This window comes from Uloborus diversus, chromosome 10, assembly GCF_026930045.1.
Source record: "Uloborus diversus isolate 005 chromosome 10, Udiv.v.3.1, whole genome shotgun sequence".
Taxonomy (NCBI): Eukaryota; Metazoa; Arthropoda; class Arachnida; order Araneae; family Uloboridae; genus Uloborus; species Uloborus diversus.
Genome location: NC_072740.1, coordinates 102,586,742 through 102,697,053, shown reverse-complemented (window position 1 = coordinate 102,697,053; position 110,312 = coordinate 102,586,742). Strand labels below are relative to the sequence as shown.

At 33.8% G+C, this 110,312-nt stretch overlaps 1 protein-coding gene across 3 annotated transcripts; it reads right to left on the bottom strand.

The window, feature by feature from the left end:
- Window positions 1-10,844: 10,844 nt before the first annotated feature.
- On the bottom strand, window positions 10,845-88,601 carry LOC129231240 (tumor protein D54-like). Of its 3 annotated transcripts, XM_054865515.1 has the most exons (9): window positions 88,300-88,601; window positions 67,748-67,803; window positions 28,568-28,698; window positions 19,470-19,618; window positions 17,221-17,280; window positions 15,708-15,734; window positions 12,702-12,803; window positions 12,561-12,621; window positions 10,845-11,182 (listed from the first exon to the last, which is right to left on the bottom strand). In XM_054865515.1, exons 2-9 carry the CDS (start codon window positions 67,794-67,796, stop codon window positions 11,036-11,038), a joined length of 726 nt encoding a protein of 241 aa, XP_054721490.1. In that variant the 5' UTR covers window positions 67,797-67,803; window positions 88,300-88,601; the 3' UTR covers window positions 10,845-11,035. The 3 variants fall into 3 exon arrangements, with proteins under 3 accessions (XP_054721490.1, XP_054721488.1, XP_054721489.1); XM_054865513.1 differs by lacking the exons at window positions 67,748-67,803; window positions 88,300-88,601 and adding an exon at window positions 30,944-31,080; XM_054865514.1 differs by lacking the exons at window positions 15,708-15,734; window positions 67,748-67,803; window positions 88,300-88,601 and adding an exon at window positions 30,944-31,080.
- Between the last annotated feature and the right edge of the window lie 21,711 nt (window positions 88,602-110,312).

Here is a 110,312-nt window from a genome sequence, read left to right as displayed (position 1 = left end):
ACATAGTAAAGGAAGTATTGCACTCGCGAAAAAAATTTCCCTCTAATTTCAGCCTAATTTTTTATTTTACTTATCTCCGAATGAATGTTGAGTTGTTTTTTCGACCCTACCGCACGTGCATATATGCCTAAGAGCGTATGGACCCCCGAAATATCCATTTTGATCGTCCCCGAGTGAATTAGCACGAGTTTTTTTCGTGACGTCTGTATGTGCGTATGTATGCATGTGTATCGCATAACTCAAAATTGGTATATCGTAGAAAGTTGAATTTTTGTATGTAGACTTCCAGTGGAGTCTAGTTGTGCACCTCACCTCTTGGTTGTAGTATTCGGATGTTCCAAAATGGGTCTTTTAGACCTTTTTGGGGGGAAAATCAGTGTTAATATCAATGCAAACTGAAGTGATGTTACAATTTGGCGAAAATTTGGCTGATATCGCCAAACTTTTGGTCATCAAGTTTTGTCGCCATGTTAGCAACAAATTTGGCAAAAAAAAAAAAAAAAAATTGTCTTTAGAAAGTTATTCATTGATTCACGTTAAAATTGTCGATATTGGGAAAATTAAACTCTCTAAAACGCTTTTTTGCGTTGTGACGAACTAGGGGTGAAAATATTCAAAGTGTTTCCTTGCTTACTCCAAAGCACTATTATCATTAAATTGGTGTAAAAGGAAGTCTTGTGATGCACTACATCAGCTCGTTTTTCTTTGAAATTACTTAAAACGTGAAACTAAAATTCAATTTCAATGCTCTGTCAAACACTTTTAACATTTCTGTTACACAGAAGTTGCAATTATTTAACAACTAACTTCGAAACACCGTGCGTTTACAATATTCACTATTCACAATACCTATAATAGGTGCGATGGTGCCGAGGCAACCAACAACCTACTCTGCGATCTATAGAGTTGACAAGCATATTAAATATTTAACGCACATTCAACAAACATTGGAATGTATTTGGCGTACAGTAATATATCGTGGAATATACCATGGTACTCGTGTTAATAGTTATTATCACGACATCCATTGAATTGCTATAGTTAGATTTAGATAGGTGACAATCAGAAAACACATTCCCAAAAGAAAGATACTGTTAGGGTCAGGTCCCGATTTAGAAAATTTAAGGCAAAGGGCCAGACGCATCTGTAAATCCTCCAGCCCCCTACCCATGAGCCACGAGCAATCGAAGAAAGTGTTGCAGAGTTACAACCGTACTCGGGTACCAATAGGAAATATTAAGCATTAAGGATATAAATAACGAAGTGCAGTAGAACGCCAACTATCCAAATCAATTGGGACAGGACAGGGACGGATTTATGGTCTATTCAAGGGGGTGGCGGTAAACCGTAAAAGCCCCTCCCGCCAGGCCTGTCGGTATTAATTGACTTTTTATTATCATTATCTTGTCTTTTGAACGCTAATTCCGCCTATCGCCTTTACGAATTTATGGCCCCCTTGAACTACCAAAATCGCACCTTTGTGGGCGATCACCCCCATGATTAGGAATCCCTTCTAAATCATGGCAGTCTTACCATACCAGTATAGTGTAGCCCTGGAAGAAAGAGGTGAAAAGACACATATACAAATATAAAAATCATTCAGTTCAAAAAAGAAAAAGAAAAAAAAAAGAGGGTGGAAACGAGCTTAGGTTCAAATTAAAAAGTGGGTAACGCTGCCCATCCTTGACTATCTCAGTCAAAGTAAATTGTTTGACGATTTTCGCAAAGGGAAAAGCGCGTATAGACCGAATCATTACTTTTACGAATCGCAGTACGTTTCCATCTTATTTTCTTTTTTTTCCCTCCAGAAATTCTGAACGCGATTCGGATGATAGTAGTTTGTATAATTGAAGTTCAACTGTACTAGATAGTAATAAACAGTTGTTTTGATATTAAAAATTGCATTTCTCCACACCCTATAGATTGCCATTGATTTAAACACAGTAGACCCTTGTTTTACGCGGGTTTATTTTACGCGGTTTTGATTATACGCGGTTCAAGATTTGACACCTTTATTTCATTTTACGCGGATGAGTTTTTGTTTTACGCGGATGCGGCAATGCAAAAAGATGTACACGGAAGAAACTGCATTTTGGCTTGCTAATAATCGAAGTTTGGGTCACTGGTGATATTTTATGCGATAGGTTCCAGATCTGTTTCCAGAAGTAAAGTTATTAAACTCACACAATTCAGAAGTCACTGGGAGAAGAACATTTAGGAGTGACAAAGGGGGACGAAACCAACGAGGATATCGGCATCGATGACACACAACCAAAAACGTTCACATAGAAAATTTTGAGCCAATCCTTGACAATAACAAATGATCTTTCTGATTTGTTAATGAAGGAAGATTCTATCATGGAAATAAAGCAAGTGATCATGGGCGCGTTAATGCTCTGCAAAGAACTACAGAGAAAAAATCTTAATGACTGCCGAAAGACTATCGTAGCCAGCTTCTTTTTATAAACACTAAATTAATTTATGGTTTTTTCTCCATGCATGTTGTTCATATACTATATTGATATAAAGTCCAAATTAAACATATAAAATTAGTCATCACTAGAATGAACTATGGAACCTTTATCTAAGGAACATAACCCATATTTTAACACTACTATTAAGTCTTAATTTATGCGGCATTTCCGTGGAATGTAACCCCGCGAAAAACGAGGATCTACCAGGTGCGGATACAGAAATAACTTTTGGAGGGGGCCCGGAAATTGGAAAGCATCCTCTCCCCCCCCCCCCAAAAAAAAAAACTCATACCAAAGTTTTCATGACTTAAATTTTTAATGTTTTTATTGATGTATTTATTATTATTATTTTTTAGAATCATTTAAACAAGTATTATGCACCAATAACTAAAATATGCTTTGAATCTGAACGTAAAATATCTGACATTTCAAGCGAATTAAATACTAAACCCAATAGAATGTTACCGAGATGCTATAAAAGGAACTGTTTTAATTAAGAATATAGTCATAATGGTTATAACACGAGTGCAAGGTTATTAAATAAACCTATACACCTAATTTGAGTTTTTATAAATTAATTTATATTTTAAATATAAAATAGTATGTTTTTAAGAAAATCATAACTTCGTAATAACACATAAGTTTGATTTAAGAATTTAGAAACTATTTCTTTGCGAATTTTATAGCCGTTACTGATTTGGTTTTAAATCCTTGATACAGTTGATGTGACATTTTGGTACTACATGCCGGTTCCATAAATGTGATGGTTTTGCAAAGACATTGCCACGTGATTTCTTTTATTTTGCAGTTTTTATAAGCTGAAAAAGAAATATATTATTTCTCAAATAGCTTCCTGGATCGAAATGACTCTTTTAGGCACGTCTACACATTTTTTGAAAACTGTTAATTTTGATTCCATCAAAGAAGAATTAATGGACAAATCACGATATTACGTTCCCTCGAATTCGAAACCAGAGAGTTCAATGTAATCTACAGCTCTGGCGTCTGACTCCAGTTAGCAAACAAAAATGCTTTTATTCAAAATATGCTGTGTGTGTTTCAAGTTTTTTTTAAATAACTGTAAAGAAAAAAATGTTATAGAAAAGTCAACTAAAAATAATAAATGAAATAGTTATATTAATTCATCCTTTGAGGGGGGGGGACAGGCCCCCTGCCTCCCCTAGAATCCGTTACTGGGGCCGTAGTAAAAAAATGAAACTCATATTTTGTTACAATTTTCTACACGGTCTAAAATTCTAAAGGGTTCACCAAGCTATAGATACTACATAGGATAGGCCTAATTTTAAATCAGGCTCTAATTTGGGTGTCTAAATAAGATTCTCAACGTGTAACACGACTTTTTTTTATTAAATATATTTTAACTGATTGATTGTTTGGATGAATATATTTACGCATTTTTTGTTTCAGTTTTTAAAATAAAAAAAAATATATTTAATTTTTAAAAAAGATGTTCATGTACTTTTTGGGCCATGTTCCGTATACGTGCTAATGCAGAAAACCATACATCTAAAAATTTAAGTGTTCTAAAAAGTTAATGCCCCCTTCCAGGGAAATTGTTTATTTTGTCAAGATATTTCAAATTCCCTGGACTGATCAACTAACAGACAGCAATAACGTTTGTTTTTGGATATATGCATAATTATCACACAATTGAAAGTACTTAGAAAGTAGGATAGTAATATCAATTGAATACATCAATTCAAAAATTCAAAACAAATTGAAAATAAGTCACACGATATCAATCGGTCAAAACAAAAAAAAGAGCCCAAAAATCTCACAAAGGAAATAGTTAAGTGTATTCGTTTTTATATTTAGTATTTTTTTTTTTTTCATCTACAATATTCAACACATTCTAACTTTTTCTTTCCCAACAATTTTTTTTTCCGTACATGTGCCAATGCAGAAAACGATATGTCCTAAAATTGGAGTGTTCTGAGGGAGCGCTCACAATCCCAGAAAATTCTTCTTTGCTTTCTTAGATTTTTGAATTTCTCTCCACTGGTCTACTAAAGAGCATCACTATCATTTCTTTCTAGATGTAATTGTCGAAAAATTAAAAATATTTATTAGTTGAGATTGAAGAGAAATTTAATACATCAAGTCGAAAATTTAAAATAAGATTAAAAACAATGAGATATCAATCAGTCCAAGTGCCCAAACAAAACAATCAAAACGAAAAAAAAAAACAAATTTATTATTATTATTAATTTATTTATTTTCCATTTCAATTTTTTACATGTTCTTAACTTTTTCCTTTCCTTCGTTTCTCATACATTTTTTTTTTTTTTTTTTTTTGAAGATAATTACAGAACTCATCTGTTCAACGTCGCGAACCGTTTTCCTCATTTGTTTTTCAATTTCCTTACATTTTGCTCTTTTATATCACCGGGCGGAAACTCCTATGAGTCATTTCAGAAAATAAGAAAACCATGCGCGGAATGAAATAAGTCCTCCCTACAGTGACGCAAAAGTGGCAAAAATAGTTCTGTCAATAACTCCGGAATCTGTCTGGTTTTCACAATATATTGTTATAGTTCGAATCAAAATGAGTTTACTCTTTGTTTTTTCCCCCCTGCAACTTTCTTTCCATAATTTTTTACAAATAATCAGTGTGTGTGGGGGGGGGGATATATTTTACATAGTGTAGCAACTAGAAAATAGTTGTAATGGGGGGGGGGGGGACACACATTGAGAAAATAAATTCTCATCTGACAAAGCTCGGGGGTTCTCCCCTGGAAAAATTTTGGAGCCTGGAAACCAATGGAACTTGTAGTTTCAAAAACACTATTTTAGACTTTCTTTGGTGATGTTAGGGAGAAAAAAGGTACTGGTGGCTCAGCAGAAATTTGTAGAGATTGAAGCCGTAAAAACAGGATTATAGGCAATATTTATTATATCCATACATTTATAGCACCACCACATCTTTAGTAGTTTTAAGGGGGAGGGGGGAATCCGGCGTCTCTATAACCAGAAATTTTTCGAATTTATAATCTTAAAATGCATTCTTGCCGATCTTTGGAAATACAGTTACAGTTTTGTTTTCATTTAACTTTGGCAATGTTATTGTTGGGGGTGAAGAGATCGGGCACACTCCCCCGCTGTTTTTCGAAATTGAAATTTAAAAAAACGCAATTATAAGATATTTATGTAAGGGGGGAGGGGGATCGGAAGTTTCTTCAAAATTGCTGCTGTAATAACGTAGTTTTACACGGGTTTTGGTGATGTTAGACGGCGAGATCCTCCCCTACCCCCTACCCCCAGAAATTTCCGAAATCGAAATCTTAAAAACGCGATTGCAGGTCATCTTTGGTAATGTTAGGGGGAGGCGGGGGACCAGCAATTTTTAGACATTGAAACTCCAAAAACATAATTTTAGTAGACTTTAGTGCTTTCGGGAGTTCCCTGATTTTTTTCAAAATTCAAGACCTTAGATTGAAAGTTAAGAAGAACTTGAATGATGTTGCCGTGAGAGAGGGGAGGACGTTAACGGGAAAATTTTTTGCGGTTAACTTTTAAAACAGTTTATAGACGATATTTGGTATTGTTAGTAAGAGGAGCTTGGGATCACCCTCCTGCGATAATTTTGAATTCCAGTAGATGATGTTTGATGGTGTGATCAGAGGGTTTTCGGTACGGAAACCCTATAAATGAAATTTTAAGACGAATTTTGCTGATATTAGGAATTAGGAGAAAAGCGGGGGGGGGGATTACTTCTGGAAAGTTTCCAAATCTATGATCTGAAAACGAAGTTTTAGTCGATCTTTAATGACGGGGAGTGGGTGTTTCTCGAGGGTTTCAATAGGGGCTCTTTACTGAAAACTTTTCAAAATTGAAGTCCTGAATAGGTAATTGTAGGCTAATTTTGATGACGATAAGTGATAGTTTTTTTTTTACTCCAAAACCATTTGAATGCTTTGGGTTTTACATAATTTTTCAGAGCCCAGCCTGACATTTGTGTTTGTGATTGCGCCATTGAAATTTTTAGGGAAGTGGGTGTTTTGAGGGGTATTTTTCTCTTTATTTGGGGGGGGGGGGGCTCTTGCAGTTGAGGGGTCTTTACGATATTTAGGGAGGGGGTGCGCCTTTGCTTTTAGGGGGGAGCACCCCTGGAATTGTTGTGATACTTTTCAGTAATATCTTAGAATTTTTTTTGTTTTTTTACTTTATTTTAAATATCATGCCCATGAATCTCTTGATAAAGTTTTGGTCACTTTCGTTTTTACATCAAACATTTAGAACTATTGTCATGGCTATTCATTACTTTTTTCTCCCTCATTGTATTTTAACATTTTTTCCCAATTAAAAGCTATTGCGGTGCCCATGAACATTTCTCTCTTAACTATGATTTTCATGAAGATATTTTTACAAAAAAAAAAAAAAAAGTCAAAATGCAACCTGTATCTATAAAGCCATCATGTTTATCTTTCAATCAATTTTTCATTAAACTGGGGTTTGTCATAGGTTAAATATTTATTTATATTTTTTACTAAAAGAAATATTTGAAATCTACACTTCAGCACATTCAGTTATAGGTCTTGGATGTTTTGAAATAATATACAAAAATTCCCCTTTCTTTCAAAATTTTGCAGAAAATACTTTTTGCCACTTTTATTCCATTTGTTCATTTATTATTACCATCTCAAATTTTTTTAAAACTGCAAAGGTTATCTTTTGTTTTTAATTCCTAAAAAGAATCCACGATCTCGTATCTGGAACTCAAAGGCATAGGGGGAAAGCCATATGGTAATCCAAATATGCTAACAGGTAGGCAGAGATTGGTGTGAAGGGAAGAAAAAAAGGAAAAAGATAAAAGTTGCTGTTCAAGAAAACTTGTCCCCCCCCCCCCTCTAATAGCCATATCAACTGTTCCTGTAATAGTTTTCTGAGCATGACGATATTAATGAATGAAAGAGTTGCTAAAATCGTCAAATTTTTACTTCAATTAATTTGAAACACAGAAACTACTAAAAACTGATCGATGCGTTTTGATTGGAAATGAAAAACTATCAAGTTTGTATGAGGTAATACAGTTGGGGGAATGATCAGCAAACAATTTAAAGCAGAGATCCTTGATGAAAAGATCATATATCGTTTATTGAGTTGGCATTACAGAGGTTGTAATTCTCGATAGCACTTCTACCTTGCAGAGCATATCATACATGTGCTAATTCAAGTTCTGTATGTGGGAAGTAAAGGGCACTGTACTCATTTATTTCAAAATTGGGATGTAAGCACCATTTTACTCAACTTTTTATGCTTATTCAGAGGAATAAATCAAAGATTTTACTAACTACAACAAAATCCTGAAGTCTAATTTTCCCTTTACAGGATGATTTACTATCACCAGTAAGATGTGTAGTTACTCAAAAGCTCTCTGTGTCTCATAGCGAATTGGTTTATAAATATTTTCCCTTTTCATATTGATTAGGAGGTTCTTCCTTAACATTGAAGATGAAATCTATTAGTTAAGAAACTCCTTTGAAGAAAATTACCTAAAAAAGGACCAGACACTAAAATCATATTTGAAAGCAACACCATTGGTACAGATCATTTATTTTATATATGCCATTACAATTTTTATTTGTAAAAATATCATAGTTAGTGGGTCGGTAATTTGTTTCTTCAAAGCTGGTGATCCGCACAGCTAAACACATGCATTACAGAACACTCTTGTTTGAATAGTAAACTTGCAAACCTGAAGAAATGATGAGTGAAATCAAGTTTTTCCTCTTGAAAAATTCTTATGTACATAATACTATACAGATGTGCCATTACAGTAGGGGAGACTGGGGATACTTTAGTTTTCAATTTTTTTCTCTGCTGCAAATTATAATTTTTTTTTTTTTAAGTACATGAGCAAAAGTAATTTTTGCCTCTATCTGACAGTATTTTTTTTTAGTTGAAACTAAACAGATAGTTTAGGTAAAGTAATTTTTTAAAATAATTTCATAAAAGGATCATGCATTCCTAAATCAAGGGATACATGATCCCTTGGATATTTACATATACTTTTCATTAGATCAGCAATTTACTTATGTATTTTAGTTTTCTAGATACTGCTTCTAAAAAAACCGCTATTTTAAATTTTCTTTAATAGATTCTAATAATGTGAACACAAAACAACATTGTTTAAAATTCCACAAGGACATTTGTAAAAAAAATGTATACAACTTGAATGAACTTATGATGCTTTTGATCAGTAAATTATTCTCCATTACATTTTTGAGCAATATATATTTTACAAATAAAATTTAAAAAAAATTTTAAGTAGTGTAGTGAAGCTAAAATTACAGCAAATAAAAAAAATACGATGACTAGCATAAAAATCAACTTATTTGCTTCTTGTCTTGCAATAATAAAATTAAGAGTTTTATCAATTGAATTAATTTTAAAAAAGAGGGAAGAATAATGTAAGTATTGGAGTACTTATAAAAAAGAAAAGAAAGCCTAGCATATGTTTTCAAAACCTGAAAAGTCAAATGCAAACTATTCGTTTATTGTAGTTCTTAAAGTTCTGCTCAACCCAACCCGATGCGTGAAACTTAACACATTTTGTCAATTTTTCAGGAAAAATATATCGATTAAGCATATTACTTTTCGCTTTAGAAAATTTATTTCAAACTCTAGAAATCCAACTTTGCATTCTATCCGCTAATGGGCCTACATAATAGGCAACTCACTTTTTTGTTGTGACTCTAACTATAGCAAAATAATTTTTTTCATTCAAACAAGGATTTGACATCTTTTTTAACTTGTTCAAGTGCATTTGGCTGATCAGAACAGAATTCATCAGTAGGTTAGTTTATGTTTAGTTGTTTGATGTTATGTGGGTTACAAGTGCTATCTAAGATTTTAATTGTTTAGCATACTTACTGCATTAATTGCTTTAATTTATCACTCATACTATGATAAATTTTATTATGTTAACATAGTTTTGAACGTTTAAAGTTAATGTCAACTAAGTAAACAACAGTTATATTGTTTTCATTGTGTTTATGGATACTAGATCCCTGGGATCATATATCCCTCCAAACGAAGGGATCAAGTATCCCTTATATGCGATTTTTACAAACATAATTGTTTTATTATTAACAATACGTGGCAATTAACTAAAAACATGTCTCAGTTATTAAAGACTGTCTGTACTTTAACATTACACTTGGATATATTTTTTAAGTTGTATATAACGGATAATGTTAACTTCAGAATGCTTTAAGAAAAAAAAGTTTCCCTTGACACATTCAGTCAATCATTTCTTGAGCTAAAACAAAATGGCTGAAAAAAACAAAGTGTATCCAGTTTTTATGTACAAGTATACCTTTAACATAATCGTCAGGTTTCAAATCGCTACTTTATGATTTTGGTACATTTTTGGTTGTGGGATCATGTATCCCTAGGGATCAAGTATCCCCCAGTCTCCCCTACATAACCCACTGAAAATGAACAGTAGTTCAACTAAAGCTTGAGCTTAGGTGTTTAAGTTGTACATAATTAGCAAAAGTTATCGCTCGGGCTCATCAGATGCCACATGCCAAATATCACCTAATGCATGCAACTTTGTCAAATGCTTGTCAGAAGTTCATGCACTGAATTGGTGTTATTTCGTGCAGTGTGCTAGCTTATCAGTCATGATTTGTACCTGCTTTAGAAGGGAATGGCAATAGGAAACCTTTTCCCCATACCATGTAGTTTCGTTTTGACACTTGACTTGATGGTAAATGAAAATGAGAAATTTTTTTTACAATTCATTACTGATCCATACATTCTGCTTCACTGGTATTTATAATACTACCCTAGAAATAATATATTTCAACCATTTAACAAAGTTTTTCGCCCTCAAGGGCTCTTGCGCCACAAAAATCAAAACCAAAGATTTTTCAAACCACTTTTGACAACTTTTGTCATTTCCTACTTTGTTTGAAATTTGATGTTAGTAGTCACCTGTGTTATTGCTTTGCTTTTTGTTTTACTTGTAAATATTTAAGACTTCAGTAGTTCAATTTGTCCATTAACCAATTTTTTAAAAAATCAATAGCACTATACTTAATAAGGGACTTTAAAACATAGAAGGCAGTGGGAGGGGGATCATGTCCTAGGTTTGCTCTAATGTGTTCTTTAAGTTATTAATATTTAAATAATTTATTTATTTGACTATCATGACTTTTATTTCATTCATTTTATTATTATTTTTATTACTATTATTATTATTTTAATCTTAAAACACTGAAAGACTGAGAGATACTCTATATGTAACAAATCATTTTAGAAAAATAATCAATATTTTTGCTATTCTTCTGTTAAAAGAAAGAAAACATCATTCAAGAGTATGGAGAAAAAAACCACGACACATAAATTAATTTTTCATTTATTGGTCAATCTAGAAGTCTAGCTGATTAATCTGTAATGCATAAAGTTTGGCAAAATAATATTTAAATAACGCTCATGCGAAATATACAGTTACAAGCGATGCTTTAAATGTGTAGCAGCATTAACAGATATCTACTGATGGTGCCCAAGATATATACAGTGAAAACAGAAATTTAAGGTAGAGGTTCCCTTTCAGGGATGATGGGAGTACTAGCAGATGACGAAACTCCTCGCCTGTCCATAGCAACTCTTCTATCAGCAGCACTCACTTCGTCTTCAAAATTATATAGACTGGTGCTTCTTGGTGTTCCCATGCGAGACTGAAATTTACAAACATAAAACTTAACAAATATTCAAGAATAACAACAATATTCTAACTAAGACTACAAAGCTTCTAAAAAAAAAGAAATAAATCAATACTTTTGTATTGAAAATAAATGCAAAAAACATTTAAGCACAAAAAATGCAAAATGTAAATTATTACTTACACAAGCTTCAAATATAATTAATGAGAGACTAAACAATTTAGGTCTAAATGAAAATTTTTTTTAACAATTTACTTAAATTTAAATCAAAGGAAAGGTTGGAATTTTATAAGTTGCAGAACTGCTTGACTTGTTAACTACAGTGTTTGCACCTTATGTTCTTTCAATTGAGTTTTCAGAGCATATGTAATACTTTTTTCATTATATTTGACCTCCTCCCTTCTTTGTCAAAGTGGAACATTTCACTTTACCCTCTTCTCTCTCCTTGACATAACATAATATACATTTCATACATAAACATATTGTTATGAAACAAATGTCTGATCTCAAATTTATAAACCCATTCCCCCTTAAAGCTTGACACAATTTGCATATGACCCTTTACCCAATTTAAACAAGACAGGCATTCCATTTAGATCAATTGCTTTGAATATTAATATGGGATAAAAGAAGTGCCATTGAGATGAATGGGACTAATGTATTTTCAAAAATCATTGATTTTTTTCCCTTGAATATAATTTTAATATACAGATTTTATGGTATTTTTAACTGCCTTTTATTTGTGTCTTAGGTTTAATTTATTATCCTAATTAAAATCTCTTTCATTTTTTATTATTATGTGCATTATTTAAGAAATGTTATCATTTTTACTTTGCTTCAGTTTTGTACATCATTATTGAAAAGTGTGTTTTGTAGGTATTCATTCTTTTAAAATCTTCTCCTAAAAGCGAGTATATTCTTGGATCTCAATATCAGCATCAAATTGTTTTATTTTCTTTTCCCATTTTGTGTTAATTTCTCATAATTTTATTTGGCTTTTGATTTCTACGGGGTCCAATTACTCAATATATTTTTACCTGACTAAATAATGTGATCAATTCGATTCTTCCACTTAGTTCAATTTTTATTAACATTTCTTCCTTATATCAGTTTGCGCTTCCTATTGGTTCTTTTCAGTTGAACATCCAATAATGTTATTTGTTATTGGTTAGCAATTTTTTTTTTAAATTTAATCTGTTTTCTGATCCAGCTTTTTGCTTTTATGAGATGTTCTTTCCTCTAAACGCTCACATATTTTAAACAGAAAAAGGAATTGCTTGTTACTCCAAAACATAACACAATATATATATATATATATATATATATATATATATATATATATATATATATATATATATATATATATATATATATACATAAATATTTTACTTACCTTAACATTTGTGTATGCTGATCCCATTCTTTCTTCAAAAGAACGAAATGTGGATGAATTCCTGGTTAAAAAAATTAATAAATTAGAAAGCAACGTCATATTTTTGAAGTGCAATAAGTTAAAGTATATGAAAGAACTTACTTCACTTCCCCAAGTTTTTTTGTCATGCTTGCACCCAATGTTCCAAGAACTGAAGTGGTTTTCTCAGTTGCAGTTTTCAGTGTCTGGCTAGTTCTCTGGTAACTAAAAATGAGATAAATTTGTGGCACATATATTTGACTTTCATTATTAAAGAAGTAATATCAGGCTGTCAAAAATGATTCACTAAATTTCAAAATTACCACTCATTTAGAAAAACAAGACCTATAAAAAGAGGGTGATTAATTTAAAAGCACAAACATGCATCAAGTTTTAGCAGCATGCAACGTTATACAGCCGAAAATGCAATAGAAACCACTCATCTAATCTTATGAAGAAAAATTGCGACTGGATGCTGTCTACAAAAGAGAATAAAAATTTAGGCAAAAAAAAACTTAAAGAGAAAAAAAAATTACTTTTTTGAATGCCAAAAAAGAAAGGATTCAAAAGAACTTATGAAGACACGACACTACAGTTTGCTGATTAAAGTACAATGATAAAAAAAAATAGTAATAATAACATGTAGAACAGGATTCACAAATTTTGTTTTTTGTAGAAGTCTTTGGCAACAATCTCTCATTGCATTTGGCTAACTGGTAATTCAGATTAAAAAAAAATCCATTGTACTGCAAAAACCGAACGTATCAATGCAACTGTGATGAACGTTCTTGAGAACATTATTGTGAACAGGATTCCTATAAGGATATGAACTGTATAATCAAGTAAGCAGAGCATTTTGAAACCAAATGAATTGATTATGTAAACCCAGTAAAATAATGCTCTTGTATATATATATATATATATATATATATATATATATATATATATATATATATATATATATATATATATCGTTTAGGGAACATAGTTTTTTCTCTATTTAAAAACCTCTTTGCAGTAATATTAACTAAATCGAAACAGATATATTTTTTAAGCATTGCACAAACATACACTTAAAAAAAGCAACAAGATGCAACACGAAAGCAAATAAACTACAATTGACTTAAAAAGGAAGAGTAGAAAGAAAATCAATCTACAATTAAAGATGCAGATATAATGAAATTTTAGCAATAGCATGTATGTAATTCATTTACAATAAAGCCTCTTAATAAGAGACATTTGCCATATCTAACAAACCAACAAAATTATTTTGAATTTGAAATATTGAAGTAACATTTCACCTTTTTTAGTCCTATTTAACCTACTCTCTAGTCAGAATTTTCTATTTTGTTCCATTTTTTAAAATTTTATCAAGTGCTGTTGGTGTAACCGGTTGATTAGTGTTTTGAAACGGCAAAACCAATTCTCAGCACATATTCCCAATTCAAAATGTATATTTGAATTTTAAATAGCTTAATTGTAGTAATGCAGTTATAGTACAATTCTATTCCACAAAGAAGTACACAAGTAATGCCTTAAAATTTAGCAATGTGATTTATCATATTCAAGTTATTTTTCATTGATGACATGATAATTTTTATTCAGCTCTAACTGTCCATTTGAATTTTTGTTACTACTATATGCCATCACAGAATATGAGTACTAAAAGTACCATGAGATAAGTTTCGCTGATGATGGTGAAGATGCATTATGGAAGTTCCTTGACAAAATACACAAATTGTTTACAGTAAAACTTGTGAAGTTGACCATCCTTGTAAGTTGACCACCTGTCTAAGTTGACCGCTTTTTTAGGCATGGAATCAGCCCTTATTATTTATATTTAAATCAACCATTGTAAGTTGACCACTAAAGTAGTGCACCGCAAGTGGTCAACTTACGCAGGTTTCACTGTATTTGGCAAATTTTTATGCAAAGACTGGGAAAAGCGTGTTTTACAATTAAAATAATAAAATGAAACCATAGAAAAGCAACAAGAAAATTACATGATCTTTTTATGTTTAATTCATCTTTAAAAAAGTGCAAATGTCAGCAAGAAAGAGCACATATGTTTAAAAAAATCACCTAAATGAATGTTATGAGTAGCAATGGGCTAAAATATAATGCATTTAGCAAAACGAAAAAAATATATATGTATACACAAGAACTGACAATGAAGTAGAGTTGACTGAAAGAATGAACTACACAATAATAAAAGGTTGACTTTTACTGATTGGAGGTTCTAGATTAAAAATGCAAGCGTTGTAAGTTTTGTTTGTAAAATTTTACTATTATTTACCAAAATATATCTTACTACGCAAAGGTAAATTTCAATATGGATATACATAGTGGGGATAAAATTTTTAAACAAAAATTTAGTAATAGAAAGCATTGAAGTAAATTAAAAATCAGATATTTCATTTTTATAATTTTTCATTAAATATACCTCTCTTTCTAATATACTATTTTGCAACAAATTACATAAAACTAAATGTTCATTTTAAAGCAGTAAAGTTTGTTTCACAACGATGTTATTCATTTCATGTAACATAAATCTATCCATTAAAGTCAAAATACTTCTGATTTAATTTTATTTTTCACATATCACTGAAGACCTACATAATCTTAAAAGTCAACACTAGATATTTTAAGACCTGATTAAGTGTTTCTCATTTAATCATAAAAATGAAATCTTAAAAAATATTTGATTGAAAGATTGAAAGTTATAACGATTGAAATAATCTACTCAGTATGCGAGAAACACTTTGAATGCATTACTTTTCTCTTCCTGAAACAAGTTTATTACAAAGTATATATTCATAGCTGATTTTGAAAAAAAAACATAAAGGCAAGAACGTTTACAGTAAATAGCCAACTTAATACAAAAAGAAACATCTCCCCCCCCCCTTTCTACGTAGTGACTTAATGTTTATGACAGAAATATCTTATTTTGCAACTTGAATTTATACATACAACTTTACAGATAAAATTACATGTAAACATATATATGTAACACAATGCTTTAATGTATCACATATGCATGCATTCATTTACAAACAAAAGATTAATATCATCACATGACGCAGTTTAAGCTCAAAAAATTCATATGCCAAAAATAGTATAGTAACATACGCTGTGGAGCTAAACAATCCTGGAAGGCTTTAGGAAAAGAGAAGTTATTAATTGAAAGTATTAAAATTTAAATACATAACAATCAACATCAATGTATTTAAAACTTCTTCATTGTGTTGCAAAATGTTGAAAATTGTCATTGCAAAAGACTGAGAAATTTACTAAATTTCTAGAAAAAACAAGAAATGTTTATATGAAACTACAAACTAATATGTATATAATATATATCCCCCCTGCTTTCTTTTGTGCTTATGTTTTAATTAGTTTATTAATACAATATATATATATATTATGTATATACACATATATTAATTATAATGTCACTCTATGAATAATTTGTTCATGCTTACATATTTATACATAGGGCATTCATAAACACTTGCAAAAAAGAAAATGAAGAAAAGGAGCTATATATATATATATATATATATATATATATATATATATATATATATATATATATATATATATATATAGCAAAGAACCTAGGATTTGAACGGGAAAATAAATATGAATTGAACAGCAAAATCTTTAACTTAATTCACTAGTATCTCATTCATGTAATCTTTATTGAGAAAGAAGAATTAAATCCTATCTATCAGTGTTGTTTTGGAAGCTGACCTACTTTACCTAACTTTTTTTTTGTTCTCTAAATTAACCAAGATTTTAATTTGTAGAGTAAATATTGTTTACTTGGCTGTGCAACATAAACAATCTACTTTTTCAGCAAGAGTTCATGTAACATGGACATTCCGTTCATGGATATAAGAATTCAGGAATTTTGGAAATACAGGTATATAGTTTTTGAAAGAACATATTACTAAAAAGGATTAGATGGAATTAGAATTGCATACTTATGCCAACTGGACCACAAATTGTAAAATGGTACTGTCCAAGATAGATGTGAAATGATAAAGATCAATGCTCAAATGAAGACAGTCATTTTATTTGTCAAAATCTAATGATATAATTTGCAATGTCAAAAAAGAAAAAGAAAAAAATGTAGATCTTCAAGGTTTCGTTCAACAGTTGCAACAGAAGCTCAACACCGTTAGTACCCACACGTTGGGTATCTTTCAGACAGCTGAGTGTCTATGCATGAGCAAGGAGCAAGATCCTCTTCAATGTCTACAGCAGTACTCTTCGTTTAATTGAGTGATAAATAAAGTAAAGAATATTGAGAGGAAAATATAAAAAATGTTGTTTTTATAAAGAGTTTCAAGGGCCCTAAAAAGTAAGAGTTACAACTAAGGAGATTTTAAGGACTGTATTCACCATGCGTACATCATTTTGATCATATATTTGGTGCTTAAAAACTCATTACAATGAAATTCTTGCATGAAGAAATAATTTATTTCTTTTTCTTTAATAATTATTGAAATGTTTGTTATGTATATTGCTTTTTGATACTATTACAAATTATAAGTTGCATTTTGATCCAGATATACAATTACTTGAAATCTGGAAAAAAAATAATAATATTTTCCAGAATAACAATCATAAGTAAACTTACATAGGAGCACTGGTTATGGCACTGTTCCATTCGACAAGTTTACCTCCAACTTCTTTCAACCTGATAAAAAAGTGAAACCTATGCTTAGTGGAGCATGAAATGAGAAAGGTTAATGCATATCACATTATCACAAATAATACTACTGATTAAATTTAATTTGAAAATATACATCCACTATTATGCAAGATGTGGAATGGCTGTTAATGAATTGGATTTGCATTTTAGTGTGATTTTTTATCATACAGAAACACTTTCTTTTTTTACTAAGAGTAAATTAAAAACGAAATATAGCAACAAAGTAGTTTCCAAGAAATGTCTCTAACATTAAATATTATTGAAATGTATTTTATTTAAAATGTGTCACTATGTCTGATCATATTTCAATGTAAAAATTAATAGAGAAAATTAACTGTTGGTATTTCCCTGAACATCCCCTATTGCATCTTCTTTCTCTCTTTCTTTTTTTTTCCTCTACTTTTTAAGTTCTACTCAAAGCTATGTTCTTGAGGTATTAAATTAATGTTTCAGCGTGTGAAATTTTGAAAACAAATGCATTCCTTGTTATTTGGAAAGATACAGAAACATAGTCATATACAACAGGAAGTGTTAATAAAACTACTTTTTTGATTTTAGTATTTGTTCATAAACTTGATTGTATTCTGACAGAAAACATGCTTCTATTCTATGTATACACCTAAGTTTGAGTACTTTCATAATCAGGGTTTAAAAATATAAACAATAGCTATAAACACAATTTGTACACATACAAGTGATACATTAATGAAATGTGATACTAAAATCTTCTGGAGGGTTTTCTTTTAATAAAAATACTTTCTGCTGTTTTTTTTTTTTTTGATCAAAGCAGTACTTTCATATGCATAAACTACTGTATTAGAATTTGCATTCATGTTGAAACTAATGGCTGTAATGGGGGGGGGGTGCTTCCCCTGCCTCGCTGCACCACTGTATACTCCTATTCCCCTCCTTTGTTCGCAGATTAATGAAAAGTATACCAGTAATACTCTCAATAAAACATTTTCTATTTTAACAGCACAAATGAAGAAATAAATAATTATTTTATTTTACTAAAACATTTGCAACCAATGTTGTTTCCTCAATATAGTTGACATTTGCAAAATAATGAAAGTGGAAACATCAAACAGTCTGTCATGCAAAATTATATAATTTTTTAAAATTGAATACATAGAGTGAAACAATATTTTTTTTGGTATTACATTCTAATGCTGAAAAATTCTGGACAGGAAAAGTCTAGTTATATTAAAGAAAATATTTCTTGCAACCAATATTTTATGCTTTATATAGTTACGATTAAGATGAATTGAAATGTTTAAAAATTATATATTTGTTCATAAATAATTCTAAGGACCAGTGTAAAGCACTCTACAAAGAGCAAATTCAGAAAAATAATGCAAAAAAAAAAAAAACAAAGGACACGCATGAAATTAATCAACAGAAAGAGAGAAGTAAACATGGATATAACAAGGTGCATAATATTTTGATACCATTAACAAAATTATATTTTTATGCACTGTAAAAAAAAAGTGCAAGTTTATCATTGCGAATTGGTGTAATGGTACATAACTTCTAGAGTAAGTAATGCCAGTTTTAAAAAAACTCTAAATGTTGGAGGAAACTTTCACAATGGCTGGTGAAAAGTTACACTGAGCATCAACACTACTTTAAAAAACAGCGGTAAAATTCACAGCACATGCCTAAAGACCAGTATTGATGCAGAACTATTTAACTCTAACAAGCGAAACCATCAAGGGCCTTAGTGGTCAACTTACATTTTAAAGTTATAGCCTTCCAAGCAAGTCTGTTGAAATCTTATTTTTGCTAATGTGTAACCTTTCAAACTTTCTTTGTAAAATTACAGAGAATTGTGGTGTAATCTTACACATTTAAAATAGTGGTACATTATAACGTAGTAACATTAGCATGGTGTAGCCTTCCCAAAACGATGTGTTACTTTACATCAGTTATATCAGCTAAATTGCTCCAGAACATTGGAGGCACACAGCAATGCTGACACCAATATTAAAGCCAATAAGGAAAAAACAATGCATGTATTAATGCATATTATTTTTGGCACATCATAAGGACAGATAATACAGTTTTGTTTAGTAGAATACAAATAAAAATAATGTGTCAAACACATCCTGGTTCAGAAACAAATTATGCAAAGAGAAATCAGTTTCAAATATACACAGAAAAACGACTAGACTCACGCAGGTGTTTCTTGTATATTTCGTAGACTCTGCTCCATATCATCTTTGAGTTCTTTCCATGGAGTAATGCCAAGCTTTCTTTTAAGGTCTTGAGAATGTTTCACTTTAGCTGATAAAACTTGTCTTAAAGTAGCAATTTCTTCTTCAGTCTGGAAAGTATTCAAGAATTAAATTTATTGATAAAGATAATTCCAAACATTCCTTTTTATTTAAATTCCACACACACACATGAACTCCTATAATTTTATATTCAAATATACATTGTCTTCACAAGCATGTTAGAATAACCCAAATTTTCAGACACTGCTCACATGCCATAGATTATTTTAGTTTAATCAATCATAAATAATAAAGCACAATCAATTAAATATGAAACAAATTTACAATAAATCTATTCAACACTTCAATTTAAACTCTTAAGCATTCTTACCAATATTAACAAGCATGCATGCACACAAATCAAGTAATAAATAAAATAAAGAAATAAAACAGAAACAATTATAATATTTCAATATTACCTCTAGGATGTAATATGACACCTAAAACTAACTCAAGCTTATACAAACAAACTCCAATCACATACAATTTGTTGAAAACAACTATTTCCCAAACTGAAAGGAGTAGATAATGGCATACATATTTTAGAGCAAAAATATATTGGCCAACTACATCAAAAGGACAAAGAGTGTCTGGTATTAAACTTAGGAATTTGAGGAACAGTTTACCTAATGTACACGATACTATACATTTTCAGATGAGAAATCGTCATTGTTGGCTTTGCTGTGATAATACCTAAGCAACAAAATACTTTATTACTTCCGTTTACAGAATAAGAAAGATGAGGGGGGGGGCACCAAAATGCCGCCCAGTGCCCTAAAGAGTCATAGTCAGGGCCTGTTTGCAACTATCTAATCTGAAAGAAAGTGCCAATAAAAATAGCAAAGAAATAAAAAATAGCACTAAGTTTAGATTTGTCTTCTAAAAATATCAATAAATAAAAAAGAAATCAATGAAAATAAAAACTAAATTAATACACGCAAAAAAAGCAGACGATAATATTTGATCGAGTGAATGAATGTCATTGGTCACCAGCGAAGGATCAGAATTGAGTGAAAATTCCTTACACAAAGGAAAAAGAAATTAATTGAAAAAATACTTTGCACAAGTAGAACAAAATGAAAATCCGAGCTTTCCCTGACAGGAAAAATAATTTAATAGAAATACGTGTGTGACAATAAATAAAATCCCCCCCCCCCCCCCGAAGAAGAAATATTTTCATTAAAATACACACTCCAGTTAAATATGGATCACCTGAAATCTAAACATATATATTTCTACCAAACAGTAAAAACTGTGATATTAAAATAAAGACAACAGTTCAGAAACATCGTCAACACAATCATGAATCTTAATTGAAATGAAAGACAAGTTACCAATAAGGGGAACTCCCAAAAGTTCTGGGGGGGGGGGGAAATAATAATAAACCTTCTTTGTGTGAGAACAGCAATCAATAGAAACCGCAATTAGATTGAGAACAATGATGGTTCTGTTAAAAAATTCCGTCAGAATAAAAAAACAGTTTCTGAAAAATCCAAATAGAATATTGACAATAGCCCCAAAAAACCTCGAGAAAAATATTTAAATAAATAAATAAAGAAAGAAATCCGGAAAGTCCCTATTGAAATTGGAAAATCGGTCTTCATAAATCCTTAATAAAATAAGAGTAGCAGTTTCCTAATAACGTCAACAACCGGGGCTTTAAAAATTTACCTGGATGTGGTAAGTGGGTCATTCCACGAAAATGTCAACCTGTAGGCCAAAATTTCAAACTCAATCAATATTAATGTGTTATACATCATTTTAGAGATAACATTCTTAATTTCCGAATCTTGTAAAAGGTTTTTCAAGATGGATGCCGTGCGTAGAATAATTACTGCTTGAAGATCTTCAACAACAACATGTAAATTTTACCCATAAAGCATTCAAGAAACGCGACCTGTAATTTTTTAAGCATACATTCGATGTAAATATTTTTTTTTTTTCAGTTTTTGCTTAAATTTTGAGATTTCAGTTTCTTTAATTTATTTCATTGAATTTTAATTTTTTTCTCGTTTAGCTTAATTGGAGTTCTGTGTTAAACGGCCTGTTACGTTCGTCACAAAACGTTGTATTTTCACTTCCACACTTTTTATAGGACTATAAAAAGAAAATTTTTGCTTTATTCTCTTCCCAAGAGCTTCCTAGAATGTATTTAAAATGTTGAATTTTTATTACATTATTTACACAATTAGCTATCAGCGTGACGAACGTAACATATTGATTGTGACGAACGCAATTGCTTGAAACAAACACTGCATCCTTCGAACGTTTAGTTCAATAAAAAATGAATGCAATGTATATTGGAAATAGTTGTTTTTTCAATGTCACTGTATGATATTTTGTAATTTTTGCAACAATTAACTCGATTTGCAACACATATTTGTGGAATTTTCTTGGGTTGCATTTTATGGAAAAATCGGCAGCTCAAAAAAAAAAAAAAAAACGAGAGAGAGAGAGAGAGAGAGAGTTAAAGCAGAGCAAGAATGACAGGTAAACAAAAAGAAAATGACAAGAAAAAAAGCAGCAGAGCGTATGCGAATATTAAGGCCAAAAAAAAAAAAAAAAAAAAAAGAAAAGAAAAACCACACAAACAATGATAAAAACCACACACACACAATGATAATAGTAAAAAAAAATCAAGAAGACTGAGGAATCAAAAATGAGAAGTCAGGAGGGGTCAGGCGATGAGAATCAATTTTGGAGAAGCTAGTAAGCTAGCTTTGTATAGAGTTGTAAACCAGTGCAACTTCGCCTTTCTCAGCATGCAAAGTTTACGGAAAGATTCAAAAAGCACGCTCTGCCATGTAGTCCCAGGAAAAGATAGGCTTTTATATGTCATCTTGCTAAATAATAACAATAATATTGCAATTACAGTGGTGGTAAAAAAAATTGCATCACCCGCGCCGCAAAGGAGAGGAATATCATCCCGACTGCATTCAACACACAGTCAAGCATCCTGTATCCCAGATGATTCGGGGATGTATTTCTGATCAAGGAGTTGGTGGGCTTCACTTTGTGCAAGGAACAGTAAACGTTCAGGTGTATATAGGCATTTTGAAGGAGAAATTGCTTCCTACTATCCGGGATCACTTTACTTCAGTACCAAACGTCATTTTCCAGGATGATTCTGCTCCGTGCCATAGGGCAAAACTGGTAAGTAACAATTTAAAAACCTTTATCCTGACATTAAACTTAAATTGACATGGGTTTAAGTAATTTTTTTCCTAAACTCACACGCAGGTTCAGAAATGGAAAAATGGGCATGGGGTCAGCAGTTTGCCTTGGCCTGGAAACATCCCGGTCTACGTAAACAATTATCGTATTCCTGCTATCAAACGTTTATTTCATAAGTTTTGCAGAATTTCACATACATTCATCGTTCGGTCAACCAAAACTTCTCACATAATCCCAGTGTTGTGAAAATGCGAGGGGGATGCAATTTTTTTTTACCAGCACTGTAATGTGGCAAAAATGAAAGTCAAAAAGTTCCTGGAAGAAGCTTTCTTGAAAAAATAATCCTTACAATGGATATTGTTTTCGTAAAGAAGATTACATTTCTTGATAGCCTTCTGGAAAAAAAAAATCCGCTTGTGTGTAAGGAAAAAAAAAAGTATGTTGTAAAGATCCAAGACAGAAGAAAAAGTTTTATCATTTCTTCTTTATTACATTCTAAACTGCCATTTCACCCGTACGTTTTCTCTCACGCCAAGCTCTTGTTCTTTCTGCGTCTGACTTAGGCATATTCACAGCATGATTGTATATTTTAATGAAGAAAATAGATTATAAAGAGTAAGAAAACTAAAAATTACTCGAAATCCGTCTTTTAGCTGTTGCCAAAAACAGTAAAAAATAATAGTAATAATAAAGTTAATTTTGATAATAAAAGTTAACGAACTAAATTCAAGGCTAAACCTTAGCAATGTGGATTACTCTCTTGAACTTGAATTAAAGAAATCCTCGGAAACCTGCATTATTTGAAACGTTTAAAGTGACTAAAATCCACAAATATATGCTTACTTAAGCCTTGAAATGAAATTGTTAGTTTCAATTAAAAAATTAAATTTAAAAGCTATCATTTTTCAATTTTTTTTTCTGGAAACTATTAAAAAACAACTACGTCACTTCCGTCACACAAAAATGTTGGGGATCAGAAAAGCAAAGCTCTCACATAAAAGTTTCACTTTAAAATAGAGGAGAAAAAAAAAATTTTTTTTTTTGCACATCTATATATATAAAAATGGATGTTTGTCTGTATGTCATCCATGAACTCAAAAACTAGCCGGCAGATTTGGCTGAAACTTTCACCGTTTGTTATTTTTGGTACTGGAAATGTTTATAGACCAGTTCGAAAAAAATCCGATCGATAGTTCCTTTTTTATTCCAATTTAAGTCACAATTCATTGGATAAATAGGAATAAAATTATCGGCTGCAGAAATTAATTCGATCTCATTGATAAGAAGTTAGCTGTTGCCATTTTTCTTGAGTTTGAACAAATAAATTCTTTCTTTATTGTTTTATGGCTTTTCATGCAACGGGGGGATTTAAAACTTTTTCTATTTGATACTTTTAGCGATTGATTGATCTTGCAAACTGCGTGAGTACAAAATTTGAGTATAGTCACGGCTTCACTTGATACCTGGACCGATTATTATGAAAATTGCTATATATATGTATTTTTAAACGGAGAAGGTGCATAATATGCTCATTGAAGCCACTCGCCACCAGGTGGCACTGCAGAGTAGCAACTTCTGCCCCGTTCAACCGATTGTCATGAAAATCAGTATAATGATGTATTTTTTTGTTGGCGTAGCAACGCGCGTCGGGTACAGCTAGTAGTCAATAAAAAAGCATTTATTTAATCCATGTTGAAAAATTGTTGATTAAGTGTTACTATTAAGGCAAAGTGTCAGTGCTTACTTATTAATTAATATTTAGACACGTAATGGTCTAAAAAAACTACACGAGTCATCACCGTGACGAACGTAACGCGAGTTACGCTTTTCAATGTTACGTTCGTCACCACGTCATATTTTGAAGAAATATTCATTTCTGTTACATTATAAGAAAAATAAGTATCATTCTGCATGAAAAATAAAGTTAAAGAATGAAAATAACGCATTGCACTGTTTTTACAATAATATCTACCTAAACATTAGAGAAATTGAGAGCTGAATTTCATGTTGCAAATTCAAAGTTGCAAAAATGTTACGTTCGTCACACTATAGTAATTTCGTTTCAAAAACCAATTTATGTGATTTATACCGTGTTTTATTACATGAATATTACACAAAAGTTTTATTCTTTCACAAAATTCCACAAAACCACAAGTAAATGATTATTAGACGTTTTAAACTCATGATATGCAACAAAACAAACTCTCTGAATGTTACGTTCGTCACTATGGAATGACCCAAGTAGTTCCAAAAACATATATTACAGTATATTCTTTTATTTTAAATTTTAATTACAAAAATTCAAGTAATGATTGAGGATCTGAAAAAACTAAACAAACAAAAGTTGACGTGTTTCAGGATTTTTTTAAAAAATACTATTAATGGGGGTAAACCATTCTTCGCAATATTACTCCGTCACGGTGAATGACCCTTGAACTTAAACCCATCGTAAGGAAGTACTGTTACATATCAATAGAAAGCTCTATTTTTAGCTTTACAATATTTTTTGAATTTTCCTTCTACTATTATTGGGAGAGAAGTTACAGTCATTTGTAAGAAGACACGTTTATTTTTATTTTTATTTTTTTATTTTTATTTATTTATTTTTTTTTGCACATTTTGAGTTTTACTGGCTTATATTTCGGACAATTTTCAAAATAGAAATCTAAAAAAATAGGCAGAATTATATATCTTGTCATAGTGTCCTTCATGCCAAATTTAATTGAAATCGGCAATGGTAAGGTCAAGAAGGGGATTTTTCTGACATGGAATTGCTTCTAGGCAACTAGCCGCGCGAAGGGATGAGATAGCGAGGGATAAATAGTAGGCACTTAAAATCCTGAAACACGTCAACTTTAGTTTGTTTAGTTTTTTAAAATTTTTAATCATTATTTGAATTTTTGTAATTAAAATTTAAAATAAAAGAATAAATTGTACCCTCTAATTCCCAATTAACCAATATTTAGGGGTAAATTTCAACCCCATTAAAAATGTTGATGCCAATAACAAAAAAATAATTAAAAAAAAACCACGGATTCAATATTTTTCAGTGTTGTATCGACGGGCAAAGTTTTATTCCGACGGATGATTCACACTTGGGCAGAGTTACTTCTAAGCTGCATATACAAATAAATGGACTTTAAAGGACAAAAAATAATCAAAAGGGGAAATTTTTAATTGGAGAAGCTTAAAAACAGTTGCAAAATTTTGTTTGTCCACATTTGAGTAAAAATGGCAACAATTCAAATGTTGAATTAAAAACTGATCTTTCCTTACTTAAAATGCTTATTTATCTTCGTTAATTTAGGCCCTATTGGACCGTAGGTAGAAAATGTTCTAGGGGAGGGGTTTTCCCCCCCGCGTTTCCCAATGAAACTAAAATTGAGACGATACGATAGTTATTCGAGCAGAAAGATCTATTTTTTGCTCTAAGAATTAAATTTTGAATAAAAAAAGAACTAGGATAACGGCACCAGTAACAGACATGCTTAAGACATCACTCTCAGGTTAACTCGAATTTTCAGAGAATCTTAGTGTATTTAGGTATTTAAAACTATTTTTCTCTCATGCAACTACATCTCATCTAGCGTTTGGCTGCTTCTGGATCCTCTGAATTAGTTAATTCTATTTCTGCTTGCTCAATTTCGAAAAAAGGTCCGACTCCCAGTAACAGACACCGACAATTCTGATAACACAGTAACAGAAGGGATGAGGAAAGGGTGAGTAATGGACAGAATTCCCCTTTTCTCTTCAAAATGCGCAAAAATTCTTTATTTTTAGATCTAAAACCTTATTAAATTCAAATGAACACGAAACACCGGCAGACCCCGTGGTGGCTGTTCATAACCTTCCATCACTGCCTTGTAAATACCAACTGGCTCACAAAATTCCCTCTGATAACACTAGATGGTTGCACCGTATTCATGGCAGTTTCTTATTCTAGACCCCATACTTCAATTTAATGAAAAGATCATTTTTCCGATAACCGGTTACTGCCGATTAATCGGTGCATTCCTAGAGCGCAGTACAATAACTAACCAGCGATGAAAGCAGAATTTGCATAAAACTAAATCCAAATTTCTGAGAACTATACCAATTTAACTTAACACTCCGTCGGGCGCAACTGATCTATTAGGCACACCTCGAATTCTTTAGTTAGCCACGCCTCCTCAATAGCTCATGGAAAAATGTATATTCATTTTCTCAAACTTATGTTACATTCGAAAATCATGAAAAACTGTTTTATTTCTCTTCTTTGGTGTTTGTAGTTGACAATTTTTTCGTAAGAAAATGTAAACATGCATAGAAAAGATCAGTAGATCAAAGTGTGCTTCCCAGGCTCAATGCGCCCGATCGTGTTCTACAACATATTGCGCCCGACGGAGTGTTAATATACGAAAAAGAAATGATCCCAAGAAGGTTGATAGAATGTGACGTCATAGATTACGTATATTACGAAGTATTCGTGAAATTAACAATAACCAGTGGCGGCGATTGGGGCTTATAAATGGGGGTGGGCAAAAAAAAAAAAAAAAATCCATGAGAGTTTTAGCGGCAGTAAAAAAAAAAAAAAAAAAATAATTTGAATTTTGACTTCTTGAATTCAAATTATGTTTTTCGCAATCACGAGTGTGTGTATGTAGGCGTGTGTGTTTGTGTGTGGGGGTATATGTGTTTGTGTGTAGGCATGTGTGTTTGTGTGCTGGCATAAGTGTGCGGGTAGTTGTGTATATGAATGTGTGTGGGGGGGGGTATGTGTATGTGTGTGCAGGCATATGTGTTTGTGTGCAGGCATGAATGTGTGGGTAGTTGTGTGTATGTGTATGTGTGTGTATGTGTTCGTGTGTATGTGTGCGTGCGTGTGTGTGTAGTTGTGTATGTATGCGCGTGTGTGTAGGAGATGGATGCAACCTAGAGACGGCTTTCGCTATAGGAGCAGCATCGTGAGGACCCAGTCGACGGTGATGCTGCAGAGGGTGGCGGTGGGAAAATAAAATCAAAGGACATCAAAACAGTCAAGTGAGAACAATAAGCAATCGTGATTGCTCCAAAAAAAGTTCGAAATTTTGTTCAGATTGGTTTTGAGAATTTTGAAGCAGATAAGTGGAAATTGATGCAAGTCTAACAAATTAACACGTTTTTCTTAAGATTTCAATGAGTTGTGTACAGCATAACTTTCCCTAAAGAAACACTTAGACATGAATTAGACTTGCATTATTTACTCCGAAGTATTTTGAGATGTCACAAACACTTGGTAATAATTTTATTAAACAAGTAATGGCACGTTTAAGTAAAACAATAGATTAACTATTGTCCAAACATTGAACACATAAACTCAGTTGCTTGTGCTAAATAATGCTTTGTAAACAGATGTACAAAGTAAAATAATTAATTTTGTTCTGAAAATTTTGATCTTTTTTTTTTATAGTTTTTAGTTTTGTTTCCTAAATTGGAAAATAAAATAAATAAATTCACCACAAAAAGTGAGGAGGGGGGTCCTCCCCCACCCCAGTCTCCGTCTTTGGCAATAACTACCTAAATTTACGTTAAGAAAATGATGAAACTGCTGCGAGTAAAATAACGCATACTTAAGCTTGATTAATGGATAATGAACAATAAGTTTGAGAGAAAATGTGTGAAATGTGTAAACACGTGAAAAATAAAAATAATAGTGTGAATAAAAATAACAGAAAAGGAGAATGGGACTCGGGAGTAATTAATGCGAAAATAAATACCCAAATAAATGAATAGCTGTAGTATCAAAAAAATGTTTTTACAAATATAAACGTGCAAATTAACAAAAAAAAAAAAAAAAAAAACTTTACTTTGGCTAATTCATTTCTCCACTCCTCTTCAAGTCTAGCCCTCTGTTCAGGGTCGGTTCCATTAAGTTCATGTATCCCACTATCAGGAGTTGCATCATATGATTTTTCTTCTGGAGCTTCAAAATACCTGTCTAGAAACAAAATCAACAATTTATTTTCGTACGTTTCATTAAGTATGTCAGTCTGAGTTAAGTTTTAAAACAGAAGGAAATGTTAAAAAGAAAATTTAAACAAAGAACCAATTTTTGCTTATTAAAGAAACATATTAAAACGATCAATGAATAGAAATGAAGATTGAAATCAGAGATGCCCTCCCCCCGGGGGGAAGAGGGGGGGGGGCGGGTCGCGGCGCAGGTTGCGCCATTGATATTATCAGGGTGGGGTTGTTTTGAGGGCTATATTTGTCTTTTTTTGGGGGGGGGGTGCGCCATTGCTCCTGTAAGGGAGCACCCCAGGTTAAATATTTATTAAATGACACGTAAACAATAAATTTGTCAGAACGATATAGTAAACACAATCAAGGGAAATACAGGTATTGAACAATTTGATGAGCAAAATTGCACACGATGAACAAAACCCAAACCGCAATGAATCACATAACTGCTTGAAATTAGTACAATAAACACGTTTGTTTTCTTTCCAGCGCAGTAGGGAAAAGCAAATCAGACAAAACTAAAGAAAACAGTGAAACTATTAAGATAAAAAAGAAGTAAATGAAAAACAATCATACAAATAAATAAAATTAAAAAAATAATAAAAAAAGAAAACGACAATATTTCGTGCTTTATTAAGTAGTTCAAACTTGATTTTAGCAGCAACGCAAACGACCTGAAGTTGTATTTTTTAAGACAATATGGTTGTAATGACAAGCAATGAATCAAGACGTGTGGTGAAATATTGTGTAAATAATTCTATCGCAAGGGGTCTGTTTAGGATTCGGAAAGGAACCAAGTAGCCTTCAGTAGTGAAAAGGTTAAGAACCACTGACTTCAACCATAGGAACACACTTAATACCTTCTCAGTGTGACATTACTTATCGCTAAAATGAAAAAAAAAAAAGAAAACGAAATTAATGATTATCCTAAAGATATATTAATGCGTCTCAAAACGATATGTATGATTATCTCAATATTAAACGCTTTAGTTCAAATTTCAGATTTTATGTTAAGGAAAGTTACAAAGTTTTTTTCCCTGTTAATTGTTACTTTCTGTCCGACAGTCTACTATTGTTTCGAAATTCCTACCCAAAATGATTAAAGGTCATGAAAATGAAATCAATTGAAATGTTAATGACAAAGAAGTAGAGTTTTCTCTAATTTTAACTTAATACTTTAATTGAACTAAATACAAAATATTAACACATCATTTGATATTTATCAACATACAGATAAGGAATATGTTACTGAACTGTCAGTAACATTCGCCGGAGAAACATATCTTCAAATCGTTGTTATCAATAAAAACAACGGAAACGAAAACCAGTATTTGTAAACATTCGCATTCAGCGCGAGCATTCTCACCATGTACTAATCAACAAGTAACTTTATAGTAAGTTAATGTTGATATTGTTTTTATTTTCTCAGCTCATTTAGAAAAGCATTTATAAGTAAATGGCTTAATCAATCAAGCCTTCAGTTACTAATTCGTAAAAACCAACCAAGAACGTACAGTGTCAGTTATTCCTTGCCGATTTCTTAAGATTTTTTAAATGACAAAATAAATAAAAAAATAAAATATATAAATAAAAAATTAATTAATTAATGTTTAAAAAAATAATCTTTCCATATTGTGAAAATTATTACTACACCCGAGTCACCGATATAAATAACGATTAGTTAGCTACCAAACACCTGATGTCTCAAAATATTCTCGTGAGAATTGTTACCAAAAATAGCTACTTATCTATAACCGTCAACTAAGACGGGCTGTCATTCTTCGGTGGAACTCCATTCATAAAACGTATTTCTTACTTTCACAAAGAAAATCAAGTGACCGTTATAGAAAAACTAGAGGAATTTATAGCGATTTTGATGAAAATAAAAAAAAAGAAAAAATTCCAGGCAGCATACCTGAAAAGTGTAACTTACTAAATAAATCGGAAGATTTAAAACGTAATAAAGACAAACAGTAATATTGTCAGTACAACTTTCACAACAGAGATCTCAACCCATGTAAGCTAACGATACATGTTTTAATCATATTAAAAAAAAAAAAAAAAAAAAGAATTTCAATGACATTACTTACGTTACTAACATTTGTTACTTAAAATCATTTTAACTTTAGAAATCGAAACTAAAAATAGTAGTAACAGAAGGTGAGGGAACATATAGGCTGTTATAATATATGAATATAATGTTAAAGGTAATTGACACAAACCATTTTCAAAGGCGGCTATATGGAGGTAATCTTGATACCGAGGGGGGCATTCGAGGGATAAAGGCCTCCTGGCCGGAGCATCTTCTTCCTCTAGGTTCGCCATCAACACTGGCGTTACTCCTCGGCCATCGATCGGCTCTCCCTGACGTCAGCGGTTGCTGCAGCGCGGCAACCATTATCCCCAACATCCCCGAAAAACGCACACCACATTTCGACACATACCGAATGAGAGGACAAGGCGGGGGTGTGAACCGGGGCTCCCGAATTGACGAATCCCGAGATTTAGTTCCGAAGACAGGTTTTTAAAAATGCTAAATAATTTTCAAAACGTCATAAATCCCAAACGCGCATTTCAAAGCTAACTCAGCTGAAAATTAGTTATTTTTTAAAAATCAGTTAAATCCTGTTTTTCTATACAGAAATTAATTCAACTTTTTTGGATGAAGGCAGTATGTTTTCTAGAAGTTCCTTCAATTTTCTTTTTTAAATTATTATAAAATAGTTCCTCCCATAGCCCAGCGTACATACAGTACTGTAAATACAATTCGTTTTCTCATTATGGTCAGCAGGGCCCGATTAAGATAGCTGGGGTCCAAGGCCAAATAATCTTTTGGTGCCCCTGTGTTCAAACGTTTCAATTTTAGCCGTTGAATAAAACAATTTTAGCCATTGACTGAAACAGTTTTTGCTATTTGGGGTCCAAAAACAGTGGAGACCCTTGGCCACGGCCTAGTCAGTAATCAAGCCCTGATGGTCAGTAAATGCTGGGAACCTCACAGTTTAACAACCTAGCGGCCAAATGACTGGCATTGGATTTCAAAAAAAAAAAAAGTTGATTTTTGTTTAAAATATAATTACATATTGTAGCGTTAACTGTTCATATATGTTGTACAACTGCTTTATTTGATCAAATGTTATACCATTTTCCTAAACAGTATTTTCTTTGTTAATTTCGAAAGTCCAAAAAATTGGAAAATCCGAACTTCCTATGGTTCCAATTAGTTCGGATTCTCGACGCGGTACTGTATTTTGCAAATTCGAACTGTACCTATGATTTCAATTACTCGTAGTTTGGATTTTTGACACTGTTACTGTAACTTGAAAATCCGAACTACCTATGGTTTCAATTAGTTCGGATTTTTGATGTTGTACAGTAGGGAGTCTTTCCCCAAAAATGAAATGGGATAAAGAGCTCCTGAAGAAAAAGGAGCGATTCCATGTCCAAAAGAAATAAATAATTCCTTGACTTTTGAGTTTGCAGTTCAATTCTATTCCATATGTGTGTAAAGAGGAACAAGTCCAACTTAGAAAGAAAAATTGTGGGACTAATTAAGACTTCAGTGCTTATTGTTTTGTTTTGTTCTGAAAGTTATTTTAATTTTCTGCAAAAGTTGCTTTTTACAACGGTTTCTCTTATACATTTTTCAAAGAAAGTTTTTCCTTTTTTTTTTCCTTTCAGTCATTATTTTTAGTAAAAATGATGAGAAGGGTCAAACGTGAAAATTTTTTTCTCTTTTTGAGGTTGGGGCGAATGGGTCAATTAGAAAATAAAGGGAAGGATATTTACAGTAAAAAGAAAATAAGAAGGACGATCCGCTTCTTTGGAAAACAAAGAGAGAATTCTGATACAGTCGGAGAGGCAATAATAATAAAATTAGGAGAGACCAAATAGATCAAACAAAAATCTGGAACTTGTAAAAGACCGTTAAAGTTACTGAAAAGAACTTCACAGTATAAAACTTGCTACCTAAGAAGAAGTTTTTGCACAACAAGAAGTTTTGTCAAAACTAATCGAGCCTACTTTTTCGTTTTCCATAACAATATATTTTTACTGATAATCGTTACATTTCATATGTTCATTTTTAGTTAAGACGAATTTTAAAAGAAAACAGCTACTATCAAGTCATTACGTTAATTTTTATCGCCTGAATTCATTTGACATCAGATTTCAATAAATGTTAACTGGTACCAAAAGAATAACATAGATAATAGTTGCAATCCGGCAAAATCTTTTGTGAGAATACATCCTTATGCTGACGTATTTTTGCATTTAAAAACTTATGAAATTCAGGGTTAAAATCCTAGTAACTCCGAAATATTTGCATACAAATTCAATGCTTTTTTAATACTGATGTTTATACATTATTTTTTGTCACAAAGGTATTCATTAACTTTTTTTTTTTTTTTCAGAATACTTGGATCGGAAGTTTTAGGGTCAAATTTTATTCATAGCGTTCGTAAGTGTGCGCACTGCGCAGAGTACATTTTAGAACTGCGGATACCATTGTATCGGAAGAGGTTTAGATAGGGCCAAGAAGATGAAGATTTCAAGCGATCTTCCGTGGAAAGTTTTGAACAATTACAAGTAAAGAAGCATTTTCAAGGCATTTGAGATACAGAATTGGGGAACATAAAACAAACATTTTAGCAGTTTCGTATTGCTAGTTTTTACGAGTTAATAGGGATACCACAGTACACTACTGGTGCCTTCCGCACGCCTAGGATGACTTTCCTGATTAAAAATAATAATAATAATAATTAAACAGTGAATGGCTATGTGAATGGTATATGTGAACGTGCTACTGTTCAATAATATTTTAGAACAGCTCAATAAAACTAATCAAATAAAAAATATTCTAAATATTAATTTTTTGTTTTTTAAAATGTCATATAGAATAAGACAAATTTTGTATGTATTCTCAGAAGAAAACAGAAATCGACTGACCGCGGCACGTATACTACATTTTGTTCATTTCACTAGCTTACATACAAATTTCGTAGAAAATTTTATTTCAATGAATCCCCCCTCCCTCCCTCTCCTTTTAGCATTTAATGACTTTTTTATTACTTCAATATTTTTGGGCAAAGGTAAGCTGTTTGTTAGGTAGTAAAGTAGGACGTACAAGTGTCAATACAGGAAAAAAGGTATTCAATATACTTAGCAATCCCAAGTTTTTCATGAATAGATGGAAATCAATTGTGATAAGTTATAATTTTCTGATTAAATAACAAACTCTTAATTTCTTTTTGAGAAAACTAAATGTACTTGTTCGTGATTTTTGGATTTTGGAAAATTCCTGTGCTCAACTTACGCATGGTAAATTCCATCTTTTTTATGTATTTCCCAATCTTGGACACGAGCATGCTTCGTGTCATGGAAGGACGAAGTTCTTTTTCATGTGATAGGCCACCTGGATAATATCGTAAAATGCCTGGACGGAATCATATGCAAATGCAACATTCTGCGTAAAGTTTCTCCAGATGATTTGTCATCCATCAAACTCCTTCTCTCTTTTTATTTATTTATTTATTTATTTTTTTTTTTTTTGCCATTCAGTCCGCTTGGAAACGTAGTTTGCGGCAACGTGTAGAAAAGAGTAGTTCTATGAATCAAAATTTAAATGTAGGGTTCTTTGGATTTTTTTAAAATTCCAAAAATTCAGTCATTTTAGTTAATAGACGTAAACATTCAAATTCCCGAATTTTCTGGCGAAAACAAACGGGGGGAGGGGGATTATCCCTCCCCCCCCCAAAAAAAAGGCAAAGTTCCGACTTTCTGTATTTGTATAAGGAAAACCCACTTAGCCCTAAGGAAGGTTTTTGCCCTCTATAGCGCCCGCCTCTCATGTGAATTTTTGAGCATCAAAGGTGCCAACTTCAGCAAACATCAAACGTAAACTGGGTTTGGTAAGGAACACACACACACACGCACAGATACATACAGCCATTGATTATGGTGCTGTGTTCATAAATGATTTCACACTTCTTTTCAACGTTTTTGGCCCTCTTCTTTGTCAAATATAACGCTATTTTTCATTACTAAATGCCTAAAATAGTGTCAGTACTTATTTCTCGATCTTCCTTACTTTTAAAATTAATGTATTTTTTAAATTCATTACAACTATTATCGATTTTGCTTTGAAAGTTCAAAAATCTTAGTTATCAATTAACATATACTAGGCAGAGCCAAATGAATTCACTTCTTCCACAAAAGTATTTGTTAAGAGGAAACTAATATTTGTATACGTACTCAAAAGTCAAAAAAGATTAACGAAAAGGAAACGATGTTTCAAAACGTTGATGTTTTTTGGTCATTGTGTCAATGCCATCGATGTTTTGAAACATCGCTGTTATGTATTAATGTCCCCCATCTCTATCACCAATGCAATCAAAATCAAGAGACTAAGAAAAAACTAATTAAAAAAATGACAGTATTCTAAATGAGGGTCTTTTATATAAAGAATTGTAAGTTAAATACCTTATGTTTCTTTTTTAAAGTACTTAAAATTCGCGTTAATGTTTCAACAAAACGAGCTGATGTGTGCATCACACGACTTTTTATGTTAATTTAATGATAATAGTGCCTTGGACTTGGAGTAAGCAAAAAAACACTTCAAATATTTTTACCCCAAGTTTGTTGCGAACCGAAGCAAAAAAAAAAAAAAAAAAAAACCGTTTTATCCGGATTAATTTTCCCAATGTTAGCAATTTTAATGTGATTCAATGGTTAACTCCTAAATATTACCAATAGTGGCCAAATTGAAACCGGATTTAAAAAGAAAAAAAAACGCAAAATTTCAACTTTCTGTTCTTGAGTTATGATACATATGCACATACATACGTACATACAGACGTCACGAGAAAACTCGTTGTAATTAACTCGGTTATCGTCAAAATGGATATTTCGGGTGTCTATACGTTCTTAGGCCACATGTGGTCGGGTTGAAAAAAAAAAAAAAAAAAAAGAAACTCAATACTCCATTTGGGGCGAGCAAAATGGAAATTAAGGCTGATTTTTGAGTGAAATTTTTTTCACGAATACAATATACTATTATTTTTTTATCGTGTGATTTCTTACAAACAATACAACCATAAATATTTTTCAAAACAATTCGAGAATAAGAAATAAAATAATAACAATACACACTTTGCTCGAACAAATCTCAGAAATACGGTGAAAAAGTGCAAAATAAAATGGCCCATTAGGTTAAATGGTTTGAACTTAAGTGCTATGAACTCAAGTGAAAGAGAAAGACGTAGTTACTAAAAATAAAGAATGAACTGCAGAACAAATATTCCAGTAACCATAAAACAAAAGATGAAATCGATCGATATATTTCTAAAAGAAGAGGAGAAGTCTTTGTTATACACTAAGGTAAAGGTAGAATTGTTATTTGAAAGTGCGTCTTCCTTGAAATTTAAAAGCAAATTTTTAAGTCACAAAAAAATCTCTCTCATTGGTTAGACATTCTCATTAGTCTGCATTTAGCTAGCAAAACATCATCGGTAGTCACTCCCCCCCCCCCTCACCCCACCCTCAGTTTAACAAGGCAGCAATACATGTAAAATAAAAAAAGGCAAAAAAAAAAAAAAAAAATTCCACTCTAATGAAAGAGACAATTTGTCTAATATACTAAGTATAAGGGCATATGGAAACCTTAATTTTGACTTAAAATAGATAGTCATCTGGTCGCAGAAGCGGTATGACGATAAATTCTGACAAGATAAACAAAAACTGATTGGAAAACATTCTTTTTTAATCTACCACCTACAGAAAATTGAGAAATAATGAAAGCAGCACGGAAACACTATTGATAGCACAATCGATTTATTGTCAGTCTTCGACGATAAATCGACGAAGACTGACGATAATCGACTATCGAATATCATCACGACTATCGAATCTTCCGACAAGCATATCGTTGCCTCAGTGCAGCAGTAGGATATCTTACTCTTGTTTTGAGGTTTAGATATCTTACTGTTGCGTTGAACAAGGACGGTTCCAGTTTCTTTTGGAAGGGATCACCATCAGAAAGAGGGGGGGGTGCAATTTTAAAGGCAAAAATGGTGAGTCTGTGGCAAATTTTCCGAAATATAAGCCTTAAAAACGCCGAGGCAATATTTAACCCCTTATGGGGGGGGCGTGCCCCATGCCCCCCCCCCCTTCCTCTGGCTCTGAGGCAGCGGTATTTACTAACGATAGTGATATTGATTTTGAAATCACGATTCATCGAAATTACCATTTACAATTACGTACTTGCAAATCTCTTTCTGCATTCTATATTTCAGTTAACTAAAATAAGATATGCAATAAAAACTGAAAAATAAATTAAATTCCACGTGAAATCACGAGATACGGCAACACGCTTATTCCTTTCCCTGACTGCGAGTGCGCGACGCAAAGGAAGGTAATGTGTTTATGAGTCTATGTATGCATGCTTGTTTCTATGTGACGTTGTAGAGACTAAGCGCCTTGGTCAATTTCGATGATTCTTACGTCAGTCGATTTGTCTTAACCTTGTAAATGTCACTAAACACATGACAGTAATGAAAATTCACCATAGCAACAACCAGTCACCATGTTGTCAATTCGGGATCGTGTTGCACGCGTTTTCGCTACCTGCATCACTTTTTGTTCACGGGACGCGGGAGCGTCCCGCCCCGCCAAGGAAACCAAACGTCAGCAGCCACAGGGGTGCCCATCCCCCCCAAGCTCAATGGCACAAATCCCCCCCCCCCAAAAAAAAAATTTCTCGCTTTCGAATCGGGTTAAACATAATAGTTTTTAGTGTTAAATTTCTAGTCAAATTCACGGGAGGGGGGGGGGGAGCGCTAACAAATACCATTTGAACTGAAATATTGTTGGATTGTTGATCCGCCTTGTCTTCCCAAATTTTACAGTGTGGACCTTGAGTAAACAAGTTTTGAGTACCCCTGTATTTTGCTACACCTTTTTTTTCCTTCGAAGGTATGAATAATTACAGGGAGAGTGGATTCAACTTTCTGGCTTAGAAGGAGTCATTACTAGATGTATGCAATATGAATCTTGAAAAGGAAATTTATCGTCACTTAGATAGGGGGTCCGGGGGTTTCTCCCCTGGAAAATTTTCGAAATTGTAGTTTTAAAACCAGTTTTAGACGATCTCTGATGTTGGGGGGGATAAAAAGTTTGGTGGCCCCTTCCCGGTAATTTTTCAGTATTGAAACTTTAAAAGCGCAATTGTAGATACTCTAACGTTGTGTTAAGGAGGGCTCTCCTTTGTTTTCAAAACTGTAGTTCTAAAAACGCAGTCTTAGACCATCTGCGGTAATGTTAGAGAAAGAAGAGATCCTAGGGATCGCACCAGGAAAATTTTCTAAAAAGAATTGAAAAGAAGTTAAATTCTTAACTTTGGAATTGAAATCTTAAAAACGCTATCTTTGGATGGGGGAAAAGCAGTTTTCTGAAATTGAAGCTCTAAAATCGCAACTGTAACCGACCTTTGTGACGTTAAGAAAAAGAGTTTTCGGCAGCTCTCATGAAAATTTCCTCGAAATGGAAGCCCTGAAAACCAAATGTAAGACGATTTTTTAATAATGTTGACAAGAGGGGGTAGAAGGGGGGGCCACTTAAATTTTTCGAATTTTAGCTTTAAAAACGCAGTTTTGATAGATCTTTATACTGTTAGTGGAAGGTGAATTTCGGTGCCTTTAACCAGGCAGTTTTTTGAAATTGATACTCCAAAAACGCAATTCTAGGCTTGTCTTTGATCATGTGAAGGAAAGAAGGGGGAATCAGGTGCTCTCTCCTATAAATTTTTCAAAATTGCAGTACTACAAACGCAGTTTTAGATGACTCTCATCACTGCCACACGTATTCATGCAGAATTATGCTACTTCCAGAAAATGCATAAAAAACTGAAAAGAAGTCAAACCGTCTGTTCCAGCTTCGAAACGGACACCAATTCCATGCCGTCTGTGATGTGTTCCCTTCATTGAAAAAGAGACACGGTCATTAAATTTTGGAAAGAGTACCAGGGTCGTCGCTAGGTCAAACAACTTCTGGGTGGGGGTACGCTTTGGCAGGTCCTTAATTGTTTCAAACGCATATTTTAATGTGCAGAGAGAGAGAGAAGATTTGGCTTCTGGTTTAGCAAGGATAGTCATATTACTATAGACCTTAGTACTAGTAATATAAGTTTAATCGTAAGGATAATATTCAGTCAAAATTAGGGCGTGTGGAAGGGCTACCTTCCTGCATTATTTCGAAATTGAAGACATAAAAATACAGTTTTAGACTATATTTTAAGTTTGGGAGGAAAGGGAGATGAGGTCCAGCATAGCATCTCCCGATATTATTTCCAAATTTAAGTTTCCAACACAATCGTACGTTATATTTAATTATGTTCAGAAGAGGGGATCTGGGGCATTTCCCCCGAATATTTTCAAGATTGTTATCTGAAAAACAGTTTTAGACGATCTGTGGTGATGTTAAGGGAGGAAGAGACTCGGGGTCATCGTTCTAAAATTTTTCAAAATGCAAACTCCAAGCACGCATTCCCAATTGTGAATTATTTCTTATTATGACATGTGTAAGGGGAGGGGGGGGGTCCGCGGGTTCTCCCCCGGGAAAGATTTGAAAATTGTAGTTCGAAAAATGCAGTTTTAGATGATCTACGGTGATATTAAGAAAAAGAGATGCGCCCTCACCCCCGAAATATTTTGAAATTTTGAAGCCTTAAAAACGCGATTGTAGACTTTTTGTTGAAAATTTAGTGCACCGGCAGTTTCTTGAAATTAAAGCTCCGAAAACGTAATTTAATCCAACCTTCGATGAAAAGGGGAAGGGGGGAGTTTTGAAGGTGCTCGCGATCAGAAATGTTTCATAATTGAAGCACTAAAAGCGAGATTTAAGACATTTTTCGATGATGTTCGCGAGAGAGAGAAAGGAAAGGAGGGGGGGGGGACATTCTCTTGAAAAAATTTCGATATGTTGAAGCCGCAGTTTTAGAAGAGTTTTGGTAATGTTAATGGGTGGACAGATTGGGAGTCCTCTCCTGGCAAATTTTTAAAATTGAAATTCAGTTAACGCAAACATAGACGATTTTAAGTAATGTTAGAAGTGTAGAAGGTTTTGGATATCTCCCCCGAAACATTTTATGAATTGAAGCCTTTTACAATGAAATTTTGGAAGATCTTTGGTAATATTTGGAGAACGACAGTTTTGGGAAACGTCAGCGAGTTTTTTTTTTTTAATTAAAATAGAAAAGACGAAATTTATTTGGCCTTGAATGATGATGAATGATTAATTTAGAGGGCGTTTCTCGGAGGTTACGTTTGGAGCACTCTCACGGTTTTTCGAAATTGCAGTCCTAAGTTCTCATGTGTAGGCCATCTTTAATGACGTTAGAGTAATAGACCAAGAGCTGACCCCCCAAAACACGATTTATCTCTTTTATGGCTTGTGGCCGGTTAAAATAATAAAAAAATGCAATTTAAAACTTTGGCTCGAATCCCCCCCCCCCCCCACTAATTTTGGGTCACACGGCTGCGTGGGTGGATGAAAGGTCAAAAAAATGAAAAATATCAAAGTGATGAGTTAAATGGCTAAAAACTATATAATAGCATTAAATTAATAAGAAAACACCCGTAGCGAATTCCCCCCCCCAGCTATGTTGGGGCGAACGTGGTGCCCCCCAGGGGTAAAGTATCGATTATTAAACTTAAAAAAAAATGATCACTTTCGTGGGGGGGAATTTTACAGGGTATTAGTTTCATTATTTTAATTGCCAAAAAAAAATCCCCCCCCCCCCAGTAACTATGGGTCAATTTGTCAAAAAAAATTTTTTTTGTTCCTCTTTATTTGGTTCAAGTCGAGTATTATTCGAACTTACGCATGACTGTTTAAGTTGCAAAAAAACCCCCCAAAGTTTGAACGTTTTTTCATTAAAAAAAACTCGTAGCAATCTCCCCCCCCCACACCTATGGAGGGGGTTGCTACGCGGTGCGCAGTTTTACAACGTGGTGCCCCCTCCCCCAGGGGTGAATTGTCGATTGATTAAATTAAAAATAAATGATCACTTTCGTGGAGGGAATTTTACAGAGTATACATTTAATTGCAAAACAAAATATCTCCTCCCCAGCAATTATAAGTCAACTAGCTGCATTGCCAGGCGTTGCACGGTCTACCTCAAAAATGTACGTGTATTCGGCGTTCCAAGCATTTTATACAATTATATAAATTTTCTCGCTTTCATTACATTTCTTATTGCTGCTCCACTCCTGTTAGTCAAAGCGCAATGTTATATAGCCTATAGCCTTCTCAATAAATGGACTATTCAACACAAAATGAATTTTTCAGTTCGAACCCGTCGTCCCTGTAGACCAAGAGCTGAGCCCCCAAAACACGGTTTATCTGTTTTATGGTGGGTGGCCGGTTAAAATAATAAAAAAATGTGATTAAAAATTTTGGCTCTAATCCCCCCCCCCTCCGCCCACTATTTTCGGGTCACACGCTGCATGGGTGGATGAAAGGTCAAAATAAAAGAAAAATATTAACATAAGTGAAATGGCTAAAAATTATATAATAACATTAAATTAATTAAAAAAAAAAACACGTAGCAAATCTCCCCTCCAGCTATGTTGGGGCGAATGTGGGAGCCCCCCCCCCCCAGAAGTGAATATCGATTGTTAAAATTAAAAAAAAAAAAAAATCACATTCGTGGGGTTGGGGATGGGGAACTTTACAGGGTATTTGTTTCATCATTTTGATTTCCAAAAAATCTCCCCCCCCCCAGTAACTATGGGTAAATTGGTCAAAAAAAAAGTTTTTTGTTTCTCTTTATTTGGTCCGAGTCCAGTACTATTCGAACTTTCCCATGACCTCTTAAATTGTAAAAAACAATTGCAATTATTTATTCGGTAAAAAAAACACGTAGAAAATCCCCCCCCCAGCTATGTTAGGGCGAACTTGTTGCCCCCCCCCCAGGAGTGAATTATCGATTGATTAAATAAAAAAAAGATTACTTTCGTAGAGAGGAGGGATTTTCTCAGAGTTTACATTTGATTGTAGCAGGAAAAAAAATCCCCCCCCCCCAAAAAAAATGTTTTTAATTTAAATTAGAAATTTTGAAATATTTTTCAAAATGAAAAGAAGCAATACAGCGTCCGTACATCTGCTTCTACCATTGTGTGCTCAGCATGAAAAGAATGAAGGGGAAAGTATACGCCTGTGATGATTTCTTCTTGCTGTTTCGAGGGCAGTTTCGTCAGTGATCAACTGTAGCCAACACAGTGAAGTCGTTATAGCTGTTGGTTTTTCTTTTCGGAGCACGCTGTACCGCATCCTTAAACTGAAAATGTAAAAAAATCCTTTTTTCAAAAATATATTTTGATGTTTTTATATTATGAGTGTTTTAAAGGGTAATTTTAAGTGTAGCGAGCCACCAGATAAAAGATAATTTAGTATATTATCTCTAGAGTATACATTTAATTGTTTTAATTGCAAAAAAAAAAAACTCCCCCTACCCCAGTAATTATGAGTTTATTTCACAAACAAAAGTGATTTTATGTTAAAATTGCAATAACGACTTTTTTACTTGTAAATGTTAATGCGTTAATCCGATGCGTTAAATGAATTTTTAAAATAATAATTTGGAAATTCATATAGATTTATTTACCTTCAGCATATTGGTTGTGATAGTGTCTATCTAGTTTGATAAAAATGTTCCTGAAATCTCGATGATATAGATCTGCTTCTGTTAAGAACTCGGAAAAATCTAAATCACGGAATTTCAGTTTTCAGTGTTTTCGAATCTTTGAAACTTTTATTCCTTCAAATAAAGTTTCTGTCAAAACATTATCTTTTATCTGGTGGCTGGCTACACTTTAAATTACCCTTTAAAACACTCATAATATAAAAACATCAAAATATATTTTTGAAAAAAGGATTTTTTTACGTTTTCAGTTTAAGGATGCGGTACAGTGTGCTCCGAAAAGAAAAACTAACAGCTATAACGACTTCACTGTGTTGGCTACAGTTGATCACTGACGAAACTGCCCTCGAAACAGCAAGAAGAAATCATCACAGGCGTATACTTTCCCCTTCATTCTTTTCATGCTGAGCACACAATGGTAGAAGCAGATATACGGACGCTGACTTGCTTCCTTTCATTTTGAAAAATATTTCAAAATTTCTAATTTAAATTAAAAACATTTTTTTTTTGGGGGGGGGGTTCCCTGCTACAATCAAATGTAAACTCTGAGAAAATCCCTCCTCTCTACGAAAGTAATCTTTTCTTTTTATATAATCAATCGATAATTCACTCCGGGGGGGGGGGGGCAACAAGTTCGCCCTAACATAGCTGGGGGGGGGGATTTTCTACGTGTTTTTTTACCGAATAAATAATTGCAATTGTTTTTTACAATTTAAGAGGTCATGGGAAAGTTTGAATAGTACTGGACTCGGACCAAATAAAGAGAAACAAAAAACTTTTTTTTTTGACAAATTTACCCATAGTTACTGGGGGGGGGGGATTTTTTGGAAATCAAAATAATGAAACAAATACCCTGTAAAGTTCCCCATCCCCAACCCCACGAAAGTGATTTTTTTTTTAATTTTAACAATCGATATTCACTTCTGGGGGGGGGGCTCCCACATTCGCCCCAACATAGTTGGAGGGGAGATTTGCTACGTGGTTTTTTTAAATTAATTTAATGTTATTATATAATTTTTAGCCATTTCACTTATGTTAATATTTTTCTTTTATTTTGACCTTTCATCCACCCATGCAGCGTGTGACTCGAAAATAGTGGGCGGAGGGGGGGGATTAGAGCCAAAATTTTTAATCACATTTTTTTATTATTTTAACCGGCCACCCGCCATAAAACAGATAAACCGTGTTTTGGGGGCTCAGCTCTTGGTCTACAGGGACGATGGGTTCGAACTGAAAAATTCATTTTGTGTTGAATAGTCCATTTATTGAGAAGACTATAGGCTATATAACATTGCGCTTTGACTAATAGGAGTGGAGCAGCAATAAGAAATGTAATGAAAGCGAGAAAATTTATATAATTGTATAAAATGCTTGGAACGCCGAATACACGTACATTTTTGAGGTAGACCGTGCAACGCCTGGCAATGCAGCTAGTAGACTTATAATTGCTGGGGAGGAGATATTTTGTTTTGCAATTAAATGTATACTCTGTAAAATTTCCTCCACGAAAGTGATCATTTATTTTTAATTTAATCAATCGATAATTCACCCCTGGGGGGGCACCACGTTGTAAAACTGCGCACCGCGTAGCAACCCCCTCCATAGGTGTGGGGGGGGGATTGCTACGAGTTTTTTTTAATGAAAAAACGTTCAAACTTTGGGGGGGGGGGGGTTGCAACTTAAACAGTCATGCGTAAGTTCGAATAATACTCGACTTGAACCAAATAAAGAGGAACAAAAAAAAATTTTTTTGACAAATTGACCCATAGTTACTGGGGGGGGGGGGGATTTTTTTTTGGCAATCAAAATAATAAAACTAATACCCTGTAAAATTCCCCCCACGAAAGTGATCATTTTTTTTTAAGTTTCATAATCGATACTTTACCCCTGGGGGGCACCACGTTCGCCCCAACATAGCTGGGGGGGAAATTCGCTACGGGTTTTTTCTTATTAATTTAATGCTATTATATAGTTTTTAGCCATTTAACTCATCACTTTGATATTTTTCATTTTTTTTTTTTGACCTTTCATCCACCCACGCAGCCGTGTGACCCAAAATTAGTGGGGGGGATTCGAGCCAAAGTTTTAAATTGCATTTTTTTATTATTTTAACCGGCCACAAGCCATAAAAGAGATAAATCGCGTTTTCGGGGGTCAGCTCTTGGTCTATAAGGGATGGGGTTTGAGAACGTTTTCCCGGGAGTTTTACAAAACCTAAGTTTTTAAAAGGCACTCACAGGTTTGGGGACGTAAAAAGAAGGGTTTGGAGTTTCCCACTCTTCTTTTCAGTTTGGCTACATCTCTCCTATCTTCATTGTAAATTTTAATTATTGGTAAACATATTGTTTTAATATTTTCTTCCAATTTTCCTTCGCCAAGCACGATTATCTGGTAGGATTTTCCATAATAAAGTTTTCAATTTCTCGCATAATATTTTTGTTTTCTTGCAATACAAGCGTTTGCAGCCTTAGGAAAAGGACTTTTAACATTTTGAACGGATGTGGTAATTTTCTGAGATACCTTAGGTCTCTATTCCACTTCCGTTTTATTTTAAATATGCCACCTGCATCTCTTGATCAAGCTTTGATTTACTTACGATTTTTACATTCAAAACATTTAGAACTTTTGTTGTGAGTATTCACTACAATACTTTGAATTTCTCTTTGCATTGAACTGTTTCTCTCTCTCTATTTCAAACTTATTTCGGCGACCCATACATTTTTCTCCACTTAGTAATAATTTTCAGGACAACATTTTTCATCAAAAAAAAAAAAAAAAAGGAATGTTTCGGCTAACCCTATCCTATGGGACATCCTAATGAAGCTGTTCTATTTATTTATGTATTTTTTTTTAACTGAAGAACCATGAAGCATGGTTTTGTATAACGAGGGCCGCCGAGATACAAGGCGTGCACCGTGTTAGTTCTGTCGCCGGTCCTCCCTCCCATTATGCTAATTTTACTCTATGCACAATACTTTAATTTGAGCCGAGCCCATAGTTTTTGACTAGACAGACATACCCACTCTGCGGCCTAGTGAAGAGTGTATTGTACTGAATATTTCTTTTTTCGTTGATAAAAATGTTTGAAGTGTACATTTCCGCGGCCCTTACTTAGATATTCTTAATAAAAGAGGATCATGGATATTCCTAAATTGTATTTTAAAATTACATATTCAATTCAAATTTCACAAAAAAACACTTTTTGGCACTATTATTTCAATTGTTCATTTATAGTTACTGTTTTCATTTTCTAAATCAACGACGTTTTCCTTTTCCTTTGTTAGTTGCATCGCTAAAATAAAATTGGCGGCCCCACTTCTGAAAAACTGCGGGGGGGGGGGGGGGGACTGCCCCTAAAAATACGTGAAAAAAGCATTATTAATGCATCTATTTCTTGTTGAATGAGTTTGAAAATTTTTTTCTTTCCAAAATTCAAAAATTTCATGTTCGAAAGAAAAAACTTTCCAGAAAAAAAAATCCCCCTCCCAAATTTTAATGGCGCAACTTGCGCCATAATCCCCCCTTGTGGGCACCCCTGAGCAGGCAACAGAAGCAAATCCACCGCCAAAGACGAAAGAAAATAAAAACGACCAAGAACAAGATTACACGACAGAACAAGTTGGAGTTTTTTGGGTTTTTCACCCCTCTGTATCTCAGCCCCATGAAGACCCCCGGAGTTGATTTTTGGTACACTCAATCTCTAGTGGCCCCTGACGCCGTAAACCAAAATACAATCCCCTGGACCATCAGGGGGAGGAGGTATTAAAGTTATAAAATCGCTGTTCAAAAAAGTTTTCGCTTTCTGTGACAGGGCTACAGCCCCGACGAAAAAAGGAATCAAGCTGAAATTTCGCACACATATTCCTTGTGCCCAAATGATGTGCCTTTTGTGCCACTTGACCCACCTCCCCTTCCCCCCTTGTTTTTACACCCCAAATTGTACATTCCCGGGGTTCTATCACAGCCCACCGGGGGCTACGGTAATGATTTTTTGTATACATATTCTTGGGGGGCCATTGAGTATATATACAAAAATTTAACTTCCAGGGGACATCATGCGCCGGAGTAACTGAAGTTTGAAAATCATTAATTTTCCCTAAATTCTTATGTACTTACTCTCAGCTCATATGGTTTGTTTATATCGGACTGCAATTGCAAGGTTAGAACAGATCTAATAGTTATTCCAAAGTTGTCTTAGGAAATGAAATTCAATCAAGACTAAAACATATCCAACAGTAGCAACTAGACGTTATATCGCGGATATCACAAATTTGCCACAGCGACTGCGCATGCGCGCAGACTTAGCTCATTGGGCTTTCTGTTTTCAGATTCTATGTTGTTTGTTTATACTTAAGCAGAGAAATAAATTAATGAATGAGATTAGAATGCTGTCCCCCCCCCCCCTCCCCCCCCCCCCCCCAAAGTTTTGCCGATACGAAATTTCCTTCCCCCTGTTTTTCAGTTTTGATATATTTATGGAGGGAAGAAATTTTAAATGTCGGCGCGAATCTGGGGTTGAACCATTACAATATTTTACGTGACAAATTATATGAAACTGTACGCATATGAATACGGCACATATAACTTTTTAATTGAAAGCGAAAAATAGCACTTTTTTATTGGTTTGCTTATTTTCTAAATTAATGGATTTTTCACAAACAACACATAATGAATTGAAAATATATGAAATACGTGTGTGGATATCCGTGCTTTGCAGTAATTTGTTAGCTGAAAAAATTTTTGCAATTAATTTAAGCAAGACTTTTAATGAGCTTAGTCCGCGCGCAACATGCGCATTCGCTATGGCAAATTTGGGATATCCGCGATTTGACATCGAGTAAAGTTGTATAGATCTTCTGACACATTCAAATTTAAAATATTTAATGGCTTAGTTTTTTTTTTTTTTTTTTTTTTTTTTGCTTGGTGATAACATGCGTTATTTCGTTTTTTAAATGAACTTTTAAACAAAACTAGGTATTAAACAAGACAAAGACTTCTATCAAGAAAAAGATAAATCACCAAACAATTAAAATTATCCCATAAAACGTAAAATAATCCACGATTTAAGAAAAAATGTAATTAAACAAAAAGTGAAAAGCTAGATTAAAATAGCCCTCAAGCTGTAAAACATTTAAAGAAACCTTCATGAAAACGTTGAATAATCTGTCAAGTAAAGAAACTGTAATAGAATTTATTGCGAAGTTGTAAAATACTCGAAAACAATATACAGTGAAACCCCTCCTAACGGACACCCCTTTAATGCGGACACCCCTCTTATGCGGACAGTTTTTAATTCCCCGGCAGAGAGACATTAAACCTAATGTATAAGGAACCTCTCTCGTACGGACACCCTCAAATACGGACACGGACACCCTTTTCGAAGTCATTTACATTGATATATCCTTTTTTGCGGATAGTATTTAAAACTTGAGAATTAAATAGCTACTCCATTGAAAGGCTTCATTTAATGCAAAGTCGACCAGCTTATACGGAGATAAAAAAAATATTTCTTTGCAATTTTACTTTGCATCTACTGCGTAGCAAAAAATTTTCAGCTTGACACCGAAATGCATTTTTCATTCCAAAAAACATCATCAAATCGTCAAAAATAAAAGAAAAGAAAAGAGAAAATGATTATTCTGCAAGTTTCTGTCTGTATACCCCCACCCTCCCCCGTTGCCTTGTTCCTTTTCAGATGACTAACAAGCAGGCGTGTTGTGTCTAAGTGGAGCCGAGTTGACGCGCCATCTAACAAAAATATTTTATAGAGAGTAAAAGTAAAGCCAATGCAATATCATAAAGTAAACTTAAGGGTAAAAGCATTCAGTTGTTTCATCGTTCTCATTGAAATGGCTCTGAATACTCATCGTCAGCGTCGTACTCTTTCTCTTAAAGAAAAAATTGAAGTTATAGATTTCGCAGAAAAAAATAAAATTGGAATACGGAACATTGCTGAAAAGTTTGGTGTGGGACGCACACAAATTTGCTGTATATTAAAAGGAAAAGAGAAGTTTAAGAAAGAATGGTTCATAAATGGAAACCAAGAGAAGAAAAAAGATTTTCCTAAAAGTAATGCCCTTGCAGTGGATGAAATTGTGTTTAAATGGTTTGTGTCCGCAAGAAGCAAAAATATTCCGATTTCTGGCCCTATTTTACAAGAAAAGGCGAAAGAAGCAGCTACTGAAATGGGTATAGAAAATTTCAAAGCTTCCAATGGATGGTTAGATCGTTTTCGAACGAGACATGATATCGTTTTTAAAAAAATATGTGGTGAATCCATGGATGTGGATGCTGACGTTTGCGAGAAATGGTTTGAGAAAGTGCCTAGTTTGATTGAAAATTACAAGCCATGTGGCATTTATAACATTGATGAGACCGGTTTGTTTTATAGAGCTCTGCCAGATAAAACCTTAACTTTACGGAAAGAAAACTGCTCTGGTGGCAAAATCTCCAAAGAACGCTTAACAGTTTTGTTGGGTGCCAGCATGGATGGTACAAAATTAAAACCAGTTGTCATCGGAAAAGCAGCCAGACCTCGGTGTTTTAAAGGACTGGATATAAAAAAATTACCTGTAGACTGGTATTCAAATAGAAGAGCGTGGATGACAACCAGTGTCATATGATTGGCTTGTAACTTTTGATAAGAAGTTGGGGAGAGAAAAAAGGCATATTGTTATTTTTATGGACAACGCGCCCTCCCATCCCAAAGACTTTCACTTGAAAAATATAGAAATAGTCTTCTTGCCAGCAAACACAACATCGAAATGCCAACCTATGGATGCTGGGATAATTCAAGCATTTAAAATTCAATACAGACAACTAGTTATGAAGCATTTAATCAATAAAATGGAAGAAACTAAAACAAGTAGCGAATTGTCCAAAACAATTGATGTGTTAGATGCAATCAGCTGGGTTAAGCACGCATGGAAGGAAGTTAAAAAAGAAACAATAGTAAGTTGCTTTAATCGCGTTGGATTCAAAAAAGGATCTGCCACAGAGGAAATTGACAACGAAGTTGATTGTGACAATGATGGATCCGATTTGCAGTCGTTAATGCAACAAGCAGGGTTCACAAATGTGACCGCTGAAGACTATGCTCCCATCGACGATCAAGTTTTCACTGAAGAAAGCGAAACAGAAATTGCAAGCATAGTGCGCGAAATTAACGAAGATCATACAGTTGAGGATGACGATGAAGATGAACTGTCCGTAAAAGAAGACGTTAAAACAATTAAAAATGTTAACGAAGCTTTAAGCGTATTAGATGGACTCAGGGAATTTTCAATTAAACACAACGATCCTAAAGGACTAGACTTGGTACAAGAACTTAAGATACATTTCGAAAATGAAAGACTTTCATCGATCAAAACATATCAACAGACATCAATCGAACAATTTTTTAAAAGTACAAATTAGGTATGTAATTTTTATGCGAACCTGTTATTTAAATCTCTTTGAGTGTGCAAAACTGTAATATTTGAATTTAACCTGATAAAATAATTGTTTATTATGTATATGTTGGTAAAAACTAGTAAATTAAAAAAAATCTATGCATATGAAAGAGTAGAATTCACACATATTTCATTTAAGATTTCAAAAAACATAAACAAATAACTAAAGTTAATTAAATTAAAAAAACCTCTGTAAAGCGGACACCCCTCTCTTACGGACAAAAAAGTTTGTCCCGTTAGTGTCCGTAATAGAGGGGTTTCACTGTAATTTAAAATATAGTATTTTGTTATCAAAGAAGTTTTCTTTGCAACAGAAAGGATACAAGAATTGCAATAAAATTTAAACCGCCCAATTCTCGCAAAATGAACATAGAATCTTAATAGGCAGAAAATAACTTGACGTAAAATTAGGCTAGTCATTATTGTTCCTTAAAAACACAAAAGAGCGTTGTTTCAATTGAAAATTTTATGACTTGAAGTTCTCAATTCTAAAAATACAAAGTAATAATATCAATGCAAAAAGATGTGATATCTCATCAAAAACAACCCTGTTGTAAAAATTTCCCCGCCAAGAAAACCTTTGACCTTTCCGCACAAAAAAGAAAACCTGCATCCTAAACCCAAAAACCCCCAGCCATAAAAAGTTATGATATCTAGTTTGCTCGCCAAGTATCTGCCAAACTATCATCCTTCCTCTTCTCCTTTTTCATCACAGTTACTTCCATTAGAACCTCCTCCCACCTTCAACTCCTCAGAAATATGGATAGATCTTTTAAATTGTTTATCTTGTTTGGCGGGAAGCTTTTCAAAGTGAAGTGGTTGCTTGGTGAGCAAAAAGCTTCCCGCCAAACAAGATAAACAATTTAAAGGATCTATTCATATTTTTGAGGAGTTTCTAATGGAAGTAGGTGTGATGAAAGAGGAGAAGAGGGCGGATGATAGTTTGGCAGATACTTGGCGAGCAAACTAGATATCATAACTTTTTATGGCTGAGGGTTTTTGGGTTTAAGATGCAGGTTTTCTTTTTTGTGCGGAAAGGTTAAAGGTTTTCTTGGCGAGGAAATTTTTACAACAGGGTTTTTTTCATGAGATTACTAAATCTACTAAATCGATTTTGATCAGATTTCCGACTTTTGTGATAGTTAGCCATTCTTTTCGCATTGCTACATTACACTTTTTTTTCTTTGTCGTGGGTGAAAGACTATTATAATTAAGTCGATTTTGATCTCTAACATGTTGCATTTGTTTTTGTCGTGATTAAGGGGACTGAGTTTCTCGACATGTACCTTTTAGATGGGCTTTTTTAATTTTGCGAGAAACATCTAATTGGCGTAATTTCCGAGCTCGCATCATCAAGAGTAATACACGCTGTTTATATATAATTTGATGACAAAGCAATAAAAAACAATGTTCCTCGAGTAGAAGTCAGAATCGAACCATAAACAACAGAATTGTATGCACTTCAAGGTCAGGGTAAAATGGAACGAAAAATGTTGCCATTGATATTGTGCTGGGGTGTAACTATGAACAAGCTCCAAGGAACTACTTTAGACCGAGCGGTGATTTACTTAAGTTCGCACATTTTTGCTAAAGATAAAACATAGTTTTTGAGCAGAGGTTAGATCCCTAGACAGACTAATAATTAGTAGTATAGATCACCGTAAGTTACTTAATAATCCTCACGGTATAAACTCTCTCGATAAAATGACAACATTGCAAAATTTATCGTCCTCATTATCATAATAACTAAGTCAATAAAAATTAACTAAAAAGTGTAAAAGGAAAAATAATTATAAAAAACAAAAAGCTCGACTGCGTAAAAGCCAAAGAAACTAAAAAGGAAAAGAAAAACACAGTAGTTTAGAATGTTATTAAGAACTACTGAATAACTACACCATTGAAATAGATTTTTGATCAACGATACACATATTAAATATTGTAACATAGTAAATTAATTTATGTTTTGCAATACGTGTCATGTAACTCGTAATAAAAGTCGCATTGTTTCTTCACATAGCTCCATTATAGATGAAGATAAAAAAATTCCACCAGAATGAATTTTATGTTTGCTTCAGAGAATCCTTAATTCAAAATTTTCATTATAATTAATCTGAATAATAATGTTTTTTAGTTCTTTCTTTAACTATGGGCAAAGAAAGTAAATACCTTTGTTTTATGGCATTTTTTAACAATGGGTTTTTATATTTAATCGTTTGTGATGGAAATTACATGAAATTTATTGTTTTCTACCCATAATTTTTCTCTAAAGAACAAATAGGGTCAATCAACGATTTGGAACCTAAGTTAGACCCCCCCCCCCATCCACTAAACAAAAAAAAAATCATAAAAACCGGTTCACTAAGTGAGACGATATACTAAGTTAATGAAGTACAAATCGTTTTAAATGTGAGTATGATATTTGAAGAGTGCCCTCGATTTCATCAAACCTTGATTACCATTAGACCACCGGGGAAGTATACCCCGTTTCGAACAAAGAAAGAAATTTCCTAATCGGTACAGGTGTCTTCAAGTATTTATGGAACATTGTACAAAGGAAAAAACAAATCCGTCGAGTTCAGAACTTCCTCCTTTTTTTGAAGCCTGCTAATTTAGTATAACCCTTATTTCTAATTTAACTGGCGACATCGTGAAATAGTAGATCTAGAATACTAGTCAAACTTCAGAAATCAGACACCAGTTACAATGTATTAATAAGGAATTTAAATTAAATCATCGGGGGGAGGAGTATTCTATATTCAATTCTCCTTAAATTGAACAATAAATATATTTAAAAACTGAAAATATTGAAAAAAAAAAAAATTTACACTTATGTGACTAAATAAAGTTATTTATTAGTAAAAAAAATACTATGTTAATTAATTCAACTATTAAAGTAGCAAAATATATTTACTAATTTACTGCTTTGCTACGTAGTAAACACCTATGGTTAAAAATTAACAGGCGGCGCACAAGTGGCCGATTTGCCCGATTTAGGTGGACAAAGTTATTTAATGAGCCTGCCTTACAGGAAATTTTACGCTGATCACGAATATACCCTAGTTCATAGGTCTAAAATGCTTCCTTCCCATGTTTTTCGCTAAAAAAACCACTAAAAATCTTGTTTTTTCTTCCAAAATCACTAAAACTAGTGTTTTTTTTTTTTTTTTTAGCGAATTTTCTACAGAAAATAAACTTATTGCGATTGATCGAGGTTTGCAAAAAGGTGTGCACCTGGTCAGCGGAGCAACTCAAAATGTGTTTCAGACCTCAAAGAATCGAATGGTGAATTTTGACGATTTTGTCGTATGTAGGGGAGAGGAGGGAGGAATGGGACAGTGGGAGGAGTGGGACAGCTAAAAATTATGGCAAAATAAATCATTTTATTTTATTGTCAGTTTGACCACTAGAAGGCCTGTTTATAGCTTCTTTTTGTTTCATACTTGCATTTTATCTAGCAGGAAGTTTCAGTTAATAGTTGGAAAAAGTTAAATTTCTCACCTCCAAAGTAAGTTTCTAATCTATTTTTAGTTTTATTTCTTTATTTATGTAATTTGTTAAAACTAACATAATATATTATCATTGTAAATTTTCAGTATATAATGTATGCTTATCTGCAATTTAATTAAGCCTAAAACCAGCATGGTTTATGTGACAAGTTATTTTTTAGAAGCAATGTGTAGAGGGAGGAATGGAACACTCCAAAGAGGGAGGAATGGGACATGCCCCATAAATATGTCCCTTCTGTAAATGGCTGTTCAAATATTATGTAAGCACGTTTTTATCAATTTTTGACCTCTCCTCCCCCTTGTCAGCAGAAATATGCAAATCGCAAACCCCCCTTAATAATAACATAGGCTAATAGCACCCCCCCCCCCCCACTTTTCTTAACAGTAAAAATTCAATTAAAAAAAATTGAGACTTAATTTTAAAAAAAAAAATGCTTGTTTAATTTCCTTATTTAAGAAAAATTCTTAGATCACAATTTTAAAAAGAACTTAGCCATTTGAAATTTTTATCTATTTTTTTTTTTTTTAACAATTTAAGATTTTTGAAAATGTCTTACGTAAGCATCACTCAAACATTCCCCCTTCCGTTGTCAGTAAAAATAAGCAAATTGCTAAACCCCCCCCCCCCCCCAACTATGTTGCAAGATAACTAACAATGTTTGCATTATAGATAAAACAGATATTATCATGAAATTACCGCCACCACAATTGGTTGGTGGGACTAGTAGAGCACAGTCTTGTTTTTCTTTTAATGTGGACCTTTCTAATGATGACATTCGCTAATTTTTCTGTAATTTTCAAATGTGTCCCACTCCTCCCACCCAGGAGGGATTAATGGGACAAAATTCTTGAAATTTGTAATTAGTCAAGTGTGAAAATAATAAAATGCTTAAACATTGTGTATATTTTTAAAATGTAGTTATAATATGCAAGTTTATTGTGTGAGCTTTTGCATTAATGAATTAAGTAGGAGGATAATGAATAAGAATCATTTATGTGAAAAGTGTCCCAATCCTCCCTCCTCTCCCCTATATATATATGTATACACGTATATATATGTATATATGTATGACGTCACTTTGCTGAAGACGCACGGTTGAAACCGAAATATCCAATTTTTGTAAGTCGATCCATTTCGTCAATTTTCTCTGTCAAAACCTCTATATATGTATATATGTATGTATGTATATATGTATGTACAGCTTTGCGCACTACAGGTCGCAATTTTGCATTTAAAAATCTGAAAAAAATTACACGTATTCTTTAGGTAATTGAACAGGCTAAGTTCGAAGATGGGGTCCTCTAGGTCCAATAGCGGTGGAGCTAGCACACGCTACAGGTCGAAAAACGTTGCTTTTCGTACGTTTTTGGTTCTATCTCGGTCTAGAAGCAAGCTACGAAGACGGGGATGGTCCTCAATCGATTCAGAGTAGAAAAATACATTTAACATGATACCCCACATGATGAAGAAATTAGTCCCTACATTCACTCAGAAACGACTTACTTGATAGACAAGGAAAATGATGAAAATTCGCATATTTAGTTATGCTGCATGACTGACTGTTTTTTTTTAAATTGCAACATTTTCTGATTTATTTGATGTGGTAAAAAAAACAGTTCTCACAAATCTATTTAAAATGAGGAAAATTGAATAAAGAATTAAAAATTCAGATGAAGAAATTACTTTTAAATAATAATAATAATAATAATAATAAAGGGGCTTACCTAGCGCAAAAATGCGCAAAAAAAGTTTAGTATGGCTGGAAAGAGGAGGTTTCAGTGGTAATTTTGGTAGCAAAATCATTCTGGTTTTTTCTGGTTTTCGTCGATTCGAGGCAATTGAAGTCGCAGATGTAAAAATTTTTTCGCTAAAAAACTTGACTGAAAAAATGCGTCGATTTCAAGTAGATGGTTAAAAAAATTAATAAAAATTTGGAATAGCTTTTTCAGTGTCTACATAACCCAAGAAAATTCACCACAAACGAACATTAAACCATGGTCTGCCTGGAGATGAGCTTTTATGAGTATAAAATTTTTGTCAAAATCGCCTTTAAAATCGTCAAAAACTCTCATTCACGCGTTCCTAAACGAGTGACCGAACGAACTCTGAAACTTTTTATTGTCATTTTCGTTTCTTCCAGACATGTCAGAACAAGATCCAACACAAAAATATCTGAAATTAGAACTTCAATTTTGTCCACCTAAATCGGCCACTGTGCGGCGTCGCGAAAAATTAATCCACATGCCGCGAGAATTAAATATCGTTCAAGAAGAAGGAAAAACCTTAGCTGTGAGAAATACACCGGCAAAACCACGTGACCAGTGACGTAATCCGCCCGTGGCGTAAGATGGATTATGTAGCCACAACGTGTGAAATTTAAAGTTTCTTGGATTTCTCCGGGACCCCTAATCAGATCCAAACCAAATTACCATGCGACCATCTGGGAAGTATACCCTTCCAAACAAAAAAGAATTTTTCAAATCGGTCCAGTAGTCTTGGAATAATCCGAAAACATACATAAAAAGCTGCAAGACGAAATCATAACCTCCTTTTTTGAAGTCGGTTAATAAACAAATCATAAAGTCAAAAGCAGAATAGAAGGATCAACAGTCGGGGCTCATTCCTTTTTGAGCATTCAAGAAACCGCGTAAAATTTGAATGGGCCAAGACTGTTGATCCTTCTATTCTGCTTTTGAATTTATGATTTGTCTTATGCATGTATCGATTATAAAACTATTTCGATGGTATAGTTTTTCAGTAGTACTTAATGACATTCTAAACTACTGGGTTATGTTTTTCGTTTTAGTTTTCTTGGTTTTACGCAGTCGGGTTTTTTGTATTTTTATCATTATTTCGTTTCTAAACTTTTTACTCAGCATACGAGGCCATATTTTTTTTTTTTTTTTTTTGAAAAAAGTTCATATTTTGGCACCTTTGGATGCCTACTGGCTGGCAACCAGTGATGATATGAACCTGGGAATGGTCTCATTTTAAAGCTGTTGAATGGGGCTTTAAAATGATATGCCACAAAATAAAGGTTACAATTTCAAAAAATTTAACATTTGAAAATTAAATTTTAAAATTTAAATATTTTAAAAAGTGGCAATTTTAAATTTAAAAAAAATTCTCAAAAGTAGTTTGTTGCATCAAAAACATATAGCAAAATTCAATCATGGGATCTCAATGGGATCAGGAGGTACAGGACTTCAGAAATACACATAATTTGCAAATAATGCACAAAATTAGTAAAATTTTATTTTTTAATTACTAATTTGTCTATGCAGTGTGCAGGACACTATTAAATTAATAAACCACAATGATTACTTTACATAGTGCCATGTTTGGAAAACTCTTTTTAAAAGAAAACTAAAGCTGATTAGCCTACAAGTACCAGGAAATCCCTTTTTACTCAGATAAAATGGGGATTTCCCTCAGAGGAAACCCATTTCACAAGGTGGAAGATGATTCATTAAACAAACAAAACCACTCATTTATAGTCAGTGCAGCATCAGAGTTGTTTGTACAAAGTTCTTTTGATGTTTCCTGTTATATTGTATCTTTAGAACACAACCCATTTCTTGGTCACTGTGCTTTTCCTTGTTGATTCCTCACTCGTACATGATGGATACCACTGACAAGATAGTAAAAATTGATTGTTTTAACTCTTTTGATAAACCTAATCAGTCCCATGCAAGAAAAGGAAATGAACAGATGCGTGGGTATCTTCCAATGATTGCAGTCTCCATGAAATAATTTGTTGACCCTAAACGTTATTCATAACATTGGATTTTTAATGGTACGTGTCTTCAGGGTGTCCACCTGTGGGGGGGGGGGGGGTCATGGCACCATCGAAATTTTTAGGGGGGGATTTTTCATTTTGTGGGGGGGTCACAATATTTAGGGGGTGCGCCCTTGCTCTTACGTGGGTTCCCTGGTGTTTATGTGACCTTTCTCCATTAAAAATTGTAAAATAGCCACTGCTTGTTTCATTGTAATGTGTTGCTTGTTTCATTCAATGAACTATTCAAAATAAACCATACTAAATATGATATTTTTCACAAAATCTGTATTTCTGAAGCCCTGCATCTCCTGATCCCATTGAGATCCAATTATGCCATTTTGCTTTTTGTATTAAAATGTAACAAACTACATCACATAATTTTTTGAAAATTTTAAATTTGCCACTTTAAAAAAAAATAAATTTTAAAATTAAATTTTAAAATTTTAATTTTTTGAAATTATAACCCCCATCTTGTAGCATATCATATTAAAGCCAAATTCAACAGCTTTAAAATGAGACCACTCTTAGGTATATATCATCACTGGTTGCCTATAAGCCTGTTTGCTATATGGCCAGCCTCTAGGCATCCAAAGGTGAGAAAACAGGAAATTTTTTCATAAAAATTTAAATATTTAAAAATTAATAACTTCAAAAATAATTGTGCTACATAACTGAAATTTGGTATTTTTCATAAGTCTACGATATGTTGCTGCATAACAAAAATCATGAAAATCTGAGACATGTGTTGATGTCTGAATCATAGTGTTGATTTGACATGGAATGACCCTTCAAGTGGTTTTGAGATTGTTTAATTTTTCAAATAATGAGAAAAATCAAAAATTTTTTGTTTAAACTGAGAAGAAACTAAATCTGAAAATATCCACCCTTCAATATCTGAGATAGGTATAAACTCTTAATTTTTTCATAATCTAAACAGTCGGAAACTAGCACATAGGACCCATGCATATCTAAGTATATCAAGTATTTCAAGAACTAGTCCAGTAAGCATTTGTAATTTTCTTTTGACTTTTAAAATTTAAGAAATCCAGCTGTGAAACAACTTTGTTCACATGCACTTTGCTTTACGATTTTTCTATACTTTAACCGTGTTTACCTCACATATGAATTAAGGATGGTTTTAGTTGCTTTTTCAGTAATTTGAACTGAAAATGGTTTTAAGAGCAAGAATGTCTAAATAAATATTAAAAACATTATTATGATAAATAACCAACATTTTTTACTTCTTACTTTTTTTTAATTCATAAAAAGAAAAACATTCTAAATATACTTTTTTATATGATCATTTTATTTTATTTTTTAATTTTGAAATTAAATGATAGATGATTTGATAAAAACAAAAGTTTTATGTATTTAGAATATGCAAATAATCTAAAACCATCTAAAAGATAGAAGATGTAAGAATGCCTAATTTCGGTAACGGACGTACTGGTACGTCCGTTACCATTGATTTACTCAATTATTTTCATCAAATAATAATAATTTTTTAGTATAATGTTATTCAACTGAAACAAAAAGTAAGCCTACGATTTGGGAGTTTTCTGCTAAAAAATAAATTAATAGCATCGTTTTAAAACCGAAATTAGTAACGAACGTAACAAAGTAATTCAGAAAAAACTTCATCAGCATTTTTAGACATATTAAATCTATTGTTAAAAAAACTTTTTGAATTATTCAGAACCTTTGAACATTATGCAAATAAAATAGGTGAAAAGAAAAATTTTCTTTGATATTTTCCTTTTTAAATACGTAGTCTAACTTATTACTCTTGTGTACTGCTGTTTCTAACCAATTGATAGAGGCCTAAACATAAACTTAAAATCAAAAATCTATTGCAAGTATAAGCATTATCAACACATTTTCAAAATCTGCAAGCTTTCACCTTTAAAATGAGGTATCATTCAAGTTTTTACGGCAAATTTAAATTTTTGAGGAAAAGTTTAATTTGAGATGATTTTGCCCAAGAACGTTCCCTTTCCAAAATCCTAGATGATTCTGAGGGTTTTGTCTCAGATGACTGTGTAATTGATGTCACAGCTAAACCACCCTATCAAAGACTGTTCAGTAAATGACCAAAAATGTGAATTATCACTGCCAGGGAAATCTTTAAACAAAAATATTCCAAAATACCTTGAGTCTGACCACTGCTGGGTCTGGGGTAAACCAGGCAGGATCCTTGTTTCGAGTATCGAGTGGCAAATCGAAGAGTATCGATAGAGCCCGAGCGTGGTGCCAAAGGTATGTCATGATCTCTTTAAGAGACCAAAGAGAGCTTAAAACTTCACTTTTCGTTCTTTTGCTCTGCCAAAATTTCTGAGAAAACCCCCCGATTCCCACATCCTTTCCTAATATCACCACAAATAACTTTAAAAATGCATTTTTATAGAGAATACATTTCTAAATCATTTCCAAAAGAGATTCACTTTTCTGCGCTCTTTCTACCAACTTGGCCCTCGACTCCATAACGTCAGCAGTGACTTCAATTTTTAAAAACATTTCGACAGAAAATCACTGCTCCCTGTCTTCCATTTACGTTACCAAAAAAAAAGGCCTAAATTGCGATTTTTGACGGACGTTCTGGAGTTTTCTCAAAGGACCGACTTTTTTTCAGACCACCGTCATTTATTGTAAAATCTTTACATTAGCTTTTCATTTAACAAAAGAAAAAGCGAACGTTTGGCGTATCATAGTCATGTTATTGCTAGCGTAATTTAAAATTGTTATTTATGTAACGATAAAAATGTTTTTTCAGAAAATTTGTTCCGGATGAACGAGAGCCGGATAAACGAGATTCTACCGTAATTTCAAAAACATAATACCTTTCATGTACCCTCGATGAACATAATTTCTAAAAAGATTCCCCTCCCAAATCCATAGTCTGGATCCGAATAGGGAAATTGCATGAAATTGACGGTTTTTTACCCATAACTTATTTTCTAATGAACAAATATTGTCAAAGTAATGGGACCTAAGTTGAACCATCCCCTATCCATTAAAAAAAGAATCATCAAAATCGGTTCACTAGGTGAGACGCAGTGAGTGGACAAAGAAAAAAAAAAAACATACGTGTATGCACTGATAACCGTCTCCTTTTTGAAGTCGGTTAAAAAGAGAAATAATCGAAGAATGGATGAACATTTATACAGAAATTACAAAGTGAGAAAAAAATAGTGAAATCCATTCCAAGACGTTTAAAACCTATTGAAAACAATATCCTATCGAATATTAATTTAATAAAAAATTAGAATATTTACTAAAATGTAGATATTTTTTTAAGTGTACGATGACGTGAGTAAGATTGTTTTTGAAGCTTTTTGGTTATTAATTTCTTAAAAACAAAGTTTTACTATGTTTTAAAAATATTTCATGTAATCTAGTTTTCTTATAAGAATAAATTATAGTTTTTATTATTAAATACATAGTCTGAAATATCAATTTTACTGGATAGATACTTAAATCATTGAACTGAAAGTGTACGAACACTTTTGGGAGGAATTCAATGCATATAATTTAAGCCTAACAATATTGCAAATTTAAGCCTAACAGCATTGAAATTTTCAGCATATACACAGCTTGATTGCATACAGTTAGAAGGGGTGTAAATAGCTTTAAAAGGGCTATTGATCTTCACTGGGGATTGATCAATAGACTAGAAATAGCCTAGCGGGGTCTAAAACGACACGTCCTCCACCTTGGGGCAAAATGATGCTTTCTTCCTACGTCTACAATGGTAAAGTAGCGTGTTTCGCTTCTTGATTGTGATTTCTTATTTACTCCATGTTAATCCATAATCAAAAAGCAAAACACGGTACTTCATTAAAGCAGTCAAGGGAAGAAAGCAGCATTTAGTCCCAAGATGGTGGACGTGTCGATGCTTAAGCTACGATCTAGAAGAGTTTTAGATGGGTTCGGAGCCTGTTGGAAATGTACAATATATGTTTGCTTTGTATTCACAACCGTATTTTGACTTAAAAAAATAGGCACACAGACTTTTTGATTTGCTCTCGTATTTTGGAGGGAGCCCATATAACCAAGATCAACTCCTCTATCCCATTTTTTCTTGTAATTTCAACTTTTTTGAGGGGGGGGGGAGCAACAGTGCCTTGATCTTCTCATTTTTTCGAGGAGGGGCAAGGACTTCTTACTGTCACCCAATGGCACAACCAAAAAGTGAGGGAACTCTCAAACAATTAGCGCTTCTGATGGGGGGAAGGGGGGGTCCGGGGGTTCTCCCTAGGACATTTTTGGAAAATGTAGTCCTAAAAACGTAATTTTATACGTTTTACGGGGATGCAACGGGGAGGAAAAATGCGGGGGCCTTCTGCGGAAATTGTAAGTCATTTTTTTTAAAGCTGGACACTTTTAATAGTTGATGTCCTCAATTTTCGTAAAAATTTCAGGATGTGTTAGTGGTACTATGATAAGAAAAAGTGAAGTTTCTTTTTTTAAAAAACTGATTTGTTTGTCCTTGAGTAGGGGTCAAAGATTAAGATCGTGAAAAAAAGAGAGCTAAATATCTGATTGCTTTGCTTCAAAAGCAATGAGTGAACCAAGCCAATTCTTTTAAATAAGGATACTACTTTATACCAGGTACATGCTAGCATAAATATTTTAGTGGCTCACTCTTGACTTTGATAGCAAAGGTCAATTGAAACTGCTATTTTTTTTATTTTTTTTTTTTTTTTTTTTGCCTTGTTTAGGCCCAGATATCTGCTAAAGCGCTAGTAACCCTCGGAAAGAAGTATATGAGTAACTACTCATCACAGTATAGTACTAAGAAAAATGTTAAATAGCTTTTGTTTCTCTTGGCTTTAGTAGTTAAACGGTCTCAAAGTCGTTGATTTTTTAAAAATGCACAGGTTTAAAGGTCAATAACTTCAACAACTTTGGGACACGGCTGTAGTTATAGTCCGAGTGGAGCAGTTTAAGGTCCAGGTTAGAAAACCATGGCAACTAATCAACTTTTTTAACTACGCGGTCTCAAAGTTGATAATTTGAAACAAAAAGAATCACAGTTTTAGGTCAATTACTTTAAAACGCCTGAGTCAATAACTTTGATCAAGAGCTGTAACTGCTCTTCGTGGTGCAGTTTTAGACTCATGTCAGAAAATCATGAGATCTAATCATTTTACTTAATTAAACGGTCTCAAAAATGATGATTTCAGTATAAAAGAGCGTTTTTTCACGAGTTTGTATACGTGCTACTCAAAATCTTATGAGCTCAAGCTCGCATAAATAATGTTAGAACGAATCAACAGCCTAATGTACTTTAAGCTCCAAAAATTTCATGCTTCCTGTGTAATAAAATTTTATGTAGCCTTGACCACAACATGGCAATTTTTCTCACTAATCTGATCCGCCATTTTGGAGTACTATATTTTGGGAATCCTAGATCCTCAGGATTCGGCTCTCGGAAGCTGAAAATTAGCATCAGGTTAGTTTCAAAGACACCTCTACCCCTCTATAAAATTTCATCCCATTCGGGGACAGTTTGCAAAATCATGTCAGTTGACGTAGAATCACTCTGATATAATCATTATGCACATTTTACCTGCATCTTTTGTTATTGTCTAACAAACCTGTTTTCTTTTTTTTTTTTTTTTTTACATTATATTTATATTTTTACTTCTGAGCCTTATTTATTAAATTTGTTTAATTATAAAAGTTTATTACTAAGTAGTGTATATGAAAATTCTACTGTAATTATGAACTCAATCTCTTACCTAATTGCAATCCTCTTCTTACAGTATAGCATTGATTTATGATCATTATAAAGTCGAAAATATCAAAAGAGGCATGTGAATTGTCACAATGTTATGCCACGGTTAATACACGTCAACTGACCTAAATTTCTCAAACTGTCCCTGCTCGATCATCCCCGAATGGGATGAAATTTTATAGAGGTGTAGAGATGTTTTTGAAACTAACGTATGCAAATTTTCAGCTTTTGAGGTCCGAATCATAAATATCTAGGATCCCCAAAATAAAGTGCTCCAAAACGGCGGATCAGCTTTGTGAGAATAATTACCATGTTGTGGTCAAGGTTACAGAAAATTTTATAACACTGGAAGCATGAAATTTTAGGAGCTTAAAGTACATTTGGCTGTTGATTCGTTATAGCATTTATGAGAGTTTGAGCTCATAAGATTTTGAGTAGCACGCATATAAACTCGTGAAAAAACGTACTTTTATGCTGAAATCATCATTTTTGAGACCGTTTAATTAAGTAATATGATAAGATCTCATGGTTTTCTGACATGAGCCTAAAACTACACCACGTAGAGCATAATTACAGCTCTTGCTCAAAGTTATTGAATCAGGCGTTATAGAGTAATTGACCTAAAACTTTGATTCTTGTTGTTTCAAATTATCAAATTTAAGACCGCGTAGTTAAAAAAGTTGATTAGTTGCCATGGGTTTCTAACGAGAACCTTAAACTACACCACTCGGACTATAACAACAGCTGTATCCCAACGTTGTTGACCCGTCGCGATCAAAGTTATTGACCTCTAAACTTGGGCATTTTAAAAAAATCATAAAGCCAAGAGAAACGAAAGCTATTCTTTATTTCTCTTAGTACTATACTGCGGTGAGTAGTTAATCATATACTACTTATTTTCGAGAGTTACTCGCGGCTTTAGCAGATATCCGGGCCAAAATAAGGCAAAAAAAGTAAAAAAAAGTAGCAGTTTCAATTGACCTTTGCCCTCAAATCCATGAGTGAGCCACCAAAATATTTATGCTAGCATGTACCTGGTATCAAGTAGTATCCTTATTTAAAAGAATGGATTTAGTTCACTCATTGCTTTTGAAGCAAAGCATTCATATGTTTAGCTCTTTTTTCTCATGACCCTAAACTTTGACCCCCACTCGAGGGCTTACAAGTCAAATTAGAGAGAAAATAAGCTTCACTTTTTCTTATCACCATACTAGTAAAATGTCCTGAAAGTTTCAGGAAAATTGAAGATATCAACTAACAAGCCCCCATTCACTTTGTCCAGCTTTAAAAAAAATGACTCTTAAAAATTTGAAATCTTAAAAACGACATTATAGGTATATATGTTAACGTTAGGGTACTGAAAGGAATGGAACTTTTTGAAGTAGACCCGATCGATTTTTTTTTAAATAGAGCTAAATCGATCACCTCTCCGCTCAGTTTTTCGAAATTGAATTTCTAAAAGCGCAGTTTCAGACTAACTTCGAAACTTCGATGATGTTAGGGGCAGGGTGGTTCTGGGGCTCTCCCCAAAACTATTCCGAAATTGAACTCCTAAAAAACGAAGTTTCAATGAGATATTCAGTAGTACTATGTGGAGGGATTTAAACGCTCTCGACCTTAAATTTTTCGAATTCGTTGTTTTTTCATTTTCAGATTTCATGAGGGAGCAGTCGGGCCTTCGTCCGAAGTTGTTCAGTAATACAAGTTTTAAAAACGCGATTGAGGTTGGTAACGTTAAGGATTCGGCCATTTTTCAAAAATGAAGCTCTAGAAAAGCAATCTTGAATTATTTCCGATGCTTTTAGAAGGCAAGCCGTTTGGTAAATTATCTCCTGAAAATTTTTCGACAATGAAGCCAGAAAACGTGACTTGGCTTGAGAAGCTCTTTGATAGTTTTGGTGGGGGGAGAGGGCTTGCAAAGTGCAGCTATTTGAAGACTTTCTTATTTTTAGACCGACTAGGAAAAAGAAAAAAAATGGAGGGGGATGAGAGAAATATGATGTGTTGGACGTAATTACCTGATCAATAGTCAGCACTTTTGAAAATTTTCATTTTCTTTTCAAAAGTAATTCAGAATTTTTTCCAACATTAGGCAATTTCTGAAAAGGAAGAGTTCCAGAATCCTCCGATTTCAGGTTATCTTTGAAGACGTTTAGCGGGAGCAGTAGGAGATCTTCGTCCGAAATTTTTTAAAATTGAAATCTTAAAGGCACAAATGCAGACTAATTTTGGTAGTAACCTTAGTGAGAAAATGTTGCTTCGTAGGGACCCTGCTCCAGAAATGTTTTGAAATTGATGCCTGTAAAACGCCTGAATAATAAATGCGTTTTTAGACGATCAGTTTCCATTATTACTCCAGCTGAACATCTAAAACTTATTTAAAATTTCTTGCAGAGGATGAGAGTTAAGGAGAGAAATATTTTGAAGACTCTTCTTTTAAGATTGAGTAGGGGGAAAAGGGGGGGTGAAAGAAAGAGAGGGGAACTTAACTTGCTAAGCAATAATCTGTATCTGTTAAAAAAATTTTAATTTAAATATTTCTTTTTGAAAGAACTGAGATTATTTTCCCAAAATTATTAGCCTTTCTTTTTGCTAAAATAACTTTGCTTTAACAAGACGCGTTCTTTTCTTGAGTTAGGGGTACGAATCTCCTGACCCCTTCTGAACGCCATTGCCTGGTGCCCTCTAACGCAGAAGTTCCCAAATTTTAACGATTCGCGGCACCCTTTAGAATTTTCTCACGGCATCCTACTCCAGTTTTATATACATATTGTTACCATGGAAATTTCGCGGCACCTCTCATCTCTTCCTGTGGCAACCAGTTCGGAAATCTCTGATCTTAACGTATTATAATTATTATTATCACTATCAATTATTTATTTACTCTTTTTTTTTAGCTTGAAGTTTGGAAACTTTTTGTGAGCAAACTAAGACCAAATAATAACTACATTTATTTAATTTTGTTTTCCAGATTTTTTTAAGGGGGGAGGGGGGTGCTCAGCCCCTCCTCCTTATATACGCCTTTGTCAGCTTTCGAGATCGGAATCCTGGGGGTCTAGGATCTCCAAAAATAGTACTCCAATCAGTTTTGTGAGACAAATTGCCATGTTGTGGTTAAGTTTGCAGAAAATGTTATCACACTGGAAGCATGAAATTTTGGGAGCTTAAACTACATTTGGCTGTTGATACGTTCTAGTATTTTTAGGAGTTTGAGCTAATTAGATTTTGTGTAACACGCATGTAAACTCGCGAAAAAAACGCTCTTTTATACCGAAATTATGATTTTTGAGACCATTCAGTTAAGAATTCTGAAAAGATTCTATGGGTTTCTGACAAGAGTATAAAACTACACCACGTAGAGTATAATTACAGCTCTTGCTAAAAGTTATTGACAGGCCTTTTAGAATAACTGATATAAATTTTTGATTTTTTTTTTTCAAATTATCAACTTTTACACCGTATAATTTAAAAAGTTGATAAGTTGCCATGGGTTTCTAACCTGGACCTTTAACTACACCACACCACATGCACTATAACTACAGCTGTGTCACAAAGTTATTGACTCGTTGCGCACAGAGTTACTGACCCAGAACATTGACTTTTTTTTATTTAGATCATCAACTTTGAGACCGTTTAACTACTAAAGCAAAGAGTAACACATGTTATTTTCTATTTTTCTGAGTACTATATTATGGTGAGTAATTCATCCTATACTTACTTTCGAGGATCACTCAAGGCTTTAGCAATATCTGGACACAAAAAAGGCAAAAAAAGTAACGAAAATACCATTTTCAATCGACCTTTGCCCTAAACGCCGAAAGTGAGCCATCAAATTATTTATGCTAGCATGTACCTAGTATCAAGTAGTATCCACATTTGGAAAAAAATGGCATTGGTCATTCATTGCTTTTGAAGAAAAACAATCATATATTTAGTACCACATATTCGCGGCCTTGAACTTCGACCTGCACTCAAGGGCCAACAAGTTAAATTTCAGAGGAAAGAAGCTTAACTTTTTGTTATGACTATACTACTAATACATCCTAGGGAAATCGAAGGTGTTAACTATCAGGCACCCGTAGACTTTGTTCAGCTTAAAAAAAAGGACTCTTAAGCTTTTAAAAATAATTAGACAAAATTACTTATTTTTTCAAAATAGGAAATATAGAAGTTATAGGGCAGCTATGACCAATGAATATACCTTAAAAATTTAACACAAATTTTCATCTATCAATCCTACAGCTGACCAGGCCCGGCTCCTAGGATAGGCAACCTGCGCGGCCGTCTAGGGTGGCAGATTTTAGGGGCGGCAAATTTCGAAGTTGAACTTTTTTTTTTTTAAGTATTAATATCTGTTTTAGCGGTATATGATTCTTATCTTCAATGGTAAAAAAAAAATAATAAAATAAAGTGTGTACCAGAGCTTGGATATGCAAGACGTAGTTGGGAATTTAACTATAAATTTAGCTTAATTTTAGAGGCGGCAAATTGCGTCATTTAAAAATATTTTGAAAATACTGATATCTGTTTCAATGACATAAGATGCACCACTTTAATACTAAAAAGGATAATTCATAGTGTGTATCAGTGCTTGGATATACAAAACCCATTTTGGAATTTAACTAGAAACTCACTTTAATTTTAAGCACTTCACTAATTATTTTTACTTTATTAATATATTATTATTTCATATTATTATTACTAATATTATTATTCAATGGTGGGGGGGGGGGGGGGCACTTGCCAATATCGCCTAGGGCGGCAAAACTAATACAGCCGGCATTGCAGCTGACCCCCCCCCCCCCCCAAAAAAACACTAAGGGGAAATCTACTTAATAAATAAATAAAACATACCAATATTTGGATACATTTTATCATCAGAAGCTTGAGGTGATACAGACATGATGAATCTGAAAAATTAATAAAACTGACTTGAGTAAAAAGGTTTTAAAAAAAAAAAAAATTGCAAATGCTATGTCAGTATAAGAATTGAGGCTTTTTCAATAACATATATTTTCAAGGCTTGTAAGCCAAGGAAGAACAAACTTGATGGATCACAGAAAATTGTAAACAAGAGGAAGTTATACTATGCTATGCAGCCGGCTGGTTAGGTGCTGGCCTCCTACGACGGGGACCCAGGTTCTGACCTGGGTGGCCATTCGGTGTATTTTCGAGATGCAGAAAATCTTCAGCGCCCATGTCGTATGATTATGCGGCATGTAAAAGATTCCTTGTTGTATTCGTTTGGCTTAGAATATCCCTCGGCTAAATTAAATTCCTAGTGCAGTTTCTCATCAAATGAGAGCCCAGGTGCGTCCACCTGGTGGAAACTGGGGGTCAAAAACACTACTGTGTCATGCATCAGCGCCCTAACGGTGACACACGAAAGACTGATGCATTGTTGGGGAGCGCACTAGGTCTGGTTATGGCCCAGACGCCTTTTGAAGTGGGTCTCTTATATACAGTCCCATTGGAAAGAAAGAAAGAAAATATTATGCTATGCATGTGAATTTCATGTAATAAAAGATTAAAAGCAAAGTGATTTAACACATTGATATGAAATTTTACTCACCAATTAATGTTTTTAAGACATCATGTTAAAGATTAAAATTTGAATCCAAAACACCAAGCATTAATTAGAAAATGTCAGGGAAGTATAATATGATTTAGAGATGTCTTAACATAAGATAAAATAAATAAATACCTTTGTGCTGAATAGTAAAGTCAGACCAAACAACGTAAGTAGAAGCACAAATTTGTAAATTACAGCAGACACGTGTTTCGGCGTTACAGGGAACGCCTTTTTCAATGCAAAAATAATGAGCTTATGGATGAAAAGACATCCGACAAAAGCCAAGAGCAGATAAGCAAGCAGCTTAAAAGATAAAAACAGCGGATTAGCCAAACACCAATGACAAAGTTATAAACCGATCAGGAACCAATAGGAATGCAAGCAAAGGTCAGGAGCTTTCGCTTAGGTACGAACCCAGAAAGAAAGAATTCAATTGGACAAGGATTAAGCCGAAGCTGAAACAAAAAGAAAAGAAATTGTCAGTAACCGTGAACCGCAAGAAAGGAAAAGCAGAATGGAAAACCATGAAATAAGATAAACAGAAACAAAAAATATTCGAAAAAAGGAAAAATAAAGATAAATAGAAGAAAATTAGGGGGGGGGGGTGTCAATCAAGACAAAATAGCAAAAATAAACAATGGAAGATTTAAAAAAAAAAAAAAAAGAGGGGGGGGGGGAATGGGGAAAGGACAGTATTAAAGATATGGGAGCCAAATGTTAGAAAAATATGGAACTGCACTAAGATCGTTAACTAAGTTAGAACTGTTCCTCAAAATATGAAAGGATTCCCAAAAGTCAAGATCTGATGAATTGGGGCATTTTTGGATAATCAGAAAAGAGTTAAAATCAAAAGAGTGATTCGAATCCCAACAATGTTGAGCAATACTAGACTTATTTAACTGTTGTTTTTTTCACATAATTTTGATGCTCTTTCAAGCGAATTTTTAAAGCACGCCGAGTCTGTCCAATATAGGCAAGTTTACAACTACAATTAATTCTATAAATTCCACAACAATTAAGAGGGTGAATAGGATCTTTAAGAGAAGAGAATGAAAGTTTATTAATAGGAGAGAACACCACCTGGAATTGGAAACGGATTATCCAAAAATGCCCCAATTCATCAGATCTTGACTTTTGGGAATCCTTTCATATTTTGAGGAACAGTTCTAACTTAGTTAACGATCTTAGTGCAGTTCCATATTTTTCTAACATTTGGCTCCCATATCTTTAATACTGTCCTTTCCCCATTCCCCCCCCCCCTCTCTTTTTTTTTTTTTATCTTCCATTGTTTATTTTTGCTATTTTGTCTTGATTGACACCCCCCCCCCCCCCTAATTTTCTTCTATTTATCTTTATTTTTTCCTTTTTTCGAATATTTTTTGTTTCTGTTTATCTTATTTCATGGTTTTCCATTCTGCTTTTCCTTTCTTGCGGTTCACGGTTACTGACAATTTCTTTTCTTTTTGTTTCAGCTTCGGCTTAATCCTTGTCCAATTGAATTCTTTCTTTCTGGGTTCGTACCTAAGCGAAAGCTCCTGACCTTTGCTTGCATTCCTATTGGTTCCTGATCGGTTTATAACTTTGTCATTGGTGTTTGGCTAATCCGCTGTTTTTATCTTTTAAGCTGCTTGCTTATCTGCTCTTGGCTTTTGTCGGATGTCTTTTCATCCATAAGCTCATTATTTTTGCATTGAAAAAGGCGCTCCCTGTAACGCCGAAACACGTGTCTGCTGTAATTTACAAATTTGTGCTTCTACTTACGTTGTTTGGTCTGACTTTACTATGTCTTAACATGTTGACACTAGTGTTGGGATGGAGCGGAGCTCGGCAGAAGTGCCAAATGGATAAACCGAAGTGTCGAATACCCTAGTAAATAAAGGAGCTGTTAAATTTCGTCTTTTTCCGCGTCGATAAATCGTCATTTATCGACGCTGTCATCTAGTGATAGACATAGTAAATTTCTTTTTTATTATAGGTGATTGTAAAATTAACAAAAAAAATATTGACTGAAATTTTGTTTTTACTATTTTTCGAATACGAAAGTGGTAAATTAAGGAAGAAAGCTTTTTAGCCATTTTTTTTTCAGGGAGGGATGGGAGTTGGATTTAAACTGAAAAAAAACCTGCTGGTAGTGCAAGTTACTTCGAGATTTTTATTAGTCAATACAAAATTAGTGTAAAAAATATGACATAAAATATAGTTATAAAGCTAAATTTTGGAATCTGAAAGAGATTTGATGACTGAGAGAATTGATGAAAAAAGGATTTTTGCCCAAATCGCGTTGTTTTCAGCGGGGGGGGGGGGAGGGGGGTAAAATAAGAAAATCGAAATCTAACTACTTCAGAGCAACATTCGAAAATTGAACGAAAAATATTGAGGACAAGTATCTGTATTGAACGAAGAGTTCCTTGACCAAGCGTCCGCGTTTTTAAAACATTTGTGTTTAAATTAAAAATTAACTTTCATTTATGAATTTTAGCCCTTTTTTTTTACTAAACCGTGAATGAGTTCAAAGCGAACGAAGAGAATTTTTAAAAACGATAATAAATAAACGAAAAACAACAATAACAACACTAAAAAAACAAAGAAAATTGTCCCGAAATATAGATGAGCAGAGCACAAGGGTTTTTCTAGTCAGTATAACTTTTAGAAATGTGAATATTACAACGGATAAAAAGATACAAATTTTCCAAATTGTAAAAATTTTAAAACAGAGAAAAATTGCACAATTACGAGTTAGGTTGCAAATGACAAATAAATTTTGCAGAAATATTAGTATCATAATGATAAGTAGCAAAATTTCTACATTTATGATCCACTGACTGTGCTCTCTTGTTTTAAAATGAAAGCACACTGAGTTAACATTATTTATAAAGGAAAATAAAAATTTTTATCCTATCAAGTTTTCAGAAACAAATGCCCTTAAATGTATTTTAAGTAAAAGAAGCAAATAAAGTTTTTTTTCCCCCAAACATTAACTTACAAAACCTCGCTGACACGTGTTTTGGAGTCACAGGGAACTCATGTTTTCAATGTAGAAAAGATTTGAGCTTGTTTATGTAGAGGCAATTGCCTGAGGCTAAGTCTTAATCCATAAGCTCACATCTTTTTTGGAAGAAAAAAAAAATTCCTTGTGACCACGAAACACGTGCCTACGAGTTTTAGAAAATTTATTTCTTTCTATATTTGTTTATTTTCACATTTTTACTTTAAAGAGAACTTATATTTTTTTGTGATACTTACATAACTAAAAGCTATGCTTTTTTAGTAAAACTTATTTGTTCATTTATTTTTCTTATAGTGTGTTATTAATTATTAATTTTTGAATACTGCAGTGAGAAAATTAAATTATATTGAAATAAATTCATTTTGTGTTATTGATTTTTGTTGATCATTTTGTATTTTTTTTTCTTTTAACTCTAGTTTATGAACAATCTAAAATATAACAGTTTTTATTCTAATGTATACACATAATTTTAATGTGTGTCATTTATTTCTATAATTGCTAATTATAAAACCGCAAAGGCGAAAAAAAAAGTCAACATTTTTCATTCATTTTCCGAAAGTAGTTCTGAAGTTAGATTTCAATTTCGTTTTTCTTTTTCGCTCCCCCCCCCCCCCCCCTCGCAGTACAAAACACAATTTAGATAAGAATTTTTTTTTTCATCCATTACGCCTATTTCAGATTCCAAAACTTGTTTTTATAACTATATTTTATGTCAAAAAATGACATAAGTAATGTCATTTTTTAATGACTTAAAAGAAAATCTCGAACTAACTTGCACAACTAGCAGATTTTGTTAATTAAAATTTAACCACATCCTTCCCTGCCGAAAAAAAAAGATTGAAAAGCTTTCTTCCTTAATTTACCACTTTCGTATTTCAAAAATAGTTATGTAATAACAATTTCAGTCAATATTTTTTTCATTAATTTTGCAATCCCCTATAATAAAAAATAATGAACTTTATTAGTCTATCACCAGATGGTAGCATAAATGACGATTTATCGACATGGAAAAAGACGAAATTTAACGGCTTGTTTATTTACTATGGCATTTGGAACTTCGGTTTACCTCAAGAAAGACATTTCTTTATTGGAGAGGACCCTAAGAAGGGCTTCTAGGCTAGTAAGGGGTCTATCAGATTTAGATTATGATGCCAGACTTAAAAGTCTTTATATGTACAGACTGGAGCAAAGGAGAGTCATAGAGTACATGATTCAGTCGTTTAAATTCATCGAAAGGGAAGATGTTAATGAATTAAACTTTTGCATGGAAAGCAGGATGAAGAACATTGTTCTGAGCTATTCAGATCTCAGGCTCTTTCTAATTTGGAAATTAGGAAATATTATTACTTTAGTAGGATTGTGGGCACTTGGAACAGGCTTTAGAGCCTGTTGCTATAGGTTGAGGTTTACAAGAACATAATATGTTTGTGTTTGTGATGACTAATGTTTTCTATTATGAACATTAAAATCAAAGTAACATATTCAAAGATTAATCAACATATATCTAATATACTTAATTTTGTTAGCATCTTCAAGAACTAATCCCAATATAGATGACTTGTCCAAAAAGCTACAAATTTATAAAAAGTATTAACTATGGACAGTTTACAAATTACTATTTGTAATCGTTTCAATTTAGTACTTCTTTTTAATTTCATACATAATGTACCTGACAAAACCTTTAAAAATGCTTATTAACAATACAACCTATTTTTGTACTTTTGTTTTTCTTTTAATTTACTGCTCATCACTACTGTTCAGATGTTAATGGGAAACAAACAAAATGTGCTATTTGAATAGCAATCACACAAACATCCAGTAAATAACCTTTTCTTGCCATTTCTTCAAATCTTTTTATTTCAGAAAATTTTATTGCTATTTTTTCAGTGCTGAGTAATTTTCTGCAACTTTATTTTTTTAAATGGTTTTATGAAGAATTGAGTAATAAAAAATGAACTCCTCTCCTAAAGTAAGTTCTTTTTGTTCATAATTGTTTGTAGTTTCTTTATTTCTCACCATAATTCTCACCCATCTCAGAGATGGGATGATGTCAGAGTATCTGTTACAAAAAAGGTTCAGACGGTTTGATTTCATTTTAATTTGTCGTGAATTTTTCTGGAATGAGTACAGTGCTGTACAATGAATAGGTGTGACAAAGATGAAAGAGAAGGGGTTAAAAATGGATAAAATAAAATACTTTTAAACCACTTCTTTTTTTTTAATTGTTGACTTAATAAGAATTTTGACATTATGCTCCAACCTTCCACAGATTCATTAACAACGGAAAAAATCAATAAGAACTAGTTTTAAAGTTTTAAAATAACATATTTTTACCCCTTGACTGGCCAATATTAATATACTTTATTTACAAACAGCTTGAGTTTACGTAGAATTTTTCATTTCATTTTACTCCCATGTTTTGTATCATTTTTAAAATGACAGTTTTTACTTCCTTTTACGAAAAGGAAGTATAGTATTCGCAAAAAAAATTTTATAAAAAAATCGGCATTAATTTCCATTTTGCTCACCCCCAAATGAATGTTGAGATTTTTTTCAACCTGACCACACGTGGATATGTGCCTGGAATGTACAGACACCCGAAATATCCATTTTGACAATCCCCAAGTTAATTAGAACGAGTTTTCTCGTGATGTCTGTATGTACGTGCGTATGTGTGTATGTATGTCGCATAACTCAAGAACGGAATGTCCTAGAAAGTTGAAATATGGTACGTAGACTCCTAGTGGGGTATAGTTGTGCACCTTCCTTTTTGGTTCATTCGGATGCTCCAGAGGGGTCTTTTTCCCCTTTTTGGGGGGAAATCATTGTTAATTTCGATGTAAACTCAAGTGGTGTTATAGTTTGGCGGACACTTGGCAATATATCGCCAGTTTTTTGGTAGCCAAGTTTTGTTGCCAACCTGCCGACAAATTTGCCGATTTAATTTTTTTTTAAAATCTGGTTTTAATTTGGCTACTGTTGGTGATATTTAGAAAGTAAACTATTGAATCATATTAAAACTGCCAATAATGAGAAAATGATATTAAATTGGAGTAAAAGGAAGTCATGTGATGCACACATCAGCTCTTTTTTTTTTAAATTTACCATTCGATGATTTTTACTAAGCTTTGAAAAATGTTGGAGACCACTGATGTAAGCGGAGCAGTTTGTTCGTGTAATGTATCTTAACTATTTTTCATAAACCATTTTTACTTTTTGCCATATCTAATACATAGAGGGAAGTTTTCTATCGATGAAAATTCTCCAATTTCGAAGTTTGTGTGTTTAATAAGTAAATCATTTTGACCATTTCAAGAAAATATCAATCTTTGTGTATCTGTGTGTGTGCAAGGTCACTGAGAGTCGAGGCAGGACTCTTGTCAGGTTGGTCGCCAAGCTCCCCTCTGCCTTGAAAACGTGGCAAATTTATACTACTTTGATTCCAAGTCTTGCTCCCTCTACTTTCTGACTAGGCTGATATGACCTCTCTTTGGTCCGGTGCACTGTTTGGTGAAAACACCAAAAAGCGCTTAATTTTTATTTTTCCCTATATTTAACTGATTGAGGATCAATAAATTTGCGTACGCCTACCTCTTAGGCAATCAGAACTGGAATTTTAGAGCCCTTCGTCCACTACAAATGTAATGGGAGCCTTTAAAAAGTTGAAGAACCATGAGTGTGGGAATTAAAAATAAATTGCTTTTACGCAGTCTATATATTTTTTCTTATTAAAGGCGGGTATATTCAATATCTCTCATGTCTAATGATTGTAATAGGATGACAAAAATTCATAATCAAATATTCAAACCGAAAATCAGTTTTGATCAGCACCGAAAACTAGGGAATTCAAGGTTTTTTTTTTTTCAAAGCTCTCTACAAAAAAAAAAAAAAAAAGTACTCTTATGTACATTTTGAAATTAGTAATAATTATTCGTCAATGGTCAGTAGAAAGACCCTGAAAAGAATTTAGCTGCGTAAACCTGCGAACTTTGAACCCGGAGCCCAAACATATAAAAAAAAAACTCCTTAATTACATGTCTGTGTAAACAAACAAGTAAGAGAGGTTTAAGACATATTTTTAAGTGATTTTTGGCGCTTTCGCCCCACTGTGCAGTGTGTGTGACCAATTTTTGGTGTTTATGCGACAATTTAGGACTTCAAATTCGAAAACTTTCAGAAGAAAGCCCCCATTAAAGGCCTTATTAAATATTGTTTTTAAGGCTTAGATTTCAAAAAAATTTCCATGGAAGAGCCGTGAATTCTTTTAATTAATTGCATTGTCGAAATTCATCAGCAATTGAGTTTCTGGAATTCCAGTTTCAAAAAATTGCCTGTAGAGGCCCTCTGAACTATCAAAGATTATCTAAAACTGCCCTTTAAAGATACAAGTTCAAAAAATTTCCAATTAAGTGTCCACACCCCCTTTGCTGTTCTAGCAAACATCATTAAAAAGCTTTAAGTTTTGTTTTTAGGACTTAAACTGTAAAACATATCGGTGGGAGAGCTTCCAAGAACTTATCCCCCAAACATCATCAAAGGTTGGCTAAAGTTGCATCTTTATAGCTTCAATTTCGAAAAACTGCCTGCCCCTAATTTATCCCCAAAAAAAAATGGACTACAATCGCGTTTTTTAGCACTTGAATTTCGAAAAATACCTCTTCCCTCTAACGTAATTGAAGACAATCTATAATTGAGTTTTTGGAGTTCTGATTTCGAAAAATTGCTGTGGGAGGTATGCGGAACCTTTCCCATGCCGAACAATATCAAAGATGGTCTAAAACTGCGTTTTCAGACCTAAAATGTCAAGAAAGTTCCAGGAGAGAGCCCCTGAACTAATTTCTCCGTATCATTACCAAATATCATCTAAAACTTCTATCGGAGATTTGTTCTGAAAAAATTACTGCGTAAGACCAACGAATCTCTCCCCCTTGATCATTGCTGAAGATCGTCAAAAACTGCATGTTTTAGAACGACAATTTCAATAAAGTTCCATGGGAGAGTGTCTGAACCCTCCCCCCCACCCATCCTAAAATCATCGAAGGTCGGCTAAAAATGCATTTTTAAAGCTTTAATTTCAAAGAAATTTCAGGAAAAGCCCCTGCCCCCCCCCCTTTACCTAATGTTACGAAAGGAAGTAAATTATTTTCCAAAAGTGTTGGCAACCTTAATTTGCATTAGGTTTTTTTTTTCATTCGTTCATTCCTTCTTGCAACAAGATCGCGTCAGCAGAATATGCAAATTGCCGGTAGCATTTAAGCTCCCGGCACTTTGCTTCATTCTCTTCCCTTTTCTATTTGCAACCCAAGTCAGACTTGGTTGTTTCTTTCGGCAGCTCAGTTGAGTCTGTCCGTTTTTGCCGATAGTTTCGGCTTACTGCTTTTGATATGAATATCATAGCTCAGTATGTTTAACGTTTCATACTTTGACTTAGAATGTTAGATTCAGAAGTCATTTAAAGTATTATGATCTACTTAATAATGTAAAGAGCGTATTCTCAATATTTCCTTTAACTTGTCATTGTATATATCATAGCCATAATAAACAAGTTACTTTTTAAATTTGGCTCTTCATGATGTTGCACAAGATAAATATGTTTTTTTTCAAGAAGTATCATACGTCCTGGTTGAGCTTCCACTTAAAGTTAATAAGCTGAGCACTTTTAAAAGCTCACAGTTTAACAAATCGGTTATGGGCCGTTTGCCCAACCTGACGAGATGGTATGCGTAAATTCTTAAAAAAAAAAAAATTTTCAACATCGAACGTGATACAGAAGTCTATCAGACGGCGGGCCAGATAAATTTTTTGCTCAACATGGAAATCTCGAAATTAAATAGGGAAAATTATTCCACATGGCTAAACGATATGAAAGCCTTGTTAATGAGCAAAAATTGCTGGAGATTAGTTACCGAAGTTGAAAAAGAGCCAGGTAAAGATTCACCGCAAACTTCAGACGTTTGTAAACGCAGAGACAAAGCATATAGTTTAATCTATTTGCACATATCTGATGAATACAAGAATTTGATAAATCAGATTGATGATCCTTCTCAAGCATGGAAGAAATTAGAACTGCATTTCCGACCAGACTCTCGTGCACGAATTATTGATTTGACAGACCAGTTTTTCAATTGTCACATTGAGTTAGGTGAAGAGGTTGATATCTATGCAAGTCGACTAAAAACTCTTATCAAACAGTTAGAGGATTTGGGAAAACCTATCCCGTCATATTATCAGTCTTTCCAGTTGATTCGTTACTTGCCTGCTGAATTTGGGCAGATTGTACAGTCAATTTACAGATGGAAAGAAGATGAATTTACATTTGATAAAATTTCGACTGAATTACTTGCTGAAGAATCTCGTTTAAAATTAGTGCAAAAGGACTCTGAGTCATCGGCTATAGCTTTTCAAACTTCCATTAAAGCGGGACAGAAAAATAAAATAAAATGTAGTTTTTGCGGGAAATGCGGCCATACGAAAGCGAAATGCTTCAAAAGAAAGAAGCAAGAATCGAATTTTGTTTGCAGTGTCAACTCCACAGAAGTATCCAATGACTGGTACGTGAACTGTGCGTCGACCCATCATTGTTGCAATGACCTAAAACTCTTCGTTCATTATATTCCAAATAATGCATCCAGCCTTACAACAGCAATTAAAGGGCCAAGCTGTCCGGTTGAAGGAACTGGTAGAATTGTGCTACTTTTGGACTCTAAAGGTAATAAAGACAAATTAGTTTTAAATAATGTTCTTTATTCTCCAAACTTACGGAGAAATCTTTTGTCTGGTTCACAATTAGATAAAAATGGTTATTCATTTGAATGTAAAAATGGAGTTTTAAATGTAAAATCTAAAGATCAAAGTAGAATTATAATATCTGCAAAATGTAAAGACGGGCTTTATTCTTTCTTGCCCAAATACCCCAGAAGCGTAAATGCAAAAACTAAAAATAATAAAATCTATAAATGTAAAAATGTAAAGGAACTTAACAGTTTTAAAGAACGCGAAAGTGTTGATTTATCGGCGAAGCCGAAAAATCAGGTTCTTTTTTCTGAAAATGATGTAAAAGTAGAGTCTAAGTCCGGAAATTCTAATTCTAGTCAGAACTCCAACAACTCCGGCGATTTAAAATCTAAATCTAATAGTGTTTTTTCTAGTAGAAAATTTGACAACAATTTAAATGTATGGCATCAACGTTTTTGTCACATTAATTTTAAATATATTGTTAATACTAGTAAAAATAATGCTGTAAATGGTTTAGGTGATTTTAAGAAAACTGAATTAAATTGTGAATCCTGTAAAATAGCTAAATCTAGACGTGTCTCTTTCAAGCCGTTGAATAAGATCAGATCAGAAAAACCCCTACAACTAGTACATATGGATCTTTGTGGAAAACTTCCACATGTCGCAATTGGGGGATTTAAATATTTTCTGTCTATAACTGATGATTATTCTCGTAAAGTCACTGTTTTTCCGCTAAAGGAAAAGAGTCAGGCACTAGAATGTTTTAAAAAGTATCAAAAAAGGGCTGAAAGGTTTTTGAATACGAAAATTGTAAATGTCCGAACTGATAATGGACTAGAATTCTGCAGTGCCGAATTTGAGACCTATTTAGAGGAACAGGGTATAAGACCAGAACGTACAAATACGTATACTCCAATGCAAAACGGGGTAAGCGAGAGATTCAATTACACAGCTCTAGACGCTGTAAAGGCAATTTTACATTCCAGTAAATTAGGAAATCAGTTCTGGGCTGAGGCGTTACTATGTTTCACGTATGTGTGGAATCGTGTTTGTCATGAAGGTCAAACTTTAACACCTTTCGAACTTTATTCTGGGCGAAAACCTTCGGTCAGGCATTTGAAAATTTTCGGTAATCCTGTTTTTCTTGGAACCCCCAAAAATTTAAGAAGGAAACTAGATATGCGGGCCAAAAAGGGTATTTTCGTCGGGTATGCTTTAAAAACAAGGGGATATAGAATTTGGTTTCCTACAGAACGGAAAATTGTGGAATCGATTGTTAGATTTGAAGCAGAATCTAAGTGCAGTGGAGCCTCACTGGACCCAACTAAGTTTCTGGATTCGTCAGATTCCGACAATGATTCTGATCGGGAAAGTTTAAGTGAGGGGGACAATGATGTTGTACCAGTGTCCGTACTGGAACACGATGAACAAAGTACTAGTCAAACCCTGATTCCAGATAAAATTGTTTGGATTCGGAAAGCTGTTCCCCGTCCTGACAAATCACGAACTGATATCTATTATTCAATTGAAGGTGCAAACGCAAGACTGCGGTCTTATAATGATGTTGAAGCGTTTTGCAGATCTCGCAAAATAGAATATTTGAAAGAAAATTTTGATTTCAGTGGGAAAAATAAATTTTCAGGGAAAGTAAATTTTTCAGACATGAGTAATTCAGAAACATGACTAGACGTTCGTATACCAAAATCTTTCAATGATGCTTTAAAAACACCAGAGGCACACCAATGGTACAATTCAATGTCAGATGAAATTCATACCATGCAAACCCGAAACGTTTGGAGTCTTGTGCCTAAACCGGCTGATTCCAAAGTAATTGGCAATCGTTGGGTTTTTACTGTGAAAAGAAACGATAAAAATGAAATTGTTCGTTTCAGAAGTCGCCTGGTAATTCAAGGTCATAGACAATTAAAAGGTATTCACTATGACCAGGTATTTAGTCCAGTCATTGAATTCTCATTGGTACGATTATTTTTTTCTATCTTTGTGTGTAAACTGAATTGGATTCATAATCAATTTGATATAAAATGTGCTTATTTATATGCTCCTCTAAAGGAAAACATATACATGTCACAACCCCAGGGATTTCAAGATCCTGAGAAAATTGGTTATGTTTGTAAATTAAATCGTGCAATTTATGGACTTCATCAATCGAGTCGTGAATGGTTTTTGGAAATACATAATGTTCTTATTGGTTTAAATTTTAAGAAATTATCATGGGCAAATTGTGTTTATATTTTTAAATCAAGTGTAATTTTAATACTTTATGTTGATGATATAGTAGTATTTTGTAAAAATAACAAATGTCTGAATGATGTTATTATTAGTCTGAAATCTAAATTTGACATCAAAGTACTCAGAAAAACGCAAAAACTTTTAGGCGTTGAATTTGAGGAAATAGACAATGCATTATTTATTCATCAACAAAGCTATATCAATAAAGTATGCAAAATATATCAAAAATACAATTTTCCAATTGTTTCTTTGCCGATTGGTGTAGGAACTGTACTTTCCAAATATCAATGTCCGAATTCTAAAGAAGAAATTGAAATGATGTCTAAATTGCCTTACCGTAACATTTTAGGTTGCATTTCCTTCATTGCATGTAGAACGCGACCAGATTTAAGTTACGCTGTAAACATATTATCTCAATTTCAATCTAACCCAGGTTTGAATCACTGGAATATTCTACTGTAACTTCTTGGCTATTTAAATTACACAAAATCTCTGAAATTATGTTTGTCTAACGTTTCAAATTTAAAAGTTGAATGTTATATAGTGATGCAAGTTTTGCAGCAAGTCGCGATGATAGAATTTCGATTGGCGGAATGATTTTATTCATTGATCAATCTCCTATCATTTGGAAAACTTTTAAACAGAAATGTGTTAGCTTATCAACAATGGAATCAGAATATGTGTCACTAACTGAAGCTGCAAAGGAATTAGTTTGGATTGTTCGCATAATAAATGAACTTGTAAAGTTTGAATTCATTCAGATCAAACCACAGTTTAACTAACTTTGCGACAATCAAGCAGCAATTAATTTTTCAAATTCGCCAATAGAAAACAGTAGAACAAAACATATAGACATCAGACTTCATTTTTTAAGAAATTTAATATTAGAAAATTTGTTTGATTTAAATTATGTGAATACAAAACAGAATTTCGCGGATATTTTTACAAAACCTTTGAACAAAATTAAATTAAACTTTTTCATAAGAAATTTTTTAAAATGAAAAAAAAAAATGCGAAGTCCAATTACATTTCCATGTGTACTTCGGCAAATTTTTTTGTAAAAATGTTCATATTATGTTATTGACTGTTGTCATTTGTTTTCATGTATCTGGAAATTCTGGAGCGTTTAAACGCAACAGCACGAATAGGACTTTTGATGTTGTCATTCCCGATATAATATTGATGTCCTCTGGATCCTTCAAAGTTCGCTGGAGCCGATGCGGGTCAACAGCTCAACTCATCAACTTGTTTGATTTTTTGAAAAAAAAAGTGCTGTTCTAAGGGCTTTAATTTTTGCAGTGCCAGAATTAAGTCAAGATATTTCAACTTAAATTGTTATTTTTATTATATAATATTCTGATACGATCTTGATTGCAAGAGGCGGGCCATTGTTACGAAAGGAAGTAAATTATTTTCCAAAAGTGTTGGCAACCTTAATTTGCATTAGGTTTTTTTTTTCATTCGTTCATTCCTTCTTGCAACAAGATCGCGTCAGCAGAATATGCAAATTGCCGGTAGCATTTAAGCTCCCGGCACTTTGCTTCATTCTCTTCCCTTTTCTATTTGCAACCCAAGTCAGACTTGGTTGTTTCTTTCGGCAGCTCAGTTGAGTCTGTCCGTTTTTGCCGATAGTTTCGGCTTACTGCTTTTGATATGAATATCATAGCTCAGTATGTTTAACGTTTCATACTTTGACTTAGAATGTTAGATTCAGAAGTCATTTAAAGTATTATGATCTACTTAATAATGTAAAGAGCGTATTCTCAATATTTCCTTTAACTTGTCATTGTATATATCATAGCCATAATAAACAAGTTACTTTTTAAATTTGGCTCTTCATGATGTTGCACAAGATAAATATGTTTTTTTCAAGAAGTATCATACGTCCTGGTTGAGCTTCCACTTAAAGTTAATAAGCTGAGCACTTTTAAAAGCTCACAGTTTAACACCTAACATAAACGAAGACAATCCACAATTGCGTTTTTGGAGGTTTCAATAGCAAAGAATTGCCGCAGGAGGGACAGCAAGCCTCTTCTCTGCATAGCATTACCAAATAGCGTTTTTATAACAACAATTCCTAAAAAATTCTGGAGGCGAGCTAAGGCTCCCCCAAGCCCCCCCCCCTTACACTAACATTAAGAAACATCATCTAAAACTGCGTTTTGGAGTTTCAATTTTGAAAAATTGCCGCGAGAGGGGCACGGAAGTCTTTCAACTGTCTTCTCTATAACATTACTTTAGATGGTCTCAAATTGCATTTTTAGACCTACAATTCTGAAAAAAATTCAAGGCAGAGCCTCTGTACTCCCCTTTCTCCGACATAATTGAAGCAATCTGCAAGTGTTTTTAGTTTCAGTTTCATAAAAATTTACACCTTAGAGACCCTCCTCTCCCTAACATTATCGAAGATTGTCTAAAACAGCAATTTAGAATATTTTCCGGGATAGAAACCACAAGAACTTTTATTTCCTGGTCACTTTTTTACTTATGATAATGGTCATATTTACTACATCTAGTTAGCAATGATTCCCTCTCAAATCAAAAGCTGAATCTGCTCCCTCTCTGTATTTTAAAATATATTAGGGGGGAAAGGTGGGGTGAGGTCTTGCTAAAACTCATGTCCCAACCCCCTGAATTTTTTGATCTTGCGAGGGCCCTAAAAAATTTAATGTTATCATTATTTTAACTAAGATGTATAAATAAATTACAAATTTAGCCGAGACATGCAGTGAATAGAGCGAATACGGTAGATGCAAAACAATCAAATTTGAAGTTCTGAGCAAACGGCAAAACTTATTTTAGTATTAACAGCGATTATTCGCAAGATCCAAAATTTATTATAAAAAACTGTTCCATTGCTTGTGCTTGCTATTGCTGTTGTAAATGTAAGCAGTTCGCTTAAGCATTTCTGTAATTTTATTTATCTCAAGCAAATTTATTGCGTTATTTTTTTTTAAATATATTTTTTTGATGATTCATTAAATGAATGTAAATGATGAGAGTTGAATTGGAAATTTGTGACTGAAAAGTGCTAAGTTTAACCTAATTTAAAAGCAAGAGAGTTGGGAAAACTTTTTTTTTTTTTGGGGGGGGGGAGGATTTTGCAACATTGAGCTTGGGGGAGATAGGCACCCCTACATTCCAGTCAAAAAATGTTCTTCATTATAAAGTTCCATTGTGGTGCATAAATGTTTCCAATTCATAATTCATAGGTAATTTCAAAAACCACTCTGAAATCCATATATCAATCTTTATTTTTTTTTTTTTTTCAATTATCCTTGAAAAACTATGTAACAGCAGCTTTTAGTTTTCTTCATTAGTTATTTTACTTTTGGTTAGTTTCTTTAAAGGGTTATGCAGAAAAAATTGAAAAGATTTTAAAAGTATAGATCAATTTTATTTGTTAGACTTCACCCACCCCCTCCCCTCCCCACACAAAAGGAAAAAAAAAAAACAGATTAGAGAGAGCGATAAAAGATCTGAGGCAATTTTTAAAAAAGAATTAAGTTGTTCATGGAAATTTTGGACCATGGCCCCTCAGAAATTTCATGCTCATGGCATGGGTCCCAAGTGCCTGTGCAATGAATAGGGTCTGGATATTTTTGTGGTTCAAGACCTGCAGACCAGTGTTAACTTTGAGCCCTGCCTCACTCAATAAAGTCTTGACCTAGATCAAGCTTGGCCTGTAAAAGCACAAAAATTAAGACAAATTAATTATTATTGGGAATTTTTCTCATCATAGTCAGGGCCGCGCTGTCCCTATGAGCAAGGTTGTGCGACGCACGGCGGCGCCAGAGTCTAAAAGGTGCCGAGCTCCATCAACCAAAAAAATAAAATTGAATTTTTTATTATATCTAATAGTTGCGGTGAAATTATAATGCTCATTAAAACAAACAATCCTCTTCGCTGCCTATCTAAAAGGAAAAATTATTGCCTTGTAACGTCTAAACATGTTATTCAAAAACGCAATTGTTTACAGTGAAGACACATGATGCTAATGAATGCATACTTTCGCATTTTTCTTCATATTTGGAGTTGTGAATGCTATTTCGTAATGTCTATAATTTTACACAGTTAAGCATATGAAGTGCAAGAAATTCGCTATTCCCCATTGTGATTCTTACAATGAATGTGGTCTATTATAATTTGTGCAATATGTCTTTTTGTGATTTTTAACTATTGTTCGTGGTAATGTCACTGTATCGTATATTTTTTATGTTATCATACACACAAAAAAAAAAATATGGTAAGCAAATTTGCATATCATTTACTTGTGCATAATACACATACAAGGGTGGTTTGATAAGTCCGTGACTTTTAAATGAAAAAATAAAAATAAAAACCAAAATGCAATTTATTTTTTAACATAATCTCCTTTCACAGCTATACATTTTTTCCAACGATGTTCCAACTAAAAAATAAGATGTCTGAAGGTCATCAAAATACTCATTTGTGGCATTGATGATCTCATCATTTGGGTAAAATCTCCTTCCACTAAGCCATTTTTTTAAATTTGGAAACAGAAAAAAGTCACTGGGGGCCAAGTCTGGGGAATATGGTGGATGAGGAACCAATTCATAGCTTAATTCAAGCAATTTTGTGGTTGCAATTGCAGATGCGTGAGCTGGAGCTTTATCGTGATGGTACAGCACTTTTTTCTTGGACAAATGGGGTCGTTTTTCTCTTAATTTTGCATTAAAACTGTCTAATAAATTAGCATAATACTGTCCCGTGATTGTTTTTCCTTTTTCAAGGTAGTCAATGTGGATCCCTTTGAATCCCAGAAAACTGAAGCCATAACCTTGCCGGCCGATGGATGTGTTTTTGTCTTTTTCGGAGCAGTTTCCGTAGAAAACGTCCACTGTTTTGACTGTTCTTTCATTTCTGGTGTGTAGTAATGTATCCAAGTTTCATCTATGGTCACATAACGTCGCAAAAATTCAATTGGATTACGTTGGAATTTGTCTAAACACTGCTTTGACATTGTTACACTATTCCGTTTTTGATCCACTGTCAGCAAACGCGGCACCCATCTTGCAGATAACTTTTTCATGCAAAATGTAGCATACACGTTCAGACGATATGTTTACCGTATTAACTATCCCACGTACTTTCACAGGGCGGTCTCCTAGCACGATGTCATGGATTTTGTCGATCATTTCTTCGTTCGTGACTTCAATTGGACATCCAGAACGTTCTGCATCTGTTGTGCTCGTACGGCCACAACGAAATTCCGTAAACCACTTCTGAATCATACCATGTGATGGAGCAGACTCACAATAATATTTTTTCAACTTTTGTTCCGTTTCGGAAATCGTTTTTCCGCGCAAAAAGTAATGCTTAATCACCACGCAAAACTCTTTTTTCTCCATTCTTCCGATGCCAATAAAACGCAACAAAATTTTAATATTGTCTGCAAATTTCACGGGTATAGCCAAATATAACTATAAATCATAATTAAATTGCATTTTGGTATTTATTTTGATTTTTTCCTTCAAAAGTCACGGACTTATCAAACCACCCTCGTATATTGTAGACAATAACTAAGGTTAATATTTTCGTTCCGAAAAGTAACGACTTGACCATAATTACTCGATTCCCCCACCCCGTTTTTCTTCAACTATTTGTGCATTAAGTTAAAGAAAAAGGTTTGGACAATGTGTTTGTTTCAGGTATTAGATTAAATGCCTTTTTAACGATTCTGTAATTTAGAATTTTTCGTTTTATTGGAAATTATCAGTTTCAGATTTTAAGGTGAAATATTCTGTACAATATTATCCTTCAATTTAGAAATATAAACAGTACCCTCCTGCTCCGTGGCGCAACTAGAGGGGGGGGGGGGGAATATTCTTTATTATGAAAGAAAATTTTTTAAAAAATGGAAAGCAAAGTGATTTTAATAAGAAAAAAGTAATAATGTTGGGGTAAAACTTTAAAATTTTTGAAAAGAAATCTTAGAATTAAAAGTTTTCAATAGTTACAGCTAATTGGTCAGCTACTCGTCCCCCTCCACCCTATTTTCTTTTTTTTAGTTCGTTTGAAAATAAGCAAGTCTTAAAATGCTACCCCTCCAAATCTCCCCCCCTCCCTCGAAAGCATTACGGAGCATCTCAAATTTCATTTCCAGATCTTCAGTTTCGCAAATTTACAAGTAAAGCCTCCGAATACCAAACAACATCACTTGAAACTGCATTAGAAAATAGCCGAAAAATGCATTTTTCAAGCTTCAATTTCGAAAGATCGCCGACCCTAATGTTACCAAATATGGTCTTACAATCACGTTTTTAAAATTTCAATTTCAGAAAATATTCGAGCTAGGGTCTCTGAACCTCTTCCACCAATCTCATAGAATATTGCTTAAGTTTTTAGGACATTAATTTTGAAAATTTTTTGATGGGGGGGGGGGGAGCTCTAGGATCCCTTTCTTGTAAAAGTCTTCAAAGTTGCCAACAATTGCACTTTCGAAAGTTCAATTTCAAAAGATTGGAGAGAGGAGATGGGGAATTAATTTCTATCTATCTTTCAAAAAGAAAAAAAAAAACTTCGGGCGGAATCCCAGAGTTCCATCTCTTGTTCTAACGTCAAAAAATGACCTTTAATCACGTGTTAAGGTTTCAACTTCTACAAATTTCAATTGAGCCCCTTGTAACCTTTTCCTCTGTAACACAACCAAAGATAGTTTAACGTTGCGTTTTTAAAACTACAAATTTCAAAAATTTTCTTTTAATGTGCCCCCCCTAAATCTGTTTTCTTGCTGCGCCACTGCCCCTCTTGTCATATTTTGACAGGCATAAAATATTTATTAATCATGCATCACTTAGAGATCAGATAAAAATTCAAAGTTGCATTAACTTTGATATTTAAAATATTTTTCTTTTCCCAAACACATTATTAGCATATCAGAGGAGCTGCTGAACTCGAAATAATTTCGAGATATGAAGTTAAAACGCACACCATATTCCAAAGTTAATGTTCACACATTATTTTTTAGATGAATTAAATGCCAAAAGTTTTTTTTTTTTTTTTTTGCATTTTGTATTTGTCTACAAAATCTACCTCCAGGTGTTAACTACATTTTCCCTGAACCCCAGAGCATAGAGGCGCACACGAGATATTTGCAAGACGGCGCCGATTAGGCTTGGCGCGGCCCTGATTATAGTACATTGGTAATGAATATATCGGGTTGCGCTGTGCCGAATTATTTTCACAGGAACCTGGGCAGACCACCTGAATTTCTTGGTCCTGAAGCACCCCTGTATGTGTACATACATGAAATGTAAACAGGCATGAGTTTGCATATCCTCAGAGCTGGATCCAATAGTCCAAGAAATTGGGGGGGGGGGGAACTAGCACTTAGATTTATTAATGTTGCAGATATACATCACTGGCCATACAGCTTTTGTTGCAGGGCCCAAAATTCATAGATCCGGGCCTGGATGTAAAAGACTAACAAAGACAACTCTACAATAATCAGAGATCAGATTAACAGTAGTAACAACAATTAGGTAGGATGCCTTTGCAACTCTTTCTGAGATAAAAAGAAAGTTTTATTCCAAGTTGGTCAAAAAATGCATGTTTTTGGTACGAAAAATGAATTCATACACTATACTTCTTATTCAATAATGTTAAAAGATGCAAATTAAACAACGAAGTTGATAAACGTTGTCAGCAAAATTAGAAAAATAAGTATATTCATTTGACAGAAAAAAATAAATAAATTTTCACTGCTAAATTGAGCAATCAACATCACATATGCTATTCTCCCTTCAAGTTGAATTAGTAAAACGAATGACAATAGTGATTAAAAATAACATTCATAGATGAATTGTAATGGAGACTTACTTTGTGAAAAGAATCCAATTAGTACAAACTTTAACAATCGATTATGTTATGTTACCAACCGGAAAAACCGTCTACAAAATGTCAAAACAATTCCTTCTCTTTTTTACAGATGTCCGCCTCATTCACGAAACTCTTACTTTTTAATTTGAAGCTTTTAATTATTAATCAACGGTCACCGTACAAAACAGCAAATTTTTGGTACCAACTCGTGTTGCTATGCATATATAATGCCTTTTATTCCTTCTTTGACATATTTGTTGTTTACAAATTCATGAACTCTAGGAATATACGCACTCGATAATGATCGGCATAAAAATAATCGCCAAATCTCATTTATCGCCAACGCATCAATTACAGGCACAGGAGATAAAAGAAACCTGGAGGCAAGAATCGCTGTTTTTCAGCGAGGAAGCGTGATATGCGATTCGAACCGACACCGTTTGGCAACGGTCCCATCTAGAGTCCCTATATGAAAACGTAAGGGGTCGTGGTAGCCTGATCGGTAAGGCATTGGACTCGGGGCAGGAGGGTCTCGGGTTCGATCCCCGCTGGTCGAAGACCCACCGTCGTCATTAAAGGGGACTGGGCGACGTTAAATATGCTCGTGGTCTCAATGTCCTCCAAGTGAAACGATACCTCTGGGGGTGCTAGTACCAGGTAGCTATTAGCTCTTGGACTAGTTCTAAATTCTCATTAACTGTTCGATCCGGTGATGGTGCTGCCATCTATCGGTATATAAAATAATGGAGGCAAGGCACTTAGTATGCAGTCCTCGACATAAATACAGTTGTAGTCAGTTGTGACTCTAGAATAGAATAGAATATGAAAACGTAGTTTTCAGAGTTGCGACAACGCGGTATCATTTTCCTATTCGGAACTCCAGCGCTCGAATACGCTACCTTGCGGTGATTTACAAAACTGCCGATGGAACTAAAACATTGCCACGTTTTAGTTCCATGTGTGTCTGTTGATGTAAACACAGGCAGTTTGTTCTGAGTATTTATTAACGCAATCGATGTGTCTTAGTTTGCTTTCAGCTACAGAAATTAATTCATCCCCTAAGAGTATTCTCGAGCTTCTCTAAATAATGTTAGTTTTCCTTATTTCTTTCAAAAAAGTATTAAATGGTGGACGCGTAAACAAGAAAACTCTGGATTAACAAAATTGGATAACGTTATACCAGGTAAAATTTTTTATTGTATGAATTTGTAAGAATATGAGTTTTTTTTTTTAATCTTAAATTAATTTAACTAATCATATTTTACAGCAGCATTTAGTTGGATGGACAGTATGCAAAATATTTTCTTGGATTTATTATCGTAGAACAAAATGAAAAATGTTTAACCCAGAAAGAATTTACTTTATTCCTTTTATTCTCAGCTGAAAGGTTTCGCCAAATTTGTTTAGGGTTATAATTTTGGTATTGTGCGAGCAAAGTAGCCTTGGCGAGATTTCGCGTTTTTAGTTAAACCATTTTTAATTTTTATCATGAGTGGAATAAAATGGTAGTAAGATTACAGAATTTGATAAGTGAAAAGAAATAATGGTCAATCAACTGAAAAGAAAACTACCACCATATATCCGTGAGAATTTTGTTGATGATTTGCATAACATGACACAATTAAATCGTAACTCAGAAATTAGAAAAATCGAAACAGAAAATTTTTAAATGAACCGATTCGGGAATTCGAGAGAAATAACTCAGCTACAAATGGGAAAAAAAATAAGCGCTAGCCAAGCAAGGCAAAGAAGTATCATCTTCTTTCGATAATAATTTGTAATGTCATATTGAATTTTCTAGCAATAATTGTTGTTCTTGTCAGGCCACAATTATTATTTAGTTTTATCAAGAATTGATAAATATCGAATTCAACATCATGGAAATAGCTGCTTAGAACTACGAACTACGTAGTTTGCATTAATCTTTGACGTTTAATAATGCTTCTTGAATTCTCATTTCTTTCTACGTGGGCCAGAATATCCACAAGACTTTGAAAATTAATTTAAAAAGAATAAAGCGAAAAAATCATACGTACGAACAAAAATCACAACACTTTTAGCATTTTCTTCGTTACCATGTGCGTTTGTTTTAGTTTTCAATGGACCTTATTCACGGTTTGGCAACGCTCCCATCAGCTGTCCGTCTGCGGGTATTTTGACCAATTACGTAGTGTTAGTAGTGCTAAAGAAACTCGTTTTATTTAAGGATTACTGGACTTCATGCGCATAATGAACATGTTTAGGGCTTAAAAAGACTTACGAATGCATGAAAAATGGCGAGAAACGGGGAAAATAAAAATAGAATTCGAGTTTTCACCATGTTTCTGATAAGGAACCAAGGAGGTTTAAACCCATGAAAATACGATAATAAAGAGAGTATTTCGTATCAAATGAATCGTTCATCATTCTTTTACAACGTTTCTTAGTTGAAAACGTAAAAAACCTGCCATTTTTAAATAGAAAGAAGAGTTTATAAGCCACACAAAAGCAAGTGTTATTATACGCTGTAGTGCCGGATTTTCGTCTGCTACAGTTCCCACAATGCACTGCATTGAGGGGTTTTTACCCGCAGTGACGTCAGGTAAATACTGTCCATTCCGCCATTAGACAGTGACTTCAGTGCCCTCTACAGTTCGTTGGAGTTGCGAATTGGTCGAAGACCGCCTGAGGCAAGGTTTCTTCTTCTCCCGTAGGATTAACATGGAGCGTATGACAGTGCTGTGGAAAAACCCAGAATCTGAAAAATTAAAGGTGAGTCCAGGATTTTAATGCTCATATTACTGTTCTACAATGTTCAAATTATACGTGTGTAGCTTTACTTGAGTGAGTCCATTCCTATTTCTTTAACTATCGCGTAATTATATCAAGAACATGTGTTCCGGTGTGCTAAAATTCCATAATGACACTTTATTTGGGTCTTTTATAGTTATTTTTTCTGTTAAATCGATGATTCCAATCACAACGTTATTGAAAAACAACACTTTAAGACAAGGCAAATGTTTAAAATGCGTAAATTAAATTTTTTTAACGCTAGATCTCTGTATTCGGTTTGCGCGATCAATTTCGTGCTTGGCGACGAGTGAAAGTAAACAAAACATACACTTGTGATGTGAAGAGATCTTAACTTGTGATTTGTATTATAAATGCCTTATGCTGCGGAAATTTTTATTTTAAATGAATGTGACTTGATATTAAAAGCCGTTTTAACTTATGTTTTAATGTTAAGGTTTTTATTTTTCCTGATCATTTCTTAGACAAAAATTGACTAATGTATCGTTTTTAATGTTCCTTCAAGCTATAAAACTCCAAGTTAAATCTTCTCTTTATGCAACGTAAGTATTTACAGTGTCAAATTTTTGTTTTTTGAAAGGAGATGCAGAGGAAATAAAATGCTTATAAATTATAGGACTTTCAGTGCTTGCTGGCAGTATCTTTTAATAACATTTTGATTTATGGAAACGTTTTGTTATGATATTCTGCTAAATGTTTATTAGTTAAAATTTGTTAAAAAAAATGTCAGTTCGATTATGAAATTAATGTGACCACATGAATTTGCCAAAGCGTTTGAGGTGGATATGAAGTGCAACACTTGCTTGACACACAGTACAGTTTTTATCTATTTTTTAGGTTGAGCGAGCCAATTTAAAATGTATTATTTTATTAAAAATTTAATGAATTGTAGGTAGTTTTGGTTATTTTGGAAATTTACTCTTTTTTATTCAACAAGCATGCCAGTCGCTGTGTGTTCCATCATAAACAGAAAACTGAGGTGTTCTAAGTTCGGTTCAAGTAGTGTGTTGGTACGTTTTATTATGCTCTAATTAGGGTTTACTAATTTTTAGGTTGCCTTGTTATTTTCTTTACCTGCTATTTCTTTATCACCTGAAGAATCAAGTGCATGCTATCACCCCACTTCAGGTTCGTAAAAATTTCTATTTTTATTGAGAAAATGATTTTTAAATAATTATGCCATGATTGATACATAGTTAAGTTTTAACAAGTTTTGAATTACCTTTGAGGTAAGGACTGTTATCATGGGTTTTTGAGATTGTAAAAGTCCTCCCAGCCACAAAGTTCTTGTTTGTCAGAAATTAGGTACATTTAAAGTTTTGCGAGTTGAAATATCAATACTTTTATAATAAAATGCTGAATCAAAGATTTTTTTAAGTGAAACTTTTTATGCAAGGGCTTTGAAGTTATATCCAACCTTTTTGTGTGATGAAAAGTGGTGGGGATAAGCAATGTCGGTTAGAAGGAAAATAGTGGCTTGCTTGCCTTCGGATATTGGAGGAAAGTGAGACCTTCCACTCTTCTCGCTTTCTTTCTCATTTTGTATGGTTGCATGTACTACGTTTAGGCAGCGCGGAGATCAATATGTACATTTGTAATTACCTACTTTAGTTATCGTAAACAGATCATTTCTCTTCTTAAGAAGGATTAAGGTTTATAATTCTTTTCTTGAATTCAGAATATCCATATAGTGATTTTTAAAGAATGATTAAATGACTTCTTATGAATAGTCGTAATAGACCAGGAGTGAGTGCCCACTTAGTCTGTCATTGCGCAGAATGCGCCATTTAAATGGGGGGAGGAGCTGTTTTGAGGGGGTATTTTTCTCATTTGGGAAGGGGGCGATCTTTGTGATAATTTAGGGGATGGGAACCACTGTAAAGACATTGACACAGTGATGGCGCGCATCGGCTCAGGTGCGCACCCTCCTTCTACAAGATTTATAAGTGTGCCTTACCTCAGATTTACCACATTTTTTTTTTAAATGATAATGTAAAAAAACCTTGGTGAAGGAAGACATAATTGGGCATTTATAATCAGTTTTATTTTAATTTTAGATAATTACAATCGCAATTGTGGTAAAAATGCGGGATTTAGAAAAGCAAACGAAATTCTTCCGCCGATCCACGATTTTTTTTTTGTCATTTTTCACTTTCCCTCGATTTTTTTCATCTTTTTTTTAAAACGTTGATAAATTTGCAAATCCTGCCCTACAAATAGGCTGATGTTGGAAGAAGGTTTTAATAAATGGGAGACAGAAATTGTGTAAAACTCAGAAATGGACTTCAAATTGCCAAAATTTTAGAGCAGAGCGCATTACGCTCGTCTAAAAATACCTGGGGGAATCGGTAAATGCAGGCATATATGAGAGAGGGCGGGGGGCTTCGCTGCTTCTGCTGTTCTCCTCTCTCCACTGCAACACGACTGGATTTGGGAAAATATTTAGCGAAAAATTATGTATATATTTATACATTTTCATTGCAACTACAAAACCCCTCCCGTCTTGGAAACTTTCCAAAATTGGAAATTTTAAAACTAAATTTTAGGTTGTCTTTGATCATAACCGAGGAGGGGATGTGACTACCCATGAATTTGCCGATTGAGGAAGAAGGCAAATAGTCTTCGTATCCGTCTAGTATGTGTATAAGTCGTGTGCAAGTGGTGGAAGAAAAAAGAATTAAAAATATTTTGGGCCGTGGTAGCCTGATCGGTAAGGCATTGGACTCGGGGCCGGAGGGCCTCGGGTTCGATCCCCGCTGGTCGAAGACCCACCGTCGTCATTAAAGGGGACTGGGCGACGTTAAATATGCTCGTGGTCTCAATGTCCTCCAAGTGAAACGATACCTCTGGGGGTGCTAGCACCAGGAAGCTATTAGCTCTTGGACTAGTTCTAAATTCTCATTAACTGTTCGATCCGGTGATGGTGCTGCCATCTATCGGTATATAAAATAATGGAGGCAAGGCACTTAGTATGCAGTCCTCGACATAAATACAGTTGTAGTCAGTTGTGACTCTTGAATAGAATAGAATAGAAAAATATTTTGAAAATTTACGAAACATAGCAATTTTAAAATGTTTGTTTCCTTTTTCAACGATACCAAAAAGGTTTTTAAATGTTTAAAATGCTATACACAGACCCATCATTTAGGTGATTGGAGGGCATGGGCGCCCAAATGCAAAATTGTAAGGGGGCTCAGATATTTTAACCATGGTTTAGCAGGATATTTTCCCCATAGAAGCGGATTTCAGGACAGATTAGAGTCATTAAAATTTGACATTTTTAATTACTTATTCATTAATGGCTGGAGAAGAAATGTTTTTACATTTTTGCAAAGAAAAAGTATTAAAGCAAGGAAGTTCTAATTTCTAAGGGGAGGGGGCTCGAGCTCCCTATATGGGCGCCCTTGTTCGAGACGTGTCTGGATTTTAGAAACATCATAAAATTAGGCATTTTTATAAGTATTTTGTTTTTCCCCTATGAAACGTATTGAACACAACCCCCCCCCCTCCCATGAAGACTTTGAAATGACGAGCTTGATCATACACAAATTTGAATTAAAAATTATCTATTTCTCAAGGAGGGTGGGAATAGATATTAGATCACACATTCAGGGACGCCTTGAACTAAAATTTTCGGAAGCCGGAACATTCTCATTTTGCTGAATGAAGTTTCAGTTTTATCGAATGATAAAATACGAATATGAGAATCGTCATAAAATAATTCCGAAAATGATTGCTGGGTCTCCGTTAAAACTTATAAAATTTACATTGCTTTGATTCTCAGACGGGCCCCCTCAATGGACGGAACCCTAGTTTCTGGGGCTTCTAGCTGACGTGGCCTTGACTGATGGGAATCGAATCCACGTCCTCCTGCCCCACACATAGGAAAGCACGATCAATTGGCTTTTGGCCCTGATTAAAACTTAGCAAGTACACTTTAAGGAAGAAATAACGTTGGTACATGTATTAATTTCCATTTGCACACGCATATAAACGAAATGAGAGTTTGTATTTGTAAATCTAGCTTTGCCTTTACAGTTCATAAGAATTTACCTTATTTGAAAATATTTTGGCAACGGCAGTTCAGAAGAAAATTTTTCATTTTTCAGAGAAACAATTTAGTTGCCAAGTGCGCGATAAACCTTGCCAAATAGAGACCTGGCGAGATATCTTTCTATTGTTCGTGAAGGCAGTTTAACAACGTCCGAAATCACGCCAAATTACCAACCTTCAGTTCAAATTCGGTGTTTGGCGAGAAGGCATTTTAACCACTTCCTTTCGTGCTTGGCGACGAGTGAAAGTAAACAAAACATACACTTGTGATGTGAAGAGATCTTAACTTGTGATTTGTATTATAAATGCCTTATGCTGCGGAAATTTTTATTTTAAATGAATGTGACTTGATATTAAAAGCCGTTTTAACTTATGTTTTAATGTTAAGGTTTTTATTTTTCCTGATCATTTCTTAGACAAAAATTGACTAATGTATCGTTTTTAATGTTCCTTCAAGCTATAAAACTCCAAGTTAAATCTTCTCTTTATGCAACGTAAGTATTTACAGTGTCAAATTTTTGTTTTTTGAAAGGAGATGCAGAGGAAATAAAATGCTTATAAATTATAGGACTTTCAGTGCTTGCTGGCAGTATCTTTTAATAACATTTTGATTTATGGAAACGTTTTGTTATGATATTCTGCTAAATGTTTATTAGTTAAAATTTGTTAAAAAAAATGTCAGTTCGATTATGAAATTAATGTGACCACATGAATTTGCCAAAGCGTTTGAGGTGGATATGAAGTGCAACACTTGCTTGACACACAGTACAGTTTTTATCTATTTTTTAGGTTGAGCGAGCCAATTTAAAATGTATTATTTTATTAAAAATTTAATGAATTGTAGGTAGTTTTGGTTATTTTGGAAATTTACTCTTTTTTATTCAACAAGCATGCCAGTCGCTGTGTGTTCCATCATAAACAGAAAACTGAGGTGTTCTAAGTTCGGTTCAAGTAGTGTGTTGGTACGTTTTATTATGCTCTAATTAGGGTTTACTAATTTTTAGGTTGCCTTGTTATTTTCTTTACCTGCTATTTCTTTATCACCTGAAGAATCAAGTGCATGCTATCACCCCACTTCAGGTTCGTAAAAATTTCTATTTTTATTGAGAAAATGATTTTTAAATAATTATGCCATGATTGATACATAGTTAAGTTTTAACAAGTTTTGAATTACCTTTGAGGTAAGGACTGTTATCATGGGTTTTTGAGATTGTAAAAGTCCTCCCAGCCACAAAGTTCTTGTTTGTCAGAAATTAGGTACATTTAAAGTTTTGCGAGTTGAAATATCAATACTTTTATAATAAAATGCTGAATCAAAGATTTTTTTAAGTGAAACTTTTTATGCAAGGGCTTTGAAGTTATATCCAACCTTTTTGTGTGATGAAAAGTGGTGGGGATAAGCAATGTCGGTTAGAAGGAAAATAGTGGCTTGCTTGCCTTCGGATATTGGAGGAAAGTGAGACCTTCCACTCTTCTCGCTTTCTTTCTCATTTTGTATGGTTGCATGTACTACGTTTAGGCAGCGCGGAGATCAATATGTACATTTGTAATTACCTACTTTAGTTATCGTAAACAGATCATTTCTCTTCTTAAGAAGGACTGAATTCGGAAGAAGATGATCATTATAAGTGGACACATGTATGTAATTTTATGTCAGAAAATGAATAAGAAATACAATATATTCAAAAGTGTTTGATGAACAATTAACATGTTTCGCGTCTATCGTGTGTCATTATGACACAACCCGTTTCTTGGAATCAAACTTTAGAAGAATTCTACTCTTCTAGATCAGCAGAAAAATAAAATACATGAAGCTCTCACCCCACATCAATTTCGTAAAAATTTCGATATTTGGTGGAAAAATGATTTTTAAATAATCCTATCTCGATTAATGTGGAGTTAAATTTTAACTAGTGTGGCATTTTAAAATAAAGGCTGTCATAATGGGTTTTTGAGATTATCCGTAAAGATCAGGGTTCGAAAATATCCGATATTTTGATATATATTTCTGTATTTAAAGGATCAGGAAAATCAGATCCGTTGATCGACATTTTTTGAGAATAGCAAAGCCTATTATACTCATTTCCTGCATTAAAATACGCAAAAGACATGATTCTACCTAGAACTGAAAGAAAACAAAATTGCCTGAACAATGTAAACATCAATCGTTTGCAATAGATTCGCCATCCATCTACTAAAGGATCGGTAAGGTCACAGCCATTGAAAGATAATTTTTAACAATAACTAAGTTTGTCTTTCTTATTTAATGCATTGAAATACGCAGAAGACATTATTCAGCTTTTTAAAGAAGCACAACAAAATCGCTTTCGCTATGAACACCTATCTCTAGCAATGGAGATGGGCGCTTAACCGGAATTAAGACTCGCTACTTCCGGTCTACGTCAGTGGTTTGTTTGTTTATTTAGGATATTTGGTGAATACGACCGGCGGTGACACACATCGGTTAGTCGCCGTAAATCTACCTTAATTCTTATTAAATTATCGCTAAATATAGTATTTCACTGGAAATTCATATTAAGTCTCATATTATACATCCGACCTCCATAGAATTTCATAAGGTCTATTTGAATCATGTCCGACCCAAAGCAGCGGCACTCGAGGGCATGGGTCGGAGATGGTCGATGTATCGCATCGAATAATTGAATTATGATTAAAGCATAATTACAGATCGTGTATGCCGTTTTAATATCTATATTAATTCAAGAACTATCATTTCGCTCGGCGTATATACCTTAATTTGCGTAGTCGGCCATATATTACTCGTCCGACCGCTTAGAATGTCATTGGGAAAGAATCTTAATTTGTGTGGTCGGCCATACATATTTCGTCCGACCGCTCAGCATGGGCATTGGGAAAGTATCTTAATTTGTGGTGGTCTGCCATACATAATTCGTCCGACCGCTTAGACTCATTGGGAAAGAATTATAATTTGTGTGGTCGGCCATACATATTTCGTCCGACCGCTCAGCATTGTCATTGGGAAAGTATCTTAATTTGTGTGGTCGGCCATACATAATTCGTCCGACCGCATAGAATATCATTGGTCGGCTGTTGAAATTAGATCCCGCCCATCGTAACGCCCCCTTGGTCGGGTTCATAAAACAATCCCGACCCCAAGGCAGTAATTTCTACTCTGCGCATGCGCAGAAGGAGATCGGTACTTCATTGCATTTCCGGCGGTCGGTGCCGCAACCACTGCCATACGACCGTCGGAGCTGGATTCGGCATCCGACCTAGAAACTTGCGCATGCGCAAATCTGACACTTTCAACGGATTGACACGCCTCCTTCGCCTCGCGTGGCGCGGCGGTTCCAGCTAGCGACGTCAGTAGTTCCAACTACTTCCGACCATGTGCGTGCGTGCTCTTGGTTCGTGTAAAAATGGCTAGCATCATGGAACGCGGTGCGAGTTTCAAAGCGTACATTGAATATTCGAAAACTGTTTAAAAGAGTTCAAAATGAATAGCTCTACGGATTTCCTCCCTAGAATTTCGCGCTCGAGGGCATGAGTCAGAGTTCGGAAAAGAATTCCTGCCGTATTATTCACCAAATTCCAAGCCACGCTTACTCTTTTGAACACTAGGTGGCAGGGCTGCACGGGGTCACTCAAAACTTCCGGCGGAAGTCTTATTTGTATTGCTTCTTACGACGAATTGCTCTGTTTACGTATCTGTAATTTGAATGAATTTTTTAAATTAATCATGAGTTTCAAAGGCGCAAAATTTTCGTAAAAAGAGGGGATGTTGTTCTTCTTTCGGGTACAGCATGAGGACAGGAGCAAATAAGATGTCAGAAATAAAGATGTTCAAATTTCTAAAGGTCCTGATCGTCGAATCAAAGCCAATGCTTTAAAGCGAAAGGATTGAATCTTAATGAATATTATGTAGTAAAAACACTTTGTGCGAGGTATTTATGAGCTGGAAACATTCACCTTAATTTCATCAGCTTTGTATTTTTAATGTAATGTGTGAAGATCTATATTGATCTATATTAAATTGATTATTAGAAAAACTCAACCTGAACAATTTTTTATTTGCTTCCTGCAAAGCTGAAAGTTTCCAGTGTTTTGACGGGTTTCAAACAGTTTGATTTGTGTGATTAAAATAAAGAACCACTATTCATTACATCATGGAGAAAAAAAACTTCCCATAGCTCGAACTATCAATAACTCGAACCATTTAGCCCGTCTCTTGGGACTTCGAGTTATTGACGAGTTATCAGGAGCTCTAATTTTAAACAAATTTAGATATTCGACAATCGGTAAACAAACACATTAATTAAAGTTATAGTATAGTATCATAGTGTAGCTATTGGTATTACATTCAAAGCAATTTTAACGCAGGAGAAAGCACTCGGAGATTAAATTTAAATTTTGTTATCTTTCAATTTTTTTTTATGCCTATAAATCTTGCTACAGAAGCAAGTTGATTAAACAAAAAAAAAAAAGTGATGTACAAATATGTAATAAAATATATTAAATATCAAACCTGAAAATTAGGTAGCAACTGTAATAAGTGTGTGTGAACTGAAAAGCTACAACAGGAGAATTGATTGAATATGACACCAAAACTCCCTGTCATAGCCATTCTGTGTGAACACAGTGCAGAAAAGCTTCCATCTTAGAAAAAATAGCTTCAACTTAAGAATAGGAATTACAATGCACAACGTACTTGCAATCCAGTAGATTTGTGATTCTTGAAAGCAGACTTTGTATCAACTTTATTTCTGTTTAGGAGGTATTCATAAATGCTTATCATTGAAATCGCGGTAATGATCGACAAACGAAGACTCTTTTTTTTTTTTTTTTTTTTTTCTTATTTCTGTATTTAAAGGATCAGGAAAATCAGATCCGTTGATCGACATTTTTTGAGAATAGCAAAGCCTATTATACTCATTTCCTGCATTAAAATACGCAAAAGACATGATTCTACCTAGAACTGAAAGAAAACAAAATTGCCTGAACAATGTAAACATCAATCGTTTGCAATAGATTCGCCATCCATCTACTAAAGGATCGGTAAGGTCACAGCCATTGAAAGATAATTTTTAACAATAACTAAGTTTGTCTTTCTTATTTAATGCATTGAAATACGCAGAAGACATTATTCAGCTTTTTAAAGAAGCACAACAAAATCGCTTTCGCTATGAACACCTATCTCTAGCAATGGAGATGGGCGCTTAACCGGAATTAAGACTCGCTACTTCCGGTCTACGTCAGTGGTTTGTTTGTTTATTTAGGATATTTGGTGAATACGACCGGCGGTGACACACATCGGTTAGTCGCCGTAAATCTACCTTAATTCTTATTAAATTATCGCTAAATATAGTATTTCACTGGAAATTCATATTAAGTCTCATATTATACATCCGACCTCCATAGAATTTCATAAGGTCTATTTGAATCATGTCCGACCCAAAGCAGCGGCACTCGAGGGCATGGGTCGGAGATGGTCGATGTATCGCATCGAATAATTGAATTATGATTAAAGCATAATTACAGATCGTGTATGCCGTTTTAATATCTATATTAATTCAAGAACTATCATTTCGCTCGGCGTATATACCTTAATTTGCGTAGTCGGCCATATATTACTCGTCCGACCGCTTAGAATGTCATTGGGAAAGAATCTTAATTTGTGTGGTCGGCCATACATATTTCGTCCGACCGCTCAGCATGGGCATTGGGAAAGTATCTTAATTTGTGGTGGTCTGCCATACATAATTCGTCCGACCGCTTAGACTCATTGGGAAAGAATTATAATTTGTGTGGTCGGCCATACATATTTCGTCCGACCGCTCAGCATTGTCATTGGGAAAGTATCTTAATTTGTGTGGTCGGCCATACATAATTCGTCCGACCGCATAGAATATCATTGGTCGGCTGTTGAAATTAGATCCCGCCCATCGTAACGCCCCCTTGGTCGGGTTCATAAAACAATCCCGACCCCAAGGCAGTAATTTCTACTCTGCGCATGCGCAGAAGGAGATCGGTACTTCATTGCATTTCCGGCGGTCGGTGCCGCAACCACTGCCATACGACCGTCGGAGCTGGATTCGGCATCCGACCTAGAAACTTGCGCATGCGCAAATCTGACACTTTCAACGGATTGACACGCCTCCTTCGCCTCGCGTGGCGCGGCGGTTCCAGCTAGCGACGTCAGTAGTTCCAACTACTTCCGACCATGTGCGTGCGTGCTCTTGGTTCGTGTAAAAATGGCTAGCATCATGGAACGCGGTGCGAGTTTCAAAGCGTACATTGAATATTCGAAAACTGTTTAAAAGAGTTCAAAATGAATAGCTCTACGGATTTCCTCCCTAGAATTTCGCGCTCGAGGGCATGAGTCAGAGTTCGGAAAAGAATTCCTGCCGTATTATTCACCAAATTCCAAGCCACGCTTACTCTTTTGAACACTAGGTGGCAGGGCTGCACGGGGTCACTCAAAACTTCCGGCGGAAGTCTTATTTGTATTGCTTCTTACGACGAATTGCTCTGTTTACGTATCTGTAATTTGAATGAATTTTTTAAATTAATCATGAGTTTCAAAGGCGCAAAATTTTCGTAAAAAGAGGGGATGTTGTTCTTCTTTCGGGTACAGCATGAGGACAGGAGCAAATAAGATGTCAGAAATAAAGATGTTCAAATTTCTAAAGGTCCTGATCGTCGAATCAAAGCCAATGCTTTAAAGCGAAAGGATTGAATCTTAATGAATATTATGTAGTAAAAACACTTTGTGCGAGGTATTTATGAGCTGGAAACATTCACCTTAATTTCATCAGCTTTGTATTTTTAATGTAATGTGTGAAGATCTATATTGATCTATATTAAATTGATTATTAGAAAAACTCAACCTGAACAATTTTTTATTTGCTTCCTGCAAAGCTGAAAGTTTCCAGTGTTTTGACGGGTTTCAAACAGTTTGATTTGTGTGATTAAAATAAAGAACCACTATTCATTACATCATGGAGAAAAAAAACTTCCCATAGCTCGAACTATCAATAACTCGAACCATTTAGCCCGTCTCTTGGGACTTCGAGTTATTGACGAGTTATCAGGAGCTCTAATTTTAAACAAATTTAGATATTCGACAATCGGTAAACAAACACATTAATTAAAGTTATAGTATAGTATCATAGTGTAGCTATTGGTATTACATTCAAAGCAATTTTAACGCAGGAGAAAGCACTCGGAGATTAAATTTAAATTTTGTTATCTTTCAATTTTTTTTTATGCCTATAAATCTTGCTACAGAAGCAAGTTGATTAAACAAAAAAAAAAAAGTGATGTACAAATATGTAATAAAATATATTAAATATCAAACCTGAAAATTAGGTAGCAACTGTAATAAGTGTGTGTGAACTGAAAAGCTACAACAGGAGAATTGATTGAATATGACACCAAAACTCCCTGTCATAGCCATTCTGTGTGAACACAGTGCAGAAAAGCTTCCATCTTAGAAAAAATAGCTTCAACTTAAGAATAGGAATTACAATGCACAACGTACTTGCAATCCAGTAGATTTGTGATTCTTGAAAGCAGACTTTGTATCAACTTTATTTCTGTTTAGGAGGTATTCATAAATGCTTATCATTGAAATCGCGGTAATGATCGACAAACGAAGACTCTTTTTTTTTTTTTTTTTTTTTTCTTATTTCTGTATTTAAAGGATCAGGAAAATCAGATCCGTTGATCGACATTTTTTGAGAATAGCAAAGCCTATTATACTCATTTCCTGCATTAAAATACGCAAAAGACATGATTCTACCTAGAACTGAAAGAAAACAAAATTGCCTGAACAATGTAAACATCAATCGTTTGCAATAGATTCGCCATCCATCTACTAAAGGATCGGTAAGGTCACAGCCATTGAAAGATAATTTTTAACAATAACTAAGTTTGTCTTTCTTATTTAATGCATTGAAATACGCAGAAGACATTATTCAGCTTTTTAAAGAAGCACAACAAAATCGCTTTCGCTATGAACACCTATCTCTAGCAATGGAGATGGGCGCTTAACCGGAATTAAGACTCGCTACTTCCGGTCTACGTCAGTGGTTTGTTTGTTTATTTAGGATATTTGGTGAATACGACCGGCGGTGACACACATCGGTTAGTCGCCGTAAATCTACCTTAATTCTTATTAAATTATCGCTAAATATAGTATTTCACTGGAAATTCATATTAAGTCTCATATTATACATCCGACCTCCATAGAATTTCATAAGGTCTATTTGAATCATGTCCGACCCAAAGCAGCGGCACTCGAGGGCATGGGTCGGAGATGGTCGATGTATCGCATCGAATAATTGAATTATGATTAAAGCATAATTACAGATCGTGTATGCCGTTTTAATATCTATATTAATTCAAGAACTATCATTTCGCTCGGCGTATATACCTTAATTTGCGTAGTCGGCCATATATTACTCGTCCGACCGCTTAGAATGTCATTGGGAAAGAATCTTAATTTGTGTGGTCGGCCATACATATTTCGTCCGACCGCTCAGCATGGGCATTGGGAAAGTATCTTAATTTGTGGTGGTCTGCCATACATAATTCGTCCGACCGCTTAGACTCATTGGGAAAGAATTATAATTTGTGTGGTCGGCCATACATATTTCGTCCGACCGCTCAGCATTGTCATTGGGAAAGTATCTTAATTTGTGTGGTCGGCCATACATAATTCGTCCGACCGCATAGAATATCATTGGTCGGCTGTTGAAATTAGATCCCGCCCATCGTAACGCCCCCTTGGTCGGGTTCATAAAACAATCCCGACCCCAAGGCAGTAATTTCTACTCTGCGCATGCGCAGAAGGAGATCGGTACTTCATTGCATTTCCGGCGGTCGGTGCCGCAACCACTGCCATACGACCGTCGGAGCTGGATTCGGCATCCGACCTAGAAACTTGCGCATGCGCAAATCTGACACTTTCAACGGATTGACACGCCTCCTTCGCCTCGCGTGGCGCGGCGGTTCCAGCTAGCGACGTCAGTAGTTCCAACTACTTCCGACCATGTGCGTGCGTGCTCTTGGTTCGTGTAAAAATGGCTAGCATCATGGAACGCGGTGCGAGTTTCAAAGCGTACATTGAATATTCGAAAACTGTTTAAAAGAGTTCAAAATGAATAGCTCTACGGATTTCCTCCCTAGAATTTCGCGCTCGAGGGCATGAGTCAGAGTTCGGAAAAGAATTCCTGCCGTATTATTCACCAAATTCCAAGCCACGCTTACTCTTTTGAACACTAGGTGGCAGGGCTGCACGGGGTCACTCAAAACTTCCGGCGGAAGTCTTATTTGTATTGCTTCTTACGACGAATTGCTCTGTTTACGTATCTGTAATTTGAATGAATTTTTTAAATTAATCATGAGTTTCAAAGGCGCAAAATTTTCGTAAAAAGAGGGGATGTTGTTCTTCTTTCGGGTACAGCATGAGGACAGGAGCAAATAAGATGTCAGAAATAAAGATGTTCAAATTTCTAAAGGTCCTGATCGTCGAATCAAAGCCAATGCTTTAAAGCGAAAGGATTGAATCTTAATGAATATTATGTAGTAAAAACACTTTGTGCGAGGTATTTATGAGCTGGAAACATTCACCTTAATTTCATCAGCTTTGTATTTTTAATGTAATGTGTGAAGATCTATATTGATCTATATTAAATTGATTATTAGAAAAACTCAACCTGAACAATTTTTTATTTGCTTCCTGCAAAGCTGAAAGTTTCCAGTGTTTTGACGGGTTTCAAACAGTTTGATTTGTGTGATTAAAATAAAGAACCACTATTCATTACATCATGGAGAAAAAAAACTTCCCATAGCTCGAACTATCAATAACTCGAACCATTTAGCCCGTCTCTTGGGACTTCGAGTTATTGACGAGTTATCAGGAGCTCTAATTTTAAACAAATTTAGATATTCGACAATCGGTAAACAAACACATTAATTAAAGTTATAGTATAGTATCATAGTGTAGCTATTGGTATTACATTCAAAGCAATTTTAACGCAGGAGAAAGCACTCGGAGATTAAATTTAAATTTTGTTATCTTTCAATTTTTTTTTATGCCTATAAATCTTGCTACAGAAGCAAGTTGATTAAACAAAAAAAAAAAAGTGATGTACAAATATGTAATAAAATATATTAAATATCAAACCTGAAAATTAGGTAGCAACTGTAATAAGTGTGTGTGAACTGAAAAGCTACAACAGGAGAATTGATTGAATATGACACCAAAACTCCCTGTCATAGCCATTCTGTGTGAACACAGTGCAGAAAAGCTTCCATCTTAGAAAAAATAGCTTCAACTTAAGAATAGGAATTACAATGCACAACGTACTTGCAATCCAGTAGATTTGTGATTCTTGAAAGCAGACTTTGTATCAACTTTATTTCTGTTTAGGAGGTATTCATAAATGCTTATCATTGAAATCGCGGTAATGATCGACAAACGAAGACTCTTTTTTTTTTTTTTTTTTTTTTCTTATTTCTGTATTTAAAGGATCAGGAAAATCAGATCCGTTGATCGACATTTTTTGAGAATAGCAAAGCCTATTATACTCATTTCCTGCATTAAAATACGCAAAAGACATGATTCTACCTAGAACTGAAAGAAAACAAAATTGCCTGAACAATGTAAACATCAATCGTTTGCAATAGATTCGCCATCCATCTACTAAAGGATCGGTAAGGTCACAGCCATTGAAAGATAATTTTTAACAATAACTAAGTTTGTCTTTCTTATTTAATGCATTGAAATACGCAGAAGACATTATTCAGCTTTTTAAAGAAGCACAACAAAATCGCTTTCGCTATGAACACCTATCTCTAGCAATGGAGATGGGCGCTTAACCGGAATTAAGACTCGCTACTTCCGGTCTACGTCAGTGGTTTGTTTGTTTATTTAGGATATTTGGTGAATACGACCGGCGGTGACACACATCGGTTAGTCGCCGTAAATCTACCTTAATTCTTATTAAATTATCGCTAAATATAGTATTTCACTGGAAATTCATATTAAGTCTCATATTATACATCCGACCTCCATAGAATTTCATAAGGTCTATTTGAATCATGTCCGACCCAAAGCAGCGGCACTCGAGGGCATGGGTCGGAGATGGTCGATGTATCGCATCGAATAATTGAATTATGATTAAAGCATAATTACAGATCGTGTATGCCGTTTTAATATCTATATTAATTCAAGAACTATCATTTCGCTCGGCGTATATACCTTAATTTGCGTAGTCGGCCATATATTACTCGTCCTACCGCTTAGAATGTCATTGGGAAAGAATCTTAATTTGTGTGGTCGGCCATACATATTTCGTCCGACCGCTCAGCATGGGCATTGGGAAAGTATCTTAATTTGTGGTGGTCTGCCATACATAATTCGTCCGACCGCTTAGACTCATTGGGAAAGAATTATAATTTGTGTGGTCGGCCATACATATTTCGTCCGACCGCTCAGCATGGTCATTGGGAAAGTATCTTAATTTGTGTGGTCGGCCATACATAATTCGTCCGACCGCATAGAATATCATTGGTCGGCTGTTGAAATTAGATCCCGCCCATCGTAACGCCCCCTTGGTCGGGTTCATAAAACAATCCCGACCCCAAGGCAGTAATTTCTACTCTGCGCATGCGCAGAAGGAGATCGGTACTTCATTGCATTTCCGGCGGTCGGTGCCGCAACCACTGCCTTAGATATTTTTATATTTATCCGATGTTTTCAATCAATGCAAAATAAAGTCTTTAGTAACTGCTTCCTTAAATCAGAGTTGTTTATTTCTCTTATATTATTATTATTATAAATGCATCCACTTTAAAAGTAATGTTTCTTTCATTATTTATATTCATTTATTACATGTTCGTGATTTTGCCTCACCCACTCAAAAGGTAATTCATTTGCATCTGAGTTCATTTCAACCACTCATAAAAATAAATGTATAAATAAAAAATATTCAATTTATCAGAGATTATCTTAATTTGTTAAAGGCTTTAGAAAATCAATACTTTTGTCAGGAAATAGAACATTGAAATAAAGGGGAATTCAAATGCTCTAAGACAATGGTGAAAATGGACAATTTTGAAAACATATGACTTTCAAAACTGATTCATGTGGCCAGCTGAAATATCTGGTATAGATAAATGAATTTACTGAAAAATGTGGCTTTATTTTAAAGAATAAATTTAAGCATCAGTTATATTGCATTCTCTATATTTTTACTTTACTTAAATTTATATGTTAAAGCCAAACAAGAACAGTTTATAAATAGTTTCTACAGTATGCACTCACATTTTTTGAATCACAAGCACAAGTAAGCTCTTTGATGAGGTAGTAGCATTCACGTAAAAGTTTAAGACAGGAGTTTAATTTTTTTTCTCCTCATTCTTGACTAAAACCATTAAAAAAATTAATTTTTAGTTTTCTGAAAATTATTCAGGACTGCTGAAATAACACTTTCTGGAAAAAAATTTGTTCAATATAACTGTGCCATGTGATTTCGTGATAGGATTTGTAGGACCATAGGAGCTATTTGTTGGTCAGAAAATAAAATAAAAAATATTAATATTATTAAAATAATTGGGACTTGAACAACGTGCCCCACTGTCCAACATACCCCACCTGCCCCTACAATTTTGCTGTGGATATTCCTAAGTGAAATGCAAAAAAAAAAAAAAAAACAAGCAAGTTTTCTCACGGTTCCTATAAAATTTGGAATCATGAACAATCATTACTTATTTTAGTCATCATAAACTGATGATTTCTCTTCTTAAGAGCAAAGATGATGCACACTAAAAAATATGTACATAATATTATGTACATAAATGAATGAAAAACATAATCTATGCTAGTCAAAAGAGATTGATGAATTAAAATATTCCCTGTAATATGTGTTTTACTTTTTCATGTGTTTTTAGAACACCCTGTTATTTGAAATTAAACTTTACAACACACTTAATGCAAAGTAGTTGAAATACAGCTCTATTTCAATTAAAGTGTGTTTATTTATTTTCCATTTATAATTTTATGAACTACTTCAAAAAACATTCCTGCCAATTCAAAACATCAGCCGTACTGATGATTTAGCACATTTGAAGAGTTTTACTTCAGCTTTAAAATTTATTTGCCCTTAATGTTTTTTAAGTTTCTTCCAGATATTCTGCAACTTAAAGAAAGCTCAACTACTAATTGAATTGTAGCCCTGATGCAGATGTTCTAGAAAACTCATGATAATATTGTACTGTTTGCTTAAAAAATTGTATAATAGAATGATCTCCAGTATTAAGTTTACAAGGACGTCCAGAAATCATTTTCGAAGTTTTCTTAGCTTGACAGCTTTATCAAAACTAATTTTAATGAAGTTGTTTAAAAAAAAATAATAAATTTCCATGTATAATATGCCATTCATGTTTGTTATGTTGTAAACTTCAGGAAATTTGTTGCCGAAATGGTCTTTGGATTTTCAACAACGACATACAAACCAACGAAAATTTTGTGTTTAAATGCTAAATAGTGTAATTAAATGAAATTTTGATCTTCTTCATACAGACAATGCTGTATTTCTGATTTGTTACACTTATTATCAAATTTATTGTCATTCATTAGTATAATAATATTGAAATGTAAAGAGGTTAAACAAACAATACTTTTGCAACAGAAATTTTAGAATATTAGCTGGTGTTCTGTTTTGATTCTCTAAATTTAGAGTTTTGAATGTTTTGTAAATCAAGTGCTTTCTTTAGGTTTCTGCTTGTTTGTCATGTAAAAATATTGTTTTCAATTCAGATTTATAATAATTTTTTTGGTATTTAAAGCAAGGATAAAAAATTTAGATATACATAAAATTATGAAAGATGTATTTAGGTTTGTTTATTGTTATACCTTATTTCAGCATTAAATAAACAGTTCATTTCTGCTTATTCTGTTCCTGTAATTATCCAGAACCTCCCCCCTCTCTAAAAGAGATTTTTCTCCCCACTTAAAATACAGGACAGAATTTGAATAATTGCAAATAGCTCCAATTTTGGAAGGGATTGGTAGCAACTGTTATCTTAGTCCACTTTTGACTGTCAGTGCACCTGTTCTGTTTCTGACTGAGTTCTGGAAGCATTTTTCAGGATATTAGAACATACGTCATGTTCATCCATCCATGATATGGGGTAATGAATGGAATAACAATCTATATGAAAAATTCTGAACAAAAAATTCAATTTATTTCAATCAAGGGAGTTTTTTTTCATAAAAATTCACTTCACGAATAGTATAAGAGGAAATAAATTACAAGCATCAGTATATTTTGCCCTGACTAATCGAAACTCCCTGATTGAGTAGATGGGAAAAAAGCCTTTAACAAAATTTATTTTCTTTATGTTTATAAGTGACTGAAAATTTTAATTAAACTAATGTTTTGTCCATAATTATTAATTTTTGGAAATGATACTTTGGAGTAAGGAATTTTTAAAAATTTGGTAATAATAACTACATTTTGAACATCTAAATATTTTGAGGTTACGTTGCGTTTCAGAAAACACAAAGATTAATCTTTGCCTATTTTGTTACTTAAGCAGTTATTGATAATAATAGTGTGTCCCAAAATCTATAAAAACTTCAAATCCTGTTTCGGTTCCCTCAATTTGAGTTTGATTGCCTAGTTGGGAAAAATGTCTTTGTTTCCTCTTTTTTTCCTCGTGTAAAAATGTTGGAAATACTGTGTTTGAAATGAAGTTTACAGATGTAACAACACCAAAAAATAAATTGAACATTAGATACTTTGGTTGTAATTTTTATGTGGTAATGACCTGAAGACTTAGTATGGAATTAATGAGTTTTCTTCATGCTAAGTTGTATTTAAAATGTCTGTCAAAATTAAATGTAAGCATTGCTTTTCCACAAAAATTGAAAATAAGTACAAGTCCTCTACTGGTGCTGTGAATGATTTTTTCTTTGTAATATTGTTTTGATGTGAAAATATTGTTCAAAATTTAAGTAATAGATGTATGATGCAGAGAAATAAATAAATAACAATAGATACATTTGTTTCTTATTCATATGAGTTGAAAATAAGTAATGTTTAAAATTACACCCCCTCAACTCCTCAATTTATTTCTGAATATTTGTATCTACATAAAATTAAAGTAATAATTTTAAA

Bases quoted from the DNA above. Each gene is read 5' to 3' on its own strand.
- LOC129231240 (XM_054865513.1), bottom strand. From the start codon at position 31,046: ATGGCGAACCTAGAGGAAGAAGATGCTCCGGCCAGGAGGCCTTTATCC. The intron at 28,699-30,943 runs GTTTGTGTCAAT...TTTTGTTTCTAG, and splicing joins TATAGCCGCCTTTGAAAATG to ACAGGTATTTTGAAGCTCCA. The intron at 11,183-12,560 runs GTAAGTAAAATA...TGTAAATTTCAG, and splicing joins CAGCATACACAAATGTTAAG to TCTCGCATGGGAACACCAAG.